A 121896-nucleotide genomic window follows, 5' to 3' on the forward strand; every position below is an offset into this window, starting at 1 on the left:
TCACTTCTCCTGAGGCCCTGGATGCAGCTAGCAGCTAGCAATGGCATTGGCAAGACTTCCGGGTAGACGGGCCCGGTGGAAGCATATGACGGCTTCGGCAATTAAGAGGCTGCAGTGGCACTGGCAGCGCTCCTGGCATCTGCACTCATATCCATGATGCCAAGGAATTTGGGAACATAATGCTGCGGCCTCTGATTGTCCACAGCAGTCACGTGCTTTCGCCCAGCCCGTTTACTCAGAAGTCACTGCCAATGCCAGTGTTGGCTATTAGATACACAGGGCCCAGCTGGGGGATGGGGTTTTGTTTTAATGACAAAATGCTGTTATTAGAAAATTATGAATTTATTACTCTGCTGTAGAAACCAGCCAAATTGTATGTAAAGAATTAAAGGGGTTGTCTCGAGGCAAGGGTGTAATTTTTTTATTGCCCAGTCCCCCTTCTTAAGCATACATTACTATGCACACATGTAAATGGGTTTTAAAGCCGGTTTCTACTCACAGTTCTTGTGTTTCAGCAACTTATAAAACGTTTCCCAAAGATGGCCGCCGATTCTTTTCTCAAGGTGCACCGCGGGTTTCTCCCATGGTGCACCGCGCTTGCTGTAGCCCGACGTGCGCGCTCCCGAGACGCTACCAGCTGTGTCTCCCTGACAACCAAACGCCCAGCAGCCGCCGACTGGACCCACTGCGGCCGCCGACCAGACCCCACAGCCACCGACCGGGCCTCGGGATTGAACGCAGCCGACCACGGCACACGCTCTTGGGCCACTGTCACCCACCGCCAGGCAGCAGGTAACCGGCGCTAGGCCCTGGCTCCCCCGTGCTAGGCCCTGGCTCCCCTGCGCTAGGCCCCTGGCCCCAGCGGCAGTCCCCTCGCGACAGATGTAGGCCCCGGGGTCCAGCGGCAGTCCCCTCGCAACAGCTGTAGGCCCCGGGGCCCAGCGGCAGTCCCCTCGCGACAGCTGTAGGCCCCGGGCCACAGCGGTAGGCCCCGGGGCCCAGCGGCAGCCCCCTCGCGACAGCTGTAGGCCCCGGGGCCCAGCGGCAGTCCCCTCGCGACAGCTGTAGGCCCCGGGTCACAGCGGTAGGCCCCGGGGCCCAGCGGCAGTCCCCTCGCGACAGCTGTAGGCCCCGGGGCCCAGGCCAGTTAGTCACTCATCACCCCCGACCCATCACTTACCTGGGCGGCTGGGCGGCTTCTCGGCACTGCTGGGCGGCTCAAGTTTCTGCACCTTCCTCTAAGAGACGATGGTAGCAGAATGGCCGCTCCAGCGCGCTCCCGAGAAGTTACAGCTCGTCTGCGCATGCGCAGAAGAGCTGTAGCGGCGAGCACACTGAAGCGGCTCGTGCTCAGAGCAGAAGAACGGACTGCGCAAGCGCGTCTAAAAAAGCAAGCCGCCAGCGAAATAAGACAGAACCATGGAGACGAGGACGCTAGCAACGGAGCAGGTAAGTGAATAACGTCTGTATGGCTCATATTTAATGCACAATGTACATTACAAAGTGCATTAATATGGCCATACAGAAGTGTATAGACCCACTTGCTGCCGCGAGACAACCCCTTTAAGTTAAAGGTGAAAAGTCAAACAGTTTGATGTTGCCAGCATATTAAAATAATAATCTTTACTTATATAGCACCAACATATTCCGCAGCGCTTAGAAAACAGGTGGAATAGAAATAAAATCATGGTTAGGCCTCCCTCACACAGGCGATTTTGTACAGCGTTTAGCGCTGCGTTTTTAGCACAGTGCTAAACTCTGTACAACACTCCCATTCATTTCAATAGGGCTACTCACACAAGGCTGAAAACGCTGCATTTTGAAAGCGTTGCATGTTCTATTCTTGGGCGTTTTCAGCTGTGTGTCTCCCATTAGAATGAATGGGCTGCATTTTCAGCACTGCTGAAAATGCGGCACAACTTTGTACTGCGCTTTTATAGCGTGAGGTCAGAAACGCTATCTTTTCTCCTTAGGGAGAGCAACTATATACAATAAACTAAGTGAGGAGATTCAAATTGCCATGCACGCTCCTCTGGGTAATATGCAAATAAGGGAGATGGAATAAATCCTCCACAGCACCACCTATTGAAAAGCAGCATTCCTTCAAGCCAAAGTCAGACTTTTTATACAAGCCTTGTAACAATGACTGGGAATTAAAAGCAAAGCCAGACTCCATGTACAGACAGCTGTTTCAGGGTTTTTGCCCTTCATCAGTGTACAGTAGGAGTCTGGCTTAGCTAGTGAGATGCCAGGGATGAGGATCAGAAACGCTATCTTTTCTCCTTAGGGACAGCAACTATATACTATAAACTAAGTGAGGAGACTCAAATGGCCATGCACGCTCCTCTGGGTAGTTGTAACAAGGCTTGTATAAAAAGTCTGACTTTGGCTTGAAGAAATGCTGCCTTTCAATAGGTGGCACTGTGGAGGATTTATTCCATCTCCCTTATTTGCATTTTTATAGCGTTAAATACAGGTTGCTATGCCAGCAAGTCTATGAAAAAGCTGTGCTGAAAAAGCAGCTAAAACGCTGTCAAAACGCTTGCCGACGTTGCTGAAAACGCAGTTAACGCAGCGTTTTTGCAAACATCTGTGTGAGGGAGGCCTTACATGTAGTAAATAAATGGTGGAGACAGTAGGGGTGAAGGTCCTGCTCCAATGAGCTTACATACTACAGATAATGGGATGATACAGAAGGTAAAGGGCTGGAGATGTGCATGGTATGGCGAGGTGGAGAGTGTGGGATGCTATACATAGACAATGGTCAAATTTTGCTGAATAGTCAGAATGACTGCAGGGGGCGGTTGATTGCGGCTGCATAAATATATTTATATATTGTAAGATACTGAGGGGCGTGATAGTGGATGGTCGCTACGTCGCCCCTAGGTTCTGCTATTATGCCTAGTAGGGCTAGAGGAAGTTCATGTCCCACTGTTTGAGACATGAAAGTCCAGGACTGCAATGTAATCTCCAGCAAGTAGTTGCTGGAGATGTTTTCTTTAAAAGTCTTTGGGCCTGGATTTTTGGAAAGGATTGCAGGTTGGTAGTGGGGCCATCCATTCCACTTCCTCCACTCCGGATAGAGGGGCAAGGTTAATCAGCACAGGTGCTGAGGGTGGGCCAGGAAGAGGTATATAAGTGGCAGTTTTCACAGGCACGAGCCAGACTGGCAGTCTATTATACCTACTGAAGGTAAAAGTCTGGCTGTTTTGTGCACCTGCAGCAAGTGACCTGTACAGGCGGGGATTGGCTTTGTGAAGTTAATGCTGAAGAGAAGCTGGACTGTTGTTTTCATGCCGGAAGCCAAGGCTGTATTTTCTTTGATTTATCGGACTGAAAAATAAACACAGGTCAGGCCTGTGATTATATGGTACGTATGCGCAAACGTATAAACGCATACACTCGTGTGAAGGAGGCCTTCATCAAGTATACAAATGCTCGCTGGTTGACTGTACATCTCCTCTGAACAGGGAAAAATACAGCTGGTCTATGGGGACAAATGATCGTACTAATGATCATTTATCCTCTTAACCCCTTAGTGACGGCCCCATTGCCTTTTTACGTCCTAGCTAAGTGGGCTTTAATCCTAGAGGACGTAAAAACATGCATCCTCTTTGGATTAAAGCCCTCTTAGCTGAGGACGTGACAGCTCCATGCTGTCGGTGCCTGCAGGTAGCCGACAGCATGGAGCTGTCATCCTAGGCTGCAGGTAGTCCCCTCCCCCCTCTGGTAATGTGATCGTTGCTATCCAATGGATAGCGCCGATCGCAATAAAGTGCGAAGAAAGTTGAAAAAAGTTAAACATTCAGCTGCCCTGATGGATCCGATCCATCAGGGCAGCTGAGATTACTCACCCGCCTTGTCCGTGGTGTCCCGCAGTGAAGGGGTCCTCCGGGATCCGTCACCGCTGCTCTGCGCATGCTCGCCAGACGAATGACGTCACGCGCATGCGCAGAAGGCTGAGAGCCCCAGTAAATTTAAAATCTCCTGGCTCCCGGCTCTTAAAGGTAGCCAGGAACCAGGAAATGTCACCGGGGACTGCGATGACCGCTCCCCGGGCCTGTGATCACCGCTATCCATTGTTCACGAAAAAGTTTTAAAAAGTTTTTAAAAAGTTAGTTTCACCTCCCCTCATGGATCGGATCCATGAGGGGAGGTGACAATTCTCACCCCGGGTCCTCCACGATGTCCCAGTCTTCCGGGACCTGAAGTCCCCTTCTGCGCATGCGCGCCCGACATCAATCATTGAGCACATGCACAATGGGGCTTATGGAAATTTTTCAAATCCCTCTGCTCCTGGCTACCATGTGTAGCCAGGAGCATAGAGATTTCACCGGGGACTGCTGCATGTGGTTCCTGATGATGTGATCACTGTTATCCAATGGATAACAGTGATTATTTAAAGAGAAAAAAGTGTAAAAATTTAAAAATTAAAGCAAAAGTTTTAAAAGCTTACGTTTCATCTCCTCTCATGGATCATAACCGTGAGGGAGGATAAAATTACGTACCTAAGGCCCCCGGATTTATTCGCGGACCTTACCCCAGCTTCTGCACACACGCCTGTCGCCAAAACGGCAGACGCATGCACAAAAGTCAGCTTAGCTTTCACGGGCGGCCGCATTGAGCTTTTCCTGGTCACGTGTTCGCTGTTATCCAATGGATAATGGTGATCACGTAAAAGTAAAAAAAAAAGATGACGTTTTATCTCCCCTCACGATGCGATCGGTAAGAGAGAATAAAACTTTTTACCGGAGGCCTCCGTATTTGAACCCCGATGTGTTCCTCCTTCGTGGACCTTCCTGAAATCCTGCGCATGCGACTGCCGTCAAAATACCGGACACATGCGCAGGAGGCGGGGAGACCAGAAAACTTTAAATTTCCTTGCTCCCGGCGACCACAGTGAGCGGTCTTCGGTCACATGATAAAAAAATAGCGATCTAACTCAGGCTGGTCTCCCATGACCGGATAGGAATTATGGATCCCTTATGTGCCTGATCCGCGGTAATACACAAATCAATCGCATTGGATTACACAATTCTGCTCACATTACTGGGTTGGAATTACGTAATCCACTCACAGAAAACAGAACGCAGCATGTTCTATATTACCGCGGATATCCGTAGCATAGAGCCTATTGTGCTCCATGGTCGCGGATATACCCGTAGCCCATACACAACTACATTGTGTACTGCCTGCTGGTAACAGTGTCATCAATAAGCGACGGCGCAGGAAATACAAACAAAAAAAGTGTACTGCGCATGACTGCCAGTGTGAGTAGGCAGTTATGTGCAGTACATTTCGCGTCCAGTGTTATTCAGATCGCTACTTGTAATCCATAATTTAAAAGAAATGCTGAGAACGCTCGCCTTCTTGTAGTTCCAGGAGCAGGTTGTTAAACACCTTCTGTGTGAGACCGATGCACCTCAGCAAGCTTATGGAGACTCACAGAGCACCAATTTTTACACCCCGTCCCTGCCGATGAGGTTAGGAAATACCCACCAAAAAGGATAAGAGGAGAGGGGATACTAGATTTTATTGCCCCATGTACCCATCCCAACCAGGCCTCCATAATTACCCCTGTCTTCAAAAAACCCCACACAGCTTACATTATTACTTTTACCTAAGATTTGGGGAACACCAAAAGGGTGTGGGGGGAGGATTATTTTTAGGGAGTCATTTTTTTTCCTTCGCACAAGTGAGCAATAGGGCCTGCAATCCAACGCTTGTTCCCTCCATTATAGGCCTTGCCATGTGTCCTGTAAGTAGATTAGGGCCACAATGGGTATGTTTCTGAATACGGAACGAGGGGATCCATTTTGGGGTGAACGTCTTCATTCCTATGTACACTGTACAAAAAAACCTATTTTTTAAATTGACACAATTGCCAAAAAAATGAAAATCATTATTTTTTCCTACTGCTTAGATTCATTCAACTATTGTGGGGTCAAAATATGCAGTACACCCCTAGATGAATTCTTTAAAGGGTCTAGTTTTCAAAGTGGGGTCATTTGTGGGGGTTCTTTATCGTTTTGGCAGCTCAATGGCTCTACAAATGGGCAATGGGGCCTGGAATAATTTCAGTTGTACCCTGAAGTGCAACGGGTATTCCCTCCATTATAGGCCTAGCCATGTGTCCTGTAAGTAGATTAGGGCCACTATGTGTATGTTTCTAAATTCGATACAAACAGGGGTATCCATTTTGGGGTAAAAGTCTTCATTCATATGTGTGCTGTGCAAAAAAACCTGTTTTTAAATTGACACAATTGCTTAGATTTATTCAAAAATTGTAGGGTAAAAATTCTCAGTAGACCCCTAGATGAATTTGTTAAGGGGTCTAGTTTTTAAAATGGGATCATTTGTGGGGGTTCTCTACGGTTTTGGCTGCTCAAGGGCTCTACAAGTGGGCAATGGGGCCTAAATCACCTTCATGCAAAATTTCTGTTCTGAAAGCCACCGACTACTCCTTTCATTTTGGGCCCCTTTGTGCATCCAGACATAAGATTAGGGCCACGATAGGTATGTCTCTGAACACGGGAGAAACAGGGGTATCCATTTTGGGGTGCAAGTCTTCATTCATATATGTGCTGTACAAAAAAAGCTGTTTTTAAAATGACAGAATTGCCCAAAAAAATAAAACTCACAATTTTTTCTTCTGCTTTGCTTAAATACATTCAAAAACTGGGGGGTCAAAATACGCAGTACACCCCTAGATAAATTCGTTAAGGGGTCTAGTTTTCAAAATTGGGTCATTTGTCGGGGTTCTCTATGGCTTTGGCTGCTCAAGGGCTCTACAAGTGAGCAATGTGGTCTAGAAGGCCTTCAAGCAAAATTTCTGTTCTGAAAGCCACCGACTACTCCTTTTCAGTTTAGGCCCCATTGTGCATCCAGACATAAGATTAGGGCCATAATGGGTATATTTCTGAAAACAGGACAAACAGCGGTATCCATTTTGGGGTGTAAGCCTTCATTCATATGTGCGCTGTTAAAAAAAACTTTTTAAATTGTCAGAATTGCCAAAAAAACGAAAATCACAATTTTTTACTTCTGCTTTGCTTGAATTAATTCACTGAAAAGGACCCACTAAAAAATGTAATTTAAAAAAAAACAAACTTTTATTTATCCTATTAAAAATTGACAAATATTTATGACAACACGAAAATTAAAATACCTCCGTTCCTTATACTGTGTTAGTGACAAATGACAACAGTCCTGATACTCAGGGTAAGTCCTTTGCTATTTGTTTTTATGGAGGTATGTAGATGTAAAAAAAAAGTCACCCTGATATTGGTCTGCTACTATGAGACCCTAAGGTCTCCAAAGACAGCTGGCCAAGATACGGCCTTAACTGTATTGTGAATTGTTTCGTGGATCTCATTAGTTTATTCCACTCATTGGGTGCAGTTGTTGTGATTTATTACAATTGATGCACCTTATTTATCTCAAATGGCCGTGGATCTTTGAAAATGTATTCCACTTATAAGGCGCAGTTGTTAATGTTTATTGCAACTAATGCAACTAATAAATCACAACAACTGCACCCAATGAGTGGAATAAACTAATGAGATCCACGAAACAATTCACAATACAGTTAAGGCCGTATCTTGGCCAGCTGTCTTTGGAGACCTTAGGGTCTCATAGTAGCAGACCAATATCAGGGTGATTTTTTTTTCACATCTACATACCTCCATAAAAACAAATAGCAAAGGACTTACCCTGAGTATCAGGACTATTGTCATTTGTCACTAACACAGTATAAGGAACGGAGGTATTATTAATTTTCGTGTTGTCATAAATATTTGTCAATTTTTAATAGGATAAATAAAAGTTATTTTTAAATTTTTTTAAAAATTACATTTTCTAGTGGGTCCTTTTCAGTGAATTAGTCTATACGAAATAAGAACCCTACTGTCTCAGTGAATAATGCTTTGCTTGAATTCATTCAAAAACTGTGGGGTCAAAATGGGCAGTACACCCCTAGATAAATTCGTTAAGGGGTCTAGTTTTCCAAATGGGGTCATTTGTGGGGGTTTCGTATGGCTTTGGTCACTCAGGAGCTCTACATGTGTGCTTTGGGGCCTAAAAGACCTTCAAGGACAATTTATGTTGTGAAAGACACTGACTACTCCTTTCATTTTGTGCCCTGTTGTGTAATATTAGGGCCACAATGGATATATTTCTGAACACAGGACAAACAGGGGTATCATGTGCACTATAGAAAAAAATATGTCTTTAAAATGACATTTGCAAAAATATGAAATTTTATTTTTTTCTCCTCTAAATTGCATTCATTCCTGCTAAAAAACTGTGGGGTCAAAATACTCCTGACCCCCCTCAGTGAATACATTAATGGGTGTAGTTTTTGAAATGGGGTCATTTGTGGGGGTATCTAGCATTCTGACACCTATGACCCTTTGCAATCTTGGTTTGGTGCAGGAAAACGTGCAGGAAAAGTGTTCCTCAAAATGCAGAAAATTAATGTTAAATTTGTAAGTCTCCTAAATGGTTAAAAAAAAAACGAAAGTTTTTCAAACGTGCATTCAGAATAAAGTAAACATATGGAAATATATACCTTAGCAAAGATTTGTACAGTATGTTTGCACATATTTGAGATCTTACAGTTGAAAATGTGAAAAAATTTGAATTTTTTCAAAATGTTCCCAATATTGGCACTTTTATTAAAGGGGTTGTCCCGAGGCAGCAAGTGGGTCTATACACTTCTGCATGGCCATAATAATGCACTTTGTAATGTACATTGTGCATTAATTATGAGCCATACAGAAGTTATAAAAAGTTTTATACTTACCTGCTCCGTTGCTGGCGTCCTCGTCTCCATGGTGCCGACTAATTTTCGCCCTCCGATGGCCAAATTAGCCGCGCTTGCGCAATCCGGGTCTTCTCCTCTTCTCTATGGGGCTCCGTGTAGCTCCGCCCCGTCACGTGCCGATTCCAGCCAATCAGGAGGCTGGAATCGGCAATGGACCGCACAGAAGCCCTGCGGTCCATGAAGACAGAGGATCCCGGCGGCCATCTTCAGCAGGTGAGTATGAAGACGCCGGACCGCCGGGATTCAGGTAAGCGCTGTGCGGGTGGTTTTTTTAACCCCTGCATCGGGGTTGTCTCGCGCCGAACGGGGGGGGGGGTTTAAAAAAAAAAAAACCCGTTTCGGCGCGGGACATCTCCTTTAAATAAACACAAGTACTAATGGTCTATTTTTACCACCTAAATGAAGTACAATATGTGGCGAAAAAACAACGTTAGAATCACTTGGATATGCAAAGCCTTTACAGAGTTATGATGTTAAGTGACACATGTCAGATTTCCAAAATTTGGCTCCATCACTAAGGCGCAAACAGGCTTTGTCACTAAGGGGTTAAGGCTACATTTACACGAAGCACAAAAATTGCATGAATATGTACTTTATTCTTTTTTTTTTTTTAAACATTGCATTTTTTATTAAGACTAAAAAGGTGATACAGCACATCTTTAACAATCATCACACATACATTACCAATGGGCAAATGAGATTATTAACATTCTTCACCTCTACAGCCTCTTTGTTTTCAATATATTTTACAACATATCATATAACCGTAGTTGGTTTGTTAAGAAAACTTGTATTCTAGTTGCTAAACCATCTATCAGAAGAGAAAAGTTTTCCACGTATATCTGCGGTTTTAACTATAATTAACAAACAAAACTCGGCATCGCAAGACAAAGTTAGTCAGTTTTGTGAGATTGCATAAATTCTCCCCATGCTCCCCAAGACTCCTCATACCTGCTCAAAACATTTTCTCTGAGTGCCAGCCATCTCTCAAACACCTTCTGCTCTGCCATACGGTTCTTGAACTCCCCATAAAGTGGGGGTTCTGGTCTCCTCCAGTGCCTTGCAATTATGGTCTTTGCTGTCATCAAGGCATGACCGATCAGGTATCTACAGTTTGGAGGGTATTTGTCTAGGTCTACTAAAAGCAAAATCAAAATTGGGTCTCTGCGTATAACAATTTTTAGTACTTTCTCCAGCAGGTCTAGGATGTTCTGCCAGTAGTCATTTAATTTAGGACACGACCAGAATATGTGAGAGAGAGAACCTTTGTGGCCACAATTCCTCCAACACATGCCATCACCTTTGTGTAATCTGCTGGCTAGCAATGTAGGAGTGTAGTACCATCGCATATTAATTTTCATTTGTACTTCCATTATTCCCAGACCTCTGGTAGATTTTCCCGCCTGTCTAAACGTTTTCTCCCATGTCTCAGCGGGCACAACCGACACCAGCTCCCTCTCCCAGTTTAATATCTGAGCTCTTTTTGTCAGCATGTTATTGCCTGTCAAAATGTCGTAAAACATTCTGGTATCTGATTTCTTTAGAATGGGTTTTATCCGTATTCTCTTGTCGATTTCTGATGGGATTCTAATTTTGTGTATTTGAGACCTCTCTATGAAATGTTTGACCCTGGCGTATTTAAATATGTCCCTTTGTGGTAGGTTGAAACTAGCACTTAGGCCCTCAAAGGGCCTAACCGCGTTTCCAGACAACAAGGTGTCTAGGTCTCTCATGCCGCAATTTTCCAATCTTTCACTTCCAAGTCGGTGAGATACACGTTTAAAATTTCCAGAGGTAGGGCGGGTCTCACAGAGGTGTCATGGGTGGCTACCTTCAGTGTTAGTTCTCTCCAGACCTCCAGTGAGGCCAAGGTAGACGGGGACAAGGTTCCAGGTTTTATTTTTAAGTCTGAGTTACCCGATAAGGCTTCCAATGAAGCTGCGTACAGGAGTGGTCCGCTTGAGGGGATCCCGGAGAAGCTATTTTCCACGCCCACCCAGCCCAGCCTGTCGCCCAGGTGTGTCCAACTTTTAATTTGGTTCAGGAGAGTGGTCTTAAAATATTTCTCTATATTGGGAATGTCTGCCCCCCCTCTACTTCTTCGCATAGCCAAGGCCGCCAGAGTCAGGCGGGGTTTCCCGCCGCCCCACACAAAGTCTGATAGCTGCTTTTGTATTTTAACTAGTGTGGGTTTTGAGATTTGTACAGGCAGAACTCTAAAGAAGTATAGGAACTTGGGGAGGATCTTCATTTTATAAGTCATTATCCTTCCCAACCATGTGAGATTTAATCTGGACAAGCGATCTATTTCCTCCTGGGTGGAAGCAAGCAGCGCCGCGTAATTGTATTTTTCTAGATCGTTTATATCGGGTGTCATGCGAACTCCCAGATAAGGCAGGTCTTTTTCCCTCCACTCAAAGGGGAACTCCCGCTGTATTGCTCTCTTCAAGTCCCCTGGGACATTTACTCCCAAAATTGTTGATTTTTCTATATTGAGTTTGTATAGCGATATACTACTAAAGTGTGACAGGGTCTTTTGGACTTCTCGTAGGGATTGTAGTGGCTGTGTCAGGGTGAGGATAATGTCATCGGCAAAGACACCGATTTTGTGTTGGCGGTAATTTATAGGTATTCCCCTCGTCTCCAGAGAGGACCTAATTGCCTCTGCCAGGGGCTCGATTGCAAGGACGTACAGGATGGGCGAGAGCGGACAGCCCTGCATCGTGCCATTTGTTATTTTAAAGGACTCCGAGAGAACCCCGTCCACCAGTATTTTTGCCGAGGGCGTTGAGTACAAGGCCCGGATGGCGCGCATCATCCCCTCTCCTAGACCGTATTTGGACGATGTGCTGAATGTGTAGTCCCAATGAACACGGTCAAAAGCTTTTTCAGTATCTAATGTTAGCATGACCGCCGGTAGACGGGACAACTTTAAGGAGTGAAAAAGATTTATAATTCTTCTCGAGCCATCCGAGGCCTGCCTCCCCCCTACAAAACCGACCTGATCCGAATGTATCAAGTCGGGTAGAATCTCAAGCAGACGACGTGCCAACGTTTTTGAATATATCTTTACATCGGTGTTAAGTAGCGATATTGGCCTGAAATTCGCTGGGTCGTCTGGGTCCTTTCCTTGTTTAGGAAGGACTACAATAGTCGCTTGGAGTGCCTCCTTGAGAAAGAGACCTCTTTGCATAGCTGCGTTAAAATTTTTTACAGCATAGGGGGCCAATGTCGCCAGAAATAATTTATAATATTCGGATGAAAACCCGTCAGGGCCCGGGGCTTTTTGGTTTTTCATACTTAGGATAGTATCAGAAATTTCAGGGATCGACATTTCTTTATCTAATTCCTCCATCTGTGTGGCACTTATTTTTGGGAGATTTATTATATTTAAGAATTCCTCTATTTTGGCTCTATTTGGTTGCTCTAGTTGAGTGTCATTTTTTAAATTGTAGAGTTTGCTATAGTAAGTACAAAAGGCATCTGCGATTTGTTTCGGATGAGTAATCTTGTACTCATTTCTAGCATTCCACACATATGGAATACTGGCCTTAATTGTTTTTTCCTTACCAAATTGGCCATCCATTTAGATGGCCTGTTCAGCGAGGAGTATACATTAGTGCGATGCGCATTAATTTCCCTGTCGAAGTCGCTCTGAAGCACCTTTCGGAGCTCCAGTCGAGCCCTAAATAATTTGTCATGAGTGTCTGGGGACGGAGAGTCCTGCATTTCCCTCTCTAGAAGCTGGATGTCCTCTGTTAGACTTTTAGTTTTATTCAGTTTGATTCTCTTATATCTAGCGCCCAGCTTTATGAGGACGCCCCTCATGTAAACCTTGTGCGCATTCCAAAGCGTAGTGGGGTTTATGTCTGGAGTGTCATTTAAGATAAAGAACTCCTCCATGTTTTTTTGTATCTCTTTTTTATATTCAGGGATCTTCATTAGATATGTATTGCTTCTCCAGGGTCTAATTTTATGGCGATGGCTACCCAATGCTATTTTTGTCAGGGTTGGAGCGTGGTCTGACCACGTGGCCGTACCAATCTCAGCCTTAATTACTGAGGTTATCAAGTGTTTGTCTACCAAACATAAATCAATGCGAGAGAAAGTTTTGTGTCGCGAAGAATAAAACGTAAATTCCCTCGCAGAGGCATTAAGACATCGAAAGGTGTCGTATATTGCCATCTTTCTTATCCAGTGTCCTACTGTCTCACCCCTCCTTGCAGATTTCTGTGTGGTATCAATAGGTCTCTCCGGTACTAGATTAAAGTCCCCACACCAAATTAATGAGCCCTTTGCTACTCGTGAGATTATTTTTGCGAGTTTGTTCAAAAATTTGATCTGTTTCTGGTTCGGGACGTATACGTTGACCATTGTGATCGGAGTGTCCCTCAGGGAACCCACCAAAACAATATATCTGCCTTTAGGATCGCATAATTGTATATCTACTGTAAATGGCATAGTGTCCCTAAATGCTATCATGACCCCTGCTTGTTTCTTAGGTGCACAAGCGTGTATGACCTGTGGGTATGTTTTATGTGACATGCGAGTGCTATCTATATTCAGCAGATGTGTCTCCTGTATACATACTACATCGACGTTGTTTCGTAGTGCCTCTCTCCAGACGGAACTTCTCTTGTAAGGAGAATTCAAGCCATTGGCGTTGAGAGATAGTAGACTTGTAGCCATATCGGTGTTGACGGCGGTCGGACCAGGCGAGCAGATGAGGAGAGAAGGTTGACGATGCCTATAAAAACAAAACTAGAACAAAAACAGACAAAAAACATGCTTGATATCGCAACAGGTGGCGAAGTATGCCAAATAAAGAGTTCCTGCTACAAGGTAGCAAGGTTGTGAGATTAGGTAGGACAAGCTAATGCTTGTATTCTCGTTGGGGAACGAAAGTTCGTTGGAGTGTGTAGACACTCTATCAGACAGTCCTGGATGCTACGGGACCTAGAAGATATGGTGGGTAGCGTCCGTTTCAAGAAGGGAACTTGCATTTTTCCTTTTCTTTCCATTTCAAGTTTTTTTTACCTTGAAAGCCTTTAAGAGTTGCTCCAGCTCGAGAGGGAGGGGGTTCACGCAGCTTTACTCCCCAGGATTTTAAAGTGTCCATTGCTGAAGTGGGATTATGGAACACGTGTACTGCATTTTCTTTTGTAGCGATAATCTTCGTGAGGAAGCCCCATCTATAGGGTATATTCGCTTCTCTTAGAGCAGATGTTATATCTGCAAAACTGCGTCTTGCTTCCATGGTGGCTTGGGAAAGGTCAATAAAGAGGCGGATATCAGTATACGGGCTTGGCAGCGTTCTCAACTTCCTTGCTGTATTCATCAGGGCTTCTTTTGTGCTGTGATAATGAATGCGCACAATGATGTCTCTGGGGCTGTTTTCTTTAAGAAATCGTGGGAGAGGGAGTCTGTGAGCCCTGTCAATTTTAAGATCTTGTTCAGGTAAATTCGGGAGAATTTTCTTTATAAGGCGGGTAATGTAGTCGGGTAGCTCTGCATTAGAGACTTTCTCTGGAACACCGCGTATTTTAACATTGTTACGCCTGTTTCTATCCTCGAGGTCCGTGAGCTTACTTTGTAGTTTGGAGACTGCCCCTTCAAGCTCGTAATGGGCATCGATAAGCTCATTATGAGATTTGACTATCTCTTCCATCTTGCTCTCTGTATTGTTCAACCTGTTATTCACTTCCTGAACAGAAGAATTTACATGTTGTGTGAGGCTTTTCAGGTCGTTTTGTATAGTATTCCTCAGTGCCATTATCGCCTCTTTAATGTAATACTCTGTGACAGGCTTGTTGGAGGCTGATAAATTGGCTAACTCTCCCTCATTTTGGGAACTAGGGTCTAACAAATCTGCCTCCTCTGCTGCTTCATCAGACAGCCTCTGCTTCTGTTTGGCCGGGCTGCTAGCAGTGGACGTGCTACCCTGCCTCGTGGCCGGCGCCATCTTTTTTTACGGGTTACGGAGCCTCCCGGCAGCTGCAGGATCTCCGACTCTGCTCTCCCTTCTGCCTGTGCCGCTTTGACAGGTGAGCCCCGTTCATTGCTTGTACTATCTTCCCCTAAGGGCGTGGGAGTAAGGGAAGCTCGGAGTTCTCTTACCGGGAGCTCTGCTGCATGTGTTTCTTCCGCAGCCATCTTTGAGGGGGGGCCGCGTGGCACGAAGAATTCCTCCAGCCGCTTCGGATTCGTCCTGGAGGCTCTCCTTCTAGATGACATCTTGCTCCTGGACGCTTCCCCCAGCTGAACGGAGCGTAGAGAAGGTCCGGTAGTCGCTGTGTGCACGTTGCTAGGTGTCTTACCGAGCGGAGCTTAGCTCTGCACCGCCGTTTTGGAGTCTCTCCAAACCACGCCCCGTATTTTATTCTTTTGAATGCATTTATAAACAGTCAATGTTTTTCCTCACAGCAATGCTGTGAGGTAAAAAAAATTAGCTGCATGCCCATTTTTCTTTCCCCATAATTCTCGGAATGCATCACCCATTGTTTTCAACGGGACCTTAAAGGCATTGCATGGCACTTGCATGCTGTACAATGTGTTTGCGAGTGCAATGCTTCTAACTGAAATTGAGGATTGGAATTTCACAGAAGAAATGCAAGACGTTTTTTCATGAACAACGCCTCGCATCCGCAGATAAAATGCACGTTGATAAGTACGATATCTATCTCAGTTTCTCAGGCCGATATCGCGCTCGCCCGTGTGAATGTAATCTAACTGTGATTCTCGGCCAATATAAAAGAAAAGTAGATAAGCGATGATCAATATGCTTCGGACAGCCCCGGGTAGAGCTGAGAAGACTGAGAAATTACCAATTTAAGGCTAGGGGTACACACCAAATTTTGGCTGCAACAGGAATGGCCGGGCAAACATATTTTTTTCAAAATCGCACTATGTGCCACTGTGACAATGCATAGACTCCTATGAGAATTCCCCTGCAACAGAGCTAAAGGATTATCCCTGCAGCAGTGAGAGGGATTCCCCCATAGCAAGGATAGAGGGTTTGGGAGAATCCCTCCTTCTCCCCTGCAGTGGAACCCCTCTCTCCATGCTATGGGGGAATTCCTCCATCCCTACGGGGCTTCCTTTCATCTCAATCTCTAATCACGGAGCAGCAACACTTTTTTAAGAACACGCAGCTCCCAATCGTGTGAATGGGCAATTTCAATGCTAATTAAGCTTGGGACTTGATAGCGGGAAATCATCCATTCACAAGATTTTCTCACTAGTTAGCTGCGATTGTTTTGCGCAGCTAAACCCTGCGTGATTTTGAAGCCTATGTGAATGAGCCCATTTAGGTGCTTTTAGATGGAACGATTAAGGTTCAACAAATCATTCAAGCAAATGAAAGTGAACAATAATCATTCAGTCTAAGGCTTCTTTCACACGAGCGGATATCGGATACACTACATTGGGGGCGAAAAAACAGGTGAACGAGCACACAAATCAAGCCTTTGCTACCCGTTCATATGGCCTGGTGAGGCCGGCGCAAATGCGCCGAACTTATCAGGCCATTTACCTTCCCCGTACAGGTTCACCTCTCTTCCTCCCTGCTCGCTCTGTGCAATGGGAGGGGTGGGGCTAAGTGCCGGTCCGCCCAGCCTCCTCCCATTGATGGCTATGGACAAGCAGCGGGGAGAGGGCGGGCACTTAGCACAGAATGAGTGGGAAGGAAGAGAGGTGAGCCTGCATGGGGGGGAGGAGAACAGAGGGAGGGTGTTTAGCAGCCATGCTGCTAAACTCCCTCTCACCTATGGCCGCTGCCATGGGCTCCCATAGGAGCCCGTGCAGCAGCCAACGTATTTCAGCCCAAAACATAGTTCCAGGACTATATTTTGGGCCCGACGTAAAAACGCCCGGCGCTATATTGGCCGGCCAGACGTTTTTACGTCTCACAAAGACGCCCATGTGATCTGATGTATTGGAATCCAATGCATCAGATAAAAGCGCATATCGGCTGTCCGTTTTCATGGCCGGATGATATGCGCTCGTGTCAAAAAAGCCTCAGCGCGAGCCAAGAGTGAATGACAAATGAGAATCGTTTGCTTCCTGTTTGTCGTTCAGTTTCTGCAGGCATAAAAATAATGAAAGTGAAACACTGAACGAGAAGTGAACAATGCTTGTTGAACGAGTCAACCATGAATCTGCCTATCTAAGCAGGCTGTACAAGAGCGAAGAAGCTGGTGATGACATCACCAGCTCGTTCGCTCGTACAAATGAGATTGTGCCGTCTAAAGGGCCAAGTCACATGCAGTAGATTGCATACTTTTCTGCAAATGAAAATCCTTACTGTATACCCCAATGTGCTTATTTCTGCCGGAAGTGCATGGATTTCTACCATGTTTGAATATACCCTGACTGTGACTTGGATTCGGCCATCAGACAGGTTTGCTTTCTTTCATTCACACGGGCATATTGTCATCGAGTATTACACACGCTTATTTTCCTGCATAAAACGCAGTGAATAGAGGCAATAAGAGTCGATGGACTTTCATTCTTCCATTCACACCTGCGTTGGAACTGCAAGAATTAAATCATAGTATGCTCTGTTCCTCCACGTTTTATACGCAGCCCTTGGAGAGCTGTGTATTAAAATGCTGCCTTTTCACATTGCCAGCGAAGGGACAGCGTTTAAGACACAACCCCTTTCTGCACAGAGCAGAAAATAACAGTCACACTGCGCATGTCTGTGATGTCATAATCCCGGGCATGCACAGTGCCAATCGCAGCCAGTACGCGATCTCTGTGGGCAGAGTGTAGGGCTGCGTACTACGCTGCAAGACTCTTATGAATGAGCCAGAAGTTACAGTATTTCAAAGAGTCCTGTAAACATCAATACAATATTGCATTCTTTACAGTTTAAAACCAAATCTCTTGTTACATATTTATCATAAATGATAAATCTTTAGGAATACTGACTTCTAATGTTCTCTGCCATGTAGACACCGTTAAGGTTTAAACTGTCTATACAGCAGACAGTCTTTGTCTACTAATTACTACTTCTGTCTAAATGTTACTAAGTAGACATGAAAAAACAAAGAGGAGGGTAGTTAGCACTTACTTGCCGACTATAAAATGTTGTTGCTCTTTTATCAAAGACCTGGATGTACAAGAGTATTTACATCACATACAACAATGACCTGTAATAGGAGGAGATTCCCAACATAACAAACAAGTTGACTTAAGTTTAAGGTAAATGGCTTGTAATGATTATGTAAAGAAGGGAGAATAGAAAGCTCAGTCATTATAGCAGGGCGATTGTCTAAGTATCATGGTAATCAGATTGTTTATTGTCTGAGCCTTATTAAATTGTCTTGCATATTTATTGCCAGCCAGCAATTCTTAGCATCCACACAGCAAATCCAACAGGTCTTCTGTAATGTAGCGCAAATATACATAGTAAATGGAGCAAAAATGCAAACAGACATCAATGGGTGGATCGATCCAAAATTATGGCATTTTACAGGTCTTGATCCATGTGACATTGACCCCTCACTTTCTCTTCCTCTAGGGGATAAATATTCGGTCGGTTGGGGTCTGAGAGATAGGACCCCGAAGATCATGAGAGATTGCCAAGTGCAACCACTTGACTAATGCTTCCTTTACACAGCACGACTGTCGGCTAAACGACTGCACAAGAAGATCACCGCTGAGTATCGCTCAATTCTCGCTCAGCGCTTTACATTCTATGCACATTAGCAGGCGGCATGGAAAATTTTAAAAGAAGTTTTCTGCAGGTGAGCTTTCTTCTGCAAACATAACACACATTGTTGGAAGCAGCTGTAGTGTAGTAATCTCTTGCTGTAGATCAGGGGTGTCAGACTCATTTTCACCAAGGCCACATCAGCCTTAGGGCTTATTCAGACGGGCGTATATTGGTCGGCTTTTCATGCCGATATATGCTGCCCCTCTCTGCAATGGAAGGGTGGGACAGGGTGGAGCTACGTTCCACCCCTGCCCCCTCCCATTGTGCCTCACTGCAGCATAAAGCGTGGTGAGAGAAGCGTTTCCAGTAGAGATGAGCGAGCATACTCGCTAAGGGCAATTGATCGAGCGAGCACTGCCCTTAGCGAGTACCTGCCCACTCGAGAGAAAAGGTTCGGGTGCCGGCGGGGGGGAGCGGTGAGTTGCGGCAGTCAGCAGCCAGTCTCACACCTGTAGTCCGCAGTAGGTCACTTATGGCTGTGTGAGCCCAACCTTAAGGTTAACAGTGAGGGAAGATAAGGAAAATGGAGCCAGGCTGGGGAGTAGACAAGAGAGGGGAGCCATGCTGGGTACAAAAATGAGAGCTGTGAGATACACCCAATGTATAAAGAGGCACATCTTTGCACATTAAGGCCCATTTAGACACAAAGACCATCGCTCAAAAGATGTCTTTTGAGTGACTTTTGAGCGATAATTGTTGTATACCTTTACAGCTTAAGGTTATGCTCAAACGTTGAGCGATCACCTTGCGCTCCGAGCAGTGGATGCAGAAGACAAGCGGGGCCTGATAAGGCTGAACATTGTCCTTCCGCCTGCTGAAAGACAGCAATCAGCGACTGGTTAACGAAAACTGCACGATGTCAGTGCAGTTAGACACAATAATTATTGCTTAGAAGACGACTTTTGAGTGATACTCGTTGTGTCTAAATGGGTCTCTTTACACATATGTTGCGCCTACAGGAATCTATTAAAGGGGTTGTCCCGCGCCGAAACGGGTTTTTTTTTTTTTCAACCCCCCCCCCCGTTCGGCGCGAGACAACCCCGATGCAGGGAGGTAAAGAAAGCTCACCGGAGCGCTTACCTGAATCCCCGCGCTCCGGTGACTTCTCTACTCACCGCTGAAGATGGCCTCTTCCTCCGTGGACCGCAGCTCTTCTGTGCGGTCCACTGCCGATTCCAGCCTCCTGATTGGCTGGAATCGGCACGTGACGGGGCGGAGCTACACGGAGCTACACGGAGCCCCATAGAAGACTGCAGAAGACCCGGACTGCGCAAGCGCGGCTAATTTGGCCATCGGAGGGCGAAAATTAGTCGGCACCATGGAGACGAGGACGCCAGCAACGGAACAGGTAAGTATAAAACTTTTTATAACTTCTGCATGGCTCATAATTAATGCACAATGTACATTACAAAGTGCATTATTATGGCCATGCAGAAGTGTACAGACCCACTTGCTGCCTCGGGACAACCCCTTTAAGACGCTGGTCTTAATATAATGTGGGTCTTGGTTTTTCATCACCATATTGATTTACTGTTAAATGTTAAATGAAGATTTTATACGGCTTCAGACTTCATTCACACAAGCGTACATTGTCTGCGTTTTCACGGCAGGCCAATATACGCTACCCATCTGATGCATTGATTTCCAATGCATCAGTTCAGATGAGCGTGTTCCCGATGTGTAAAAATGTCCATCAGGCAAAGATAGCGCATTCTGGACGGACGTTCTGGAACTATCTTTTCTGGACGGAATACGGCTGCTGCCATAAACTCCTGTGGGAGCCTATGACAGCTTCCAGAGAAGGGAGGGGGGAAGGAGTTTAGCAGCGTGACTGCTAAACTCCCTCCCCTTTTCTGCCCCTTGCCGGCTGTCTGCAATGGGAGGGGGAAGGAGCTAGTGTGTTAAAGTCCCACCCCTCCGCCTTGCAGCTCCCATAGGCTAGAGCGGAAAGGGGGAGGAACTAGCTCTGCTAAGCTCCCGCCCCCTCCCTTGTCATAAGCCTGCAGGTGGCGGAGACGGGGTGGGAGTTTAGCAGAGCTAAACTCCCACCCCCTCCCAGCTGACTGTATTCCGAGGCTGCGGCGTATATGCGCCACAGTCTCGTCCGTCTGAACAGGCACTTAAATGGGAGTTGCAGCCGTGACTTGGTCATGGCTGCATCTCATTCACGTGATTTTCGGCTGCGCTGTGGCCGAAAATAGTCACGCCTATATGAATAAAGCCTCAACGCTTATCATTGTATTAGTGTGGGATGTAAAGGTGAAAACAAGGTAATTAAAAATAAGTGTTATGTCCTGGGGTTCTTATCAGGGCTTCAAACACTATCCTTATATCCCAATGATCATTACAGATATGCACATTTGTCAACTGAGAAAACTCTTAAATGCAATTTCGGTTTCCTTTGCACACAATTTTTGTGGCTTTTTTCACCCAAAAAACTGCATGCAAAAAAGCCAGCAGATTTTTAAAATGGTACATGCGTTTTTATAAGTGCCTTTTGGGGTGACATGTTTTAAAGTCATATTTTTAACATTTTCTTCAGGCATTTTTTATGTCCTATAGATAAACCTATGCAGAAGCACCTGAAAAAATGCCAAATCAGTAGCCTACAGCAACGGCAAAAAATGCTTCTGACCAATGCACAAGTGAAATATAAGCCCTACCGCGAAAATAAGCCCTGGCTGCATAAAAAAAAAAGATCACCTAACAGCCGCTCTCAGGTGCGCCGTGCTTCTCCTTTTCAGCTCTGGTAAACTTGCTTGTAGTTTTCAGCAAGCGCTTCCTGGCTTGAAGGTTCAAAATCCCCGCCTCAAAGAAGCGCTGGCTGTGATTGGTTCTCAAGCGCCATGGCTCAGCCAATCAGAGCCAGCGCTCGATGAACCATTCACAGCTACGTGCAAGAGAGATAGGGCAGGACCTATCTTCCCGTTTTTTTTTTTCAATAGTAAAAAAAAAAATAAAAACCCCGGCTCATACACATACAGCCTGATATTGCGCTCACCAACATGCGATTTCCCAGCGGATGTGAGGTGTTTTGATAACAAAACTGCCTCACATCACTTCAGAGAAGTAGTGATCCTCCATCGCGGCCTAGGATCCCAGTTTCTCCCAGTTTTCAAGGGAAAACCTTGCATCGCATGGGAGAGGCGAGAGCACGACTACAGATAGGACATGCCGCGATTTGTTTTCCGCATCGCTCATGCCTATGACCCCATTTGAAAGAATGAATTTGTTCATATTCTTTGCGAGATTTGTGCGTCTCGAAACACACAAATCTCGCCCGTGTGAACTGACCTAAGGGCTATACTTCGTTCACACAATTTAACGCTCTGATAGCCACAATTTTTAGCACGGCTTTCGGAGCGTTAAACTGATGTCCATGTGAAAGAGGCCTTAAAGTGAACGGTTATCGTTTACTTTCGCTTGTTTGAATGACTTTTTAAACCTTAATCATTCTGTCTAAAAGCACCCTAAGGGCTTATTCAGACGACCGTAGATCGGCTGGGTTTTCACACCTAGCCGATATATGGCGTCCCTCTCTGCAGGGGGAAGAAGCTGGAAGAGTCGGGAACAGTGCACCCGCCTCATCTCCACCCCCTCTCCGCCCCTCACCACCATTTGCAATGGGAGGAGGCGGGGCTACATCTAGGAACTTAGCTCTGCCCCCGTTCTGCCCCCTCCCATTGCAAATAGTGGCGAGGGGCGGAGAGGAGGTGGGAGCTCAGTGCACTGCACCCGACTCTTCCAGCTTCCTCCTCCTGCAGAGAGGGACGCCGTATATCGGCTGGGCGTAATACCCAGCCGATATACGGATGTGTGAATGCACCCAGGGGCGTAACTAAAGGCTCAGGGGCCCTGATGCAAAAGGTGAGCTGGGCCCCCCCCCCCTCTATCTGTATCTGTACCCGTACCCATACCTAAACCATGCTGCACAGAGGCATAACTTGAAGCTTCTGGGCCCCATTGCAAAATCTGTTACAGGGCCCCCAACTATAATGCTTTATTCATAGTACTGTGCTCCCTATATGGAGAAGAGAGGCCTTATTGGCCCCCTAAGGCCTCATGTCCACGGGCAAAAGAAGAATTCAAATCCGCAGCGGATTTTAACTCTTCTCCTGCCCGCGGATCCGCACCCCATAGGGATGCATTGACCACCCGCGGGTAGATAAATACCCGCGGATGGTCAATAAAAGTTATTTTTAAAAAAATGGAGCATGAAAATTCCAGACAATGCTCCATTTTCGTGCGGGTCTCCCGCGGGCTTCTATTGAAGCCTATGGAAGCCGTCCGGATCCGTGGGAGACCTAAAATAGGAATTTACTCACCCGCTCCGGTTCTTCCCTTCGCCGAGGCTCCATCTTCTCTCCGTCGTGGCCGGACGTTTTTTCTTCAGGCCGGCGCATGCGCAGGGCACATCACCGACGTCATCCTGCGCATCCGCCGGGCCGAAGAAAGAAGATCCGGCCGCGATGCAGAGAAGATGACGCCGCGGCGAAGGGAAGAACCGGAGCGGGCGAGAGATAAGTTTATTCTTATTTTCAGCCCTCATGTCCGCGGGGCAGGAGGGACCCGCTACGGATTCTCCATGTAGAATCCGGAGTGGGCCTGATTTTCCCTGTGGACATGAGGCCTAAGGCTCCTGGGCCCGGGTGCAACCGCATCCCCTGCACCCTCTATAGTTACGCCCCTGAATACACCCTTAAGGGCAAAAACACATGGACGTTTTTCTCCTCCGGCCTTGATAATCATATAACAGAACAAAACTGAACCACTGATTTTAATAAGATTTCAGTGGTAAATAGTACGGCTGAGAAAAGATAGGACCTGCCCCATCTTTCCCACATATAGTGAATACTGCGTACGGGGAAGATCGGGCAGCACAGATCTTCCTGCGGTTATTATCAAACTCCTGCACTCTGGTCTGGCCCTGAAGTTTGAGTTGCCAGCAAATGGGAAGAATTTTCCCTTGTTCAGGTGCAGCTTTGCTCCTCACCGGCGAGCGTAGTTGCGCCTACGGCAGTGTGTTTTCGCCTTGAGGCTAGTTTCGCACGGGTGAGTGCGATATCTCCACAGATGTGAGGTGTTTTTGTGGTAAAAACCGCCTTGCATCACTTCAGGAAAGTAGCTAAAAGCCCAGGCGGAGGATGGCTGTGTTCCCATTGTTTTCAGTGGGTAAACCTCACATCATACGGCCGTGATAATAAGGGGAGGAGAGCATTCGTCATAAACTGCCCTGACTGCAATTAGTTCAGTATGTGGTATTTTCCTGTGCAAATATGCAGGAACATAGAGCATGCTACGGATTCGTCTGTGCTAATGAAATGCGGGCGCAAAATACACAAATGTGAACGAAGTCATTGAACTCAATAGGTTCTATTCACTGCGTATAGAAGTTTTGCGTGTGCAAAACACTATGCAGATACGACCACATTACACAGGCCTATGGCTGCGTTCACACGTGGCATTTTTGTTGTGCTTTTTTTTTTTTTTTATCTATTCTTCTGCTATTAGAATACTGCCATTTTTTAAATGGCATGTATTATTACCAACTGCATGTGGTTATTTGATGCGGCTTTTAATTGTGGAAAAACTCCAGAAACGCCAAAAAAGAGCAACAAGAGCGGCACATATGAACCCAGTCTGATAAATCTGTCCATCTAAGCAGACGCAGCAGTGAGGACCCGGGCAGTCAGGGTAATGGCGGTAATGGCTGAGCCGGGCAGTCAGGGTAATGGCCGGTGATGGCTGAGCTGGGCAGTCAGGGTAATGGCGGTAATGGCTGAGCTGGGCAGTCAGGGTAATGGCCGGTGATGGCTGAGCTGGGCAGTCAGGGTAATGGCGGTGATGGCTGAGCCGGGCAGTCAGGGTAATGGCCGGTGATGGCTGAGCTGGGCAGTCAGGGTAATGGCCGGTGATGGCTGAGCTGGGCAGTCAGGGTAATGGCCGGTGATGGCTGAGCCGGGCAGTCAGGGTAATGGCCAGTGATGGCTGAGCTGGACAGTCAGGGTAATGGCCGGTGATGGCTGAGCCGGGCAGTCAGGGTAATGGCCGGTGATGGCTGAGCCGGGCAGTCAGGGTAATGGCCGGTGATGGCTGAGCCGGGCAGTCAGGGTAATGGCCGGTGATGGCTGAGCCGGGCAGTCAGGGTAATGGCCGGTGATGGCTGAGCCGGGCAGTCAGGGTAATGGCCAGTGACTGGTGCTGTGCGCTGGACGTCTGCCCATTCCCAGGGGATGAGAGGAGCTGACGAATCTCCCCCAGCGCCATCTGTGGGAACATTCCTCCCCCCTCTGCAGATAAGCGGCCTCTTATCTGTCACACACCGCGGAGAGGTGACAAGACGCCAGACACGAGCCGCGGCCCTCTCCTCACAGGACAGCTTCCCGCCCAAACCACACCGTGCTGCCTGCAGACACTGCAGTCTCCTGGGAGCCTGCAGACTATTACACGGTGCTCACACGGCTGCCACAGGCTGCAGTCACCGACATTTCCTGCCTGTTATCTCTTAGATAAGAGCTCCTTCTTGTACAAGTCTGTGCAGCTCTTTATGGCGGGGGACTCCATGTTTATTACACAACATAAAGGTTATCTGACGGGGCAAAGTGGCGGCTGCACAGCTACATGTAGCCGGTGTACGCAGCACGGCCGGCTGCTGCTCCATCCCAGTAGTACACATGTAGGTGGGCAGATGACATAGTATATACAGTAGACGGGCACTACTACATGCTATACAGCTCAGTGCCCCGCCAGTCACCTGTCTCCTCCGTCCACAGTCAGGTCACTGAGTGCACAAGTGACCAGCGCCGGGGGTCTCTGCATGGCCGCAGTGTGGTGACAGGGCTGTCCTGCCCGTGGCCCTGTGGAGGTGTCATTAGCACGTCCCTGTCGCTTTTGTCCCCTCACCATTTGGACTCGTGCACAAGTGTAACATGAGCGGAGCCGCCGCAGGTCAGCGCAGGGCACTCCATCATGGCTTAGGTAAATAATGGGCAGGACAGGCCGGGCTATATAAAGGGACCAGAGACTCGGCAGTCCTGAGCAGGTAATGAGTACAGGGCAGATGGAGCCGACGGGGCTGAGGGAGAACACCGGGGCTGACGGCCCGAGCTGGGCACCAAGTGTGGGCTGCCTGAAGAGAACTCACCCAGCTAGATATATTGGTGGGACCAGGAGGGCAAAGCACAGGTACTGCAAGTCCAGCATGTCAGGAGGAGGCTGCGGCTGTCTGTCTGTCTATCTATCTATCTATCTATCTATCTATCTATCTACTCATATCTATCTATCTCTATCTATCTATCTATCTATCTATCTACTCATATCTATCTATCTCTGTGTCTATCTATCTATCTATCTATCTATCTATCTATCTATCTATCTATCTATCTATCTATTCATCTCATATCTATCTATCTGTCTATCTATCTACCCTGTTTCCCTGAAAATAAGACATAGCATAATTTTCCAGGATTTTTGCGGATGCAAAATGATTTTTAAGGATTTTTGAGGATGCTTGAAATATAAGCTCTACTCCAAAATTAAGTGCTGCTTACAGTTAATTAAAAAAAAGTCAATTTAAATAGTGTCCAGGCAGCTATACATGTAAAGTTAAATCTTTTTGAGCAAAAATTAATATAAGGCACTGTCTTATTTTTGGGGAAACACGGTATCTATCTAATGTATATCTATCTCACATCTATCAATCTATTCATCTCATATCTATCTATCTCATATCTATCTATCTATCTATCTATCTATCTATCTATCTATCTATCTATCTATCTATCTATCTATCTATCTATCCATCTCGTATCTATCAATCTATTCATCTCATATCTATCTATCTATCTATCTATCTATCTATCTATCTATCTATCTATCTATCTAATGTATCTACCTATCTCTCTCATATCTATCCATCTCATATCTATCTATTCATATCTATCTTTTTATCTCATATCTATCAATCTGTTCATCTGATATCTATCTATCTATCTATCTATCTATCTATCTATCTATCTATTAATCTCATATCTATCTATTTATCTAATGTATCTATCTATCTATCTCCTTTCTATCTATTCATCTCATATCTATCAATCTATTCATCTCATATCTATCTATTTATCTAATGTATCTATCTATCTGTCTAATGTATCTATCTATCTATCTCATATCTATCTATCGACCTTGTCATCTCATATCTATCAATCTATTCATCTCATATCTATCTATCTATCTATCTATCTATCTATCTATCTATCTATCTATCTATCTATCTATCTCTCATATCTATCTATCTATCTATCTATCTATCTATCTATCTATCTATCTATCTATCTATCTATCTATCTATCTATCTATCTATCTATCTATCTATCTATCTATCTATCTATCTATCATCTATTTATCCCTTTCATAAAAAATCTATATCTATCTCATAATTTTCTCCTAAATTCTCTTTCTATGATCCTTACTTCTTTCCTTCTATCTATCTAATCCCTGTCTCTGCTATGCTGTCCCATATAGTCTACTGTTCCCTGTTGTCAGCAATTTCAGTCAGGGAATAGAATAATCAGAAATCTGGAAGATGTCTTCTCCCTTATCACTGATTTCTCACATTTGTCCACTTATTCAGGTACATTTACACACATTTTTAGGACCTTTATTAGTAACTATACAGCTGTGTATAAACTTTCCCATGTGGTGGCAGAGGATTTTCTGCACACGTGTGTCTGGAGCTGTAGGCCCGCTGCACACAGGTGGATCTGCATTGCAGGATCCGGAGCGGGCGTCCGCCTCCAGGTTCCGCAGCAATTACTATCCATAGCATGCTATGGAAAAGCCTTGTTCTGCACATGAGCAGAAATCAATTGCAATTTTCCACTTGCGGAGGAAAAATCACAGCATGTTTTATTTTTGTGTGTACTCCGCACGGATGGCTTCCATTGAAGTCAATGGAAGCCGTCTGACCATGGCCCTTCCACAGTTGACATTGCGGAAAGGTTGTGGATTCCGCGTCATTGCCTAGCAATAATGTGGAAAAAGCTGGGGTTTAAAAAAATCTGTACTGCACATGTCCGATGTCAAGCATCCACAGTACAGAACAGAGAAGAAATGACAGGTACGCGAGGTACACACGGACGCCTGCCGGGCACAAGGTTGGATTCTGCTGCGGGCTCTCGCATGTGGAATTTGACCCGGTCTTGTGCAGCTGGCCATAGGCTATGGATGATCAAACGATCATTATTACATGACAGCTTCACGGAGGTCAGATCAATGACCTTTACCCTAATATTTATATATGAGCATAGTTATATAATGATTATGGGATATGATGTTATATGAAATTCCTGTACCTTGCATACAGTAATTCAGAAATTCTGATAATCTAGTATATTTGGAAATGTCATTTATTTCTGTCTGTCTTCAATTACTGTCTGTTCCTGTACGAGTACAAGCTTTTTTTGGCTGTCTGGTGCGTACCTGCCTGCATGCCGCGTCGTCTGCGCAGATCTCTATTCTTCTGTGACATCTGTACTGCGCATGGCCTACACAGTTCGCCGACGCACATGCGCAGTACAAATTTTTTCTTCTTAAATCTTCTGCTCTTCCCTGGGAATCCAAGGCCCGTCCGCAGTGTCAGTTGTGGATGGGCCGTGGATCATATGGCTTCCACGTGCAGGATCCGCAGTGAATTGAAGCATGCTGCGTTTTGATTTCCGCATCCAAAAAGCCGCAAATGAAATGATTAAGGCCGACTGCACACGAGCAGAAATTCCCCGGCGGGATTTCCGCTGCTGGAAGCCTGCATAGGATTGCGTTAACAAACGCAATCCTATGCAGACGACCGCGATTTGGCCGCGTGAAATATCGCGTGGCAAACAAATCGCGGCATGCTCTATTTCGCAGAGCCCCGCACAGAAATGTCACTCACCCGCCACCGGCTCAGGTCTATGCATGCACCGGCTGCCCTGCAAGTTGGCAAATCAAACAGCCGGAGCCGGCGGGCACGGGTGAGTATGCGCTGGTCCCTGCAGGCGCTCGGGTCAAGTCCCGCGGCGAGAATTCTCGCCGCCGGATCCGACCCGCCCGTCTGCAGGCGGCCTAAAGCTGCATGTTTTAACTCAGGTGCGGAACCCCGTGTTTTCCAGGTGCCCCATGCGGATTCCGGGAAATCTGCCCGTGGACATTGGGACTAAAGGCATTTTATTGTATTTACACCAAGATTATAGAAAAAGACATGGACTGCACACGTCATACATCGACCTAGTACTTTTTCTGCAATATTTATAAACATGAGTTTCTTTGTTACATTTTGATCAAATTGTGTAATCTCGTTAATTGCTGGACAGCAACCTCTCTTTATGCTGTTCAGCACGGCAAAGTGCAGACTTTTCCTTCTGGCATTTTTTGCCCGATTTGCAAAACCTTAGTAGCTAGTGGGCTTCCTCAATATGATCAGAATGTAACAATGAACTTCCCATTTAGAAATACTGCTGTATAATATAGGGATGTGCTGTCCATGTCATTTGTATATTGATGCCTTTAATCCAGCATTAATGGGACATGATAGGTGTTCATATATTTTATTATACGAGTTACATAAAATACACTGTTAAATTCTTTAAAGGGGGGCGGAGAGGAGGCAGAGAGGGGGCGGGAGCTCAGTTCCTGCTCCTGGCTCTTCCATCCTCCCCCCCCTGCAGATGAGGATGACGTATATCGGCTCACCGTGAAAACCGAGCCGATATACGTTCGTGTGAACGCAGCCATAGGCTGTATTCAAATGGAGCAGTTTGGATGTAGTAAAAAGCACATCAAAAATCCCATTGACAAAGCTGTGAGCAACCATGCTGCAAACACTAAAAATGCACTCTTTTCACTTCACAGGCTGCAAAAACAGGTGTTTTTTCCTACAGGCTTATTGGTGCAGTTTTTTCCAGGTCCAAATCTCCCTGTGTAAATACAGCCTACATGTTATTTCTGATAGTTCCCCTTTAACCCCTCAACAGTTTAAAGACGAGCTCTGTTCGTTCTGCAGGAAAAATACATTGCAGTTTCGGGACGAATATGGGAGCTATAGCTCCGGTTCTATCAGAGATGACACGGTGTAATTTTAAAGCTAAGATACCTGGCTTTAAAATAACACCAAATTATGTTGGCAGCTCTGAAAGAACTAGCGTTACAATCACTTGAAAAGCGATAGCTATAAATTCCGTATTCCTAACCCCATTATACTCAGTGGTGCATAACTGAGAGGGAGGGGAGGGATGAACAGTGTCAGCAAAGAAATGCTGTGATTCTTCTGTATCTCTCCTTGACCCAGGGGAGGGTAATATGGAGTTTTCTTCATGTTATTACCCCCCATCAATCAGAGAGCATATTTGCTCCCTAATTATCACATATGGGAGTCTCTTTTTTCCCAAAGAAGGAGTAAAATAATGAGGACCTGCTCATCTTATCACTCCTGTACATTTAACCCCACACATGCTGCAGTCATTACTGACCATGGCGTGTACACCTTTTTACAGAAAAAAAAAAGTAAAAACTTTTTTCCCCTTACACAAAGCTTTAAATATTGAAAAAAAATAAAGTGATGTCTACTGGAACACAAAAAGGATGCAATTTACTGTTTCTTAAAGGGGTTGTCCCGCGCCGAAACGGGTTTTTTTTTTTTTCAACCCCCCCCCCCCCCGTTCGGCGCGAGACAACCCCGATGCAGGGACCTAAAGAAAGCTTACCGGAGCGCTTACCTTAATCCCCGCGCTCCGGTGACTTCTATACTTACCGGTGAAGATGGCCGCCGGCATCCTCTTCCTCCGTGGACCGCAGCTCTTCTGTGCGGTCCATTGCCGATTCCAGCCTCCTGATTGGCTGGAATCGGCACGTGACGGGGCGGAGCTACACGGAGCCCCATAGAGAACAGGAGAAGACCTGGACTGCGCAAGCGCGGCTAATTTGGCCATCGGAGGGCGAAAATTAGTCGGCTCCATGGGAACGAGGACGCTAGCAACGGAGCAGGTAAGTATAAAACTTTTTATAACTTCTGTATGGCTCATAATTAATGCACAATGTACATTACAAAGTGCATTATTATGGCCATACAGAAGTGTATAGACCCACTTGCTGCCGCGGGACAACCCCTTTAAGGCTAAAATTAGTTATGTCACTAACGGGTTAAAAATGCATTTCAGACAAGTTCTGCGCCACATATATATACACATGAGACATAAATTTAAAATCTACAATAAAAAAAATGACATTTTTGGATGGGTTTTTCTAATTTTAAAGTGACTTTTAAGGGCTTAAGCAACATGGTTATACATCTTTATATATACTGTATCTTTAAAACAAAAGCTTGATACGATTTATAATGTAACCACTTGTATATTGCAGGCCTCATGTTTTATTTTGGAGACCCTGGACTCACAGTAGCTCCACAAAATCACTGCCACAAAGCTCGGTAAGTAAAACAGTCTTCGATCAAGGGCTGGAGATTAATTGGATTCATTTGGTTAATTCTCTGTTTTGATGAAGAACGCTTCTGATTCTCCTCAAAATCATCCAAAAAATATTAGCTCCGCCCCTGTGATAGGGCTTAATATCGTCCCAAGGGTAAGCAGCAGCAGAACGGGGATACAAGGTGATAGGAAGTTCGGTGAGTGGAACAGTATGCTGTATGACGATGAATCAGGAAGCTATGAAGGATAGTGCTGGTTGATCTAGCCTCGGCCCATCACCGCACCGCAGAGCAGCACCACAAAGGACAAAGTGGCCCAGTCTGCATGTCAAAGGGGATGGTACATGAGCGGAGGCTATGCTGCACATTGTGCTAGCTGTGCATTACATGGGAGGGGCTTTTGCACTAGATGGGGAAGGAGCTGTGCTGTATATGGAGGCAATTCTGTGCACAGGGGAAGCTGTGCTGTACATGGAGAGAACTGTGTGTGGCATGTGATCTTCAGCGGGTGACAATGCTGGAATCAGGGAGCTGGTGAGTATTTAAAAAGTACATCACCTGCCTCCTCATCACCTTCCCTAACACTTAGTTTATGGTACTGTAGGGAGGTTCCCTTTAAAGGGGTTTTCCAGGGAGAATACTGTTGATGACCTATAGGATAGGTTATCAATAGTTGATCGGCTGGGTTGAAATCAACGGTAGCCATGTCTGCAGTTAGAAGAACCGGCTACTTCATAAAAGGTCGGAGCAGAGACTTGCACTGCTTCTGCTCTGACCCCTATGTATTTGCGGTGCTGTCAGCGGCAATTAGCCGATCGGTCACGGTCCCTAGCTACGGACCCCAGACAATAAACTATTGGTGAGCTATCCTGAGGATAGGTCATCGGTAGTATTCTCCCTGGAAAGCCCCTTTAAGCTATGTCTACATGTTGATAACCTTGCAAATATAGTGCTAATTACTAATCCCCTAAGGCTGCCCGTCCACAGGCCTTGCAGTACCCCGCGGCGGGAGCCGCCGCCCGGTAGCAGGAGTCGGCAGACGGATCTACGCTGGTCAGCCTATATGACAGATAGGCGGACCGCCAAGAATCACGGCAAATCGCAGCATGCTGCGATTTGCCAGCTGCGAGCGGAGAATCGTGTACAGGGGGGAAGCGCTCTCCATAGAACGCAATGAAAACCCGCCCATGGACAGGCAGCCTAACCCTTATATTCTGCTTCTTGATTGATTTATTTTCCACATATTTCAATACATAAAATGCTTCCACAATTCAGAAATCAGTAAAAAATACAGTGCCTAACTGCTCTTATTCACACTGTGCTGAGAAGCACACGAAAGGTGGTCTGATGTAGAAAACAGCTTGTCCTCATGAAAACATCTTCTCTCCTTTATCTTAGCCATATGCCAAAGGCCTGTGTGAAAATCATCAAGCTAGACAGAAGCCTGCAGACTACAAACACCCTGTGAGGTAAGATGTGTTACTGCAAAGTACAGCCTTATACTAGGTAGTTAAAAGAAAGCAGATGCTGAGAAGAGTCCCTATTACATGTGGACTGGGACTGGAAGATGCTTTAATTTTTTTTATTCACATAGCATTCTTTCTTGAATATCTGATGATTGTGAGGGCTCCTGTCCAGGGGCGATAGTTCATTGCAACTACAATAGGTAGGCGGGGGCCTTCTTGCTGACGTATTGCATTATATGTTATAATTGAGCAAATGATCAGAGGCTCAAGTTCCCTTATGGGACTAGAAAAAAGTGAAAAAAAAATGTTATTGTAAAAAATAAGGATAATAAAAGTAAAAAAGATAAACCTTTCCCAGTATTAATAATAAAAAGAAAAATTTAAACAAAAAACTCCATAAGAGATATTTGCTATTGCCGCACCAATAAAAGTTCCAATCTATCAAAGGAGCGCATTATTTATACTACATGGTGAAAGTTGTCAGGAAATAACTGCTTTTTTGGTCAACCCATCTCCGAGAAATTTGGTTTTTTTTATATAAAAAACGATCAAAAAGTCATATGTACCCCTAAATGGTACCAACAGAGGCCCACAGTTCGCCTTGCAAAAAACGAGCCCTCACACATCTTTATTGGCAGAAAAGTAAAAAAAAAAAAAAGGGATGAAAATAGATACTTTTAAATACTTTATTTTTTAAACGTGCAGCAAGAAAACTAAATACATTTGGTATCATCATAATAATATTGATCCACTGAATGAAATTGTCATGTCATTTTTTTTTGCTGCAGTGTCTATGCTGTAAAAACAAGGCCACCCCAAAGATAGTGCAATTGTGTCTTGTTTTTATTTCACTTCATTAAGGAAGTTTTAAAATTTTTCCGTATATATTATATGGTATATTAGATAGTACTATTGAAAAATATTACTCGGCCCACCAAAGGCAAGCCTTCAAACAGCTATATCGACGAAAAAATAAAAGACTTATAATTTTTTAGAATCGGGGAGAAGAAAACAAAAATAAAAAACAAACAATCTCTTCGCCCTTAAGCGATTAAACTCTTGCTGAAAACAAAAATTTTTGGTAGAACTGATACAAGCAGTGCTTAATTCTTGTACATTTCTACTAGTTATGTTCTTACTTGATGAGGATATACATATCTAACGTCTTAGACACTGCCTGTTCCGGTCACTGAGTAACATGTATATTTATATATTTTTTTATATTTTCTAGATTATTTTGGCCCAGATCTAAGCCACTAGATCTCATGTATGTGGAAGCAGATAACTTGTTAAGAAATTTTCCAGTCCAGGCAACTTTATCCTTCTATGACTCTGAATCAGACACAGATAATGAAGAAGAAAATAGTGAAGGGGAGCATGACTCTGGTTTTGAATCTGAGTGAGAACTAATATATATATTACTGTATATCCCAAAAATGTTCTATTGGGTTAAATTCCGATGAGTTTGGGGGACAAGGTGGTGTGGAGAATTCATTGTCGTGTTCCTCCAACCACTCCTTAGCTATTCAAGCTCAATGACATGGAGTGTTGTCTTGTTGAAAGATGGCACTGTGGTTGGCACTGAAGATATGGCTGCAGATGATCAATTAACAGATGCCTGTAGCGTTCACCATTGAAGGTTCATCAGGGGTATTTTGGGGGGTCTTTGGCTATTGAACGTCACTTGGGCAACTGCAATGGCATTGTGGAAATTTGTCTAACTTCCTTGCTGTTATACTGCTGGGTCAGTTGGTCTACTGTAGCATGCTATTCCTGATACCAGACGTTCCAACTGACGCTCACCTCTACGATCAACCACACGTGGCCTGCTGCTGTGTGATCTTGTCACGTGGTCAGTCACTCAAGTCACCATGTTTACCCTGATGTTGTCTTGTGCTGCACAGAGGATAGGTCAGCACATTACATCAGACCTGACTGTGACGCAGCCATCACATGGTACTGTGTTAGGCTTCATGTCCACAGGGAAATTATATTTAGCAAATCGGTGCATAAAAAAACCCCGCAAATCCACATCCAATCGGAATGCATTGAGCATCCGCAGTTAATTAAATAGCTGCGGATAGTATTTTAAGTGATTTGCGGATTCCACCCGCATGAAAAAAAGCGACATGCTCCATTTTAGTGTGCGGGAGGTCATAGAGCTCATATCTCAATTGGTCTCCCGCATGAAAAAAAAGACAATTATAGTGCATCCGCAGCAGAAATCCGCGCGGGCCTGATTTTCCCCGTGGACATGAGGCCTTAGTGATCACAAGATGTAACACGTCAGATGTTCCTAATATAATGATCATTCAGTTTATTAGGTATATACTGTATACCCATTCTGAAAGTAGACACCAACATTTTGTATGCAAACCTGCTTTTTGGCCTATTAGTCCAATAGAAATCATACCGTATTCTAACAGTAAATAATGATATTGAATACTGGCTTTATTGGTAAATGTGTGCATAAATATCAAACACTTGTGACATTTGCAAACCAGTAAAACCTTCATGTCAATAGAAACCTATTTGTCCTAAATTGCACAATAGAAAATAACCTTATTCTTATAGACACCACTGCTGTTCTAAGTCCAGACGGACTGTAACTAAATAAAAGGATGTAATATGGGGAGTTAAAAGATAATGTGCACAGCTAAGACAGTGGAGTTTAGAAAGCTCAAGAGTCACAACTTGTTCCATATATATATATTCATAGCAGTTTTACCAATTAAAACATTACTACTTCCTAAAATTCAGTCTAGTTAAGATGAAAGGCGCCCAGCAGTTACTGTCACCTTTACCAGGTAGTCGTGTTAAAAGAGAGAACCGCAGTTGTGAACCAGATATGGGCTCAGATCAGCCGTCACTCTTCTTTCCCAAACCTTTATTTAAATATATATGAACTCAGCATTTATTATAAAATGGTATATTATATACGTGTATATATATTTATTTGTATGGAATGTATAGGATTGTATTCTTTTCATATTAATAATAAAATATAAAGAAGTAAACATCTTGGATTTATTTCTGCATGTTAATTTTTGCCTAATTTAATACTTCCTAGGTAATGAAAACATTTTTTCAGTGGAATCCCAAAGGGGTTGGGTTTAAAAAAAATCTAGGAGCTGCTTATATTGCACAATAACAACTAAACTCATATTCATCTCTTTAATCCAGTCCTGCTCCACAGGTCCCTAAGGCCTCATGTCCACGGGGAAAATCAGGCCTACCGCGGATTCTTCATGCAGAATCCCGCAGCGGGTCCCTCCTTTCCCGCGGACATAAGGCCTAAAAAGAAGATTAACTTACCTGTCCGGACGCTGCGGATCATCCCTCCGTCGCGGCCGGATCTTCTTTCTTCGGCCTGGCGGATGTACTAGGCATTTCAAGGGAAAATGACATCCGCAGGTATTTAACTACCTGCAGGTGTCTTATGCATCCCTATGGGGCGCAGATGACGCTGCGGGAAAAATGCTGCAGATTTTAAATTTTATTTTAGCTGTGGACATGAGGCCTTAGTCCCCCACTAGACTAGTTACAGTGCATTGCTACAGAGTTGACCTGTTATGACGACATGTGGCTGCTGCAGCGGGCACATGCTGTGCATACTGATATGACTGCCGGACACATAATGGTACGGCACCTCATCACTGCCACCATTTGAACAAAGATTTTATTTATTATTTAATGGCTACAGTTTATATATAGAATTAAACTGTCACCATACAAATAAATTTTGCTACTTGCTGGAAGTGACCCCAGGGACGATGGATACACCTTCTGACCCACCCTGTAAGGTTCCGAAACTGAGAGGCTTCTCCCACTGCGCAACTGCATGCGAGACCCCACCACTTCCAGATTCTTCTGTACTTCCTTCCATACCCCCTGCAGCACATTAGTGGCTACATCAGCTGCAGGACAGGCAGACAGGGTAGGAAGAGAAGTAAGGAAACGAGGATGCTGGCCATAAACACAAAAAAACGGAAAAACGCCAGTGGAAGAACTAGTACGGTTGTTCAGCGCAAACTCAGCCAACGGCAGAAACTCCACCCACCGATGGGCCTTCTCGCTTGCAAACAGTCTCAAATATTGTACCATATCCTGGTTTTTCCGCTCCGTTTGGCCATTGGTCTGCGGGTGGAATGCTGACGAGAACGAAAGCGAAGTCCCAAGGTTTCTGCAGAAGGCCCGCCAAAATTGCGCCACGAACTGAACCCCGCGATCGGAAACAATGTTCTCAGGAACTCCGTGGAGGCGAACAATTTCTTTAACGAAAACCTGGGCAAATTCAATCGCCGAAGGAAGTTTCTCCAACGCCACAAAATGAGCCATCTTCGAAAAACGGTCCACCACCACCAGAACGGTGGTGAACCCTTGTGATTCTTGCAGGTCAGTAACAAAATCTACCGAAAGGTGCGACCAGGGGCGCGACGGCACGGGCAACGGTCTCAGGGGCCCCTCTGTACGCCGCCGGCGACTCTTGCCGTGCGCGCAAACAGAGCACCCCCTTACGAAGTCACGTATCTGACGAGACATGCCAGGCCACCAGTAGAGCCTCGAGCAGAGATCTAGGGTCCCTTGCCCTCCCGGATGACCCGCGAAAACTGACTATCTACCCTCTGGGATGCCTGGGGGAGCGTCCTGCTGAGCCCTCTGAAGGCGGGGAATGAGACCGGAGTCCACAGCTGCAACCACAACCCCAGGTTCCAGGATATTTTCGGGAGGTAGCGACTCACAGTCTGGCAATCCAAAACTCTGCGAGAGAGCATCAGCCTTTATATTCTTAGCTCCCGGGAGATACGTCACTACGAGGTTAAACCTAGAGAAAAACAATGCCCACCTGGCCTGACGTGCAGTGAGTCGCTTAGCGTTGGCGAGGTATACTAGGTTCTTATGATCGGTGTACACTGTAACGGGATGCCGAGCGCCCTCAAGATGGTGGCGCCACTCTTCTAAGGACCACTTGATTGCCAATAACTCTCGATTGCCCACATCGTAATTACGCGCTGCCGCACTGAACTTACGTGAAAAGAATGCACATGGACTGTAGCCAGCCCTCCTGCTAACCAGCTGAGACAACACAGAGCCAGCCCCCACCTCGGATGCATCAACCTCCACGAAGAAGGGGCGTTGCGGGTCAGGTTGAACGAGCACCGGGGCGGCCGAGAACGCCCTTTTGAGACGATCAAACGCCTCCAGGGCCTCAGGTGACCATCTTACCAAGTCCGCCCCCTTCCTGGTCAGATCGGTCAACGGTTGAGTGATGACAGAGTAGTTTCTAATGAACTTGCGATAGAAATTCGCAAAACCTAAGAAACGGAGTGCTTTCAGATTACCTGGTCAGACCCACTGGGAGATGGCTGCCACCTTATCCGACTCCATTTGCACGGACGTTGGAGAAATTACGTACTCCAGAAAGGACACTTGTTGAGTGCTAAACAGACATTTCTCCAATTTGACGAACAACTGGTATTCACGTAACCGGGTTAGTACCAACCTAAGATGCTGCACATGAGCATCCCAGTCAGGAGAGTATACCAGGATGTCGTCGAGGTAAACGACCAAAAACACCCACAGGACGTCGTGAAAGACCGCATTGATAAAACCCTGGAAGACAGCAGGGGCATTACACAGGCCGAATGGCATCACCAAACATTCGAAGTGTCCCAACGGGGTATTGAAGGCTGTCTTGCATTCATCCCCCTCGCGGATATGGATCAAATTATAAGCCCCTCTTAAATCCAGTTTAGAGAACCAGTGGGCTCCCACCATCTGACTCAGGAGGTCGGGAATCAGAGGCAGAGAGCACTGGTTCTTGACTGTGATCTGATTTAAGGCCCAATAATCTACACAAGGCCTCAATGTCCCATCTTTTTTCTCGACAAAGAAGAGGCCCGCCCCAGCCGGGGAACGGGATGGCCTAATATGACGTTTGGCCGGGGACTCCGTAATGTAGCTCTTGAGGGCTTCGTGCTCCCGCCCGGATAAGTTAAAGGGGTTGTCCCGAGGCAGCAAGTGGGTCTATACACTTCTGCATGGCCATAATAATGCACTTTGTAATGTACATTGTGCATTAATTATGAGCCATACAGAAGTTATAAAAAGTTTTATACTTACCTGCTCCGTTGCTGGCGTCCTCGTCTCCATGGTGCCGACTAATTTTCGCCCTCCGATGGCCAAATTAGCCGCGCTTGCGCAGTCCGGGTCTTCTCCTCTTCTCTATGGGGCTCCGTGTAGCTCCGTGTAGCTCCGCCCCGTCACGTGCCGATTCCAGCCAATCAGGAGGCTGGAATCGGCAATGGACCGCACAGAAGCCCTGCGGTCCATGAAGACAGAGGATCCCGGCGGCCATCTTCAGCAGGTGAGTATGAAGACGCCGGACCGCCGGGATTCAGGTAAGCACTGTGCGGGTGGTTTTTTTAACCCCTGCATCGGGGTTGTCTCGCGCCGAACGGGGGGGGGGTTTAAAAAAAAAAAAAACCCGTTTCGGCGCGGGACATCTCCTTTAATAATGGCTCCCTTAGGGATGGGCTTATTGGGAATCAGGTCTATCCTACAGTCCCACTCTCTGTGAGGAGGCAGGGTTTCTGACAGACGTTTAGAAAACACATCCCGGAAGTCAGACAAGTATTACGGAATGAGCGCGGTATCTACTGAGCAGAGAGGAAGAGGAGCAAGGTGGCTATGGCAGGATGGTCCCCAGTGAGTCAGTTCCTGGGTGGCCCAATTGAATTGGGGGTTGTGCATCGCCAACCACGGCATCCCTAGTACCATGTCTACCGACATTTTCTCCATCACCAGGAATGATAGTTCTTCCGAGTGGAGAATCCCCACCGTGAACTGTAACACTGGGGTCCTCCACCGCACCAGGCCCGTAGAGAGAGGGGTATCATCAATACTAGTAAAATGAATTGGCGTCTTCAGCGCCACAAATTCTGCTATCAGGGGTCTAACGAAACACATGCTTATCAGGTTAGCAGCTGCTCCGGAATCAATAAACGCCTTCCCGGGTGGGGAAAAATTCCGGAATCTAACCTGACAAGGTACCAGAAGCTTAGGAAGTACCTGAAGTCCTAGGCAATCCTCCCTACAATCGCCTAGGACTCAGAGTTTTCCGCCGGTCCAGGCTGCGAGCGCTGAAGCCTCAGGGGGCAGTTTATCACCCGATGTCCAGCTTTCCCGCAGTAGAGGCAGAGATGATACAACAATCGAATCCGGCGTCGCTCTTTAGGGTCCAGCGGGTCCACCTCCATAGGCTCGGGGACAGAGACAAGTACGGAAGAAGAGGGGACAGGACAAACGACCCCCTGGACCCTACGGGCCTGTCTATCTTGCTTCCTAGACCTGAGCCTTCTATCTGCCTTCACCGCTAGCTCCATAGCCTCCTTTAACGACCCGGGAATGGGATGGGAAATCAACAGGTCTTTTACCGCATCCGAGAGGCCCTGTAGAAAAACGTCTTTCAGAGCGCTATCGTTCCATGCCGTATCACCCGCATAGCGTCTGAAGTTGGAGCAATAATCCTCCACCCAAAGCGACCCCTGATGCAAAGCCAACAGCCAGGAAACCGCCAACCCCGCTCGGTCCGGTTCGTCGAAGATAACCCCGAGTTCCTGAAAAAATGCGTCCACGGACTGCAGGCAGGGGGAACCCTCGGGGATGGAAAAAGCCCAGGTCTGGGCAGAGCCCCGTAGCAGGGACATTATCAGCCCGACCCTTTGAGCCTCCGACCCGGAAGAACGGGGACGCATCCGAAAAAAAACTTGTTCCTCTCCCCAGAGAATACCTCGGGTTCTGGACTGGTTGAGGCGTCTGGCCACTGCGACAACCCCCGCTGCTCCTGGGCCGCCATACGAGCGGATAAATCCTGGACCACCAGCACCAGGGCTTGCAGCTGGTTCGCCAGGGAGCTGATTGCCTCCATGGAAAAAGCAGTTTAAAGGGCCAGTTATTATGTTACGGCACTCTGACCCCCTGAGTGCCAGGTAGGGTGCCCTGAACTTCCAGCACCCCACTGTCCCTGCCTACTTGCCTTGGCCCTGGCTAACCCCAGGCGGACAACTGGACGGCGGTCCCTACCCTTGGCTAGGGACCTGGCGACTGCACAGATGGAACTACCTAACAGGGGGCAGAGTGCCGACAAAGGAGGCAGATGGAGTTACCAACAGAAATGCTGAGCAAAGACAAAGCTTAGAGAAAGGAACTGACTAGCAACCTAGCGAGCTGACTGAGGGAACCCAACAGACAGGACAGACTAGCCGCAGACTGAACCAATAACTGGCAGTGAGCTCAGGTCACTGCCAGCCTTATAACTGCAAAACTCCGCCCATGGGCGGAGAGTGGGAGGAGCCAACTCCCCCACTCACAATACAAGAGAGAGGAAGGGGTGCGGGCGGCGCCATACAGGTGGAGCCGCACACCGACCGCCCCACGTCACCGGGAGAGCCCAGATGCCGCGCTGCGCTGTATGGTAACAGTATCATTGCAGATGGACGTATTCCTTCGGCGTAAAAACGTCCGGCTGGCTTTTATGGTGCGCATTCCAGGCGACCGTTTTTACGCCAGCCAGGAAAGATAGTTCAGGGACTATCTTCCCGGCCATAATACGGTGGAGGCCCAGCGTACCTGTCTGGCATCTACTCCTCTGTTGTGGATGTACCAGCCAGCGCACATGTGCCATACAGAGAACGCCGCACCATCGCTATGGCAATGATGTGGCTCCCGCGACCATTCTGCAATAATGAGAGATGTCAGAGAATGGAAGTGGGAGGGACTTTAGCGGCGAGTCTGATAAACTCCCACCCCCTTCCCTCCCCCTCTCCACCCCTTTTTGGTTGTTTGCAATGGTGTACTAAGCTCCCGCCCCCTCCCATTGCTGGCAGCCGACAAGGGGCAGAGAAGGGGTGGGAGCTAAGCACACTAGCTCACGCCAAGCCCTGCACCCTCCTCTTGCTGAGAGCCGGCGAGGGGGGAGGCAGCTTAGCAGACCTTATCTGTTTCTCCCCGCCCAATGGTATCTTGGGCTCGTTGTATATTGCTGGACCCGGCCGTCTTAACGGCTGCATGGACGGGAGATGCAGACGTGACTTGATCAAGGCTGCCCTTTCATTCACCTGATTTTCTGTCGCGCTGTGGCCATGACACGGCCGACCGGAAGTTGCTGCGTGGGGCACATAAAATGAGGCGGCAGGCTGGATGCGGCCCATGGGCTTTGTGTTCGATACTTGTGCATCTCTCTAAATGCTGTGAAGTGTAGCTCAGGAAAAATGTCCGCCTCCATAGTCATGTATAGACAGCATAATAAATAAAATTCTACAATCAGAAAATTAAGACAGATTAGAAAAATGTAATATGTTGATTTAAAAAAATGGCGATATATTCTGTTTGTTATCATAAATGTGTTAAATATCAAGTTAACCTTTGCTACATCCATAAGTGTGAAGAGCACAACTATCTGAATTGCAGATTACTCACACTTGTGGATAGGAGTTACAGACTCCGCGAGCAGAAAAAAAATTGCAGCATGCTCTATTTTACCGCAGATTCCACGTGTATAAGCTCCATTGATCTCTATGGATGCGTTCAATTACATTGCTTATGGACTCGGAATCAGTCTCTGACCCCGGGCGGCGACCCCGCATACCTTCTTTCTTCTGTATTGCAGATGACTGTGGAGGCTCACCATCAGTCATGCGCAGTACAGATAATTTTTTTTCGAATGTTTCTTTTTCCTAGCAACGGCGCGGGTTAGATGGCTTCCATTGACTGCAATGGAGGCCATCCACGCAAAGTCCGTAGTAAAATAGAGCATGCTGTGATGTTTCCTCTGGTTGCGGAAATCAAAATTCGTTTGCGCAAGTGTAAAGGAAAAAGCAATATTTACATATCTTTTAAAGCATGCCTTTTGCTGCGGATCCTCTGTGCGAACGCCGGATGCGGATTCTGCAATGGAAATCCAGTCGTGTGAGACCAGTCTTAACGGCTCCTGCACACTTGCGTTTTTCTTGCGTGTTTTATTCACACGATATCGCTGCGTTTTTTTTTACGTGATTGTCAATGGGACTTTCTAATGTTTAAAACGCATCACACAAAAATAGCACAGCACCAACTTGCAATGCGTTTTTAACATTAGAAACTCCTATTGACAATCGCGTGAAAAAAATGCAGTTATTGTGTGAAAAAACCACACACACACACAAGAAGAACACAAGTGTGCAGGAGCCCTTAAGTAGTATAAAACCAGCCAAGCCTAGAGAGTACTAATCTATTCTGAAGGCTCTCAGAACAGCTCTCACCACAAGAGAATGTCAGCTGGGTGATAGAAGGGTGTCTACTGGTGGTTGGCCAACTTCCTGATGTCATTCCCTGCTTACGTTCGTTCTTCCGTGTGGATGATATGCTGTCATAGCTGAGCATCTCTACTGTAAATGGCATGCAGACGTGACCATATGTAATTTACTTCTGCGGTCATATACAGGTCTTCCGCTGCGGATATCCACTCACAGAATCCGTCCCATACCATTTTAAAAAAATGATATCTAGGTAAGGCCGGCTTCACACAGCCGAGAAAATCGCACAAGATTTGTGTGTTGTGAGATACACAAATATGAACCCTATTTTTTTTAATGGGATCATACATATGAGCGATGTATTTCCGCTCCCATTGAAAGCAATGGGAGAAACTCTGCGATTCTCTGCCGAGGCTGTGACAGCTGTGCCGGAGGATCCCCGGATCCCCAAAGTGATGCGTGGCTGTTTTCACATGAAAACCCCATATCGCACTTGCCCGTGTGAAGTTAGCCTTAGATAGTTGTTGACCTGTAATCATCAAATTAATAGGGTTCATATTTGTGCAAAATTTGTGTGTTTCCAAAAGCACAAATCTCTCGCAGTATTATCACCCGTGTGAAGCTGGCCTAGAGGGTACATGTATAGCACCAGCTTTTCTTCTCGTGGTTATCCAGTAAAATCGCCCGCTATCACATCTACTGCTACTGAGCATATGAGATCTACATTTGATGCTATGAAAAAGGGTTAAATGTTTCGATGCGTTCAAGATTGGTCTCAAAATGACTTTACAAGTTAGTGCTGCATCATTCAGCCACCAGTTAGAATACACAGATGGGATTGAACAGTCCTCAAAAAATAGCTAATTTTGTTCTTTGGATTGGATTTTCACCCGGTTAGGCCTCCTGTCCACAGGCGATATGTCACTGCGTTATCTGTGGCGATGACCCGGCCGTGGGTAACGCAGTAAACCCTTTCCACAGGCTAACTATAGAAAGCGCAGCCCGATGTCTACGAGCAGAGGGTCATAGCGATTCTCCACTTGTGGGATTCAAATCGCAGCATGCTGTGATTTGCTGCAGTAAGCCTATCTATCAGATAGGGTCACCGTGGAGATCTGTCAGTTCCCCTCCCTGCTCCTCCGCGGCGGAATATCGCTGGCGGTATTCCCCCTCAGCCGTGGAGAGACAGCCTTAGGGCGCATTCAGAGGACTGTATATCCGCTGGATTTTCACGCCCAGCCGATATACGGCGTCCCTCTCTGCAGGATGAGGAAGCTGGAAGAGTCGGGGGCAGTGCTCTGAGCTCCTGCCTCCTCTCCACCCCCTCTCTGCCCCTCGCCACTATTTGCAATGGGATGGGGCGGAGCTAAGTTCCCGGGCGTAGCCCCGCCCTCACTCCCTCCCATTGCAAATAGTGGCGAGGGGCGGAGAGGGGGTGGAGAGGAGGCGGGAGCTCAGTGCACTGCTCCCGACTCTTCCAGCTTCCTCCCCCTGCAGAGAGGGATGCCGTATATCGGCTGGGCGTGAAAACCCAGCCGATATACGACCGTTTGAATGCACCCTTAGAGTGACTACCCACTACAGTTTTTTTTTCACTGCGAAATTCGCAGCGTTTTTTTTTTTTTCTGCAGGGGTCTATGGGACTTGTAATGTTAAAATCGCAATCGCAGAAGATCGCAATTTACCACGAAATCGAAAAGATTTTGCGCGATCACGGTAAATTGCCATTTTGCGCGATCGCGATTTTAACATTACAAGTCCCATGGACCCCTGCAGAAAAAAAAATGCGAATTTCGCAGGGAAAAAAAAACTGTAGTGGGTAGTCACCCTCAGGCTGGATTCACATGAACGTATATCGGTTGGGTTTTCATGCCGATATATGTTGTCCTCATCTGCAGGGGGGGAGGCTGGAAGAGCCAGGAGCATGCTCTGTGAACTCCGCCCCCTCTCTGCCTCCTCTCCGCCCCTCTGCACTAGTTGCAATGGAGAGGGGCGGGGCTAAGTCTCAGAACTTAGCTCCCCCCCGCCCCACCTCCTTTCACTCCAAATAGTGCAGAGGGGCGGAGAGGAGGCAGAGAGGGGGCGGGGGCTCAGCTCCTGCTCCTGGCTCTTCCATCCCCCCCCCCCCTGCAGATGAGGACACCGTATATCGGCTCGGCATGAAAACCGAGCCGATATACCTTCGTGTGAATCCAGCCTCAGTGTGCAGAAGACCTAGACAGGACAAGCAATCCCAGATTCTCACCCAGCCATATGTAACCATTCCCCCTTATGATCCACCACAAATGCCAAGAACTAGAGGTTTGTTTTCACTCTGCTGTATAGATAGCTGGTCAGACGTAAAGCATTTGCTATTCTTTGGCCTCTGCCGTAGTTTATTTTCATGTAATATGAGTGCTGTACTCTGTTCTCAGCAGGCTATAGAAAAAAAACTTCTTGTTCACATCCATTGCAACACTAATCTATCTGGCCAGTCCGGGATCACGTGGCTGTGGGAGAGGGCAGAAGTTAGACAGGAACTAAAAGGAGTAAACTGAAGCTACTTATTGTGCTTGCCATTGCAGGGTGGACAGGTAGGAGGTAAAGGGACATTCACAGGGTAGGAAGGAAGAAGTCATAAAGGATCATGAGTTTTATACCGAGCCTCTCACCTGGTACCTGGTTCTTGCTGGCTACCTTCTTGCTGTTGTTTTTACTGTAAGTAGAAAATACATTTTGTACTTTATGATTACTATAGCTGCTAATGTTTAATTTGGGAATTGTCACACGTGTGGCATCTTTTGGCAATGCACACACCAAGACACAGTTTAATCTGCTGTTGCGGTTATCTGCTCCATAAGGGTGAATGCAGACGGCTGAGTGGGATCCTGCTGTGAGGATTCTTGCAGCATGATGCGACCCGTGCCCCTGCAGTGACCCGCAGCACACCTCCTCTGGTGTCTTCTCTCTGCTCTGCGATGTGCTGGCCGGCACACAGCCGCACGTGCACTGAGTAGAGACGGCGCGTCAGTGTTGACGTTTCTTTGATCTCTATGGCAAAAATACTCAGCATTTCTGTGTAGGTTTAACACTTGTACTCCAATTGCATAAAATAAAATAAAAATTATTCACCTTCCCTGACGCTTCTCTGGTCAGCCCCAGTCTGTATACTGGTGATGGACCAGAGAATCTCATCTCTGCATATCTGGCAGTGCAGCAGTCACTGCTGACGTATTCTCACCAAAGGCTGGGTATACAAAGATTGGCAGTGGAGCTAAGTGATGCCACAGGAGCTCCAGAGGAGATGAGTGTAGAGTTTCTTTGTTTGTTTTTTATTTTAAACTTTGAATAATTTTTTTTTTTAATTTTTTTTTTGGGCATTGTGGATTTTGCTGAACACCCATTGGGATTTTGACTTCCCCACTGGAACTCAACAAGAAAAATCACAATCCACAATCAATCTGTACCAGAAATGGGCATGCGCTGGACTTCAAAATCCGAACCGCGATGTAAACCCATTGTCCACCTGGGAGGCTGACAAATGTTTCATTAGAGGTTTTTTAATTGCAATGGGTTCCCACATTAAAAAGAGCATAATGCACCTCTACAAGCCCTGTTGGGGCGCTTACAGGCTTTAGAGACAACACACAAGGCCACGTTGGACAGGACAGTGGAGGCGGAGTCAGATACGTTCACACTGTTTAAGGCAGACAAAGGCATCATTAACCAAATGCAAACGCCATTTCTATGAATATGGTAACAAGTGCAGCCGTACTCTGGTCAGAGCTCTAAAGAACACATGAGTACGCTCTTTCATTCTCTGTATTTCTATTCTGGGGAGTCAATCTCTGCATCTACCGCAACAGATCACGGAAGCATTCAGGGACTACTTCCATTCTTCATACAACTTATCCCCACCTATGACAGAGGAGGAGAGGATCTCATGACAAACTCAGATGCAAACTTCTATACGAGCCTCTCTTATGAGCTGCCTTCCACAAACAGAAGTTAAAGCAATGGAAGCGCCCATCACTCAGGAGGAATTTAACTCTGTGACCACTGGGAGGGCTTTCCCAGGGGACATCTTAAAAGGACACATCACAGTGATGCCAAAGGAAGGGAAAGATTTAACGCTCTGTCATAGCTACCGCCCGATATCGTTTTTAAACATAGATTTGAAACTTTTTTCCAAGATACTAGCAAATAGAATATCCCTCTTCCTTCATTACATTATTCAGAGATCAGGTGGGTTTTACACTGCTACGGGAAGCACGAGACAACACTTTCAGAGCCATCAACTTAATTAGCCATGCAAAAAAACTTAGCTCTCCAACCAAGTCTTCTAATAACAGAAGCCAAAAAGGCATTTGACTGAATAAATTGGGACTTTGTTAGAATCTCTACGGTAGATAGAAATGGGCACCTTTCAGCATAAAAAAAGGCACAAGGCAGAGATGCCTGCTTTCACCACACCTTTTAATTATATGTCTGGAATAGAGATGAGCGAACGTGTTCTTAACGAACACTTACGCTCCCGGACACCGGCTTTGCCGAGGACTTCAGTGTCCGCGCGTAAAGCTTCGGGGGGCGGGGAGAGGCGCGGCGGCGCGGGCGGCAGCAGCGGGGAACAGGGGGGAGCCCTCTCTCTCTCCCTCTACCCCCCACTCCCCGCCGCACCCCCCCGCGCTGCCACGGCGACCCCCGAACTTTTTTCGCCCGAGCACGGAATTGCTCGCAAAGTTCGGTGTTCGGGCGAAAAGGGGCGGAGCCGATCACGTTCGCTCATCTCTAGTCTGGAACCCTTTCTAGGTATTATTGTATCTTGTCAACACCGGAAGCTAGGAGTTTGGCTTGGATGGCGGAACACCCCTGTCACACCCCTAGCTCCCGATTGGGTGACTTCTGTAAGGTCATTGAGGGGCCTAGCTGCAGTGTATGTACTGCATTTTGCCTGCCCTGGAGGGTTAGGTTTAGGGTTAGATTTCCTGTTAGGCTTGCATTATTAGCTGTAAATGCAGAAGCCTTTACAGCTATAAATGTAAGCCTAATAGGAAACCGCTGCTGTTGTCCCTGCACTCCCTCAGTGCTCTGTGCGGGCATTGATTTGCAGCAGCTGTGCCGGCTGTCAGCTGCGTTCCTGCCTGCAATTGCCCCAGTCACTCACTGATGGGGTGCGCTGTCTGTGTGGGTCACCCGCCGCTTCTAACTCACCCGCTGCTCCCACTGTTGCCGCGGTCTGCCTCCTGTGTCAGGACGTCACTTGCAGCATTGAAGAGGCCAGCGCTCCCAGCCTCAGCGGTGTCGTCCGGCGCCTCTGTGCGTGCCACCACTGCCAGCCTCGGCGCTATCTTCATGCCATCGCAGAAGAGCAGTGGCCGGTGTCCACTGGCGGCTCTGCCTGTGGCCGCTCCCTGCCTCGCCGCTCTCCTCCTGCCCCATCTGAATTTAGTAACGCCCCCAGCCAATCAGAAGTTGCGAGAAATACTAAATTCTTTGACAGCTTGTACCTTGTCACCACCCCTAACTTCCGGTGGTGACAAGGCACAATAATACCCCCTTTCTAGGACATGTCAGATCCAACCTCAATATATCAGGGATTCACATAGGAAACGACACACAAAGTCGCAGCATATGTAGACCACTGATTATTCTCTATATCTTCACCATGCATATTACTTCCTAATTTAGTACTGGAATTATGCCCAACTCTCCAATTTCAAAATTAATTAGCAAAAATTGGCAGCACTTAATATCTCAGTTCCCCAATCATTGGTGACAGAGCTCAAAGACTCCTTTTCCTTTCGTTGGTCTACTAGCCACATTAAATATTTAGGCATTTGCTTGATCGCAGATGTGAAGGATTTATATACAGCTAATTTCCCGAACCTATTAAACTAAATTAGATCGGACTTAAATAATTGGACAAAAGGCCTATTCTCGTGGATGGGCAGATGTTTAACTTCCAAAATGAACGTCCTCCCACGTATCCTCTGTCTTTCAGGCACTACCCATCTCTATTTCCAGGTTCTTCTTCAAACACCTAAACTCTTTAACCTCTTAATGACGTGGCCATTTTTTTTAAAGATCAATTCTCCCCCCGCCCCCTTTAAAAATAACTTCTTTATTTATCCATCTACATAGCTGTGTGAGGGCTTGTTTTTTGTGTGATGAGCTGTATTTTTCAATAGTACTATTTAATGTACCATATAAGTGGAGAAAAATGAAGAAAGACATTCCGCCATCTTTCAGTGTGTCTTGTTTCGACGGCACATGAACTGCAACAAAAATGACATAACTTTTATTCTATGGGTCATGTTAGAGATGGGGTTTCCACTAGGGGCGCCAGTGTCTGGGTGAGGCGGAAGGCTCCTCCTGGAGCTGCAGGGGCCCCCTCGCTATGGTGGTTGTTCGGGCAGTTGGCAGCGCGCCCTGTATCTTGCGCGGGCGCGCCCATCCGCCTGTTGGCCACGTGGCGCTCTGGTCAGTGCGTGCCTCCAGGGAAAGGCGAGCTTGTAATTCCCCAGGCGTCATGTGACTTCTCCCCACCTCTCTGGGCGGGGAGCTCTGTCTATATACCTGGCTGGGCCAGACACTGGTTGCCAGTGTTTGGTTCTGACTCCATATGCCTACACCCGCATTATTGACCTGACTAATTGTGTTTTGACTTCGGCTTCTATTCTGACTTTGTTTTTGGTTTGTCCTCCTGTGCTGCGCATGTGCCTTTCTGGTTTGACCTGACCTGTTTCCTGACTTCTCTCTGTTTTGCTTGTAGTTTACGTCTTGTCTGCTACACGGCATCCACCTGCCAGTCTCCCTGTCCCTCTTTCCTTGGGGTTCCTGTCCCTAGTGCAGCGCAGGGACCGTCACCCAGTTGTCAACCGGGGGCTTAGCCCAGGGGGGCAAGAAGGTAGGGACACGGAAGAGGGCTGGCGTAGGGACCCCCTGTCCACCTGTCCCTGCCAGCCTTAACAGAAACACTGGCCCATATTACTGCTTGGTACCCACTTCGACCTCCCCGCTTGAACCCTGAGATGGAGGCAGTTGCGGCGCTTGCCAACCAGGTGCAAGTCTTGACTGGTTTAGTGCAGGACCTGTCCGCTCAGCTCCAGCTTCAGGAGCAGTCCGCTACCAGCGCTTCGAGCGCAACTGCTGCAGTCCCCAGGTCGGGGGTCGAGTCTAAGGTCTCTCTGCCTGACATTTTTTCGGGTGACCATAGGACATTTTTCTCATTTCGGGAAGCATGCAGATTATATTTTGAATTACGTCCCCACTCGTCTGGTTCAGAATACCAGAGGGTGGACATAATAATTTATTGTTTTGAGGGGCGTCCCTCAAAACTGGGCATTCTCGCTACCTTCTGACTCACGGCCCAGCCAAATAGTAGTTGCCTTTTTTACTGCCCTTGGGCAGATTTATGACGAGTCGGATAGGGCAGGGTACACTGTGAGTAAGCTATTGAGTCTTCACCAGGGAAGTCGTTCCGCGGAAGAATTCTGCTCCCAGTTTCGGCAGTTTTGTGTTGAGTCAAGATGGAATGACTGTGCTCTGAAAGATTTATTTCTCTTTTTATTTTTTTTTTATATATTGAGTTTTTATTTGGCATTACAAGCAAAGTACAAGCATTTGTATAGTATACAATGTAGGCAATGAATTAACATTTCTTTAGTGTACTTCCAGTATACATATATCAATGTAGGTTGTACAGATCCCGTTTTTCAATAAATGTTAAAGATTTATTTCTAAAGGGGTTGTTTAAATCCATAAAAGATCTGTTGTCGCACCCGGAACCCGAGCAGGCTATGACTATCGCGGTAAAGGCCGACCGTCGTCTTAGGGCCCGACGCAAGACTCGGACCGAACCACCAGTGAACCGGTCCGAGAATCCGTTCATGACCTCAGCTACCGATGAAGTGGGTTCCATGCCCCCAAAGGAACGCAAGGAATTCCAGCTCAGGAACCGATTATGCCTTTATTGCAGAGGTCCAGGTCATCGGGTCGCCAACTGCCTCAAGAAATGGCTGCCAGAAAACTTCCGCTCCTAAGTGATGTCCGGAGGAATCGCCTAGGAGCTCAGATATTTCCAGAATGTTCTAAATTGTTTTTGGCGTTTTCTATTTCGTATAATGCTCACCACCTCAGCATTCGGGCCTTCATTGATTCAGGGGTTGCCGCAAACTTCATTAATTTTGAATTTGTCAAGTCTGTCTGCATGTCTATTGCCATTGAGACCTCCGATCCGGGTCTTGGGTATTGATTCCACTACGTTGTCAGCGGAGTTAATCAGTAGGAGAACTCCTGAACTAGTCTTTTCTGTAGGGGCGTTACATTCTGAGATAGGTTCTCCATTACCAGAAAAGAACACTTTTGTTGAAATTTAGTCCTTGGGTTACCCTAGCTCCGGCTTCACAATCCCCAGATCAATTGGTTCACCTCTGAATTGGTGCAATGGGGGCAGGGTTGCAGTGAGCATTTGGTCTCAGTCCAGGTGCATTCTACTGAGTGTGAGGTCAAGGGCTAACCTCCGTATAGTGTGGATTTTTCTGACGTGATTTCGAAGCAACTTTCTGAGATGTTACCTCCGCACCGCGAATGGGATTGCAAAATCGATCTTACTCCCGGGAGCAAGATCCCCAAGGGGAATATATAATATTACAGTCCCTGAACGCAAGGTGATAAAGGAGTATATTACGGAGAGTCTCGCCGAGGGACGCATACATCCTTCCGAATCACCCGCAGGGTTATTTTTCGTTGAAGGATGGTGGCCTTCGGCCGTCAAGAATCAGTACTCTTTACCTTTGATTCCTGACCTCCTTAACCAGGTTATAGGAGTCTGTGGGTTCTCCAAGCTCGACCTTCGGGGAGCCTATAACCTCATTCGTATCAGAGAGGAGATGAATGGAAAACTGCATTTAATACTCCTTTGGGGCATTTTGAATGTTTAGTCATGCCATTGTGGTTATGTAATGTTTTTCAAGGTTTTAAGAACACAATTTTCCATGACATTTTGGGCATGTTCATGGGTAGTGTATTTGGATGACATTCTGATATTCTCTTCTTTTAGCCAAGTTAAGCATTTACAGACAGTTCATTCCCGCCTTCGAGCCCATCACTTATATGCTAAGTTTGAGAAATGCCTTTTTGGGGTACAGGAGATTGCATTTCTGGGATATGTCATTTCTCAATAAGCCATCCGGATGAACTCTGACACGGTCAAGGCTATCACCGAATGGGTGCAACCCGCCAACTTAAAGGCGTTGCAATGCTTCTTGGGGTTCGCAGACTTTTATCAGAAATTCATTAAGAATTTTTCGGGGGTGGCCAAACCCTTGACTGACCTCACCAAAAAGAGGGCAAGGGTTGACTTCTGGTTGCAGGAGGCGGTCAAGGCCTTCACGTTTCCCAAGAGGGCTTTTTCCACACCACTGGTTTTGGCTCAGCCGGATTCAGATTGCCCGTTCATCATATAAGTGGATGCCTGTGAGCATGGTGTGGGGGCAGTCCTCTCGCAGGAATCTCCCAGCCCACCTGGTCTCCAGCCCTGTGCATTCTTTTCCAGGAAGTTTAACCAGGCGGAACGCAACTACGATATTGGCAACAGGGAATTATTGGCCATAAAATGGGCATTTGATGAATGTAGACATTTCTTAGAGGGCGCTCGTCATACAATTACGGGCCTCACAGACCATAAGAACTTGGTTTATCTGGAGTCAGGCTAGGTGGGCAATGTTCAGTTTTGTAGTCACATATGTGCCTGGGTCCAAAAATGTCAAAGCTAATGCTTTGACCCGCAGCTTCAGGGTAACTGAGGTAGAGGAGCCTCAGCCGGAGGGTATTTTGGGCCTGGGCGTGGTGGTAGCTGCCCTTACGTCTGACACTGCTGCTCAACTCCGGGCGGCTCAGCAGTCTGATCCCGAAGGTCTTCCTGAGGGGGAAGTTATTTGTTCCCAGGGCCTTGCGGCTTCTCATACTGGAGGATGTTCGTTTGTTGGTCTTAGCAGGTCATCCGTGGGCCCAAGGCACCCTAGAGCTGTGTGGTCATCTGTATTGCTGGTCATAAATGTCTTGGGACATAGGGCAGGACTTGACAAATTCCCTTATTTGTGTCTGAGGAAGAGTGTACGGAAACGGCCTGAAGGTCCGCTTCTTCCTCTTCCCGTCCTGGAGAGACCATGGACCCATTGTCGATTGATTTTATTACCGACTTGCCCAAGTCCCAGGGGTGCTCGGTTATCTGGGTGGTCGTAGACAGATCTTCCAAGATGGTGCATTTTACTGCCCTTAAGAAGAGTCCGTCAGCTCCTGAGCTAGCTACCATATTTATCAAGGAGATTGTCCGCCTGCATGGGGTTCCCAAGGATGTTTCCAACTGGGGAGCCCAATTTGCTGCCCAGTTTTGGAAGGCTTTTTGTTTGAGAATCGGTATCGTGTTTTCCTCTGCCTTCCACCCGAAGTCTAATGGGCAGACAGAACGTATGAACCAGGAACTGGTTCAGTACCTCAGAATGTACGTGAGTGATAGTCAGAGTCTCTGGGTCAATTATTTAGCGTTGGCTGAATTTGCCATCAATAACCATACACATTCGGCATCTGGCGTGTCTCCCTTCTGTAATTTTGGTTTTAATCCCAGTTTGTGTCCTTCTCCTCCTCTAACAATCCTTCTGCAGACACATGTCCTGGACCTGTGGGAGAAGGTGCGGGGCAACTTGGAGAAGTCCAGGGGTGCTGTATTAAGGAGGAGCAGAAGTACCCGTGCCATTTCAGAACACTTTTCTGTGGGCCAGTTAGTATACTTGTCTTCCAAAAATTTGAAATCAAAAGTCTTTGAAACTGGCTCCATGATTTGTGAGCCCTTTTCCAGTCACCAGAGTGGGTAATCCTCTAGCATATAAGCTGGCCCTGCCAGACACCTGGAGAATCCATAGGGCTTTCCACAAGTTGCTCCTAAAGAGGTACATCCCTCCAGTGGTAAACTTGTATAGTTTTTTTTAAATGTACTATTTTTTTATTTTTTTTTTAAAGACATTTAATTTTTTCTAAATTATTTTCTGACGTCATACAGGAAATGACAACACCAGAGCACCCTAGGAAAGGTCTCGGGGGTTTAACTAGGATGATTTCGAATTACCTCCAGCTGGATCTAGAAGCCAGACACAGTAACCCTGTGGATGCTGGAATAAAGTGAAGCAGACCCATGAGGCAGGACGATGCCTGCGTCTGCCAGGCCTGACAATAAAATTCCCATAAGTATTAAAAATCGCATCACAGTAGGATGAAAGTGATATTGAAGACCTTTGCAAGATTGGAGGTATCTCCGGCACCTTCCCCCTCCTTTTTTCTGTCCTGGCTAATTTGGGTTTTCCCCCAGGAATGGAGAAAGGGATATCTCAATATTGACAAGACAATCACAAAGACAAAGCACACAATTTCCTCCAAAAGGGATCATGGATGTCCATGGAACGTTATCACATATCTCCGACCCAATACCGCTGTCTCCATGGCAGATCATTCAATTCCGTCACTTTCTCATTTCACTACCCTCCCCACAATGCCTCTTGAACAACTATACAATGCACAAGGCCCAGTTAAAACACCCTCTCACATACTTATTTCTGCTTGGAAAATTTTCTCCGTGTGTGAATGAGATTTGTTCAAATCTCATCCACTTTACTGCTGATTTACCCAGCAATGCTACTACATGTGAACCTACACACAAGCACAGGGTTTCACCACAGCGACCCCACTTTGCCTTTGGGATTACCAAGAACTTCACCGCTCCTTCATTTTTCCCCTGTGAGAAAAAAGGTGTAACGATGTTGAAGGCCGTGTGCACATAGGCTATATGACAACATCTTTGCTCTAGAAGGTCGTCCGCACACACTGCTGCTCTAGGCTCAGATGTTGTACACAGCCATAATATGAGCTTGAGTCCTGAGGAAAATACCTAAAAAGAAAATAAGTAGAAAGTAATAAAGGAAACAAAAAAGTTACATGGAACGTGTTTCTATAGAAATGCAATGGCTGGCAATTTTCTTGCATGTCATGAAAATGTATTTATACAGTAAATGCCAATGTTTTGTTTTTCTTAGTTATGGAATATTTCCTTATGGCCTATTCAAGAAGTTGGGAATTCCTGGACCAAGTCCACTACCATTTATTGGTACATTTCTGGGGTACAGAAAAGTAAGTAGATATTATTGTAGACCATAGAAAATGCTGTTTGGTTTTGTTAAAATGGAGCAGTTTTAATACTAAGATATGGGAGGAGTAAAAGTCCATGTGTGACATCTTAACTGGTCTGGCATCCTGTATTTTTTCATCCCGTTTTCAATGGTAAGGGAGTGTCACACGAACAGATTCTAACTGCAGAATGTGTGATCACCGACTGTGCAGACTTTCTGCAGCAAAATGCAGGCATTAAAAGGAATGTAGTTTTGATTTTTCCTTCACACTCATGGAATCAAACTGCATATTCGGCAAGCAGAATCAAAATCGCAGCATGCCCTATGATGCCACGCACTCCACTCGGACAGACTCCATTGAATTAACCCATGTCGTTGCTAAGCAATGGCGCCGGAAATACAAACAAAAAAGAAAAAAAAACTGTACTGTGCATGACTGACGGCAAGCTGCTGCGGTCATGCACAATATAGTTTATGTTCAAAAAGAATTTATTTTTCATGTAAATTTTACAATATACTTTAAAATGTATAGAACTGTATATTACAACAAAAATCTTCTTACACCATCATAGTTATAATTTGATTTGATGTCTTCCTCTGTTATAACAGTTACTTCACTTTCCTATCTATATGTAAAATAAACATTTCAACAGTATTCTGTTTCCTGCTCTGAGCTCCCACCCAGTGGGCCCATCCTTTTTGGTTTCCCAATGAGCGCTACAGGCACCTACTATCCTATCTAACCAAACTTTAAGTCTTGGAGATATATGAAAGACTATGTTATAAGTTTAATGAAGCAAACTGAAGAAAGTGATAGAAAAGAAAGATAGGGGGGAGGGGAATAAATAAAAGAGTCAAAGGGAAAAATAAGGAGTGGTACCCTGGTATCCCAAACTGTACACATATAAGGAGATTGAGTTACTATGTAGGACCCCACATTTTATCTTCCGCTAGACCATACTGCTCTTCAGCCACTCTGTGACAGAGGGGGAGTTCCGAAATGTCACTCAAGTAGCCCAAATAGCATAAAATTTTGAGTGCTCTGCTTCTAAGTCACTACACCTGAGTTTCTCCTTGTAATTCAGAGAATCCATTGCTTCCAGCCACACTTTTCTTGGAATCATGACACTCTGCCTCCAGTACCTAGGGATAATCTGTCGTATAGCCATAATGAAGTGCCGAAGTAGGCTTTGTGTTAGGGTTGCTTCTGGGATCTGTTGTACTACATAGGTTTGCACAGCCTCACAGGTAGCGCTGATTGAGCTGACTGGGTGTGGATTTTCCCAGTCAGCCAATCCCAAGGTCTGTGCTCATATATACACCAGCCTCTTTGCTGGAGGCTGCTTGTCTGTCTTCTGTCTGCCCTGGTGTGAGCAGAGTCATGAACCTGCATCTCTGGGGGGGAGGGAGGGGGGGGGTGAGTTGGTTTCCTTATTTCCTTGTGTCTGCATTCTTGCTTGTTGCTCTGTCTTGGTGTGAACTGTCCTGTGCTGCTTGGATTATTTACCATCTAGGGCTATTTAGGACCTTAGGTTCCAGTGCAGGGCTGTCCATATCAGAGCGATCACCCTGCTTGCAAGCAGGTATCCTGGGTTAGTTGTCTTGTTAGAGTAGGGACTACAAGACAACGAGGACCCTACTAACTCCTAATACTTATTATAGCAATTTCATCTGTTTATTCATACAGGTATGTTGGTGAGTGTTTGAGTGTTTGTCAGTCAGTGTGTTATGCCTGACCGTGAGCTATGTTTCCGAGTCCAGTTCGCAGTTCTGCAATCCACGTATCAGTAAGACTCTGCTGAGTGTTCATGTCCCAGTTTGACGTTACAGAATATACATGTACACAGATAAGGAGATATTGTTCATGTCCCTGGTTTCCCCTTTTTCATGTTCATGCATGCCTCTTGTTTCATGCCCATGTTTGCCATTGTTTTTACACCTCGCTTAAGTTGACATTGACGTGGTGGAGTGAGGATGCACAAACGGCCCTGTACAACCTTGACATATCCTGCCACACAGGGGCTATGAGAGGACAGTCCCACCGTATATATAACATGAAAAACGTGTCGAACAAACCTCTCCAGCATTGTTCAGAGACTGAGTGGTGGCTCCTATGCAGTCTGACAAGAGTTCTGTGCCACTGCAAAATTATTTTTAAACTAAGCCCCTGTAGTCCTGTAGTGATATGTTCATTTTATGTGAAAGAGCATAGGATTTCACCCAGAGCTCCCTGGAAACCAGTCTTCCCAAGGCCTCCTCCCACTTCCTAGTCAAATTCGGGACTGACCTCTCAATCTGATCCTCCATCAGCAGGCCATATACTACTGAGATCACATGCGTAGGTGCCTCCTTAGCCATGCATAAATGCTCAAACAGGCTGAGGTCTGCTACCAGGCCTGAGAGCGGAGCCAGTGCAGTGATGTAGCTGTGCAGTTGGAAGTCTAGCATCAAAGACCCTCTTGGCAAAACGTGTTTTCCCTTTAAATCCATAAGAGTTCTCATAACTCGGGGCCCCATAACATCACACACAAGGGAACTCTCTCCCTGTCATAAATAAAATAGAGCTGTGTGTTCCCGTGGGCGGTATTTTGAAAGTTTCCCACCAGAGAAGTGGCCTTGGCTGTGAAACGACCGCACCTCTTCTGTTGTATTTATGCCAATGTCCTGGAATATAAAGTGCTAAGTTCCAGAATGCAATAAGTGTATGTTTCTTACCTTGTATTGGACTATTGACCCTTAAATAGAAGACTAAAACCTATGCTTTGTAGTGCCGGTAACTAGAATGTAAGATAAGAAGTTAACAGACAAATTAAATAAGGCTAAGCTATGTTAACAGAGAAGACACACAACAATAGCAGAAATATTGTCTAATGCAACAGCAGTAGCCTGACTTAAGGCTCATCTCAGACATAGAAATTGCTAAAGAGCTTTGAGACTATTTGGTAGATGTCAATAAGCCTTATGATCAATTGGCTTTGTCACCTATGTAACACTAATCTTTGTACCACGTAACTCCTGAAGACGTCCTTGTCTTTCTGTATAAGAGTTGGTAATGTTGATGATAAAGTAGAATTCATTGAGTTCTCATGGAGAAGTGTCTTGACATGACATGGAGTGATTTCATGCTATTGATAGATAATTGCTAGCAAATCTTCTCATCACGGCCTTCCAGATCTACCAATTTGGCACCTGGCAACGAGGTCATTAAATCGGTACCGATGTGGTCTGATAACACCAGGCATGTAGTAGTGTCTGTAAGAAGGGTGGGGTACCTATCCTTTTCCAATCCAATCCCCAGGGTATCCAAAATGCTCCCTTAATCTGGAAGGGATTTAAGGCCTGCTCTACCTGCACCCACAGCTTAGACGCGGAATGTTGGTTGAGATCTGATGCAATTACCCACGGTGGCCCTGTGATAGAGCTCCAGATGAGGTAATCCCGCGCCCGTCTTGTTAGGGTTTTATAGCTGATGCTCTGTGTGGAGTTAGGCCAAACAAAATTAGTCATCAATTTCATAAGCTTTGAAAAATAATAGTTGGGTATGTTCCAAGGGACTGTCTGGAAAATTTAAAGCATTTTTGGCAAAATCTCAATTTTTAATACATTTTTACAATATCGTTTAATCAGGTATGCAGGGTCATCGGCCGGGCTCAGTCGGATCTGCTGTGCGCCTCCTGCATATGGAATCCAACCCATTTGTGTGAAGCTTGCCTAAAAAGTTCTAGAATTACTTACTAGAATATTTCTCTTTAGAAACAGCACAGATAAATCAGAAAGAAAAATTAGTTACTGCTTTTTGGTGTTGGCGTGTTACAATTACGAGCCATCCACTGTCTGTGTAAATAAAGCCTGACAGAAGTAAATGGTTGATTCTGTTTTTTTTCAGGGTGTGCACAAATTTGATATGGAATGCTTTAAGAAATATGGAAAACTGTGGGGGTAAGTTTAAATATCCAAAGTAGATGTTTTCAGGTGTTACTTTGTAGCTGGAAATATTAGGAACCTTTCACATGGGATAGACTATTCCGCACCAGTGTTGCAACATATGCCCTTCTGCAAAATTTTCATCACCAAAATCCACACTGCTAATGTGCGGATTTTGATGTGGATTTCAAAATAGCAGAATTCTGCAGCCAATTCTTCATCAAAATCCAGTTGGCCATGCAGATTTTGGTGCAGAATTCCATGGCGGCATATTCCGCAATGCAGTTGTAGAATATGCTGCCTTGAGTGAAAGTTCTCTAAAGGGCTCATATGTGCAGCCATATTAACCTCCACGTTGTGCTAACCCAGAATACAATACCCATAACAGCCTATGTGAGCCTGCTGTACCCCTTTATGCCTCTGTGTTAATGCTGTATTAATAAGGCATTGCTTTTAAAGAAATATCTCCGTTAAGAGGCAGAATGGAGCGCCTATGGCTCCGTGCCACACAACTTGTATGGACTCGGTGTCTCACTGTACAGGCTCCCTACATACTGCTTTGCAGTTTATTTGAGGCGTAATTCTACAAACGCTGTTTTGAAAAGCATATAATTGCATCCATACAATGCATATTTGGTATGTTTTTTTTTTTGCATGCATTTTACACCAACACAAGGATGAGTTCCAAAAAGAAAAGAGAAGTAAAACACTCCTTTACACAGCTGTATCACAAATATACATGCTAACCGTTTGTTTATCTTGTGCCTTTAGAATATGTTCACAATTAGTAGATTTGTCCTCTGCCAAGACGAAAAAAAACCCAAAATTTAAAAAATGAAAAATGTCGTCTTGAAGTGGTTGTACAAAATGTTACAGGACAAAGATAAATTGAGCAAGTTCCTGTTTTAAACTACCATTTAGCGTATTGGTCCTGTGTCAAGGTGTGATTCCTAATTTTTACCTACTTGTTACTACTTTGCAGACTGTACGATGGTAGACAACCAGTACTTGCAATTCTAGATCCACTTATTATTAAAACTATTTTGGTGAAGGAGTGCCACACTAATTTTACGAACAGACGGGTAAGTTTACAGCAGAGATAATGATTGAAATTACTATTTTTACTACATGATACTCTGGACTCTCTGCTTGAATTTTTCTGTGCAGACAATATTCAACAAAAGTGCCCTGCCCTCTGTTAAAATGCAAGATCTGGATATGTTATTGTAGTTTGTGAGCCTTGTTCTTTACAAAAAACAATTCTATAGCATCAGAAATAAAACCTATTCAAAAATCACAAGAGACCATACTTAGTGATATACTGATACAGAGATAGAAGGGCAGATATAAACATCTTATCAGCAGTATGCAGAACAGGCAAATGCTACCGTACATGATTGCAAAAGTACAAAAAACAGATGAACAACCACTTGCATGCCTGCCTTTCATACATGGGAAGGGGGGAGGGGCGTAGTGTTATACTTGCACATACATGAGGCTTCTATACAGAGCCAGTCATACAGATACATGCAGTGCAGCATTATTGGAACATACAGGCTGCCCAGCACCATATAGATGAGTGACGCAAAGTTTTCGCCGCAACAACGTCGAAAACTGCAACAAATTGCATGTGTTTTTCCAGGCGTGGTTTTGTATGGTTACCACCATTTAACCAGCCTGTCTGAATACAACCAAGTGTAAAGCCCCATTTACATGGGACAAATGTCATGCAAACTATACCCGACATTTGTCCTTGCACATACTCTCTCCTGTGCTGTTGCAAAGGAGCGAGTATTGCTGGCTCACAATGTGGTGGCAGGAAGAGATTTCACTCCTCGCTCTTCCCAACCCCTCTTCATTCACTTAACATAGTGGCTGTTTAATACTAAACGGCTGCTATTTACACTCATCGTCCATCGTTCGGGATTTTATGCAGCCTAAACGATGAGCGATGATCCTGATCGTTGATCGTTCAGTGTAAACAGCAGTCGTTCAGTACTAAACAGATGCTATGTTAAGTGAATAGAGGGGCGGGGGAGAGAGAAGTGGAATGTCCTCCTGCCGTCCCACTCTGGCCACTCTGTAAGAGCCATGTAAAAACACAAAAGATAGAAGTTGCTGGCAAAGGGAGGGCGAGGGAGTTTTACAGCAGCTAGCGCTGCTAAACTTTGTCAGCTAGCTCTATTGAGCCAGTTGAAGTACTTATGCCGGCCCAAGGATATATGCCGCACCCAGCTATGTGAATGAGCAAGAAAACGTGCTTTTTTTTTTTTTTTTTTTTTTTTTTTTTTTGCTGCGACTTTGTCGATTGGTTTTTCTCATTCATGCAGTTTTAGTCCACGATGCGGGTGGATAAAAATCCCAATGCTCGTTTGAAAGAGGCCTTAGTCTAATTCACACAGCAGCATTCTGGTATTTTCTATCAGTATTTGGAAGCAAAAACCAGAATTGGAATCTAAAGTGAAAAAGTATAATGGAATATTTTGATTCTTTTACATGTTGGCTTCCGAATATTGCTGCAAAATGCTGAACTGAATACTGACATTTTAATAAGGCCTATCCTTGCATCATCACAAACCCCCAGGAATACCAGCCTTCTGTAAATTGCTGGAGAGTAAGGCTTCCTGCAAACAGCAAAGCTGAATTCCGCATGCAAAATCCAGCCCTGGGAACAGCGCTGTCCGTGCATACCTGCTACTTTCATTTTCATCTGTACTGAGGATGGTCAACATGGCTCGCCGTGGGACATGAGCAGTACAGATTTTTTTTTTTTTTAAATGCCTGCCTTTCCCGCGTCATTACTAGGCAACTCAATTGTAGGGCTGTTCGGTTCCATCCAGAGACTGAGCTGATCCTGCTTCCTTAACAGAGCAGGAAAGTGGAACCCTTATCTCAGATATTAAACCACATTAAGGGCTCCTACCCACTGGCGTTGCCGATTTTCATGCGTGAAAAACGTGGCGTTTTCTGCGGCGTTTTTCGTTAATTTCCATTGACAATCATGGGTGCATTAAGAGAAAAATAAGGAGACATATGCAACTGACAGTTCCTATGTGAAAAATTGCAACGAAACGAAAAAAAAAAACCCCAAATGGACAAGAACACATTCTATGCTAATTGCTCTTCAGAAAAAAACGCAATTTAGCATCGCAGGAAAAAAAATCACCAGTGGGTAGGCACCCTAAGGGTGGTTTCACACCTGCGTTAGGGCTCATTTCAGGGTTTCCATCTCTGCTGTTTTTAGAGTACGTAAAACTGGTTTTGACTGGGGGGGGCGTGGCCAGCGAGCAAGATGGCCAAACTACCATTTTCATAGCGTCCATCATGACAGCACACATGGAGATTGCTCCGCCTGCGATCCTTGGGACAGGAAGGAGTTCTTTAAAAGCCACCTCCCACCGCTTGACTCCAGTGTCTTCCTGTCCCAAACGGACACAGGAGGAGTTCTCCGTGCTGAGGATGGAGACAGGGGGAGCTGCGAGCGCAACTCACCGGGGCGTGGAGTATCCAGCCAGGGGAGGCAGCTTCCTCGCTCCGTCCGTAGGAATCATCAGTTTCAGTGGGGAAGGAGCTGCAGGTGCGGGGTGACTGCTCTGAGCTTCCACTCCCCGGTGTCTAGCGGCAGCCGGCTTCCGGGTATGAGGCGGCGCCGCGTCGTGCGTGATGACGTCAGACGGGATGACGTCAGACGCAGCGCGGGCGCTTAAAGGCGCCAAATTCAAAAGAAAGATCCCTTCCATGTCCCAGGCATCTCTCTCCTTCCTGGCTGAGCAAGTATGGATAGCGCTGAAGGGGATAAGATTCTGCCAACCGTAAGTAGTCCACTTGGACAAAAATGGGCGACTTTTTTCCTGTGAGTAAAGAAGTTTTTCCTTTTTCACACCTGGTATTAGTAATGGCTTCTCCTTATAGGAAGAAGCATTAAAAACTAAACAGGAAAAAAAGAGGATCAAAAGGTGTGCGTTATGCGCCAAAAAAGTGGACGATAACGCCAAGAGACCCATATGCTCGGACTGTGCTACGAAAATAGTTAAAGACGAGCAACACAACCTATTACTTGGTATCCGTGAAATGGTGCGGGAAGAAGTACAGGCACTAAAAGAGCAAACATTGGACGCCCAGCCGGGACCATCCCGGAAAAGGGCCCGCACGGAAACTTATATGGTCTCTTCACCAGAACATTCCGAGGGAGAGTTCTCGGACAACTCCTCGGAATTGTTAACCCCCACAGAAGGGGATAAAAAATTCTTTTTTTCAAATACGGACCTGGAGCAGCTAATCTCTGCAGTCCGTAACACCATGGAGCTCACTGATACACCGCAGGTAAAATCAGTCCAAGATGAACTGTTTGGGGGCCTCAGAACTCACTACAAGAAATTCTTCCCAGTTAATGAAAACCTGCGAAACATGATCTTGGATGAATGGCGCAAACCCACACGAGGGTCCAGCATCCAAAAAGAGTTCAGAGAGAGACTCTCTTTTGCTGCAGAGGATGCCGCTCTGTGGCGAGTAATTCCCAAGGTGGACGTTTCAGTCGCAAAGCTGACAAAAGACGGCGCTCCCCTTTGAGGACTGCTTCCAGTTAAAAGATCCCATGGAGCGCAAAATGGAGGGGTTTCTGAAAGGCGTATGGGAATCAGCCTCTACAGTCATAGAGACCAACATAGCGGCCACATCGGTGGCAAGATCCCTACACCTATGGCTGGATCAGTTGGATTCCCACCTACAATTAAAAACCCTCCAAGAGGTGCAGGCCTAGGGAATGCGGCTAGACGGGCCTTATGGCTCAGTTCATGGACAGGAGACCAAACGTCCAAGGCCAGATTATGCACGATCCCTCTGGTGGGCGAATACCTTTTCGGACCAACACTGGACAAAATTTTGGAGAAAGCAGCAGATAAACTAGGCTTCCCAACAGACTATCTACCTAAGAAAACCATCCCCTTTCGGAGAGAGTATTTTCCAAGAGGAAAAAGCAAAGGGAAGACGGGTAGGTGGTCCTACCCGAAAGGGGGTAGAGGGAGAACTTCGGGGTTTCCCTGTAGATTTGACCCAAGATAAAAGCGTTAAAGTGGGGGGGTAGACTTCTCCAGTACTCAGAAAACTGGCTGCAGATCTCAAAGCCCCTGGGTTCTGGAGATAGTCTCTACAGGCTATAAAATCAGGCTGAACTCGAATCCCCCCCGATAATTTCTGCATAACACCACTGCAGCCCCCAACCTCCAAGCAAAATTGGAGGAGGGAGTACTTAATCTGATTAAAATAGGAGCAGTTATCCCTGTCCCTACAGCAGAACAAAGCCAGGGTTATTATTCCTGTTTATTTTTGGTCCCAAAGCCGAATGGCAAGTTTAGAGTTATTTTGAATCTCAAAAAATTGACCGCTTATGTGAATAATTATACGTTTAAAATGGAAACCATACGCTCGCCGGTCCCATTAATGGGTCGGAATAACGTTATGAGTACTATAGACCTAAAAGATGCGTATTTCCACATCCCCATCCATGCGACATCTCAAAAATTTTTAAGATTTTCAGTTTATATGGATAATACTATACGGCATTTTCAATTTATCTGCTTACCTCCTCAGCCCCCAGGGTGTTTACTAAAATCATGATAGAACCAGTTAGGTTCCTGCGGGAACGCAATATTAAAATCATCCCCTATCTAGACGACCTATTGATAGCAAGCGACGCTAAAACCACGAGGGTCCAGTTAGAGGAGACATTACATCTACTCAAAAAACTAGGTTGGATCATCCATTACGAAAAATCTAGCCTAGTTCCAGAATACAAAAACACTTTTTGGGGATCCTCCTGGATTCAAATAAAAACTGGTCCTTTTTACCCGAATCAAAAGTTTCCCACATTTTGAAAGAGGTACGGAATTTCCAGAAGAGAAAAGAGGTGTCAGTAAGGGAAACAATGCACATCTTGGGCCTAATGACATCTTGTCTTCCGGCAGTTCCCTGGTCTCAGTTTCACTCCAGGTCTTTACAACAAAAATTGTTGGCGACCTGGGATCGCTCCCAGGAGTCCTTGGAGGAGAAATTTAAACTACCAGCATGGGTAAAAAAATCCTTAGACTGGTGGCTGACACCATCAAATCTTAGGAAAGGAGTCCAGTGGACACTCTCTCCATGCGTCACTATAAATACGGACGCCAGCAGTACAGGATGGGGAGCCCAAGTGGCAGGTGAAGCTTTACAGGGATCCTGGTCTAGGTTCACCAGTACTCACTCATCCAATTACAGGGAGCTAAGGGCAGTCTGGGAGGCCCTGATTAGATCTGAGGATGTATTGAAAAACAAACGCGTAAAAATACTATCAGATAATATGACTACAGTTTCCTTTCTCCGTCACCAGGGAGGCACCTGGTATCCTCTCCTGCAGTATATGGCGAGCAAAATCCTAACGTGGGCAGAGGTCAACACAGCATCCCTCTCGGCGGTCCATTTAAAGGGGACTCAGAATCAGGTGGCGGACTTCCTGAGCAGGGAAAGGCTGGATCCGGGAAACTGGTCCCTCAACCCGGAGGTATTCCAGCAACTTAGACCAGTGGGGGCTACCACAAGTAGACCTGTTTGCCTCAAGGAAAAATGCAAAATGCCGGGACTTCTTCTCCCTAGATCCAGCAGACCAACCACTAGCACTGGACGCACTATCCCAGGAATGGGAAATGCCCCTGGCTTATGCGTTTCCTCCCTTACCGTTGGTAGCCAGGTGCCTACAAAAGATCGCACGCAGTCACACCACCGTCATATTCATCGCCCCAGCGTGGCCAAAACGACCTTGGTATCCAATGCTAAATTGGTTGGCAATACAATTTCCAATAGCGCTACCCCTCAGAGAGGATCTCCTATCCCAGGGCCCAGTGTTTTTCCAGAGAATCCACTGGTTAAAACTGACGGCCTGGCTGCTGAGAGGCAGAGATTAAAAAAACAGGGGCTTTCCGACAAGGTGATTAATACTTTGTTCAAGAGTCAGAAATCAACTACGTCAAAAATTTATTACAGAATTTGGGAAGTATTTTGTACATGGTATAAACCAGAGAGCCCTAACCTAGATTGCCTGGATATTAAAATTCTAGATTTTCTGCAAGCAGGGCTAGACAAAGGTCTCAGTGCCCAAACTCTGCGAGTTCAGACAGTTTGATTTCAAACTCTCGGAAAACAAATGGATAAGAAGGTTCCTGAAGGGGGCTGACAGATCAAAACCTTTCATGAGGGGACCATCCCCCTCATGGGACCTCAATTTAGTCTTGGAGGGCCTCTGTGACCCGCCATTTGAGCCCATTAACCAAATCACGGTTAAAAATCTATCCATAAAAGTCGCTTTCCTGATCGCCATTACATTGGCCAGGAGGATTGGCGAGTTGCAAGCCTTATCCAGTAGAGAACCCTACTTAAGGATCTTAGATCGGGTAATATTCAAACATCCCCCCAACTTTTTACCAAAAGTCGTGTCTCCTTTTCATTTAAATCAGGAAATAACACTGCCATCCTTTTTGCCAAAATTTTAGTAACGCAAAAGAAGAGCGTCTTCATAGTTTGGATGTCCATAGAGTAGTAAAAACCTACCTAGAAGTTACTCAAACTTTCTGTGAGTCAGAAAAGTTCTTCTTACAATACCAAGGGGCAAATAGGGGCAGACCAGCTTCTAAGGACACTATAGCTAGATGGATCAGATTAGCAATCCAGGAGACCTACAAAACCAGAAGTTTGGTAGCTCCAGAGGGGACAAGGGCCCACTCCACCAGGGCACTCGCCACCTCCTGGGCAGAACGCAGGGGAGCCTCAATAGATCAGCTATGCAAGGCAGCAACATGGTCTAGTATAAATATGTTCGCAAGACATTCTAAACTAGATCTCCACTCAAACACGGAGTTGGCCTTTGGACGGAAAGTACTCCAAGGAAGGTGAGAAGAGCAGTGCAGCCGAGTAAGCAGCGTGGAGGGGATATCTACAGCACCGGTAGCCGGGGAGACCGGAGCGTGGGAAGCAGTGGGGGGGGGGGGGGGGGGAGTGGAGGAGGAGGAGAGGGAGCCCGCGGCAGCTAAAGCCCCTGCACAGATACCATTAACATAAAGGGCGAGAGCAGGGAGAGATCAGAAGAGAAACGCAGTAGAGTGCTATAGTCTCCCCTCTGCACAATAACTGAATAACTCCTGCATTATTAGAAGGGGCAGACGGAGAAAGATGCCATTTGCTGTGCCCCACGTGGAGCCGCAATTTACACTTGGCAAATTCCCCTGCTCAGAACTGTCCAGGTTATCAACAAACTTTAACTCTGTGACCAACAGCACATTAACCCTGAGCGGTATACCAGGTCCTGGAGACACCTGCAGCACATGCAATCCCTTCACAAGCAATAAATCATATCACTGTGCGCAGACTTACACTCCCTTGGGCGCAGAATTTTCTCACCCGGTGACAGACCCGAACCGCCATTATAAACATAAGAGTGGCGAATACTTATTAGCAGCCCGACTGTTAGAGCCAGCGGAGGTAGAGGCCTCGCCAGAGAAAGGAGGTGACGGGCTCTCCGCAGATCTATAGAAAAGAACCTCAGCCCCAAAAGAGAGAAATAAATAAAAAAAGACATAGCTCCGCACCTAAGCATCCACTTTGAATAAACTCTCCGCATCGTCGAGGACTGCCCTATTGCTCCACTTTACATCTGAGCGGCCCCACCCTGTTGGCAATACGACTAATGGACTTACTCCATCTAGTGGTAAATATAATAAAACCACACACAACAGATTTTCAAACGCAAAGACCAGAAAAAGCTGTCTCTAATACGTGATATGGAAATACCTCTTTCTCCCTATCTCAGTGTAATTGCACTAAGACAGGCAAAATGGGGAACCCTAAAAAATCAATAGGCAGCAGCAATGCCAAAGATCTCAAAACACCTAAAAGATCTCGAGCTCTAGTGAAAACCTTCGGGTCTGCTTCACAAGATACTTCTCACATTTCATTCCAAGCAATTGGCATTAGACGAAGATAACCAAAACCACGCTGCCTCTCTGCAAGGCTCAGGAAGTAAATCAGAAGACGACTTGCTCATGACCTCCAACTCAGACATTAAAAAATACATCAAGTCGCTGCCAACCAAGGAGTGCATTAAAGATCTATTTAAAGAATTCACCCAAATGGTGAAGGAGGAAATCTCGGACCTAAGGAAAGACGTTAAAGTATATTTCAAAATTAATACCCTTGAAGATTCTTGCACATAGATGATCAACCACACAGAAAGGGTTAAAGACATCCTGATTGACAAACATAAAGAACTGTACTTCCAACGTCTACACATTAGACTATCTAGAAAAACGCTCTAGACGCAACAACATCCGCGTATGCGGCATCCCCGATAGAGATTTCCACCACTCTTTACCGAATTTTTAACAGCCTGCTGAAAAGAAACGAGAACGCAGACCTCTGCCTCAAAAGAGCCCACAGAATTTTCAGACCTAGATCGGTGAAGTCAGATAAACCTCGAGATATCCTCTGCTTTCTTCAGAGCTTCAAACTCAAAGAAGAAATCAACAAAACCAGATCCGCAAAGAAAATAGAATACGAGAATAGCGAAATCCAAATTTTTCAGGACCTCTCCAAACTCACTCGACCTGAGGAGACAACTACAACCACTCACGAGAATTGAGAGACAAAAACATCCCCTATAAATGGCTTTTCCCATTTGGACTAGCAATATCAAGCCCAAACAGAACCTGGGTTATTAAAACCCCAGAAGACCTCCCCTTGGTCCTCAACAAGCTAAACCTGTCCCACATTCAAATCCTGGATTGGACACCAGCAGAAGACGCATTGGCCCTTCCTACTCTCCCCAAAATAGAATCTTGGACTCAAGTCACTCCGAACAAGTCTAGGAAGTCGAGAAGAATGGAGCAGGACTCCACCAAGTCCCCTAGAAGAGGCCTTCATCCAGATGCTACCTGATAAGATGGGACATTCTACTCCACTTTGCCCCCTTTTCTCCTCTGAGGAGATAAGTATAGGCCACTTGTTTGTTTCTTTTATACTTGCCTGTTTTACCTTTTTTTTTCATAAGTTACACAGATTGCGCTGGGAGACCTGACGGGAACAAATCCAATTTTTGGTCTAGTCAGCTTCCCCCATTGGTCTTTGCTAAAGTTGGATCCTACTTGATCCCTTTTATGTTTGTGCCCCCCCCCCAAACTTTGATTGTTTGCTTTTGAACCTCAGTGTGAGTGGACACTGTCTAAGTACTCAGCTGCAAGACGTTACTAATTGTTTATCTTATACTTTCATTCTCTTAAAAATTATGAAACATTGTTTTGTTCACCCCCTTGTTTATTTTTCCTCCGTAAGTAGCTCTGCTGATGATCCTATCACATACCAAACACCCATCACAAGGCCCAATGGCTAAGCTGCAAATTACCACTTTTAATGTCAAAAGTATTAATGTCCCCCATAGGAGATCCCAAATTCTCCACTATCTAGAGAAAAACAAAACTGATAGTTTTCTTTCAGGAAACGCATTTTAAAAAAGGCTACACACCTTTATGCAAAAATAAGACATTTACTAAATGGTATAACGCCTCTTCCCCACTTAAAAGACAGAGGAGTGGCAATAGTTCTAACTACCTACCATTTCAACTCATTATTGTTCAACCTGACCCAGAGTGAAGATATATCTTCCTTAAAGGGGTTGTCCCGCGCCGAAACGGGTTTTTGTTTTTTTTCAACCCCCCCCCCCCCCGTTCGGCGCGAGACAACCCCGATGCAGGGAAGTAAAGAAAGTTTACCGGAGCGCTTACCTTAATCCCCGCGCTCCGGTGACTTCAATACTTACCGCTGAAGATGGCCGCCGGGATCCTCTGTCTTCGTGGACCGCAGCTCTTCTGTGCGGTCCACTGCCGATTCCAGCCTCCTGATTGGCTGGAATCGGCACGTGACGGGGCGGAGCTACACGGAGCCGCTCTCTGGCACGAGCGGCTCCATAGAAGACTGCTGAAGACCCGGACTGCGCAAGCGCGGCTAATTTGGCCATCGGAGGCCAAAAATTAGTCAGCACCATGGAGACGAGGACGCTAGCAACGGAGCAGGTAAGTAAAAAACTTTTTATAACTTCTGTATGGCTCATAATTAATGCACAATGTATATTACAAAGTGCATTATTATGGCCATACAGAAGTGTATAGACCCACTTGCTGCCTCGGGACAACCCCTTTAAGGGCACCCTGTATGACAAAACTACACTCTGGCCAATATATATGCGCCAAATAACAACCAAGTAAACTTTTTCCTCTCGCTTTTTGACTGCCTGGAAAAATTCAAAGAAGGGCAATTAATTATAGGTGGCAATTTCAACATCCCACTCCAACCCTCCATGGACACATCTAATAGAACATCTTCAATTTCTTATCTGAAACTCAAAAAAATAAAAAAAATTCCTATCTGACCTTAACTTAGTCGACCCTTGAAGAATACAAAATCCCTCTACAAAAGATTATTCTTTTTATTCACCCGTACACAAGAAATACTCGGATAGACTACCTATATATCCCGCATCACTCTGGGCTCAGTGGCCAAGTTTGCCTATGATGTATTCCTCTTCTCAGATCATGCCCCCCTTTCACTTGAACTCTCAATAGCAACGAAAAAAAAATGTCCAACTAATTGGGTATTAAATGATAGTATCTTGCTCAACAAGGAGGATGTCGCCTCCATTAGGCGTAATATCTAACTATACTTCACTGATAATGCTCAACACTCTACAAACCCCGTGATCTTGTGGGAAGCCCACAAGGCCGTAATCCGTGGTCTTCTCATAAAAATAGGCTCTAGAAGGAAGAAGGAAAGGGAGAAAGAAAGCTGAACTTATTGAACAAATAAAAAACTAGAATTACAACATAAGAAAACAATCCTACGCCCCCTGGAGAAGGACCTTTTTTGAATTGCGTTCCAAGCTAAGACAACTGCTTAACCTAAATACTGACAAATATTTATATTATGCCAAATTCAAGCACTATGCTTTAGCAGACAAATGTGGGAAAAGACAAGCCTCATTAGTTAAACAAAATTCTAGATCTTTCATCATGAAAATCAAGGATAAGGACGACCAACTCCACCACACTAGACGCTATAGCTAAAATCTTTCAATCCTATTATTCCGATCTATATAACATAGATAATCAGGAGAGATCAAACACACAGAGAACCGAGCAGATTCAGACAACCCTAGACTCTATCAATCTTTGTAAGGCAAATTCCAGGCAGAAAGTCAGGAAGGCCACAAACAGGCCTAACTGCAATAGTGATGGACTAAAACTCCCACCAGACACCCAGTAAAATTTAAACGGTCAAAGATAGCCCAACTGAGGAGCTTTTTTTATAAAAATAAATAAATTAAAAAAAATACAGGATGTATAGTGTGTGTGTGTATCACTTTCCCTCTGTCGCTGTGGCCATACGCTGTGCGTCAAATTCACTGCAGACACAGACCTGTGTAAATAATTATGGAATTGTTTGCGTACACTTTGTCGCTGAGAGCAGTATTGTAAACCAAACTCCAGGGAGAGAAATTTATACAGAAGGCTGCAAACAGGCCTAGCTGTGCAATAGTGATGCACTACAACTCCCAGCAGAGCCCTGTAAAATTTATACGGTCAGAGGTAGCCCTAAGAAGGACCGTAGCAGTTCTTGGAGACAGGATCCTACACTACACTACCACTTTCCCTTTCTCAGCAGGACTTTCCCTATACTCTGTATTAGACTGCAGCCATAGTTGTAATGGCCTGCAGAGCCTGATATAAAAAAAAAAAAAAAATTGTGCAAAACTGCTACCAGCAGCCACAACAGTAATGCACACGGTCAGATGTGGCCCAAAGAAAGACCATTGGGGTTCTTGTACACAGGATCCTACACTAACACTATCCCTTAATAAGCAGCAGCACTGTTCCTGATCTCTCCCAGTGTGTCTGTGGCGAGCCATGGGCGGCCCCACTTTAAATACTCAGGGGTCACTTGATCTCACCAGCCACTTACTGCAGGGGGTGGGATAGGGCTGGAACGTCACAAGAGGAAGTTGTAATGCCTTCCCTGCATGTCTATTGGCCAGAAAATGGCGCAAAACATTCAGGGAAGGAAATGGAATTGACTCGACTATCGCGTGGTGCTCGCCTCGAGTAACAAGCATCTCGCGTACCCTAATACTCGAATGAGCATCAAGCTCGGACAAGTACGTTCGCTCATCTCTGACGACATTAAACTCTATGCTAAAATTCTAGCTAATAGAATCAAGCCTCTTCTCCCAAACCTTATCAATTCGGAACAAGCGGGTTTCACACCCTCTAGAGAAGTAAAAGATAACACAACCAGATTGATCAACGTGTTGCACCAAGCTAAGAACACCAAAACTCCCCTAGCGATCCTTACAACTGACGCAGAAAAGGCCTTCGATAGGGTTAACTGGCTATTTCTCAAAAAAGCCCTTCAAAAATTTGGCCTCCCTGACCATTTCATTGACAAAATTATGGCACTATATAAAAAGCCCTCAGCTAAGATTAAAATAAATGGAAGCCTTTCCTCGGCCTTTTAATATTAGGAACGGCACGAGACAAGGCTGCCCACTCTCCCACCTTCTAGTTGTCTTATCAATGGAGGTGTTCTTGGAAAGAATAAGGCAAAACGCGCAAATTACAGGCCTCCGTTGTGGACAGATTGAGCATAAATCAGCCTTTGAACAGTATTATAATGCAATACACTTATCTCGTGTTTTTTGATCTCATACATCATAAACCCACACTAAAAGGAATCTCTAATCTTTTAACCACAACCTCCTTCAAAATCTGGCACAAAACCAACAAGAAATTACGTTTTTTTTTACCTCAGGTTAGAGGTTACATGCCCTTCCTGAATCTAATACCAAACAAAATAAAGCGGCTTAAAAATTTTATTTCGCAACACTCCAACCTACACAATATGCCTGCATAGAAATTATTCCACAATGATTTGTTCATCACGCACCAGGAGTTCCAAAATTCACTCGGCCTGTCGCAACTTCATCCTAAAGACTACAAGACCATCAAGGACACACTGTCCCTCTTTCAACCAGACATTCTGAGCACTAATCATAACCTACTCTCCCATAAACTTCTCAGGTCATTTCGCCCCTTCAAGGGGATCACCTCAAAAATCTACAACACTCTACTCCACAATAAGGAAAACCCATCTTATGTCTCCAGTTGGGGGAAAAAGATCTCGGGACCACATTCTCCTAAGAGGAAACTCTCTGAGCATCTTAGGTAACTCACATTTCAAGCTCTGTTTCAAGAGCTGAACTACAAAATAATCTCCAGGTGGTACAAAACTCCAGAGCTACTCCATAGAATAGACCCGAAATACCCCCTGACCTGCTGGAGGTGCTCTAAAGCAGAGGGATCTCTCTCATACATTCTGTTTTCTTGCCCAGGGCTGACCCCCTTCTGGCAGAAAATACAAAAGATGCTAAAATCAATTCTGGGTTATGAAGTAAATCTCACTCCAAAACTGCTCCTCCTAAATATACTCCCTCTTCTACTAGACACAGCGAAAATACTTATCCCGAGACATTGGAAAGATGTAACCCCCCCCCCCCCCCAACATCCATGAATGGTTGAATGAGGTTAAGCTAATAAGCAGCTATGAAAGAACAAGACGCCTACAAGGAGAGCCAGAAAAGTACTTCAGAACCTGGAATAAGTGGATCTCTTATGGGAACAAATGACCCCCAATTTAGAAATGCACTAATCAATCACCTGCATTAATACAATAAAGCTACTCTATGCCTTAGAACAACCTACAATTTGGATCATAAAGCGAGCTACTAGAAAACTGATTGTTTTCTTCCCTATTCCCCCCACACACACACACTTACATTCTCACCTACCATTATTCTTCTTCCCTTTAACCTCTCTCTCAGCATTTGAAACTCATTTACAAGATCTAAATGTATACGTGAACAAACGTTATTGCTGTACATCCCCTTGCCTCCCCTCCCCTTTTTTTCCTTTCTGTACCCATGTTAAAACCAAAATTAAGAATTAAAAAAAAACAAACTGGTTTTGACATCCTTTTTTTTTCACCATTGATTTCAATGGGTTTTCAAAAAATGTAGGGCTTTCAGTTGGCTTTTTGTTTCAATTTGCTTCAGTTTTTTATTTTTTACTGGAACAAAGATGCTGCAGACTGCTACTTGAAATGCAAGGTACCTTGTAAATATTATATAAAAATCTTCTGTAAACACCAGGTAAATGATAGCACAATGTCAGCGAGTCCAGCTTACGCAAGATATTAGCTGTGCCAAGGGTCGTAGCTGAAGGCTCATAGGGCTGGGTGCAAAAGCTTATCTTGAGGAACCCCAACTTCTCTTAACCTCTTAATGCAGAGGCGTAACTTGAAGCTCCTGGGCCCCAATGAAAAATCTGTAACGAGGCCCCCAACTATAATGCTTTATTCCTAGTACTGGGCTCACTATTTGGAGAAGAGAGGCCTTATGGGCCCCCTAAGGCTCCTGGGCCTGGGTGCAACCACATCCTCTGCACCCCCTATAGTTACACCAATGGTGTAGCCAGTGTTTAAAATTGAATTGAATTGGACATAATTCTTAAATATGTGAATGTATACAAGTAGTAATGTTACTTTGCTGTGATATAGTTTGTTTTGTTTATATGAAAATGACAATAAAAAAGGAGCTAAAATTTTTTTTAGAATTGTTGAAATTGACTTTTTTTTTTAAGCATTCTGCGTAATGGCTAGAAGACTCATTCAGGGTGGATGGACAGGTTACTAGGTCCTCATGAATAATTTGGATCTTTTTCTTGCTGGGAGCTGCTGAAACATACATAAACAAACTACAAATCCATAAAAGCCACTGCACATTACCCTGTGACAGATTGCTGGAATCAGCATGTCTATTCCTACTTTATGCTACCCTTAGTACAGTATAAAGTACATGACAAGTTGCCTTTAAGCCATTAATTAGACTGTGGAAGAATTTAAAAACATTTAACTAAGACTTGGGGTCAGTTCACATCAACATCATAGATTCCATTCAGAACCTTTGTTGCTGATTTCCATTAAAATGAAGGACAAAATAGTGCTGCATGAAGCCCTCTTTTGTTCTGTAATATGCAGGACGGAGTCCAAATGGGGTCCGTTTGGTTACATGAGAAGATGAATGCGTTTGTCCAGTGACTTCTGCTTTCTTGCTACTGCAATGGAGCAGGAAAACAGAACCAATAACAATGATGTGAATGAAGCCTCTGCTTTTTTGGGTCCACAGGTGGTTTTGTATTTGTAAAGAACATATATACAATATGCTAGAATGTGTTTTTTTTTTTTTTTTTTTTTTTATATTCTAGAATTTTGGTCTTAATGGGCCTCTGGAGTCTGCAATAACAAATGCAAAGGATGAGCAATGGAAGCGGATTCGCACAGTTCTTTCACCCACATTCACTAGTGGTAAACTCAAGGAGGTAATTACTAATTTGTCTGGAACTTCTTTCTTTTTTTACTTCTTTCACTTCCATACTTCAAGTTGTATATAACACTCGTTCAGTCCTACTGTACCTCCATATACCTCTGCTAATACAGTTGCATCCGTGCGCTGATTAGGTCTTCGATACATAGCTGACCTGTCTTGTTTTTAGATGTTTCAGATCATGAACCACTATTCAAATACACTTGTGCGGAATATCCAGGTTTATGTGGACGAGGATGAGCCGTGTGCAATGAAAGAGTGGGTTGTCTTTTGAAAATTACATCTTGGGTTGCAGGTTTACTGCTGTAAAAAAATGAATTTCGGGCTTTTTAAATTTATTTATTTTAATACTGTTTTTTTCAATGCATTTCGTCATTACAGGTAATTAGAGATGAGCGAGCGTACTCGGATAAGCACTACTCGCTCGAGTAATTGGCTTTATCCAAGTATCGCTGTGCTCGGGTCTAAAGATTCGGGTGCTGGCACGGAGCGGGGAGCTGCAGGGGAGAGCGGGGAGGAACGGAGGTAAGATCTTTCTCTCCTTCTCTCCCGCCCGCTCTCCCCTGCTCCCCGCTGCGACTCACCTGTCAGCCGCAGCGGCACCCGAATCTTTAGACCCGAGCACAGCGATACTCGGATAAAGCCAATTACTCGAGCGAGTAGTGCTTATCCGAGTACGCTCGCTCATCTCTACAGGTAATCTATCATGTTTCTAGAATTTTTACAGTAATTTAAATCTATTTCCGGACTCCACATTCTCCTGTAACTTCAATGGAAAAGTTGTCCACTACAGGGCATGAGGAAGCTGTAAATTGTCCACGTTTGGTGTTTTCAAGCATTCTATCAATAAAAAGAAAAAAAAATAATTTAAATCAATGAGATACCTGAAAATAAGACCTAGCATGATTTTTCAGGATTTTTGAGGATGCAGACTGCTTCTTCAGGATTTTTAAGGATTCTTGAACTATTGGCCCTGCTCCAAAATTAAGCCATAGTTACAGTTGTTAAAAAATGCACATTTAAATAGTGTCCAGGCAGCTATACATGTAAAAAAGCGTAATCTTTTGGAGCAAAAGTTATAAGAGAAACAGGGTATTTATACATATCCTTGTAAAGAAAAGGAGGGCTGTAGCTTTGTTTGCTCTCTTCCATGTACTGGTGTTGCTTTATTGGGAGAGCACTGCATACAGACATCAGCATTATAAAGGTCTGCTCACATGCTGTATACAGTAAATGCTGTGGATTTTGCACACAGAGAATCTGCAGTATTTATAGTACAAGTTATGTGTAACCACATGAAGAGATGAAGAGCAGCACTCCAGGGAATTTTTACCTCAAAGATAGCTTTATTGTGCCCACACAGACAATGTTTCAACCCGATACACCGCGGGTCTTTGTCAAGTCCTAAGTGTCATACACAGAACCTCAACCTTAAAAACCCAGTAACTCCACCCCCAACACCAAACACAATGTGCATCACAAAGCATTTTAACACATGTATAATAAAACCAACACACATTGGATAGACTGATAAGTGGACACAGGTCTAGACGACACAGCTCAGTGCTTCCGATTAAGGGTAGTCTACACCTGTGTCCACTTATCAGTCTATCCAATGTGTGTTGGTTTTATTATACACTACCGTTCAAAAGTTTGGGGTCACATTGAAATGTCCTTATTTTTGAAGGAAAAGCACTGTACTTTTCAATGAAGATAACTTTAAACAAATGCACTCTATACATTGCTAATGTGGTAAATGACTATTCTAGCTGCAAATGCCTGGTTTTTTGTGCAATATCTACAAAGGTGAATAGAGGCCCATTTCCAGCAACTATCACTCCAGTGTTCTAATGGTACAATGTGTTTGCTCATTGGCTCAGAAGGCTAATTGATGATTAGAAAACCCTTGTGCAATCATATTCACACATCTGAAAACAGTCTAGCTCGTTACAGAAGCTACAAAACTGACCTTCCTGTGAGCAGATTGAGTTTCTGGAGCATCACATTTGTGGGGTCAATTAAACGCTCAAAATGGCCAGAAAAAGAGAACTTTCATCTGAAACTCGACAGTCTATTCTTGTTCTTAGCAATTTCTCGCATGGAATAGCCTTCATTTCTAAGAAATTGAAGATTTCCTACAACGGTGTGTACTACTCCCTTCAGAGGACAGCACAAACAGGCTCTAACCAGAGTAGAAAAAGTGGGAGGCCGCGTTGCACAACTAAGCAAGAAGATAAGCACATTAGAGTCTCTAGTTTGAGAAACAGACGCCTCACAGGTACCCAACTGGCATCTTCATTAAATAGTACCCGCAAAACACCAGTGTCAACATCTACAGTGAAGAGGCGGCTGCGGGATTTTGGGCTTCAGGGCAGAGTGGCAAAGAAAAAGCCATATCTGAGACTGGCCAATAAAAGAAAAAGATTAAGATGGGCAAAAGAACACAGACATTGGACAGAGGAAGACTGGAAAAAAGTGTTGTGGACGGATGAATCCAAGTTTGAGGTGTTTGGATCACAAAGACGAACGTTGGTGAGACGCAGAACAAATGAAAAGATGCTGGAAGAATGCCTGACGCCATCTGTTAAGCATGGTGCAGGTAATGTGATGGTCTGGGGTTGCTTTGGTGCTGGTAAGGTGGGAGATTTGTACAGGGTAAAAGGGATTCTGAATAAGGAAGGCTATCACTCCATTTTGCAACGCCATGCCATACCCAGTGGACAGCGCTTGATTGGAACCAATTTCATCCTACAACAGGACAATGACCCTAAACACACCTCCAAATTGTGCAAGAACTATTTACAGCAGAAGCAGGCAGCTGGTATTCTATCGGTAATGGAGTGGCCAGCGCAGTCACCAGATCTGAACCCCATTGAGCTGTTGTGGGAGCAGCTTGACCGTATGGTACGCCAGAAGTGCCCATCCAACCAATCCAACTTATGGGAGATGCTTCTAGAAGCGTGGGGTGCAATTTCACAAGCTTACCTCAACAAATTAACAGCTAGAATGTCAAAGGTGTGCAATGCTGTAATTGCTGCAAAAGGAGGATTCTTTGACGAAAGCAAAGTTTGATGTAAAAACAATGTTATTTCAAATACAAATCATTATTTCTAACCTTGTCAATGTCTTGACTCTATTTTCTATTCATTTCACAATGCATGGTGGTGAATAAGTGTGACTTTTCATGGAAAACACAAAATTGTTTGGGTGACCCCAAACTTTTGAACGGTAGTGTACATGTGTTAAAATGCTTTGTGATGCACATTGTGTTGGGGGTGGAGTTACTGGGTTTTTAAGGTTTAGGTTCTGTGTATGACACTTAGGACTTGACAAAGACCCGCGGTGTATCGGGTTGAAACGTTGTCTGTGTGGGCACAATAAAGCTATCTTTGAGGTGAAAATTCCCTGGAGTGCTGCTCTTCATCTCTTCATGTGGTTATGCAGTTTACCGATCCGTGATCCAGGATTGGCTTGGAGCGTGCACCGTTAATCCAGGAGCGTCCTCCCTTTACCATTAAGGTGTTGTGTGTGTGTGTGTGTGTGTGTGTGTGTGTGTGTGTGTGCTGTGGTCGACTAATACATTTCCCTTGTATAGTACAAGTTATGTGGATATGATTTTAACAAATCTCAATCGCGTGGCACGGAAATAAACTGCGCAGTATCCGTAGTAGAATTGTCATGCGGTGCAGATTTAAAATCTGCAACGTGGCAAATTATGCTGTGAATATCATCTCTGTAAGGCTACGTTCACCCGAGTGTAACCCTCGTGTGTCGCAAAACTCAAAACACGCGCATGAACATGAACTCCATTCTTTTGATGCTGTGAGGTAAAAAAAAAACTGCATGTCCTATCTTTTTGTGCCCCTCGGAGCGCATCGCCCATTGATTTCAATGACAGTCAGATACACCGCATGCCATGCTGTGTGCATGTTAGTGTAATGTGATGTTTCTCATTGAAATCAGTGGGAAAAACTTGCCGATCCTCTTACGTGCGCAAAACAAGCACCGAAGGATCGTAATTTCACAGAAGCGGTGCATGGTGTTTTGGCATGTTGATGTCGTGCTCGCCCGTGTGAACATACCCTAAATGTGGAGGTCAAATCCATGTCAAAATCCGTATGTACGCAGAATTTTGATATGAATTTTGACATCAATCCACACCAAGTCTGCTATGGAAAATTTACTCTGTGTGAATGTAGTCCCAAAGCAACTATCATGTTTTCTGTCAACCCTCCCCCCACCCCATTAATAACAATGGTCCAATTAAAGTGCCAGCTGCCCAGCAGAATAATGGATTTGTTCTGTCATTTGCACATTATAACCTTTTATTATAGTATGCCACAATACATTGTTTCATCTATGTCTAAGCATAAATAATGTATGTATTTAATGCAATTAGTAATTGATGTTTTGCTATGTGCCTGTTTCAGTGTTCTAGGAGCATACACTATGGATGTTGTCGCTAGTAGTTCATTCAGTGTGAACATTGATTCATTGAACAAGCCTAATGATCCTTTTGTTACCCAAACCAAGAAACTCCTGAAAGTTGGATTATTCAATCCAGTTCTCATACTTGTAGGTAAGGTTTCCATTTGTTTAGCTTCACTATTAGAATATAGTGCAAGGTAATACATATTAATTACTGTTTGTTGTCCATCATAATCCATATCTATGCATGATCTGCTTTAGATATTTATCTGTTTATTGAAAGTTCACATGGATGCAAAAACCTGATGAAGCAAGAGTCTTAAGGCCCATTTAGACACAACAATCATCGCTCAAAAGATGTCTTTTGAGCGATAATCGTTGTCATTTACAGCGCAAGATGATCGCTCAAACCTTATACAGCCGAGCGCTCTGAACGGAGGATGCAGAAGACACGCGGGATGTCCCCGCGTGTCTTCTGCATCCAGCTGTTCTCTGCTCACTGCACCCGGCTGTTATACAGCCGAGCGCTCCGAACGGGGTATAAAGAACAAAGCTGGACCGTTCTGTTCTTCCTACCCAGACTGTCATGAGGGAGTGGGGTACAGCTGAAACAATAGTATCAGCTGTATCCCGCTGTGAATCCCTGATAAAGCTAGTCGTTCTTTTAGCACGCTGAAAGACAACGATTAGCGACGGCTTAATGAAAGCTGCATGATGTGCAGTTACACACAACGATTATCGCTCAAAAGACGGCTTTTGAGCGAATTTTGAGCAATAATTGTTGTCTAAATGGGCCTTTAGTATTGTTCTCCTGATAGTTGGGGGTTCCAAAGGTGACCCCGCACTTATCAAGCATTTATCGCATATCCTGTGAGTATGCTATAAAAGTATATGGTGGAAAATCTCCTTTACATGACCACGTACCGCACAATACAAGGGTATTATGGCTCTTATTGGGATTAGCCAACTCCCAAAATCTGTATGGGGAGGTGTAAAAATACTGATTCCCCTACTGTTCCCATTCTAACAGTGTCTGCTTCTCCCGCTGCTCTCCGCTTCCTGCTGCAGGGATGATTTCATTGACACCAGGAGAAGTGACTGCTGTAGTCAATTACCGCCTCAGTTCAGCCAATGATTAGTTGCAGCAGTCACGTGTACAGTTCTCGGGACTGATTGGGCAACTATAAAATGTAGTTTAAAAAAAAAAACACATTTGTAATGCTTTGTTATGATGGGTAGCATTTTATGGTATTCTGTATTTTTCAACATTTCAACACATAGGAACCTCTTTACAGATCATAGTAAACTCTGTCCTTTAAAACATTTCAATCTTGCAGGTTTTTTCTTGGCCTTTATGCACACCTAAACACGCCAATATAGTGCATGTCACCTTCTTGTGCACACATTTCGCACGCTGTTGGTGAGAGGCGCCATTTAAAATTAGGTAAAGTTAGTTGCCGCGCATGTTATACATGGTGAAAAAACGCTCATGTGAGAGCCATTATCCATATATTATATTGTAATGTGTACATTGTAAATAGGCACATTCCGAGTTTTGCTATAGGACACTATGATTTCTACTTATACTCCTTTTTTAATTATGATTAGAGATGAGCGAGTATACTCGCTAAGGACAATTACTCGATCGAGCATTGTCCTTAGCGAGTATCTCCCCGCTCGGGAGAAAAGGTTCGGCTGCCGGTGTGGGGAACTGGTGAGTGGCGGCAGTCATCAGTGGGGAGCAGGGGGAGAGAGATCTCCTGTCCGTTCCTCCCCGCTCTCCCCCGCAGCTCCCCGCCGGCAGCCGAATCTTTGCTCCCGAGCGGGCAGGTACTCGCTAAGGGCAATGCTCGATCGAGCAATTGCCCTTAGCGAGTATACTCGCTCATCTCTAATTATGATGCAATTATGTACTGTATTTGTGACTCATAGCAAATCTTGTACAAGTCTCGTACTTCTATGACTAATTCTGCAGGTCAAAGCACTTGGATCATGGTCTGTAACAAATTACATTTAGCATGAAATTACATTTAAGTGTCACAATTTCACATTTACTTTGCGTTGACAGTAGTTGCCTTGACCTCTGTGTATGAATCTACGTAAAATGAATATAGAAATACTACCTCATAAATGTTTTTTGCTTTTAATTATTTATGGTTTCTATTATTTAGTTACATTTCGTAAACCATTTGTGTGTATTCACTGCAACATAAATACCTGAAATGTACCATCCTTACGGTTTTATACCATTGAATGCATTTTGTTTTACTTTCAGTGATTTTTCCATTCCTCAGTCCCGTTCTTAATTGGCTAAATTTTAACTTCATACCAATTGACCTTTTACATTTTTATATGAATGCCATTACTAGTTTTAAAGAGGAGCGAAAGAAGGGAAACCACTCGGTAAGTACACCCTAATCTTGATTGTGTACTGGAGTATGATTGTTAGTCACACAAATGCACAGCGCCATGACTTCCATTAGAAGTATATATTTGGTAACCCTCTCTATTATAAAAAGAGAAAAATGTTCTTTATTTCAACCCTTCCGATGTTTCATACCACTTTACCCACGAACAATCAAAACACAAGGTCCGGATGCTGCTTTATGCCTTTTAATGACCTATGGGTTGAATCTTCTAATTTGTTTGATAACACTGCAGTATATGTGGATGGAAGAACTATTGTTACTTCAAGCAAAGTGGATCAACCAGATCTGGGCCTTACCTTCCTTTCGGGAACCCTATAGCAAGACAACAGCAGTCCTTGACATAAAGCTACAAAAGCTCAATTCATCGTTGGGTGACATGTGCTGCACTCTTGGCTTCAATGCCTAGACCGATCTTTGGATTGTCCTCCGTGTTCATATGTATTTTCTCTGGCAGCTGATTTTTTTTTCCTCCCATGAATAACAAGGTTTCCTGAACATGAGTGCATTCACATGTAGCTAATTTGCTGTGGATTTTGTTGCTGATCTGTGGCAGATTTCACCCTTTCAATTAAATTTAAATTGAATGGTTGAAACTGCTGCAGATCTGCACTAAAATCCATAACAAAATCTGCAGCTATGTGTGAATGCACTCTTCTACAGTAATCTTAAAAGTAGGAAAATAAGATACAAACCTGTAATCCTCTTTTATTCTTCATTTGTAACTAACAGGGTCGTGTAGACTTCTTGCAGCTCATGATGGATTCTAGAGTAGAAGATGCCAGTGGCTTAAGCAAGGAACAAAAAGGTATACAGAATTCCTTTGCTTTCAATATCTCATTAGTATCTACATATTGGGGGAATTACTTGCCCTGTAGATGATCAGGAATGAAACACAGCATTAATCATAATTAAGGCATTACAATTTATAAATGACGTATAGCTAGTCTTGGTGAGCAGTTTATTATAATGTATACTTACATAATGCACTTTTGGACTAGCTTTTGCCCATAATCATATGTTATGTTTGGCATTGTACTGTACATTGATATGCTCAGATTTGACAGATCTATATATATATATAAAGACGAAAGCCCTGACTGACCTGACACTAATTCTCCAACTTTCCGATGTCGTAGAAACATGAAATTTGGCACGAGCATTGATTATGTCCAAAATAGGTAAAGTAAATTGTTCCCAACTCGATTATTCAATTCTAAGCGCAAAAGAATTAGCGTCCAAATTTTATGTACGTAATCTAATTCTCTCACTTCCTGATGTCATAGAAACATGAAATTTGGCACTAGCATTGATTATGTCAGAGGAAAAGTTAATGGGTCCCAACTCTATTTATTCAATTCTAGTGCAAAAGAATTAGCGTCCAAATTTTACGTACATAATCTAATTCTCTCACTTCCCGATGCAACAAATAATTACACCATTTTTTACCGCACAAATGTGAAATTTGCCATGATCATTCTTTGCATACTAAATATTGGAAATTTAAAGGGTTGCAACTTGATTATTCAATCCTATGCATAAAAGTAAGTGACCCCCTATGTAATGTAACTAATAACACACACATGTACTGCACAAACTTGAAATTTGGCATGACCATTCCTGTTATGTAACTAATAACATATCTGTACCCGCAATATATGAGACAGTTATCGTCTCAGCAAAATGCATTTAGAAATAGGAGTATATACTGACAGGAATAAAACTGACTGTCGTATGTATTGAAAGGCCGTAAAGTACAAAAGGAAGTGGACATGGACTGCTGGGATGGAGTATGCCTTTAAGTATAACAAGGGGCTGCAACCTTCAGTCTGGGTAGGAAGTTGGAATAAAAAGGGGCGTTACCTTTCAGGGTAAAAATGAGGAGAGTATGTGAGGCACATTCTGTGGGGTGACATTTTCACATACAGTCTGAGATAAATCTCTCTCCTACTGCCTATACACTGAGGAATCTATCTGATCTGTGTTATGAGTAGGGTGTGTGAGGTGGCACATGCTGTGGGGGTGACATTTTTGAAAGAATCATGCAAAATGGTGAACATATTTTTTTCCTCAATATCTCTAAAGTAACCACGACTTCATAAGATTTTCCGTGTGAACCCCAGATAAACACGAGTACCAAATTACCTCGGGCAAAGCCAGGTACACAGCTAGTTCCGAATGTTATTTGATACATTGTTTATTTGTACACGTCTACCAACTTTCCACTCGATTGTGCTGCGTCTACTCAAAGCTCTTGCGCAGCAGCAGCTTGACTCTTTCTGAGCGCACTTCAAAGAAAGATTGTGAGGCTCAAAGTCAAAGATGACGACTGTGTCCCTTTAAATGATCTGGTAATTGCTGAATGCTACGTCCTTCTATTTATAATAAACTGTTCATTACGTGTATTTTACATTTTTGTCCTTTAGGGACATCCTGGAAACTGTCAAATGCATCTTGAGAAACCTATTGTGCTTTTCTTTACAGCTCTGACGGATACAGAGATTATGGCTCAGTCTGTTATTTTTCTGCTGGCTGGATTCGAGACCACAAGTTCGACATTAACTTATGTATTTTATAATCTGGCCACCCACCCTGATGTTCAGAAGAAACTGCAGGAGGAGGTTGATTCATATCTTTCTGATAAGGTGAGAATATGATGGTGTGTGCATATTTATCCGGTCAGCTTTTACATCTTGGCAATAAGTTATTCTGAATTCAAGCGGCTATTGAAACCACAATGTATTGCAAATTGACAGTAATCATTTGCACTAAAGGAGCTGAACGAAGTTAACTATAGTGCCAATTCTGTTACATAAATGATATCTAAAGCACCTGATCAATTTTATAAAATATACCATCTACTTACCCAATCTCGCTCACAGATCCTCACTTTTGAGGAGATGTGTAATTACTCCAAACAATGAAATATTCTGGTGTCTCCAATAAAGAATTGGATATCTTCTGTACATGGCAACAGATGTGGTCTCCAAGCTCTTTGCTTTCAAGGTTAACGTAAAGCATTTTGGCATACACACACATATGAGATATATATAATTTGGCACCAAGACCTGGGTAATGTGATTGAGACAGCTAACCGATACCCCATATGGGACTCTGTCTTCCACTGTTCCATTAATGTTACCACAATGGAGACTGCATACAAAGTCATACTGCCTTCATGATGCCAAGTTATCCCACCACATTAGAGATGAGCGAGCATACTCTCTAAAGGCAATTACTTGATCGAGCATTGCCCTTAGCGAGTACCTGCCCGCTCTGGAGCAAAGATTTGGCTGCCGGCGGCGGGGGAGAGCGGGGAGGAACGGAGGGGAATCTCTCGCTCCCTCCTGCTCATGGCCGCAACTCACTGGTCACCCGCGCCGGCAGCCGAACCTCTTCTACTCGCTAAGGACAATGCTCGATCGAGTAATTGTTCTTAGCGAGTATGCTCGCTCATATCTACACCACATGTTTTCATAGTTGCCCTGCAATGGAAGATATTCTGCATAGCTGGTGGTCTTGCCCAAGACTGACCTGGTTCTGGGGCCGCGTTTTTTGGCCACATCCAAATCTTGTTTGATTTTATTGTACATAAGTTCTGTAGGGTGGCTCGACTTACTACCGTATTAAAGCCCCTTCCCTCAGGGTCCAGTTAGCTATGATTTGCTAATTCAAATAGGAAATCAGTAGGTCTGAGTTCGATCCGGCAGACTATGTATACAGCAGATACATCGTTGACTCGTACAAATGATGAGTCGTACAGTCACTGTATAAGTGAATGAGAGCGACTGAAGGATCGGTATTTAAACCGAATAATTAGTGAACAAGCGAACAATTATTTCCCCCAGTCGTCTCCACGACAGCACCAATTGAGATTGCCTCCTCCTGATAGGACAGGAACAAACTGAGAGGTTAAAAGCTCCCCCCCCTTCCCCACTTTCCTCAGTGTCTTCCTGTCCTGCCAGGAGGCAGGATCTCTGAGAGGAGCTGGTGGAGAAGCCAGCCAGGATTACTTACAGGCGGATCGGAAGGCAGTGGCTCACCCTGTCCTCCCTTCCCAGCCAGACGACTCCCGGGACGCCACATGGGGTGGTAACCCCCGGGCCAGGTTCCTCCCGCGGCGGCCCATGGGGGGTACAAAGCGGGAGCCTCAGTCCCCCTCGTCCTCCCTGCAGAAGTTACAGCGCGGCGCTCCAGGAAGCCCTCCGACGGCGGGGGGCGGGGCGCCGCGTCACGTGTCCAGCGCGATGACGTCATCGCATCTGCATCAGGAGCGGAGGGGGCGGGGCTTAGCGCAGGAGCGCGAAAATTTTTAAAAAAATAGGAACCTGAGAGAAGCCAGAACAAACCAGCACTACAGGTCGCAGGGTGTCTGCAGCACCGGTATAGTAATGAGTGCTCCAGCCCCAGAGACAGCTGAAACCTCAGCCTCAGCGGCCGTAAGTAGCCAGTGCGGCAAAAAATACAATGCAATTATCCAGTGTATTGTGTATGGAAAATTGCATATTTACCCGCAAAAAATACAATGCAAATATCCAGTGTATTGTGTATGGAAAATTGCATATGTACCCGCAAAAATACAATGCAATATCCAGTGTATTGTGTATGGAAAATTGCATATGTACCCGCAAAAATACAATGCAAATATCCAGTGTATTGTGTATGGAAAATTGCATATTTACCCACAAAAAATGCTTTATTTGTCAGGGGGATATAAAAAGACATCACCCCCAGAACAAAACTCAGAAAATGCGCGGATTGCGGGAAAAAACTGCCAGCTACGTACCAGAGGCCTCTATGCAAGGCATGCGTAGCTAGGCTAGTTAAAGAGGAATCAGGAGGACGTTAGGAAGCTGGTGAAAGAAGAGGTAGATCAGCCCTAACGGCACAGCTGGCGCCACCAGCGAAACGCCAGAAAAGGGCGTATGTTCCTGACGAGCCTTCCGACTCAGAGTTCCATCGGTCGGAGCAAGAGGAACAGGCGGCCGAGGAGTCCTCAGATTAGGAGGACTACAAAAAATACTTATTCCATCAGGACGACTTAATGGAATTGATTAAGTCAGTCAGGGCTACACTAAAAATGGAAGAGCCCAGAGAACCACGTACCCTACAAGATGAGATATTTGGGGGACTAGGGGAGAGGCGCAAGCATACCTTCCCTGTCCACAAGAATATCACCAAAATAATCCAAAAAGAGTGGAGGACGCCGCACAGTTAAAAGATCCCATGGATCGCAAAGCTGAGGGCCTTCTAAAGAAATCACGGGAGGCAGCGGCAAACAGACTTACGCCAGGGATCGCAGCCACCTGTGTGGCGCGAACTCTGGGGGTACGGCTAGAACAGCTACACCTAACCAATAAGACGCCGAGGGAACAGATCCTAAATTCCCTTCCGATCCTGCGTATGGCAACAAATTGCCTAGCGGACGCCGCGGCCGAAACTGTCAAACTCTCGGCAACGGCTACAGCCCGGTCTAACTCAGCCAGAAGAGTGTTATGGCTGAAATCGTGGTCAAAAATAAGCTATGCGCCCCAAAAACCCCGGAAGAAAAGCCACAGAGGGAAGACCTTCTTCCGGGCCCCAAGGCAACAGCCAGAGACCTACCGAGGTAGGGGCAAGACAGGCCGCTGGAGTTACCCCAAGGGGGGCAGAGGAAGGAATATCCTCTTTTACCCCCACCAGGGGGAGCCAAATCAGAGACCCTGCCGCCACCCCCGTAGGGGCAAGGCTGGAGGGCTTTGTGGATCAAGGGGCCACGATTTCCGAAGGCCCATGGATCCCAAAGATCTTACAGCAGGAATACCGGATAGAACTGGTGTCCCTCCCCAGAAGAAAATTCATTATCACGGGAGGCTCCAAACAGTTACACCTACTAAGGCAAACCGTTGGGGACCTGCAACAACTAAATGCAATATCCCCCATACCGCAAAACGAGGAGACCCAGGGCCATTATTCCAGGCTCTTCCTAGCAAGGAAACCCTGTGGGAAACAGCGGATGATAGTGAACCTGAAACCTCTGAACACCTGCATCAGATACAGAAAATTCAAGATGGAGTCCATCTCCTCAACAATAAAGTTGATTCCCAAAGGAGCCTACAGGGCATCCATCGATTTAAAGGATGCTTATTTCCACGTACCGATCCACAAGGGGTCCCGGAAATACCTAAGGCTCGCAGTGGATATGGGCAAAGGAATAGAGCACCATCAATGCAGATGCCTGCCCTTCGGGATCTCCTCAGCACCCAGAATCTTCACCAAAATTATGGCGGAGGTAGCCGCCTACCTGAGGAAGAAGTCGGTCCAAATAATAGCAGAGTCCAGAGAACTCCTAACGAAAACACCTGAGGATAGTGCTAGAACTTCCCCAATCCTTGGGACAGATCATAAACTGGGAAAAATCCAGCCTAGATCCCGACAAACAGAAAACGTTTCTGGGTATAACGCTCGACTCAGAATCGCAATGCTCCTGCCTAACCGAGGAGAGAATACAAAAAATCCGACTGCTAGTCAAAACCTTTTTACGGAGACCATTATGCACAATTCGGGAAGCCAGGTCTCTCCTGGGAAGCTTGATTTCAGGCATTCCAGGAGTGGCATGGGCCCAGGCTCACACCAGAGCCCTGCAAGCCTCAGTCCTATCCACGTGGGACAAAAAGCGGTCCTCTCTAGGGACAAGAATGTACATTCCAAGCGCGGCGAAAACATGCCTGCGTTGGTGGGCATCCCCAGAGAACCCGCGGAGAGGGGTTCATTGGCTACAAAACCCAGCCACTCACATCACAACGGATGCAAGCGCCTGGGGATGGGGAGCGCACGTGGGGAACCAGTTCTTTCAGGGCCCATGACCTCAAAGAACAAAAGAACAGTCCTCAAATCACAGGGCGATCACGGCAACCCACTTGAAGGGGACGCTAAACCAAAAGCGGCCTTTCTCAGCAGGAGGCAAATAGACCCAGGAGAATGGTCTCTCTCCCTGAAAGCATTCAGAATCCTGATCAATCAGTGGGGGACCCCACAATTGGACCTGTTCGCAACCAGGGAAAAATGCCAAAGTAAGCAATTTCTTCTCCCTCCGGCCAGGAGATCGTCCGACAGCAGTAGACGCCCTAGGCCAAGACTGGGGAGAAGGGCTGGTGTACGCCTTCCCCCCCCCCCCCCCCTATACCGTTAATCCCCAGAGTCTTACAATATTTCAGAACCCAGGTATGCACACTAATCCTGGTGACCCCCTTCTGGGCCAAAAGAAGCTGGTTCGGTCTTGTAGCAACTGAGCGTCCGGGACCCAGTCATCTTCCCTACCTGGACAGGTCTTCTATCGCAGGGCCCACTGAGCCATCTGAGCCTAGACAGGTTCCACTTAACAGCATGGCTCTTGAAGAATCCTCACCAAAAGAGAAGGGATTCTCAGAGATAGGAGTAGAAACGTTAATGTCCAGCAGAAAAGACTACCCACCTTATCTACCAGAAAGTTGGAGAAGGGTCTCCTCATGGAGACAGGGAAGGGATCGCGGAGATTCTATCCCGGACATCCCTCTAATCTTAGAGTTCTTACAGAGGGGCCTAGAGACGGGCCTCTCTCCAAGCACCCTGAAGTTCCAGGTCACAGCCCTTAGCGCCATATGTGACACAAAGTTCTCAGACAACAGATGGGTCAACAGGTTCCTAGCAGCAGCAACTAGATTACGGCCTGGGCCCATAAATCTTTTTCCAGACTGGAACCTTAACTGGGCCCTAGGGGCCATGACAACGGTACCATTCGAGCCGATCGAAGCACTACCCATAAAAATGCTTACTATTAAGACCATTTTCTTAGTAGCATCACCTCCGCAAGACAGGTTAGCGAGCTGCAGGCCTTGTCCATTCGCCACCTGTTCCTGAAAATCTCGGCCACCGAATTAGTACTTAAAACGGACCCGGCGTTTAGGCCAAAAATAGGATCACATTTTCATAGGTCCCAGGACATAATAATCCCCTCAATTTATATATATATTTATATATATATAAATTTTATAAATAAAAAAAAAATTTTTAAGTTGAGCTCCTACCCCGGCAATTCGTTAGAATCCACTGAGGAAAGTGGGGAAGGGGGGGAGCTTTTAACCTCTCAGTTTGTTCCTGTCCTATCAGGAGGAGGCAATCTCAATTGGTGCTGTCGTGGAGACTACTGGAAACCCGATTATCAGGTAGGTATAATCCATTTTTTAGTGCCTGCATAAGATGAATGAAAAGTGAACAATTTAACATTTGGCGTTCTATAATTGGCTGCGGTTACACTGAGCGATTTATTGTGCATTTTCACTCATTTGAATAATTTTTAATTGAAAGGGCCTTTACGCAACCCTAACTTGACCTATTTACATTTGTTTTTCTAGCTGCAAAGCAAACAATTGCACATTCATGGAGAATGGACTCTGTTATTTCAGTGAGGCCAAGTCTCGCTTTGATCATTTCTCTGTTAGGCCTCAATAAGACGAGCGTTTTGTTTTTGCACACCTAGATCGCAATCCTCTGCCACGGCTGCAACAGAGGATTCCTTCATCCCAGCCGGGAGTCCCCTTGTCACTGAACACTGACAGTGCTGTCACACTGTTCAGGGATGAGGGGACTCCCGTGGGGATATTTTACACGCAGCACGGACCTTGCCACTGCACGGATGTCCTATCTTTTGCTGGTGTTTTTACACCTGTAGAAGACAGACATGTGGACACTACATAGGGAACCAATGGTTCTAGCGCTTTTCAAAAAATTTTTGCACTCATAGGCGCGTGCAAAAAAACGCTCGTCTGACCGCACTTAAAGAGGAACTTGCCAGTGTTCTTGACTCTCATTCAAATTTTGAGATTTGCTTCTCATGGATTCCATATGCCTATCCCTAACTACCAACTCAATCTTTTATAGGTTTAGGACTTAAACTTACAAAACGAATTTGAGTGATAATTGTTCAGTGTATATGCGGAAAAAAAAACTGCTCACTGTTCGTTTGTTGTTGCTTATCACGTCAGCAAAAAAAACTATTGCTGGCTTCTCGTTATGTGTATACACTCCCAGCACAATGCTTCACACAGAAGGTGCAGCACTGAGCGGGAAGCCAGCAAGAAGTCTGTCTTTCAGTCTAAACATTCTGCATGAGCGCTGACAACCTTAGCGGTGACTGTCGGCCTGTGTAAGATGGCCATTGACTTTTTATACTGTATTGTTCATTGTACACTTGTACTGTATTGTTCCGATGGTTTGTCTATGGCCTTTCTCTTTAGTAACCTCGTCAGAATAAAGCCTCTTTCACATGACGTGATCATTGTTCAAATCGCTTATTGAGGCCCATTTACACGTAATGATTATCGGTCAAAATTCGTTCAAAAAAACGAATTTGAGCAATAATCATTCGGTGTGAATGCAAAAAAAAACGACTCACTTGTCATTCGCTGTTTAAGTTGACTCGCTGGCTTCTCGACCTGTGTAAATGCTCCCTGCACAGCACTTCCCACAGGAGGTGAAGCGCTGAGCGAGAAGCTGATGAGGAGGCGGCTAGACTGCAGCAAGTCTTTCAGTTTAAATGCTCTGCATGAGCGCTGATGACCTTAGCGGTGACGTCTGCACTCGTGTAGACGTTTAAAGGACTGTTGGCCTTTAGATCGAGCTGTTTGCACTGTAATCGTGTAGTGTGAACGCATCCAGCGCAAGAACAATCGGCGATAAATCGCTGAATGGATCTTTCATGCAGAGCTAAAAATCATTGTTGGTCTCTGGCTGCATCGTAAACAGGCAGTAGTTCTGTTATGAATGACAGCCTGTTTTCTATAAATGGAGGCGAGGGGAATGATCTCCAGCCCGTTCAGCCTGCAATCACTGAGTGATGATCACTCCCTTGTAAAAGTACAGGAGTGATCATCACGGAGACGGTGGTTGGGCACTAAGGTGTCCCGTGTGAAAGGGGCTTTACTGTGGTGATATGTTGTGGCTCAGGTTACAGTTTTTGCAGTTATTTGTACAATTATGTCATTTCTGCTTTTTAAATTGTTTGTGTACTTTTAACGACTGAGCAGAAAGTGCAGTAAACATGTTCAAACTTTGGAGAGTCCATTGTGTTACTATGATTCAGTCCTCAAACAATATCGGGACTGAGTTCCAGTGATTGGTTGATATGCCTACACATTATATTCTAGGTCTGTGGGGACACCACTGCTTCTCTTATTGTAAAGATTATATTAAAATGCAGCATACAATACAAAAATATAAATTTACAAGTAGTCCTACATTTTCAGTTGTATTGAACTATTCTGGGATAAGTCATACTGTATATCATTCGTTTATCTTCAGGCCAGCCCTACATATGATATATTGATGCAGATGGAATACCTAGATATGGTTATTCAGGAGACTCTCCGTATGTACCCTCCAGCTGGAAGACTAAAAAGAGTTTCAAAGCAAACTGTTGAGATTAATGGTGTCACCATCCCAAAAGGGATGGTCTGCGTGATTCCAGCCTATGTGTTGCACCATGACCCTGAATTTTGGCCTGAACCCGAAGAATTCCATCCTGAAAGGTAACTTAAGCCACTTACCATGCTATATGGTCTTGAAACTTTTGAAGCATGACAGTGTCCAATTTTTTTGCACAGTGAATAGTAATAATGTCTTTGGGTTTATAATTACATTAGGGTTCCTATTTTTTATCCATGAGCAGTACAATGTTTTTTGTTTGTTTTTTTGCAATCTCTGTTTCTCGCTTGTGTCATTGGGGTACACAGCAAAGACCATGGGATATAGCTTCTGCCACTAGGAGGTGACACTAAGCACAAAAACGTTAGCTCTGCCCTCTGACTATATTCCTCCTGCCGACACCATAGTAACATAGTATGTAAGGCCGAATGAAGACATTGTCCATCTAGTCCAGCCTGTCTATCCTACTGTGTTGATCCAGGGGAAGGCAAAAAACCCCAAGGCCAGAAGCCAATTAGCCCTTTTGGGGGAAAAATTCCTTCCCGACTCCCTAATGGCAATCAGACTGTTCCCTGGATCAACCCCTAATAGTTCCTACCTGCCTGTATACCAGGATTGACACTTAACCTAATATTTATATCCTGTAATATATTTCTTCTCCAGAAAGACATCAAGTCCCCTTTTAAACTCCTCTATCGATTTTGCCATCACCACTTCCTCCGGTAGAGAGTTCCACAGTCTAACTGCTCTTACAGTAAAGAACCCCTTTCTATGTTGGTGATGAAACCTACTTTCCTCTAATCGTAGCGGATGTCCTCTTGTTACCTTTGTGGTCCTGGGTGTAAACAGATCACGGGAGAGATCCATGTGTTGTCCCCTCATGTACTTATACATGGTTATTTGGTCGCCTCTTAACCTTATTTTTTCTAGAGTAAATAGTCCCAATTTGGATAGCCTCTCTGGGTATTCCAGTCCCGTCATTCCATGTATTAGTTTAGTTGCCCTTCTTTGAACCCCTTCAAGCACTGTGACATCTTTCCTGAGCACCGGTGTCCAGAATTGTACGCAGTATTCCATGTGAGGCCTGACAAGTGCCTTATATAGTGGAAGGATAATGTTCTCGTCCTTCGCCCCTATACCTCTTTTAATGCACCCCAAGACTTTATTTGCCTTTGCAGCAGCTGACTGGCATTGGTTACTCCAGTTTAGTCTATTATCCACTAATACCCCTAGATCCTTTTCCATATCCCTTTTCCCCAGCGGTACCCCATTAAGTGAATATTTGTGACATCCGTTCCTCCTGCCCATGTGCATAGTCTTACATTTTTCAACATTGAACTTCATTTGCCATTTTTCTGCCCAAGCCCCCATCTTATCCAGGTCCGTTTGTAGCTGCACATTGTCCTCCGTTGCATTAATTATATTGTATAATTTTTTTTATAATTAGTTTTTAGCTTAGTGTCTCGTAGGAGGACGGTCGTGCCCGTTAGGGCTGGTCTAAGGGCCAAGGTTAGACGGGGAGGCAGGACACTCCCCATCAAACCCGAACGGAGAGGAGGGCGAACAACCTCAGGTTTGTCCAGGTTGCTTCTTGCCCGGCCCGCCTCAGAAGAAAAGGTGGCACATCCGGATCATGTATATCTGCATGGGGCCCGCCAGCGAGAGCCCCCCCTTGTTTGGTGCAGAGGTCCGCATCCCCTTCCCATGGGAGGCGATGCAGTAGGGGTAGGCTGCTGGAACTGGGGAGCCACTTTTTCTACCAGCAAGGACGCAGGAGGTGAGTACGCGCTGGTGACCCCCTCTCCCTCTCCCTCTACTCCCCCTCACCCTCTCCCCTTCCTGGCTCTCCCAGTATGTCGCTATTTGCACGCGTACCTTGTGGGCTGCAGCGTGGTGCAGGGATAGGCGGAAGCGGACAGGCTCCTGTTTCTCTGGTATCCACTATGTATGGCTGCGGCAGCAGAGGGCACTATTCGCTGGGGCATTCCTGCATTCTGCTCCCCTTGAGCTCGCGGGCGGGGTGAGGGAGGGGAGGTCAGTTCATCGTGGAGATATGGGCTCACCTGATGTTCAGGGCGCTGGTTCCAGGCACAAGCCGGCGGGCGGCGTGGCCTCGCGGGCATGGCACCGCGGCGGCAGCAACAGCTTCCAGCGTGCCCAGGTCTTCCGGCTCCTGGCAGAGGCTCCTGCGATGTGGGGTTCAATGGAGGGGCCGCAGTGCAGCCCCGGGCGCGGCAACGCTGGGACCGGAGGGGGTGTGGCCTTGTGTTGCCACGCCCCATATGCCACATGGGGGCGTGGCTTTGCGGCGTGGGGCGCGGCAGCAATGCGCTCTGCTCCTCCCCCTTCCTCCCTCAGCACAGGTGAAGGGATGACGTCAGAGAAGCAGCCTATTGGGGACAGCGCGGCAGGCCTTAAAAACCGCCCTGCTGCTCTTTTCTGCTCAGCTCATACGCTGTACAGCTCAAGCTCCAGGAAAGAAAGCCCTTCAGCACCTGCAGTCTCCTGACACAGCGGCTCCCCGGACCTCTTCAGACCTCGGCAAAGACCTGGGTAAGCTCTGCCTGGCGGCTAGCTCCCCTCTCGCTGCGTATCCCTCCTGCCGGCGGTTGGCATAGCAGAGGATAGCTCGCAGTTTTATTTGCTGGTGAAATCCCAGCACCATGACCCCAGAGCCCTGGAGGCTGGACCAAGGACAGCAAGAGTAACGCACTTTGCTTGCTCATGCTGTAACCTAAAGTTCGCATGCGGGCAGGCTGAGCCCTTTTGTAGAGATTGTTCCCCTGCGAAACAGGTGACTGTGCAGGGCAACCCCCCCCCCCCAGTTCAGCCCGCAGTTATGGCCGAGCCGGAGTGAGCCCGCTCATTGTCACTGGCGGTGTCTGACCTCTCTCGGGCATCTGGCGCAATTTTGGAAAAAATAACGCAGGACGTCTCCGGTTCAGGTGAGGAGAGCAGCCGTAGACTAAAATGGGTCAGGCCTTCGGACTTCCGGCGGCCCTCCCAGTCACCATCCTACTTGTCGCTTTTGCACTCTTTTGGTACTAGGTCACGGCGCTCGTCGGCAGAAGAGGATGGTTCAGACGAGGAATGGTCTGAATCTTCCTCAGACTCTGTTGCGGAGGAGGATCAGGTACCAAAATTTTCGGCAATGGTGGAGAGCTTAGTGGTTGCGGTGCGTGACACTTTTCAGCTCACTGAACAGGAACCACAGGCATCTGGAATATCGTTTTCTTTCAGGCAGCCTAGATGCTCTCCGAAAACCTTTCCTCCTCATGAGGACTTTGACAAGTTCCTATCTAAGGAATGGAAGACACCGAATAAGCGTCTTTCCAAGATGGGTTACTTGGACGGGAAATACCCCTTCCCGCAGGACTTAGTGGAGGGAGGGTCCACAGGAGCGGGAACAAAGGAAGGTTCCTTCCTTTAAACCAAGGTCCTCTTGGCAGGGGCCCCAGCCCACAAAGGATACCGAAGGCAAGCTCCCCGCATGAGGGACTGCCCCCACCTTTTTCGGACAAGGTGGGGGGACGGCTTTTCCAATTCACCCAGGTCTGGTCGTCTCAGGTCACAGACACCTGGGTACAGAAGGTCGTGTCCAGGGGCTATGCGATAGAGTTCCTTGCACGACCGCATCTGTCGGTCCAGAACCCCAAAAAAGGACTGCTCCGTCCGTCTGGTTTTGGACCTAAAGAAGCTGAACAACTTCGTAGCGGTCCGTCATTTCCGCAAGGAGTCGGTACGAGTGGTCATTGCATCCTTGGAGGCAGGGGAGTTCCTGTCCTCGATAGGCATCCAGGATGCATATTTACATATCCCCATTTGTCAGGCACACCAGTGCTTCCTCCGGTTCGCAGCACGGGGTTGAGTGACTCTCCCGGAAGTAAAACGTGAGCTGCTTTAGAGGCAGGTGCGGTCCCTTCTATCGCAGCGACCAGTGGCGATCCGCCATGCGATGAACGTTCTGGGACTGATGGTATCGTCTTTCGAGGCGATTCCATTTGCCCAGTTTCACTCCCGCCCCTTGCAGTGGGCGATACTCTCAAGGTGGGACAGGTTAGTGCGATCCCTCGAGGGGAAGATAAGGTTTCCACCAGGAGTTCAGCTGTCACTCCAGTGGTGGTTGGACTCTCCACGCATCCAGCAGGGCAGGTCGTTCCTGCCCCTGCAGTGGCAGGTGCTGGCTACAGACGCCAGCATGATGGGCTGGGGGTGCACCAATTCCTCTTTCCTTGGCTGCTCAGGAGGATCAGGAAGGAAGAGCTACCAGTGATTCTCATAGCCCCAGATTGGCCGCAAAGAACGTGGTACGCGGAGCCCAAGGACATGGTAGCAGACGCGCACTGGTGATTACCCCTGCGAAAGGATCTTCTCTCTCAGGGTCCCCTCTACCACCAGAGTTTGGCTACACTGCGTTTGACGGCGTGGCAGTTGAGATCGCGGTACTAAGAGCAAAGGGCTTCTCAGACCCGGTTATCCAGACAATGATTAGGGCTAGGAAGCCGTCATTAAAAGTATATCACCGGGTGTGGAGAACATTCTTTCGCTGGTGCAAGCAGAAAGGGGCGCACCCGATGCATTTTTCATTGGCCCGTCTTCTGTCGTTTCTCCAAGACGGGGTTGGACTTGGGCCTGGGCCTCAGCTCCCTTAAGGGACAGGTTTCGGCTTTGTCAATTTTGTTTCAGCGACCTTTGGCTTCAAGGTTGGCGGTGCGCACCTTTTTACAGGGAGTCGCTCATACGGCACCCCCTTTCCGCCTTGGGACCTTAACCTGGTTCTGGACGCCTTGCAGGCCCATCCGTTTGAACAATTAGCGGAAGTACTGTGGCGCTTGCTATCCTGGAAGGTCGCTTTCCTGGTGGCGGTTACCTCCCTTCGTAGGGTTTCGGAGATTGCAGTGCTGTCGGCAAAAGCACCCTTTACGTTTTTTTTCACCAGCATAAGATGGTGTTGCGACCGGTGCGATCTTTTCTCCCAAAGGTGGTGTCTACCTTCCACATTAATGAGGACATTGTACTGCCATCATTTTGTCCAAGGGCTGTTCACTCTAGGGAATGGGCTCTGCACATCTTAGACCTAGTCCATGCCCTGAGGACATATTTGGACCAGACCGCATCTTTCTGGCGCTTGGATTCCCTATTTGTGATACCGGAGGGTCGGAGACGTGGCCTTGCAGCATCAAAGGTGACAATTGCTCGCTGGATCCGTTCGGCAGTGGTGGAGGCCTACCGGGCTAATGGTGAGACACCGCCGTTCCAGGTGAAGGCACATTCCGCTAGAGCGGTGGGGGGCTTCATGGGCGGTCAATCACGATGCCTCAGTATCACAGGTGTGTAAGGCATCCCTGCACACCTTTTTCTAAATTTTATCAGATACATACGTTTGCGTCAGCCGACGCTGCGCTGGGTCGAAAGGTTTTACAGACGGCTGTAAACTGACCGCATGCGTGTTGATTTATTTGTACCCACCCTCAGGGACGGCTGTGGGACTTCCCACAGTCTTTGCTGTGTACCCCAATGACACGAGCGAGAAAAGAGGATTTTTTTACTCACCGTAAAATCTTTCTCGTCTCGTCATTGGGGGACACAGCATCCACCCCTCTTTCTTTTTATGACAGTGGTGGTCCTGGTCGGACTCCGGATTCTGTAAGTTGCACATGGTGATACGTTTTTTTATCATTAGTTAAATTTTGTTAACCTGTCATATGACTAACTATTGTCTCTCTGTTCCTGCATGGCTATTCCAACTGCTGGCATGACAAACTAATTAGCCTGGCGTCAGCAGGAGGGATATAGCCAGAGGGCGGAGCTAACTTTTGTGCTTAGTGTCGCCTTCTAGTGGCAGAAACTATATCCCACAGTCTTTGCTGTGTCCCCCAATGACGAGACGAGAGATTTTACGGTGAGTAAAAAATCCTTTTTTTTTTTTCCCCACAACATTGCTTAGCGATGACATATATACATATATATAAAGCCTGTGACACATATATACATATGTAATTGCAAAGTGTTTTGCTATATCAGTATATTTTAATATATTCTATATAATTATATCCTCTTTTGAGCACAGATACAATACTATAGACTTTAAAAAATAGTTTTTGCTTTTTTTTTTTTTTTTTTTAATAAAAAAACACATAGTGAATCTGGATGCAGAAACACAGCAGATTTCACCCTTTAAATTGAAGGTGGCGAGTGCTTTTACACATAGAAAAAAAATGCATGGTATTTACAGTACAGACTTTGGGGTTGGAAGTTTTAAAAATTCCTTCCACATGCACATTTTAAATCCCCAGCATGTCAATTGGGGGTACACGCACATGGACAATTTGTCATTTTTGCACCCATTCATTTGCATGCCCTTCACAGATATAGATCTAAAACTTAATAAATTTTATTAGATAAATATTAAAATTCGTAGGCTAACATATGACACTCAAACATAGGACTAAGACAAAAATATTAAAATAGAGAACCGACCTTGGTAGGTTGGTCGTGAGAAATAGCAGATCCCCTATTCACCTCAGGGAAGGTAAATCGATTTCACTTTGAGATATTCTCAGAACGTGTTAATTAAGTATGAATCTTTGAGGTACCGCTGTTGAAATAGAAAATGAAAAATCTTGAATGGTGGTTGAACCCTGATCTGGTCCGATATTATCAAGATAATCACCCAATCCTTATTCTGGGATAATGGGTGCTGATAATCAAGTGTTAGTGCGGTACAGTGAATCGTGTAAGAGTGCTCGACGCGTTTCTCTGTCCTGGTCGGGGACAGTTCTTCAGGAGCGGAGGTGATAATCACCACAAACAGGTGTATTGTAGTCGTACTTAGACGCCAGTCACCAGGGTTCGTGACTAGAAGAGTAGTCGATAGTCCCTAATTGTTTTACGGTGGGGCCCAATAACGGGTAATGCCACCTTTTAATTCAGCTCCTCCTAATCTCTGACTACCACTTAGATAATTGGTTTGTATCACAAAGTGGTGTCATAGCCGCTATTATCTAGCTCCTATTAATACACATCCTTACGGGGGACTTGGTTAGCAATTGAGCAATAACGTACTCTACTCCAAAGATTAAATGGGCCGACGTGGTTGTTCCCCAAGTAGAGGGTAAGGGGAACCGACCCCCAGTAGTCTGCTATAGTATTGGGGTACTACACTGTTACAGGTCTCCCCGTGAAATCGTGGGGTGATCTGGTCAGTATTCAGTAGCACTTCACTGGAGCATACCAATACAACCGTGCATGTATGGCATAATCCAGTATTCCCCATGGTCCGGAGATAACGATCTCAGGATGGATTATTGTTTCGCCAATCTTTTCAAGTAAGGGGATGATGCCCTGTTTTTTAGATATGCCTGAGAAAAGATGGAAGTTTAGGAGTATATTTTTGCAGGGTGTCCTGTAGTTTTTATTGGTACAAATTTGAAGTGCATATGACTTTTTGATTGCTCTTTTTATTCCGTGCTTTCTTGGAGACGGCGACCAAAAAAGCGCAGTTACGGCATTTTTTTCTGATGGTGTTCACAATTAATTTGAATTTTACAGAAGCGGCAATGTCTTTTTTTTTTTTTTTTTTTTTTTTTTTTTTTTTAAATAACCACTAGAATTTATTTGCTAACTACAAAAAGAAAAAAACTTTCTTGATCTTAGGTCCCCATAGGGTACTTGAACCAGTGATCACTTGAATGCTTATCCAATATACTGCAATTATTTATGAATTTTGTTGCAGTAAAATGTACAGACCTGTTCCTGGTAAATTATTAAGGAACTGCAGCAATTGTCTGAATGCCACAGCCTTTTCAATATGCTAATTAGAGGGGATGTTGGAAGACAGATCCCACTGATTTGATATGTGAAGTCCAAGAAAACCACTTTAATGTTTAAAGTGTAGTTTATCTTGTGGGTGTTGAATAACTTTGTTCTTTAATAGAGATGAGCGAGCACCAAAATGCTCGGGTGCTCGTTACTCGGGACGAAATTTTCGCGATGCTCGAGGGTTCGTTTCGAGTAAAGAACCCCATTGAAGTCAATGGGCGACCCGAGCATTTTTGTATTTCGCCGATGCTCGCTAAGGTTTCCTTGTGTGAAAATCTGGGCATTTCAAGAAAGTGATGGGAACGACACAGCAACGGATAGGGCAGGCGAGGGGCTACATGTTGGGCTGCATCTCAAGTTCACAGGTCCCACTATTAAGCCACAATAGCGGCAAGAGTGGGCCCCCCCCCCTCCCAAAAACTTACTTCTGAAAAACCCTCATTAGCATGGCATACCTTAGCTAAGCACCACACTACCTCCAATAAAGCACAATCACTGCCTGCATGACACTCCACTGCCACTTCTCCTGGGTTACATGCTGCCCAACCCCCCCCCCCCCACAGCGCACACCAAAGTGTCCCTGCGCAGCCTTCAGCTGCCCTCATGCCACACCACCCTCATGTCTATTTAGAAGTGCGTCTGCCATGAGGAGGAACCGCAGGCACACACTGCAGAGGGTTGGCACGGCTAGGCAGCGACCCTCTTTAAAAGGGGCGGGGCGATAGCCCACAATGCTGTACAGAAGCAATGAGAAATAGAATCCTGTGCCACCGCCATCAGGAGCTGCACACGTGGGCATAGCAATGGGGAACCTATGTGCCACACACTATTCATTCTGTCAAGGTGTCTGCATGCCCCAGTCAGACTGCGGTTTTTAGTTCATAGACACAGGCAGGTACAACTCCCTATTGTGAAGTCCCTGTGGACCCACAGCATGGGTGGCTCCCTGGAACCCACCGGCGATACATAAAAATATCCCATTGCATTGCCCAACACAGCTGAGGTAGTAATGTCGTGCTTAATGCAGGTGGGCTTCGGCCCACACTGCATGCCCCAGTCAGACTGGGGTTCTTTACAAGTGTAAACAGATGCATTTATAATTCCCTGTGGACCCACAGCATGGGTGGGTGCCAGGAAGCCACCGGCGGTACATAGAAATATCCCATTGCATTGCCCAACACAGCTGAGGTAGTAATGTCGTGCTTAATGCAGGTGGGCTTCGGCCCACACTGCATGCCCCAGTCAGACTGGGGTTCTTTACAAGTGGACAGATGTAGGTTAAACTCCGTGTGCACCTACAGCATGGGTGGCTCCCTGGAACCCACCGGCGATACACAAAAATATCCCATTGCATTGCCCAACACAGCGGATGTAACGTCAGCTGTAATGCAGGTGGGCTAAAAATTCATTTGCTTACACTGTAGGCGAGGGCCCACAAAAATTGCTGTATCAACAGTACTAATGTACATCCAAAAAATTGGCCATGCCCAACCAAGATGGCAGGTGAAACCCATTAATCGCTTTGGTTAATGTGGCTTAAGTGGTAACTAGGCCTGGAGGCAGCCCAGTTTAAGGAAAAATTGGTTCAAGTTAAAGTTTCAACGCTTTTAAGAGCATTGAAACATATAAAAATTGTTTAGAAAAATTATGAGTGAGCCTTGTGGGCCTAAGAAAAATTGCCCGTTCAGCGTGATTACGTGAGGTTTCAGGAGGAGGAGCAGGAGGAGGAGGAGGAATATTAGACACAGATTGATGAAGCAGAAATGTCCCCGTTTTGGATGGTGAGAGAGAACGTAGCTTCCATCCGCGGGTGCAGCCTACGTATTGCTTACGTATCGCTGCTGTCCGCTGGTGGAGAAGAGAAGTCTGGGGAAATCCAGGCTTTGTTCATCTTGATGAGTGTAAGCCTGTCGGCACTGTCGGTTGAGAGGTGGGTACGCTTATCCGTGATTCCCCCAGCCACACTAAACACACTCTCTGACAAGACGCTAGCCGCAGGACAAGCAAGCACCTCCAGGGCATACAGCGCGAGTTCAGGCCACGTGTCCAGCTTCGACACCCAGTAGTTGTAGGGGGCAGAGGCGTCACGGAGGACGGTCGTGCGATCGGCTACGTACTCCCTCACCATCCTTTTACAGTGCTCCCGCCGACTCAGCCTTGACTGGGGAGTGGTGACAGTCTTGCTGGGGAGCCATAAAGCTGGCAAAGGCCTTGGAGAATGTTCCCCTGCCTGCGCTGTACATGCTGCCTGATATCTGCGCCTCCCCTGCTACCTGGCCCTCGGAACTGCTCCTTCTGCCACTAGCGCTGTCGGATGGGAAGTTTACCATCAGTTTGTCCACCAGCGCCCTGCGGTATAGCAACACTCTCGAACCCCTTTCCTCTTCGGGAATGAGAGTGGGAAGGTTCTCCTTATAGCGTGGGTCGAGCAGTGTCTACACCCAGTAATCCGTAGTGGCCAGAATGCGTGTAACACGAGGGTCACGAGAAAGGCATCCTAACATGAAGTCAGCCATGTGTGCCAGGGTACCTGTACGCAACACATGGCTGTCTTCACTAGGAAGATCACTTTCAGGATCGTCCCCCTCTTTCCCCCTGCTCAGGCCATACACGCTGAAAGGATGACAGCCCAGCAGCATGTGTACCCTCACCAGTGGGCCAAGCTGTCTCTTCCCCCTCCTCCTCATGCTCCTCCTCCTTCTCCTCCTCAATGCGCTGAGATATAGACAGGCGGGTGCTCTGACTATCCAGCGACATACTGTCTTCCCCCGACTCTGTTTCCGAGCGCAAAGCGTCTGCCTTTATGCTTTGCAGGGAACTTCTCAAGATGCATAGCAGAGGAATGGTGACGCTAATGATTGCAGCATCGCCGCTCACCACCTGGGTAGACTCCTCAAATTTTCCAAGGACCTGGCAGATGGCTGCCAACCAGGGCCACTCTTCTGTAAATAATTGAGGAGGCTGACTCCCACTGCGCCGCGCAAGTTGGAGTTGGTATTCCACTATAGCTCTACGCTGCTCAGAGTCTGGCCAACATGTGGAGCGTAGAGTTCCACTGTGTGGGCACGTCGCACAGCAGTCGGTGCACTGGCAGATTAAACCTATGTTGCAGTGTCCGCAGGGTGGCAGCGTGTGTGTGGGATTTGCGGAAATGTGCGCAGAGCTGGCGCACCTTTCCGAGCAGGTATGACAAGTGGGGGTAGCTTTTCAGAAACCGCTGAACCACCAAATTAAAGACATGGGCCAGGCATGGCACGTGCGTGAGGCTGCCGAGCTGCAGAGCCGCCACCAGCTTACGGCCGTTGTCACACACGACCATGCCCGGTTGGAGGCTCAGCGGCGCAAGCCAGCGGTCGGTCTGCTCTGTCAGACCCTGCAGCAGTTCGTGGGCCGTGTGCCTCTTATCGCCTAAGCTGAGTAGTTTCAGCACGGCCTGCTGACGCTTGCCCACCGCTGTGCTGCCACGCCACGTGACACCGACTGCTGGCGACGTGCTGCTGACACATCTTGATTGCGAGACAGAGGTTGCGTTGGAGGAGGAGGAGGAGGAAGGTGCTTTAGTGGAGGAAGCATACACCGCCGCAGATACCACCACCGAGCTGTGGCCCGCAATTCTGGGGGTGGGTAGGACGTGAGCGGTCCCAGGCTCTGACTCGGTCCCAGCCTCCACTAAATTCACCCAATGTGCCGTCAGGGAGATATAGTGGCCCTGCCCGCCTGTGCTTGTCCACGTGTCCGTTGTTAAGTGGACCTTGGCAGTAACCGCGTTGGTGAGGGCGCGTACAATGTTGCGGGAGACGTGGTCGTGCAGGGCTGGGACGGCACATCGGGAAAAGTAGTGGCGACTGGGAACCGAGTAGCGCAGGGCAGCCGCCGCCATCATGCTTTTGAAAGCCTCCGTTTCCACAAGCCTATACGGCAGCATCTCTAGGCTGATCAATTTTGCAATGTGCACGTTTAACGCTTGAGCGTGCGGGTGCGTGGCGTCGTAGTTGCGCTTCCGCTCAAACTGTGGCACTAGCGACGTCTGGACGCTGCGCTGAGAGACATTGCTGGATGGGGCCGAGGACAGCGGAGGTGAGGGTGTGGGTGCAGGCCAGGAGACGGTAGTGCCTGTGTCCTCAGAGGGGGGTTGGATCTCAGTGGCAGGTTGGGGCACAGGGGGAGAGGCAGTGGTGCAAACCGGAGGCGGTGAACGGGCATCGTCCCACCTTGTGGGGTGCTTGGCCATCATATGCCTGCGCATGCTGTTGGTGGTGCCTCCCCAGCTGATCTTGGCGCGACAAAGGTTGCACACCACTCTTCGTCGGTCGTCAGGCGTCTCTGTGAAAAACTGCCACACCGTAGAGCACCTTGACCTCTGCAGGGTGGCATGGCGCGAGGGGGCGCTTTGGGAAACAGTTGGTGGATTATTCGGTCTGGCCCTGCCTCTACCCCTGGCCACCGCACTGGCTCGGCCTGTGCCCACACCCTCACTTGGCCCTCCGCGTCCTCTGCCGCGTCCACATCCTCTAGGCCTACCCCTACCCCTCAGCATGCTGTATTACCAGTGATTTGATTTCCCAGGCAGGAAAGAAATTGGCGCAAGGCTGCACTCAACTGTAGCTGGTTGCGTCTGATTTTTGTACGTTTTCCACGCAGCACACACGTACACGGAGACCTTAGGACTGACACAGGCAGGCCAAATATAATTTCTTTTCCTTTTTTGCAAAGGGAAGCACCCACTGTGTATATTCAATGAACAAGAAGTTTAATATCTGTGGTGTGGCCCTCAAAAAGTGTCACACAAGTATAGTGTAGCAGAGTTATTAACTCTAGCAGAGCAGGTATTTGCCAGTCAGGATACACAATGGCGTTAGGCTGCAGTAAAGCGTAGCTGGTTGCGGCTGATTTTTGTACGTTGTACACGCAGCACACACGTACACGGAGACCTTAGGACTGACACAGGCAGGCCAAATATAATTTTTTTCCTTTTTAGCTTAGGGAAGACCCCACTGCGTGTATTCAATGAAAAACAAGAAGTTTAATATCTGTGGTGTTGCCCTCAAAAAGTGTCACACAAGTATAGTGTAGCAGAGTTATTAACTCTAGCAGAGCAGGTATTTGCCAGTCAGGAAAGACAATGGCGCTAGGCTGCAGTAAAGCATAGCTGGTTGTGTCTGATTTTTGTACGTTCTGCACGCAGCACACACGTACACGGAGACCTTAGGACTGACACAGGCAGGCCAAATATAATTTTTTTCCTTTTTAGCAAAGGGAAGACCCCACTGCGTGTATTCAATGAATAATAAATGTCTTCTGGCCCTGCCTACACAATTCTATCCCTGTAGTATTAATGCCGGGTGCAATGCTCTGCACAGCCGGTTTTGAGAAGAAAAAAAAAATATGCAACACTGCTAACAGCAGCCTGGACAGTACTGCACACGGATAGAAGTGGCCCTAGAAAGGACCGTTGGGGTTCTTGAAGCCTACACTAACTCCTAACACTCTCCCTGCCTAACCCCCACTTCTGTCCCTATTGCAGGGCGCAATGCTCTGCAGATCCAATTTTGGACAAAAAAAAAAAATACTGTGCTAACACAGTACTGCACACTAGTAGATGTGGCCCTGAGAAGGGCCGTTGGGGTTCTTGAAGCCTACACTGACTCCTAACGCTCTCCCTACAGCAGCACCAGCAGCAGCACTTTCCCTCAGCTAAGTCACAAGGCATGTGTGGCGAGCCGCGGGAGGGGCCGATTTTTATACTCGGGTGACATCTGATCGCCCCAGCCACTCACAGCAGGGGGGTGGTATAGGGCTTGAACGTCACAGGGGGAAGTTGTAATGCCTTCCCTGTCTTTCAATTGGCCAGAAAAGCGCGCTAACGTCTCAGAGAGGAAACAAAGTAACCAGAACACCGCGTGGTGCTCGTTACGAGTAACGAGCATCCCGAACACCCTAATATTCGCACGAATATCAAGCTCGGACGAGTACGTTCGCTCATCTCTATTCTTTAACACCTTAGTGATGAAGCCAAATTTTGGAAATCTGACGTGTGTCACTTTGACATGGATATGAAAAACCTTTACAGTGTTAATCTAAGTGGTTCTGACATTGTTCTTTTGCCACATGTTGTACTTCATATAGGTGGTAGAAATAGACAGATACATGTATAATTTATAAAATTAAGAACGTTTTGAGAAAAAAATTACATTTTTCACATTTTCAACTGCAAGATCTCAAATATTTGCAAACATACTGTACACATTTTTGATAAGATAGATAGATATATATATATATAATTTTCATCTTTAGTTTATTCTGGACGCACATTGGAAAAACGCGCTTTTTTTTTTTTTTAACCATTTAGGAGATGTGCAAATTTAACATTATCAACATTTTGAGGAACATTTTGTTTTCCTACACCAAGCCAAGATTGCAAAGGCTCACAGGTGTCAGAATAATAGATACCCCTACAAATGACCCCATTAAAAAATACACGTTTCTTTTCAGGAGTTAATGCAAATTAGAGGAGAAAAGATAAAATTTCATATTTTTGCAAACCTGTCATTTTAAAGACACCCTTTTTTTTCTACAGTTCACATGAAAATGAGTATTTGCCCCCCAAACTAGAAACCCTTGTTTGTCTTATGTTCAGAAACCTACCCATTGTGACTCTAATCTTATGTCCATATGCACAATGTGGCCCAAACTGAAAGGTGGCTTTCAGTTGAGGCATTTTTTCTTCAAGGCATTTTAGACCCCACAGCACACTTGTAGACCCCTTGAGCAGGAAAAACGACAGAGAACCCCCACAAATGACGGCATTTTGAAAACTAGACTCCAACGAATTTTTTTTTTTTAGTGTTTTTTTTTATTGTACAGCACAGATATGAGTGATGACTTTTCACCTCAAAAATGTCTTTAGGGGTTAAATAAATAAAGCAATATCTTCTTCACTTGTGTCCTCTTCAACTAATATTGCATTTTGTTTAACATCTAGAAACCGTTCAGGTTAACGAATACTGTAAGTACTACCGTAATAGAGAAAATCTTTTCTGCTGCCTGTGGCGTAGTGAAATGGCATTCCCTCCCCCCTTCCCCAGCAAAAAGCAAGTAATAGTAACCCCTATGAGTGAGTCTCCCCAACATAGTGGCCCCAGTAGTAATAGTGATCCCACACAGTGCTCTCAGGAGTAATAACTACCATAGTGAACCCAATAATAAGTGTCTTCCTTTGTGGACCTCCAGCTGGGCAGCAACCTGACACAATCAAGCATTTAACTTACTCAGTCCATAGTGGCTGGACCACAGCTACAGCTACAGTGAGTTAAATGCTTGATGGTGTTGGGTTGATGCTCGCCTGCTTTTTTAGCAGCTATAATATGGCTGTTAAAAAAATAAATACCAACACCAGCCTTTAGACTTAATTAACTGCTTGGCTGGTGACTTATCAGCCAGGTGGCAACCCTAGTGCTGCCCTTCTGAGATCTTGCAGACTGAAGCAGCAGGCTCAGGTTGCTTCATGGTGGGGGTGGGGTGGGGCTGGAAGGGATATATACTTTTTTCACGACCATGACTACTTTTATTTTGAGTCTAAGCTGAGTTCTTTTTATATTTTTCTGCAGATTCAGTAAAGAGAATAGAGCAAACCATACACCATACACTTTTCTGCCCTTTGGAGATGGACCAAGGAACTGCATAGGGATGAGATTTGCCATGTTGAGCATGAAAGTTGCCATTACATCCATCCTTCAGCACTTCACCTGTAAACCATGTAAAGATACCTTGGTGAGCAAACTACTCCATATACAATCAATATGTTGATTATTTTTATTTTTTTATTCTCCATGGTTACCTTTTAGAGATGCTTGTTTAAACTATACACTGCAGATAACTGTTGGCCGGAGCCTTGTTCAGTCGACAACTGTCTCTCCCGACCTCGCCATACACACTCATTTCAAAAAAGCCTGCATGTGTTCTAAATGGTAAGCAGAGAATAACACCTTGTTGGTGCCTTATCTCCCTTGAGACTAATAGTATTGTGCACTCAACATCATTATAGAAACAGGATACTGTTGTTCATTGGAATATACTTAGTGCACTTGGAAGCGGGGGCCGGAAAGATCTCTAAAGGCTCATTTACAAGCAATTATCGCTCAAAAGCCATTGTTTGAGCAATAATCGTTGTGCATAAATGCTCCCATCTTTCACTCTTCTTTCTGAACGATGATTTTTAGGTGAGCATAAAATCCATCGTTCAGCCGGAGAAAACATAACAGACTGTATGTTTGCTGTCCATGGTGTTGTATTCTCCACGGGAGCGCTGATTACATTTCATTCAGCAGAAAGCCTGTGGCAGAACAAAGGAGCTCATTGCAGAGAACAGACTACCTGCTTTTCTCTGTATACAGCTCTGGAGGCTCATTTACATGCAAATGAAGGTGATAAGCTGCTGATGGCCTATAGTGTCCATAGCAGGTTTTGAGTGATTGTTTTGCATAAATTATCTTTTGAATGATTATCTTAGCATGTAAATGGGCTCTTAAACTACATCAACCACATAATATAACATTCTACATTTGAGTAGTTACAATAAAAATCTGGTGACTGTAAATCTTGGTGGTCTCTGGAAACCCAAATTCTTCCACCTTAATCTCAAAGTTGTGTAACATTAGACAGGATACAAAACATATTATTAAGGAATAAGGCCTCCTGCGTACGAACGAGTTGAATTGCGGAATCCGCGATTGTCTCCTGTGCATACCATCTGCGGCATTGCACACAAATTCAAACCATTAGAGCATCCGCATGTCCGCTCACTGTAATTTTCCGCAACTGATATTGATTGCGGAAAGGTCATTGATTCCACGTCATCACCTAGCAATGACGTGGGAAAGGCAGGAGTTTAAAAAAAAAAAACAAAAAAAAAAAACTGTACTGCGCATGTCTAACATCGAGCTATGCGGGCCATCCACAGCACAGATTATGAAGACAAAATACAGGTACGCATGGACGTCGGCTGGGTACAGAGTTGCCTTCCGCTGCGGAAGGCAGGTGATGTCTGCTACCAATCAGAGGCTGCAGCGTTACCGTACATGTTTACCAGAAGCATGTACAGTGAGGTATGTACAGTTACCCTGCAGCCTCTAATTAGCAGCAGACGACACCTGACTTCCGCTGGGCCATCAACCCAGAAGTCGTCGCCATTAATCAGTGGTGGCTCTCAATTGCTTCCCGGGCTCCAGAACAGGTGAGTGTGCCTTTTTTTTTTTTTTTTTTGACCCATCACCTTATTCAACATTCAACAAGTTCATCTACAACTTTAAGGACGCGGACCTTCCACACCCCATTTTTGTTTTTTCCTGACCCTTTTTGAAAGAAACATAACTCTTATTATCTGTCGACGTAGCTGTATGAGGGCTTGTTTTTTGTGGAACAAGTTGTATTTTTCAATTGCACTATTTAATATACCATATAATGTACTGAAAAAGTGAAGTGAAATGGGGGGGAAAAAAATTCTGGCATTTTTGTTTTTACAGCATACACACTGCAACAAAAATGAGTCTATGGGTCAGTATGATTACTATGATGCCAAATATATATCTTTTTTTTTTTCTTCTGCTGTACAACTTTTATTTTCAAAGATATTCAATTTGTTAAATTTTCTGCCGCCATCTTCTAACAGCCATAACTTTTTTTTTTTTTTTTTTTTTTTTTTATCGACATAGTTGTGCGCGGGCTATTTTTTATTTTTTTTTGTGGGACTTCCTGTAGTACCGTTGGTACCATTCTAAAGTACATACGACTTTTTGATCGCTTTCTCTTACATTTTTTTTCCTGGAGACGGGATGACCAAAAAAGCGCATTTAAATAAATAAATCTTGTTGTTTGTATAGCACCAACTTATTCCACAGCGCTTTCAGGTAATTTTTGTTTATTACCCCCCCCCCCCCCCAAGCTGGGTGCTCATTTTACAGACCTCGGAAGGATGGAAGGCTGAGTCTACCTTGAGCCGGCTACCTGAACCATTTGAGGTTTGAAATTCTGTCGATCTTGCTTTATTTAATTTTTCTGACAACGTTCACAGCGGGTTTTAGTTAATTCTATTTTCCCCGTGGGCATTGGGCCTTTTCAGAACGCAATGCTACCATATGTGTTTTTGTTTTATTATATAAATTATTTTATTATAAATATGGCAAAACAAAAACTTGTGGTGGTTTTATCACGTATGATGTAATGCCATAACTTTACATTATACGGCGATCTGATAGAATGCCTATCAGGCCACCCCACAGCTTGCAAAATCGCACAAAGAAAACATGCAGGAAAATCGCAAGTGGCAGCAATGTTTTAAGAAAAATCACAATTTTCTTGTGCCAATATCTCGATCGCCAGTGTGAAGGATCCCTAACTGAAATGTTCAAGTAGTCCTAAGAGATAATGTGTCTGACTGGAGAATGGCCAGTGTTTTACCCATCCATAAGTAGGGTAGTATAGAAGAAGGCAGGGACTACAGGCCAGTGAGTTTGACATCTGTAGTAGTTAAAATAATGCAAACTCTCCTGAAAGAGGATATCCAACCACTTAAAAACGAAGAACACATGGCAATCCTTTGAGAGTCCAGTGGATTCGCAGTTTTGTTAACAGCAACACTTGTATCTTTTCACCGACTGTATTCTGAATAGGGATGAGCTACAAATGGTGACCACAAGGGTCTTTTTATGTTTTCAAGTGACATAGGAGAGAGTTTAATAGACTAGGTTTGTCTACTGATGACACAAGTATGTAATTGGGTTGATGCTCCTGGTGGTGTCTAGAACATGGAGAACTATTTTTAGGTTTTATTTTTGCTTAAGGCTGGCTGTCCACGGGAGAGTTGTCATTGCGAGATCTATGGCGATAAATCGCACGCTGAGCTCGCATGGAACACTTTACATAGGGGAACTATGGAAAGTGCAGCCCGACGTCCAAGCAGAGAAACATAGCGATTCTCCACTCGCATGATTAAAATGGCGGCATGCTGTGATTTGCTGCGATTCTCCGTGGTAAGCCTATCTATTGGATAGGCTCATCGCGGAGATCTGTCAGTGCTTCCCTGCGGCGGAATATCACTAGCGATATTCTCTCATGGTCATGGACAGGCGGCCTAACTGGATAAATGGTCAAAACAATGGAAACTGCAGTTCAAGATTTCCAAATATCAAAAATACTTGAGAAGAAAGGAATCCTTCGACTGAATACCTTTGGCTGTTCTTTGTTATCCAGGAGAAGAGGGAAGGAAATTGTTATGCACAACAAGTGTGGACCTACTGAGTCAACCCACCGTTTTGGCTTTGGGCTACTCCCAGTGTGGCTGATAGCTGACCCCTGGAGGTCAGATACCGGTACAAGGCACTGCAAAACCGGCCGGCCTATGAGTAATAACAGATAGGCAATTTTGCCCTTGGCTAACAAGGGAGATTGGGAAACCCCTGTCTAGAAGTGGGGTAGGCATCCTAATAAGAACAGCCCACCATTTTCCTCTCGTGCCTGACTATCCCTAATAGGACACAGGAGAGAAGTACAGGACACAGGTCAGGGCTATACATCATATGGTACCAAGACAGTCTGGCAGCAGATAAACATATAAAGATAACCTTACAGATAGGAGACCTATGCTGGGTGGCTGAGGCAGGATCACAGCAGGATAACCTGAAAAGTTAGGGAGCAGCTAACATACAGGATACAGGTCAGATAGAAAAGTCAAAGATTGGAAGGCAATGCAGAAAGACAGAGCCAAACACCAAAACAGGGAAGATGCCTGGGCAGGATATACAGAGAAGTACAGGAACAAGCAGACAGAAGTCAGAGACAGGTGACCTAGGAATGCTGGGAGTCTGAAACAAACAATATTTAAGCAAAGCGGAAGTGCATCAGCCCAGCGTAAATAGGAGAGTAATACTTATTAACCCTGCAGCTGGGCTGAGAGCAAGGGAACTGGTTAACTCCTTCAGTGCTGGTAGAAAATTGAAACCATGTCTATACATATAGGAGGGGTAGAGCGACGCCTGTGTCCGTCTGGTACTGCAAGATGGCGGAAAAAATCCAACAGTCCAAAAATGGTGCTTGAGTGAGCACACAATATGCTATCATGTTGCATGGTATGTGTAGTTTTATTTGTATTTAGGGGGACAAAAACACAATCTAAATCTGTTACTAAAAAGCATACTAAAAAATGCATTACATTTGCTAAGAATCTGGATGATACTTCCAAAAAGCAGCTATCTGCTGAATATGTATCGAACATGGTTCAGGAGTGGTAATTATCTCTAATTAATAATTTGGATGGGAGAATACGGGAGAAAGTCCTAGCTTCTGTGGCAAATTTTACTCCTCCTGTCCTCCCCAGGCTCGTCCAAACTTGCTAAGAGACCATGATTACAATCAATCTCCAGTTCAACGTCTGATATTGCAAGCCTGGATTTAGTTATGGATAGGTTGTTAAAAAGGGTGATGGTCTTACTACTGTAGAGGAGGATAAGAAATACAGCTTTAAGTAGTTCATCATTAGCAGAAAAAAGTAAGAGATACCATGTATGCAGAGGCGATGCAGCAGACTAAAAAAATTGTTCGGACAAAATGTTTGGTGACCTAAGAGCTAGGTGTAAGATGGTGTTTCAGTGAATGAGACTCTAAAGCAGTTGACTATGGAAGTGAAGAGGCAGAAAAATTCCCAACTATTTCCCAGGCATTTAAAGTAGTTGTGTTCTGACTGATCTTTATCGTCTCTCCATAGGATGGGAGATATTAGTCTGATCAGTGGGGCTCTCACCACTGAGACCCCCAAAATCACAAGAATGGGGGTCCCATGTCCCTCTTATAACTCTGGATCACTGAACTTTGACCCGCAGTGATGTCATATTGAATAGTGATGTGATGGTTGTGCATGTGCTCTGCCACTCCATTCATTTCAATAGGGTTGATGGAAGTAGCCAAGTACAAGTGCTTGACAATCTCCAGCATTCTATTGAGAATGAATAGAGCGATGGCACACATGTGCGATGGTCACGCCATTCAATCTGTCATCTTTGTGGATGAGTGCTGTGAACGCGCAGTGATGAGAAGAGGGAGACATAGGACCCCCATATTCAGGTTTAGTGGGGATCTCTGTGGTAAGACTTCCACCAATTAGACTTTTATTATCTATTTGGATAGATTCCGAAGATGTTAAAAACTGAAGGTTCCCAAGATTGATGTACAAGTAGCAAAAGTTATTTTAAAAAATCCAAAATGCTCTATTCTCCCATTTAAGTATTACTCTCACTTAAGGATCCAATGGACTACAAAGCTAATTGTCTCTTCAAAACAGCCTGGGAAGTGTCATCGTATCTACTAGAGGCAAATGTGGCAAACATGCTACTTTCGCAGCATGCTGTACCAGTTAGAGTGCACCTTAAAGCAAAAGGCTTCAAGATAGGATATCTTGTACTATCTATGTTTACTAAAATTGGCTCCAGGATTCCAATCGGATGCCTTGGCATTGACATTCAGGTTCAGAGCTAGAAGTGCAGAATTTGGTAACTCTGCTCATAAAGCACTTTCGTTGCATTGGTGTGGTGACAGATTGTCCAAAATTAGCTTTGTTCCATCCAGTGTCATGAAAATTTGGTGCTCTGACCTTAATTTAAAATACTGGAAATGCAGATGAAATAAGAAGACCTCTCCAGGGGAGAAGCAAATGAAAAAGAATCTTTCTTTTTAAAAGCCTAAATTTCAGAACAGTGACCCAAAGAACAAAGGCAAATCAAGTAGATGGAGCTGCCTGAAGGGAGGTAGGGGCAAAAACTTTATCCTCGAACCGAGCCAACGCAATGACATGGAGGGAAAGAGTATCCCAGTTCTAGGACTCCTGTAGGCAGGTATCATAACTCAAAACTCTTGGGTGTTACAAGTAGTGTCTTAAGGATACAAGACAGAATTTTCCTCCTCCTGTCCTCCAGAAAGGTTCTTCACTACAACACAGCAGTCCTATCTCCTTCAATAGAAGCTGGCAGAGGGTATACATTATTTACTGAATTTAGGGGCAAAAATCCCTATTATGGTAGAAGAGGGGTTAAGGCATTATTCCACCTTGCTTTTGGTAATGAAACTGGTCCCATGGATATCCCAACCCCTTGAGAGTTTAAAATTATTTGTGGAAGGTTTATAGATTATGTGAAGCGATTTCAATGTCTCTCTCTCAATCTACTTCTTGATACATCCAACCAAAAATCTCCACTCGCCAAACTCTGCTCTTAAGAAATTAAAACAGTGCTTGTCTGAGTTGAACTCAGGATATATCTGGTGTGTTCATCACACAACTGACAAAGACTTCATTTTTTTCACCAAAGTACATAATTAACATTATAGACTAAATTATCTAATCATCAATGAGAGGCATTTAACCCTCACGCACTCCCCCGGCATTGGCTGCATCACTCTTACAGATCAGGCCCCTGTTGCATTCATCTTAGCTTTATATAATTTTCCACCCAAAACATGGACAGGAACCCTGAATGAAACTTTACTTGACTCCCCCTATCATGTAACATCCTTTAAAAAAAAATCACTTCTAGATTTCTTCTTTAGAAATAAAACCCCCATCAACATTACAGAATTTTTATCTGACCTTTTCTACTCCTACTTACTACCCGCTATTTGCCAAAATTAAAACTCGCCTTAGCTCACTCAATGTAACTTTGCTTTCCTATCAAATCTGGTATGTTTTATAGATGATACCTATTTATATCCCTCAATCCTTTTTCCGTACAGTGAGACAGATATTCGTCTGCTTCCTATGGAATCAGTGCAAACCTAGGTTACAACACAGACTGCAATTACTTAAACCTTCCAATTGTGGTATGGGCTTTCCAGCCCCCCCCCCAATCTGTACTAGAAAGCTATTCACCTGAACAAGTGGAACTGTATGACCAGGATACAGGAGACTGCTTTCTACCTTTCCCTCAAAAGACTTCTTATGGGTTCCCACCCTATGGGCCTTCTATGGTATGCCACCACTGACCATAGTCTACTTAAAACTATTAGCCCAGTTATGAAAGGTACTATTAAGATTTAGTTGTTTTTTTTTTAACTTTTCTTTACTTAACCCTTTTTCAGACAGATTTTCCAGACAGTAATGCTAATACCAATCTTGCACTCAAGGAAATATGCAAACTTTTCTCCCAAAGTTTTTTTAGCTTTGGGGAATCCACCCAGCTAGAAACATGTGTACCTCTCCTCTCACTAGGTATGATATCTAAACTATATTCAATCCTTAACAATGTGGACATTACTTTCATTGTAAGGATCTCACACAGGTTCTCCAGGTATTAACAGACACAAGAAAATTCCTACAAAACTCTTTAAGGCCCATTTACATGCAAAGATAATCTTTCAAACGATTGAAAGCTTTAGCTATCCTTTTACATAAAGTGTTAATGGACACTATGTCCATTAACACTTTATCCATCTTAATTTGCATGTAAATGGCACTGTAGGATCTGTTTGACTATTTACATGCCCTGCTGTGCAAACAGCTTGCTTCTTTCTCATTGGGGCTGCCAGTGGAGAACACGGCATGTTTGAGAGATACTTTATCTCTCTGCAGCTGGCTGATAGATTTAAAGGCTGATCTACATACGATTATCGCTCAAAATTTGTTGAAACTACTTTTGAGTGATAGCCATTGTATGTAAATGTGTGCCCATCATGCACTTACCGTGCACACTTCGTCTATCCCTGAGTTCAGCTCAGCATAAAAAAGCCGTAACCCCTGATAAGAGGGACCGCATGCGGTGTTTTCCTCGGGCTGATGGCATTGTTTGCAGCCGGCAGCCCACGGCAGAAACAAAAGCAGTGTATTTAGAGAACAGACCACCCGCTGTTCTCTAAATGCATGCAAATGAAGCTAATTAGCTACTAATGGTCGGATTATCCCATCAGTACCTAATGCAATATGATCGCTCAAAATTCGTCAGAAACTGACATTTTTGAGTGATCATCTTTGCGTGTAAATGGACCTTTTAGTTCACCTTAAAATCATCGTTCAGACGAAAATTGCATGCCAGAAGTATTTACATGCATCAATATCACTCCTTTTTGGTCGACTGAATGAATTTTGAGTGATAATAGTTGCGTGTAAATGGGCCTTTACTAGATAGTATCAGACACCAGATTATCTTTACAAGCTTAATTTGTCTCCGTTCAATGTTGACATTGATTCCTATACAGGCTCCATATTGCGGTAAACTGCCACAAAATACAAGGCTACTAGAATGGAGTCGCTGACCTTATTAAAAAGTCACTAGGAAAGATTTTCTGCTTCTAGTCGCCTCATTCTTCTTTGGGACCCTCTAAATTCTTTTCAACCCTAAAGTACATTTGGAAAACTTGGAAAAACTTCCAACTCACTAGAGGTACTAGCTAATACTCCCACCCCAAGAAATCCTACTTAGTGAGATGAGTTTTACCGTTCGTGCTGTTCATGCACATTTTCTGCTTGAAGACCTCTAAGAACTCTGGGACCTACTATGTTACAGATCCCATGGGTGACATTTCTTTGCTGGGAAAACTTTAGGAACTATGTAAATAGTTTGTTTCCTTCTTTGTTATTTACACTGTACATGCAAATAACATTGTATCTCTGTAGTGGGTTCTCCATCATGTTTTTTTTCTGAAAACACACTTTGGTATGCTTTGAACAACCTAATCTGTTACCAACGTCAGCAAAATGCATGTTTTATATAAGTTTCTCAATAAAAGAAATCTGCAGGAAAAAAAACATGGATACTATCATATTCTGATAGATTTCCGATAACAAAAACATCTGAGGTTTGCTATAAGGAGAGGATCTCTGATTCTGCATCTCTTATGTAAATAGACAATGGAGCCTGGAGACCGGAGTGGAGGACAAATGGGGAAGTGGGGAGAGATGAGTAATTATAAATTTGTTATTTTAATGCATGGGGGGCCCATTGACAGAAGTGTCCCTTCACTCGAACAACCCCTTGAAATGTGCCCCCCATACTGTGAGGCGTTACAATGCAAACATTTTATAGACACTGGTGCGAGTCTGGATTTAAATTACAAATATATATTATGAAAGCAGAGCGATAATCAAATATCATAGAAGTGTCAGCAAAAACAGAAAAATACGTCTGTTAACATACCTTATTTGATTTGGTATTCTGACATCTTACTGTATGTTATTGTGTTTAACAGTTCCCAATGGAATTCAGCACTCAAGGTTTCATGCAGCCAAAGAAACCAATTGTTTTAAAATTTGTGCTCCGGACTACAGCTGATGAGTGAACAAGATACAATGATGCCACATGGTATATGTAGTCTAGGCTATGCATGTGTTTTTTTATTTGGAGAGGGGGGGTGGGGGGGTTATTTTACAATCAAGTTGTGGTTCAATGTATTTTTTTTTTTTACTTCGTTTATTAGCAGAATATAAACAAATATTACATACCATTACTTGCAATATTACTTTCGTTTACATCTTAAATCACATTAATTAGCAAAATTGAATAGTTTTTATTAACTTTTAACATTGAAAATATGTAACTTATAATAAAATAAACATATTTCTCATATATTGGTTTGCTGTGTCTTATTTCCTTTTCCTCAACTGTCTAGATTATATCTATTCGGCTTGTAATGTTCTGTGCGATCCTGTCCATAATCCCCATACCTTTTCAAATTTATTGGGATATCCCCTATGTTGATTTACTTTTTCATATGGGATTATTGTATCCACCAGTCTCATCCAGCATGAGACGGAGGGTGACCTCATTGCCATCCATCTCATGGTCACCACCTTCCGGGCTAGAAATAGCACCTCCCTGATGAATATTTTGTCATAGTGGCTCCACGTTTCTTCGTCCAATAACCCGAATATTGCCACCTTGGAGTCCAATGTCAAGGGAATCGATAGGAGTGTAGATAGGAAGGTGAAGACCTCTTCCCAGAATTTGTTTACATGGAAGCATTCCCACATTAGATGCCAAAAATCTGCATTTACTTGATGGCATCTATGGCAAGTAGTTGTATTAGTTCTACCCATTTTATTCAATCGGACTGGTGTGAGGTATGCCTGGTGTATAATATACAGTTGTATTAATTTATTGATTGCCGGTGATACCAGTAAATGTGATTCCATCACCTCCTGCCACTCTTCTGTTAGTGTGGGTATGTTAGCTTCCCATTTATCATATATTATCAAAGGGTCATGGTCCATCTTGGCTGATAATAAATGTGTATATAGTTGTGATATCAGTCCCCTCGGTCCTTGTGTTTCAAGGATTCCCTTTATTGGGTATTTAGAGATTTTTGCAGAATTCGGTGGAAATTGGGCGTTTAGGGCGTGCCTTAATTGAAAATATCTGAAAAGTTGTAGTCTGGGCCTTTGCAGTTTTTCTTGTAGTTGTGTATAGGATAGCATTGTATTATCTTCATATATATCTTCTAGTGTCTTTATCCCCATAGCAGTCTAATATCCAACATCTTGTATTGTTTGTAGTAATACCAATGTAGGATTATTCCACAGTGGAGTGTCCGTCATTATGTCAGTATAGTATAGGACTACTTTGGTTGCTCGCCATATTGATAGAGCCAGTCTATGTATAGGTAGAGTTTCTAGAACATCCAGAACACACCAAATCACCAAAACTCCTATCAGGTTTTGCCCAGCCACCTCGTCGGCCAGATACTTTTCGGTTGATGGCATTTTCTTATCTAAGAACCAAGAGCGGAGATTTTGCAATTGTCCTGCAATGTAATATAGTTTGAGATCTTGTAGCGCCATTCCGGCCTGTCTTTTGGATCTTTGTAAAGTGGCAAGCTTTAGTTTGGATCTGGAGTTTCCCCATATGAATCGGATGACTAAGGAGTTTAACTTTTTGAAGTATTTCTCTGGGACTTTAACTGGTGTATGCTGTAGGGAATATAAACATTTTGGTTGGATTACCATTTTAATTAAGTTTATGCGTCCGGCTACTGAAAGAGGCAGTCCGGACCAGCTCTTAATTTTGGTGTTTGAGTCATATAGGGGGTCTATATTTTCGGCTATAGTGTTTTCATAGTCTTGTACTATGTTCACTCCGAGGTATTTGAATTTGGTTACCTCTATTAATTCACTGGTGAGTACACCTGGGATCTCTACTGGTTCTCTTAGTGTGCATTATTGCTGACTTGGACCAGTTTATATATAGTCCAGAATGTTCAGAGAATCCGTTTATTTCCAGGGCTCATGGAAAAGAGTACTCGGGATCACGAAGATATAGGATCATATCAGCATATAGTCCAACTTTATTCTCCTCGTTTCCCCACTGTACTCCTGTCACCTCGGGATTACTCCTCAGTCTGATGGCCAGTGCCGCTATTGCAAATGGGGTCGGGGACAGGGGGCACCCTTGGCGCGTTCCTCTCGACAGTGGGAAGCTCTCTGATGGTACCCCATTAATCACTACATAAGCCATGGGTGATCTGTATATCAGTCTGACCCACTTCATGAATTGCGGTCCGAATCCAAAACGAATCAGACAGGCTTCCAAAAAATTCCACTCTAAAGAGTCGAATGCTTTTTTTGTATCTAGTGAAGCTATGCCCAGGGTTTGTCATACATTCTGCCGAGTTGTGCTATTATTTGAGTCCTACGTATCTTGATTGTGGTCGCTCTTCCCGGCATAAAACCTGTTTGATCACTGTGGACTATAGAAAGAATTACCGTATTTAGCCTGGTGGCCAGTACTTTAGTTAGTATTTTATAGTCCACATTGAGCAGCGTTATTGGTCTGTATGAATCGCATTCATGCGGATCTTTGTCTGGCTTTAGTAATACTATTATAGATGCATCATAGAAGGAGGGTGGAAGGGAGTTTTCCTTACTTCTGCACTTCAAAGTTTCGTATAGTAATGGGGTTAGTTGTTCCGTATATTTTCGGTATACTTCCAGAGGAAGACCGTCCAGCCCTGGGGATTTATTTATTGCCATTTCTTGTATTGCTTGCTGGATTTCTTCTTTTGTGATTGGTGCTTCTAGTAATTTTACCTGTTCTGATGAGAGTTGGGAACACTAGGTCTTCTAAGTACCCTAAATTGTCTAGTACTGATTTATTATTTGAGGAGGTATATAGATTAGTATAATATTCTCTAAATCTATTTACGATAGCTTGGGCCTCTGTAAGTATTTGGCCATCGGTTGTTTTCATCTTGAGCACTAAATTTAATTGCCCATTTTGCCTAATTAAGTTGGCCAAGAGGTGGCTGGAGTGGTTTCCTAATTCGAAAAAATATTATTTTGTGAAAGTTTCCTTTTGGTTTGAACATGCAATTGATGCTTGTGGAGACGGGTTAGTCCCAGCCATTGCATCTTGTTGGTGTCTGTGGGGTTTGTAATGTATTGTTGCTCTGCTTCGGCCATTTGTTCTAATTGGAGGTCATCCTGTGAAGTTATTCTTTTTATGTAAGATATGGTAGATCTGAAGCACCCCCTTAGGTAAGCCTTCATACTGTCCCATTTTAATGTCTCGCATGTTTCTTGTTCGTGTGTTTGTATGAACATGTGTATTTGATCTGGTATTCGGTCTTGTGTTCCAATTAGTTTTAGCCAGAAGGGGTTAAGTTTCCAATTGGGGACAAAGTATTGTCCTGGAAATTGTATGGTGAATTGGATCGGGCCGTGGTCCGATATCCCCCTGGCACCATTGCGTTATTGAAGCTAGATATGGGGTGAGTGTTGAAGACCCAAAGATGTAATCTATACGAGAAAGTGATCCTCTGCCGGGGGAGTGGCACGTGTATTCCTGGCTATCTGGATGTTTGAATCTCCACAGGTCGACCCATCCCACCCTGCCAAATATCTGTTTTATTGGAGAATCCTGTGCTTTTCTGTATTTGTTGGGTACTGAACCTGTCTTTTACGGGGTCCATAACCTGGTTGAAGTCTCCCATGCATATAACTTCTGCTAGTGGGTATTGATGTGCGAATACAATTGCTGCTTGTAACACATGTAGATTATCATGGGGGGGTGGTAAACACATAAAATGACATTGTTTGGCATTGATCTCGGCATACACAAAAATAAATCGACCCTCTGGATCCCTACGGGTGTTTATCGGGTTCCATCACAAAGTACGGTGAACCAAAAGAGAAACACCCCTAGAGTACGAGGTGTGAAAGGAATGGCAAGACCACTGGATCCAGGGTTTTTTTTAGATGATCAGTCTTGTCTGGGATCAAATGTGTCTCTTGCAATCCTATATGTGGGGTAAATTGTCTGATGTACAAGAACACTGCTGTTCTCTTAGCTGGGGTTCTCAGTCTTCGCACATTCCATGTCATGCATTTTAACAACATTTGTGTTAGTTTGTGTAGTGGGATAATTCTTTTTACGTCTTATCTTCCATCGCAAGCAGTGACATCTTTCT

The 121896-nt window shown here is 45.2% G+C and overlaps 2 protein-coding genes across 2 annotated transcripts; both read left to right on the top strand.

The window, feature by feature from the left end:
- The first annotated feature begins 25587 nt into the window (after nt 1-25587).
- On the top strand, nt 25588-33871 carry LOC136573107 (protein ripply2.2-like). Its single transcript, XM_066574333.1, has 4 exons — nt 25588-25727; nt 30939-31005; nt 32401-32471; nt 33700-33871. The coding sequence occupies exons 1-4, from the start codon at nt 25588-25590 to the stop codon at nt 33869-33871; spliced, it is 450 nt and encodes a 149-aa protein (XP_066430430.1).
- An 11398-nt stretch (nt 33872-45269) lies between these two features.
- Nucleotides 45270-117833, top strand: LOC136628913 (cytochrome P450 3A9-like). Its single transcript, XM_066604992.1, has 13 exons — nt 45270-45460; nt 54829-54922; nt 58808-58860; nt 59828-59927; nt 75231-75344; nt 75519-75607; nt 79780-79928; nt 82053-82180; nt 82936-83011; nt 84688-84848; nt 92521-92747; nt 108072-108234; nt 117685-117833. Exons 1-13 carry the CDS (start codon nt 45390-45392, stop codon nt 117772-117774), a joined length of 1515 nt encoding a protein of 504 aa, XP_066461089.1. The 5' UTR covers nt 45270-45389; the 3' UTR covers nt 117775-117833.
- Nucleotides 117834-121896: the final 4063 nt, after the last annotated feature.

This window comes from Eleutherodactylus coqui, chromosome 1 (genome assembly GCF_035609145.1).
Source record: "Eleutherodactylus coqui strain aEleCoq1 chromosome 1, aEleCoq1.hap1, whole genome shotgun sequence".
NCBI lineage: Eukaryota > Metazoa > Chordata > Amphibia > Anura > Eleutherodactylidae > Eleutherodactylus > Eleutherodactylus coqui.

Coding starts and splice junctions, on each gene's coding strand:
- LOC136573107 (XM_066574333.1), top strand. CDS start 25,588: ATGAGTACAGGGCAGATGGAGCCGACGGGGCTGAGGGAGAACACCGGG. Junction 31,006..32,400: donor AATCACTGCCACAAAGCTCG/GTAAGTAAAACA, acceptor CCTTTATCTTAG/CCATATGCCAAAGGCCTGTG. Junction 32,472..33,699: donor GACTACAAACACCCTGTGAG/GTAAGATGTGTT, acceptor TATATTTTCTAG/ATTATTTTGGCCCAGATCTA.
- LOC136628913 (XM_066604992.1), top strand. CDS start 45,390: ATGAGTTTTATACCGAGCCTCTCACCTGGTACCTGGTTCTTGCTGGCT. Junction 75,608..79,779: donor GAGCCGTGTGCAATGAAAGA/GTGGGTTGTCTT, acceptor TGCCTGTTTCAG/TGTTCTAGGAGCATACACTA. Junction 92,748..108,071: donor GAAGAATTCCATCCTGAAAG/GTAACTTAAGCC, acceptor ATTTTTCTGCAG/ATTCAGTAAAGAGAATAGAG.